The sequence below is a fragment of the Populus nigra genome, chromosome 5, assembly GCF_951802175.1.
Source record: "Populus nigra chromosome 5, ddPopNigr1.1, whole genome shotgun sequence".
NCBI lineage: Eukaryota > Viridiplantae > Streptophyta > Magnoliopsida > Malpighiales > Salicaceae > Populus > Populus nigra.
The window spans coordinates 3,160,688-3,276,995 of NC_084856.1; the positions used below are offsets into that span (position 1 = coordinate 3,160,688).

The window sequence follows — 116,308 nt, forward strand, 5'->3', positions numbered from 1 at the left end:
ACATCGCCTTGTTCCTTAGCAATTGCACAAATGAAGTTCTGTGGTCGATTTCACTAGCAATGAAAATTTACCATAGTTATTAAACCCTATCGAGTGGTGTGTGGTGTGGGTGTCTCCACAAATTCATGTCGATGAAGGGTGACCAATTTCAAATCTTAATTTGAACTAGTTTTTTACATTAACCCGATTGAATTTAAATAATTTAATAAATTAATTTATAATCTAATTGATTTAATTAAAATTAATTCAAAAACTCAAACTAGTTTGGTGTTTGTTGTGATGCTATAACCCTAAAATCTTATTTGATTATTATTTTCACAAATATATATATATATATTTTCAGTTTGATATAACTTCGTATGATATTAAGATCATGTCTCCAAGGTTATTATTGCGTTCATGTTTATAAGCATATTCAAAAGTTTTTTTCTCTTTTGATTTTTGTTCTTACTTTACAGAATCCTGGGTCATGTTGGTGGATTTGGATCTTTAGGTCATGAAATCCAGTCCACATGGTCAAGTCAAGTCCATTTAGCATAGAGCAGTGCTTCCATGCTTTTTTTTTTAATCAAATAGAAAACACGATATTTTATTCTCTAGGTGTGTTTGACAATTATAATCTTGAGGTATTTTTTAAATTTATAATTTTTAATTAAATTTGTGTTTGACAAACATATCCTGTTAATTTTCCAGCAATGTTAATTTTTTTTATTTTTTGTGTTTTTATCAAATAAATACCAAATAATTTCTAAAATTCCTATAAAAATATAGGGTATCTTAAAATTATCTGTGACTCCCTTATATATTTTTTTAATAATTTTATTTAATATTTGGATTGTAAACTTATACTTTAAAATATGAATTTGATTGTAAATAGATGTCAAAAAAATTAATTTTTTTAAAAATTAATTTTTTAATTTTTTTTTTAAATATTTTTAAAACAAATAAAGGATCGATTAGGTTTTGAAACTCACACACCGTAGGTACAGAGACGCTATTGTGATCTACCACAGTCCCCACCTCTATAACATCAATTAAAGGATCGATTCTTTAAGCTCAATGCAATAAACACAGCAGCTGGGAGTCCTGAATGAAGCACAAACAAGAACAATTTTGAAGATCGATGCATCGTTCTCTAAGGCAAGCAATATTCTTCCATCCTTTCTGAATTTCTTTGTTTGTTGATCTCGTTATTTTCCCTCGTAAATCTGTTATTCATTCTTACTTCCAGGAAGCTTTCCGAAATAAACTTTCAGCAGGATCTACAGCTGTTGTCGCTCTTTTGATACATGATCAAATTTTAGTTGCCAATGTTGGTGATTAGAGAAGGCTTATCTCTGTACAAAGAAAGTTTCTTTCACACAGCGGGGCCACATGCGATTTTATTTGTGATTAGTATATTTTATTTAAAAATATATTAAATAATATTTTTTATTTTTTAAAAATTATTTTTGAGATTAAAACATTAAAACAATTCAAAAATATAAAATAATTATTTTTTTTAAAATAAAATTTGAATTTTTAAAATACAAATATATTTCGAAGTAAAGTCTATTTCTTCCACACAATCAATTAAAGATATATGTTTAATTGATTTCGAAAAAATCTGTAGTTGATTGAAGTCCTCAATTTTCAACTTAAATCTCTAATCATAGCATAACTGTAGCACTTCTAAGAAGTTACCCCGGCAAAAAGCTACATGCTGCAATAACAATATTGTAGAAAAATATTTAAAACATTTTAGAATAAATCACACACACACACACACACACACACACACACACACACACACACATATATATATATATATATATATATATATATATATATTATTTCTATGGAAATTACAGCGAAAAGGAGTTATCAATATGAATTTTTTTTTGAAACAAATACATTTGTACTCTTAGAAAAACAGTTTTAACTTTAAAATCTAATATTTGCGCTGAGTTTTTTTCCTATAAATTTCTGAACCTATAAGCTGAAATATATTCCAACGTTATTAAATATATTTCAAACAAAATTTGATTTTTTTTTTATTTTCATATGATTTTGATGTTAAAAATATTATTTAAAAAATTTTAAAAATATTATTTTAATATATATATAAAAAAAACACTTTTAAAAAAAATCCAATCAAACCGTGATATACGAGCAGCCTTGGCGGCAAAATCTTCAAGCTATTAACGATTATTAATTAGCATGCGAATCAGTCCTTTTCCTCCTCTCCTTTCTCTACTCTCCTTTTCATCTCAAAAACCTAAAACTCGATGCCACCGCACAATGAATCCGGTGTTCAATTGGAAGCTATCAGTTTTAGGGTTTATCATTTTTACCATATACACAACATCACGCTGCGTCGGAGAATCGTCAACTTGTTTAACGGTGTACAAAGAAGGCGGTGCAGCGGCAGTGTTTCAATCCCCAAAATGCCCTCGCTGGAACCTTCCGAATTATGATTCTCGACCACGGTCCACCGCCACAGCCCCAAGTAGCCTTTGCCAATCAGCCATGCTTCAAGGCCGAAGAAAGTCTCAGGAGGATCGCACTCTCTGTGCTCTCGACTTTCGCATTCCATTTCCTGGTATAACAACGTTTCTCTTTCTGTTGTATTTCTAGATCTGTTAATTTGTAGGCTGTGACTTAGGGTTAGCGTTTGTGAACTTATTAATTTAGTTGAAAGGTTTTTTTGACTCTTAGATTTTGATGTTGGAGCAGGTAAGGTAGGGGTTAAGGAGGTTGTGGTTGGAATTGTGGCAGTTTTTGATGGCCATAATGGTGCAGAGGCTAGTGAGATGGCTTCAAAGCTTTTATTGGAGTATTTTGCTTTGCATACTTATTTTCTTTTAGATGCAACATATTCTTTTGTTTTCAAGAAATCGAATGGAAGGTTGCCGAATGAGGGAGAAAAAGATGTAGTTTTTCAAGTGCTAAATTGGGGAGAGGAATCTGGTCAGCGGAAATTGAACTTTGAAAGGTGATTTAAGAGTTTGTTTCCAAGTGCTAAATTAGAAGAATTATTGTTCTTGCTGTTAAATTTACTTTTTACTAAAAATATTTCATACATGCACGTGCGGAGTTGCACATGTGCTCCTACTGCCTGCTCACTCTCATTCTAGCGCACTGATTTCTCTTGAACTCTATCACAGTTATCATGCCATGTTTCTATTTAATTCTTATTTATCGTTAATATTTGTTTCTAAATGAACTCTTTCAGGTTTAAATTTTCTCTGCCAACAAATTTTGATGATTCTTTTCATTTGGATATCTTGAAGGAAGCATTATTGAGGGCAATTCATGATATTGATGCAACATTTTCTAAGGCAAGTTGTATAATTGAATTTGATGCATTCTTGCTTGTCTGTACTACAGTCCTTGTGTGCATAATTTCCCTAATCTTTTTCCTTCTTCTTATTTTTTTTCATGCTATTGTAATGAAGGAAGCATCCAAAAATAATCTTGATTCTGGTTCTACGGCCACTGTTGCATTGATGGCAGATGGTCAAATTTTAGCTGCCAACATTGGAGATTCAAAGGCTCTTCTGTGCTCTGAAAAGTTTCAGTCTCCTGCAGAGGCAAAAGGTCTGAAACCTTGTCAACCTAAAATAAAAAGTTAAATGTTCTTATATACATGCTCTTAGAATTGCATAGTGAGTAGGCAATAGCTCTACGTGCTCGTAGTGGTAATATTCACGCATGTTGGGATAGGGGTATAATAATTGCAGTTCTTGTTAAAGAAAAACACTGAAGTTTATTTAATACACTGCATCTGAATTTGCAGCCACTTTATTAAGGATATACAGGGAGCAGAGACGTGATGGGGCAGTTTCACCTGCCAGGTATTATGGTAACATCAAATCAACATCGTCCAATGGACCTACACATTTGATTGTCCAGCAATTAACTAGAGATCATCATCCAGATAGAGATGATGAAAGGTTTCGAGTGGAAAATGCTGGTGGATATGTACTTGAGTGGGGTGGGGTGCCTCGAGTAAATGGTCAATTGGCTGTTTCCCGAGCTATTGGTGATTTGCATCTAAAAGGGTGAGGTTCATAACCACAAGAGAATATGTATTCATTACATCCTTTACTTCATGATTGATATGCAATTTTTGGATCTCTCTCCCTTTAATCATCCATTTATGTTATGAGATTTTCCTTCTGTTCATAGTAAAATAACACACGTTTTTTTTTTTAATTATCAACAGCTATGGAGTTATATCTGCACCAGAAGTGACAGATTGGCAGCCTCTAACCACAAATGATAGCTATCTGGTGGTTGCATCTGATGGTATGTTTGAAACGTTGGGCTTGCAGGATACTTGTGATCTACTGTGGGAAGTACATAGTCATGGTACTGAGAGGCCTGGACTCTCTTCTTCATGCTCATACTCATTAGCTGAATGCTTAGTAAATACTGCTGTTGAAAAGGGCAGCATGGACAATGTGGCAGCTGTTGTGGTTCCATTAGGATCCATTGGAATTTCACAAAAAATATCGAGGGACAGTTGTGATGGAGAGGGGGATATACGTTGCTCAACAATAGGACACAGAAACTTCATGGATGAACAATCAGGTAATTATTTCTGTGTGTGGACTGTTCCCAGATGGTATGTTGGACCTAACATGAACATTGGAATTGCTGTACGTTGAAGTATAACTGTCACATATTTGTGACCTCGTAATTTATTCCTTTCCAGAATTTTTTTCCTCATCTTTATGGAAAAATGTTATTTGAGGGTACACTGAGGAGTTTCTGGATATAAATTAATCCGGACTCACTTTCCTTAATTATTATATCTGGGTAAGAACCAACCTGAGTTACTTTAAATATCATGATATTTTTACCTGATTTTATGTTTCAATCACAATGCTCATGGGCCCTTGTGTCCTTTATAACAACATTAAATGAGTTAGCTCGTCCACAGGGTGTTTGCAAGCTGATGTGTATTTCTCCAGGTTTGTCCAAACTCAATTTTTTGCTGTTGACATATACATATGAGGTCTTTGCTGGATGTATTCATGGTTTATAAGTTGTGACTTGTGACCAGTGGCACTGTTGGATTTTGCATTGTAGATGATGAAGCGATTCTATGCATGTGTTCAAGTGTTTTCTTCTTCTTTCCTCATTTTTTTTGTGGTGCTGAATTGTTACAGCCTGTCATATATGCTCAAGATTTGACGGATTTTTATGCTAACAAGCATCATATCTTTCACAACTTTTGACAGCTAATGAAGGGTCTTCTGATCTTGTGAAATTGGACCATGGACATTCAGTTACCACCAAGTTTGAAAAGTTACTGGTAAGACTAATTTCCATACCTTAATCTTTGCTGGTCCATGGCCTTTATTCCTTACATATCTAAATTAGACATCTCTATCTCATTTATTTTCTTGTAAGGGATTGAGTTCTGTTAGGGATAGCGTGGTGTTAAGGTGTTTGAATCATTTTAAGGGCCGTATGAATAACCATGTTATATATGGACTTTGTGTGTTTGTTTTAAAAGTTACTGGTAAGACTGATTTTCATACCATAATATTTTCTGGTCAATGGCCTTTATTCCTTACATATCTATATTAGACATCTCTATCTCATTTATTTTCTTGTAAGGGATTGAGTTCTGTTAGGGATAGAGTGGTGTTAAGGTGTTTGAATCATTTTAAGGGCCTTATCATTGACCATGTTATATATGGACTTTGCGTGTTTGTTTTACATTCTTATAGCTACCTGTATGTTTAGAAGACAAGAAGACCTTCATGTGTTGACCAATGAAAGAAAAAGATATGAGACAGATCTGTTGTTTATCTTACTTTAATTTTTTAGACATTATTCTTCACAACCTGAACCACAGTTAACAAACTGGAAGGTGAATTCATGGTTATGATCTCACTATCGGGCGTTTGATGTTATTTTTTCGTCCCCCCTTCTTTTCTCTTGCAGATCAAGGGAAAGCAGAGGAATTTTGGCTGTTATTACTTGTCTGAGAACCTTAATGATAATCTGGAGATGTTAGGGGCTCAAAAAAATGACGGGATAGATTATATGTATGATCTACCTCAGGCTCTACCTGAGGCCTTCAATCACCGCTATGGTATGTGAAGTTTTTCCTAAGTATCTATGTCTTCCTTTGCTTTTTTTTTATCCTTTGAGTGGGTTGTGATAATCCTTGGTTGCATGATGGTTCTGTTTCACTTTAAGGGGATTTATGACTTCTTAATTTTCTTAAGAAACTCTAAAACATCTCTTCTTTTCAAGCATTATAATTTTATCAACTATATGTTTGTCTGTATGGACATATATTTGTGTCTATGAGCAGACATTTGCAACCTTTTCACCTTTTATTTCAGGTGGACCTGTGAATTTATATAATGACCAGAATATGTGCTTGCATTTTGGAATGACTATTGATGGAGTTACAGACCAATGCATTCATCCTGAAGGCTTTGCTAGTTTCCTTGGCTTGCTTGAATCTATTCCTTTTCATGATGTTGGTTCAAATTATGGATCAACTGAGCATGCAATGCCTGACTTAAGGTGTGCATCTTTCTTTCTTTATTTTTTAATGACTTTTAGCCCGGGAACCCATCAATATTAAAGTTTTTGCCTGTGTGCAACACGAGGTAGAGTTGAAGAGCAATTCCATATATGGTCAGCTGAGCTCCTATTGGTTCATTAGCATTCAATTAGACTGTTGAAAATGAGTCCTAATTGGATGCAATGAAAGCAATTTTCTGGAGCATATGCCTGGCTAGGCACCCAATTTGGGGAGATGGGAAATTGGTTAGCTCCTGTTATAACCAAGATTACATCATTGTAACATGCTGGTGTGCTGAATTGCTAGTCACTTTTATTCTTGTAGCACTCAACTCAGATGGGATCAAATCAGACCATGTCTGATATGATGTCATGTGAAAGATATCAAGAGAATTTGAGAAACCTCTTCATTAAGCTTGTAGTTGTTGCTTATATCGACTTCTTATCACCATCTCACATTTAAACAATATTCTATGGCCTGTTTTCTTTTGAAACAAACCACTAAGACAATTGTAGCTCTTGGTTGTTAGGTATGTGCTAAAGAAAAGGTTTGGTCGTGGATCGTATGGTGAAGTATGGCTGGCTTTTTATTGGAATTGTCATCAAGATCATAATGCTTCAAGTTGGAGTAAAAGGAATGGGCATTCCTCGTTTGATGCTAGTTTAAATTCAACTAAAAGAAATTCCAGTTGTGGCAGTGCTAATGATTGTAGTTCTGGTTCTCCTAATGGTGACTTGTTCGTTTTGAAACGAATCATGGTAATTGGGTTGCTCTTTGATCCCATTTTGTTGCTCTTTTGCTTGAACAAGGCTTCCGCGCTAAATGTAGTAGATATCTATGTTTTTACCACTCTCCCCTGTTTTACGTGTAAAATTAATTTGCATGCATCTTTCTTATTTTGTAGCATGTGCTGTTTATATAAAAATCAAACACTGAACCTTAAGATATCCTAAATATTTGTTGAAACTACAGTATGTGTTCAATTATTGAACTGTCTGCCCCCTGATGGAGCAATTTCTGGACCTTGTTGGCAGTTGTGACATCCTGACTCTTTAGAGGTTTTTTTGCTAACCTTGTCTAGGAGGTTCAGGCTCCACTTAGAAATTTTTGCAATCTCTCGTCTTGCAATGGTTATGGAAAGTTGATCTATCTTTTTCTGTTAATGTTTATGCTGGTGTTCCATTAGGTCTTTCAATACGCAAACAAAGGTCAGAAAAAAACCATTTGATCCCCTCTTTTATTTTTAAGCAGCTTTGAAGTGGTTTGAAAGGACTTAATGTATTTATTGATCATTCTCTGTTAATGTTCATGCTGGTGTTTTTGAGGTTGAAGTTCTTTAAAAGAGATGATTACTGTAAACAGGTGGAGAGAGGAGCTGCTGTTTACTTAAGTGGTCTGCGGGAAAAATATTTTGGTGACGTATTCTTAAATGCATCCAGGTGTCTTGGAGACTTACAGTCAGAGGGGATCAAAACCTCTTTATTTGAAGAAATGCGATCAGATTATGACCTGCTAGAAACTAATGAATCAGTTTATGGATTAGGAAGCGGATGGAGTTTTGAAAATATGTTCCCGAACAAATTTAGAACCATGAGAGCTACCTTTGAAGAAGGTTTGAGTCATATAGCAAGATATGTAGAATCTTTTGAATCACGATCTAATGAGATCTGGCTTGTATTTCATCATGAAGGCGTGTCTTTGTCAAAGCTTATTTATACTGTGGAAGAGGTAGAAAATGTCTCTGACAGAGAAAAGGTTGAAGAAGTAAAACGGATTGAGGTATTGCAGCCATCAAAATGGTGGCATCGGTTGAAGACAACAAAAGCAGGGAAAGAGGAAATGCGCAACCTTTTATGGCAATTGGTATGTCTGCTTTACAAATTTGACATTGAATCTTGTGAGTTCTGATTTTCTGTTAACTCAGCCTTTGGTTTCTTTAATGTTCATATGCAATCTTGCAATGGTTGGCTTAGGAGTCGCTTGCTGTGTTGTTAGTTTGTTTAACTTTAGTGTTTACACAAGAGATGACACAACTCTTTAAGTCTAAAGCATGTGAATTTTTTATTAGAATTACCAACCCTTTTCCCTGGTGAATTGTCCAATGAATTTTTTGTTATCAGGACGGCTAAATGAGTTCAATAAGAATGAATTTCTGCTGTTAATTTTTCTTTTAAATGCATTCAATAAGTGTTTTTAGGTTTTATGGTGCAGCAAAGGTTTATCCATCAGTAAATACTGACCATATCCTTTACTTTATCATGAATCAGTGAATACTGCTCATACTGAAGTATTTTAAACTAACATGTTTCATATCTTTTTCTAGTAATATGTTTTGTCTTACCTCTGTTCCTTTTGAAGAAGCTTTTAGAAACTTTTTTACTTTTTATTCATGAATTTAACACCTTTTTAATTTGTGTTACTATTCTGTTAACTTTACTGTCGTTCCTGGTTGTTACACTCTGAGTGATGTTTGACGTACATTGTATTTTGTTTGCTCAGTTGATAGCACTCAAGTCCTGTCATGACCGCAACATCACCCACAGAGATATCAAACCTGGTGAGAGCCCTAGTCATCTGTCAGAGCTGATTATCATGCAATATGATTTCGGAAATAAAATATGTTTAAAAATTACAGATTTGTAAATAATGCCTCAAAAACTATGGTGCATGTGAAATTGTTAAGCATTCAAGGGAAATGACCTAACATGTAGTTTCTATTCCCCTCACTTAAAGTTTATTTCTTTATTTTTGAATTCCCCAAAATCTGTCCATCGGCAAAAGAAAAAAAAATCTCTTTAATGGTTTCCCCCCATAATATCCCCTCAAAGAGAGCGGAACATGTCAGAAGGTCTTTTAAATTGAAATTTCCAACAAGTATGAAAGGTAAAACCAGGAAGTTAACGAAAAAGCAAATATAATGGGATGGAATTTTGTCTCACTTTCTGTGCATTTGATAAAGGACTATTGCCAAGGTGTGCCATCAATTTCGCCAGTCTGAGGTGCAAATTTTGCCATCATATTGGTTTATAATCCAACTCCCTATCAGTATCATGTGTATTGTGCACATTCCTCTACCTGCCTTTTCACTTCTTTATTGGGGATGGCACCACCTTTCTTTGGTCATTATGCTTCTTTTGTCTGACTGTGCTTTTATGATACCAAATGTTGAGAATTAGTTGCTCAAGATGCTTCATGTTTCTCATTGGTAGAGAACATGGTGGTATGCTTAGAAGATCAGCACACTGGGAGATGCTTGAAAGGAGGTCCAAGTGGAGATAAGAACTATACCGTTAAAATGTAAAATAGTATAGATTACAGCAATTTCATTTACTTTGCCAAGCTATTACTATGAAGTTACTAAGTTTTGTAAGCTTCCTGTCATTTGTTGGTAACCAAAATATGAACTGAGAATTGACACAAGTGCATGGAAGTTCTTGTGTTTTTGTTATCAGTTATAACTGGGTTATTCATGCCTCTTTTTTGTTTGGTACATATTGTTCATCCCTCTTTTTTCCATCTGGTCTAGGCGGATTATTGATTTTGGTAGTGCAATGGATGAATTCACTCTGAAGCATCTGTATGGGTCAACCGGACCTTCTAGGTATCTCCTTTTACTTCGGGAGCCCCTTCTGATATGCCATATCTATGTTGCAGCACCTAATTAAGTGTTGATGATGGGTCTCTATTTTCTACTAATCAGGGCTGAACAAACTTCTGAGTATTCTCCTCCAGAAGCTTTTCTTAATGCTAGTTGGTATCATGGGCCAACAAGCACAAATTTAAAGTATGTTGCCTTTCTACTTAATGATTTTGAATGCTAGCCTTTTTGGTTGATTTTCTTAATTACTCTTTTTTTCCTTTCTCTCCCTGAGTATTCATCTGCATTTTTTATAGATGAATGCTACCATTTTATCTGTAGAATTAATTATAGTTGCCAATAACTTCTTGTTTGACAGGTATGATATGTGGAGTGTTGGTGTCGTGATGCTAGAGTTGATATTAGGAACACCAAATGTTTTTCAGATTAGTGCTCGCACTCAAGCTCTTTTAGATCCACATATTGTTGGTTGGAACGAAGACTTGAAGGAACTCGCTTACAAGTGAGTATTATCCTATGTGCTTTTATGATATGATATTGAATCCTGCAATTCTCATATCTTAGGGAGCTGAATTTTGAATGATTCTCTTTGAAACGTTGCCTTTGACAAAAGCCCTTAGAAATTCATGAATTGGAAGTCTGAATTGTTGTGTTGTAGTGTCTGAGGTTGAATTTGCTCTAATTTATCGCCCTCTGGTTTACATTTCATAATCAACCTTATTTGATTCTCCACAGAAATTCTATGATCACATATAATGCTTTTTGCTCTTCTCCTAGAGTCCTACTTAGCCTTGTTAAAATTAGGAAAAAAGTCTATTCTTGTTTTGCATAGAAGTGCTAGTCTTGAGTGCTTGGTGTAACCTTTATTGGAAGTTGGAACCAGGAAAGAACTATACCTTCTCTAATGAAACCAGGAAGGTTTTACTGCCGTGTCCAGTTTAGCTGGTGCAACAAGATTATTACTGGTAATCTCAATGTTTAATGTCAACAGATGACCCTATTCTATTCTTTCTAGTGCACGTCTGATGTTTCTGCTGTTCTTGCAAAAGAGAAATTAGAAAGCAGTTAGCCTTTTTGTGTTGTAGATAGCAGTACAAGTTTAATTGTTTACCCATTCCTATCAGTAAATTATAAGGTCTAGAGTTATATAACTTTCAAAGTGTGATGGATTCCAAACTGACTTTTGATTTTAGAAAGGAAACATGTGTGGATAAACTTTTGACATTGATATCTGTGGTTATTTTATGGTGACAGACTTAGGTCATTCATGGAATTATGTATCTTAATCCCAGGGAGTTCCTCAAAGCATCATCGCTCAACGGGTCAGGTCAGTTTCCATCCTTTATTGCTGAATGTTCTCCTAATTTGATTTCTGTGATGAACATGCTGTTGGGCATCAACTTTATGGAACTCTCTTGCCTACATTAACTCCTGTGAGATATGCAGTAGAAATGGATGTCAGCATCTGCAATGTTAAATTAACTTTTTTATACTGTTTACCTTCCCAACATCTGATATAATGAATTCAAATTTGTTGGCTTTGGGAAATCAAGGTGAAGCTCAGTGAGCCAGATAGAGGCCTTAATAGTATTTTCTTAGTGACTGCTGACCTTATGTTATGATGGTGGCCTCAAGCTCTGCTTTTGAGCTCGGCACAGATGGATATGGGACAATCAGCCCATTTTATAGCCACTGACCAAAAATAAATTTTGTGATGAAGATATGTCATGAAACGCAAATATGACCTGATGACCTTAGGTCTTGATTTGACTTGGCATGTGCAAACTGATATGATTTGGTGATGAAATGTATAAAGGTCATGATCAGACTAATCAGGAAGGTGAAATGAATAGTTTGTCAAGCATTGATTAGATAAAGAAATTCAATAATTTAGGTCCATGGCATAATAACATTTGAAATCAAATGGTCCACCATTAATATAAAGTAACTTGTTTTTTATTGCTATCATCATCATCACATGGGAAAAGAGTCACTGCATTTGGCTATGAAGGGTTTATTGTAATCCACCCTACCTTCCATATGAGCTCCATCCCCACCAGAAAAAGTGAGGAGAATGCAGCAATTTGCAAATGAGATTGATTCGTCACATTTCCAATTTATCTTACACCAACAGTTTTATGATTTTTTATTCATAGCATACTATGATTTTGTTAATAAATTACACGTCATGCATGCACCGAAAAGTTTTCTTTTGGTATTCAGGTTGGAGATTCACCTGCTTCCTGGAAATGCTCTGAAGAGTTCTTCTCCAATCAAATAAAGAATAGGGATCCTCTGAAAATAGGGTCAGTTCTGATTCCATGCACTTGCCCTCTTGATTAAACTACATAATTACTATATAGTCCTTTTTTATGTCTTTTACTTGTAGTGTCTTGCACTATGTGCAGGTTTCCTAATGTTTGGGCTTTGCGATTGGTGCGCCAACTGTTACTTTGGGATCCAGTAAGTTCACAAAGCAGTCAAATTTAATACTTTTTAACTGCAATGGGTGTGATGACAATTTAGTATATAAGAGAAATCCCCCCCCCCCCCCTCCGAAGTGGTTTGGGGTGGGGTTAGTATTTCCACCACCTGCGAGGCAATTAATTAACTGAAAATGCTGTTTATAAAATGCACAAGTCAAAATGTAGTATCTGGTTTCAATTTTAGAAATACTGCTTTCCATATTCTGAGTAGCAAAGGCCATATCGTGCTCTTACTCATTTGATACCTCCACCGATACATGCTTTCTGAGAATTCTATTGATGTTATCGGATTTTACATGAAATATGTCAGTTTTTGGAGTGGGGGCACATATAGGAGTAATATAATTCCACATGCAAATTTAATCAGTCAGATGGCTTATGGGTAATCTTAACATCTTGTGCTAATTTGCTGCCAAGCCACGGAGATTATACTCCAAAAAATATAGGAGTATCAAAGCTTTGTAGGCTGCTAGAGCTTTTTAGTAGTTTTAGTACGCATTTTTAGGTCTTGAGATGACTGAAGGTTATTTTTTCATTTCCGCGTTCCATTCTTCAATCCTTGAGATTCAAATCATATAAAGTTGAATGTAAGCCGGGTACTAAATGCTTGTAATTGCAGGAGGATCGATTAAGTGTTGATGATGCTTTGCAGCATCCTTATTTCCAACCTCCTCCCAAGAGATGAGTTCATAGGAACTTTGCAAGCGCTAAGTGCTTAGTTTTTGGGTTCTGGGTCCTCCGGAAGGTACATATAATGGTTTGAAAACCCGACATGCAGGGTGCTTCTAAGATCTTCAATACATATTATTTTTCCTTTTCAGCTGCAGGTCTCCCCGTAACCTTATCATCACCTAAAGGGGAGATCTGCAGGATTGGAAAGGGAAGGCGTTGCATGGGCCGGTGGTTCCGCATTGCTTGTAGATTGAAATGCTGAACCAAAGCACAAAAATCTCTAACTTGTCAAGCACCTTGCAGCGGATGTTGCTTAATGCCAGCTGTGGATGAAATCACTTCATTGATAACCACCTCCTTCAGCATCCAATCGGTTCTACTGCTGTACATGTTCCACAAACTGTAGCATAACCTAATATAGGCGCATTTAGATCCAAAAGGTTCATGGATGATCGTATGTGGTTAATCTCGACGATTAGTACCAATTCCATGTTTAATCATTCCTGCGAGTAGAAGCTACTCTATGGGGATGTTGCTGTTTATTATAGATTGGTGGAACCAGCCAGCCAGGACCGAATTTTTTATATTTTTTTATGAAGATGCAGCCACCGCCCCCGCCACTGCCTATGGGTTTTTAGATTATGATCCATGCCTGCGGGGAAGTTAACAGAAGAGCAATTATCATGGTACATCATTAACTGTACATGATCAATACGAAATGGTAAAGGGCAAAAAAAAGGGGACCAAAGGTCTTTCATTCTGAAGTTTGATACAAGCATCGTTAACATGCCAAAATGCTCTCAAATGGCGGAGGAAAACATGCCCAAGAAAGCATTCAAATAGACTACCTAGAACTACACATCTATCTACTCACAGGTTCTTGTCGAACACAGTTTCAGAACTGTATTTCTCCCAGTACCTTATCTCGCAAAATTCTGTGCAGCCACCTCTTCAACCCAAGTGATCAGTGTTTTCTCTTTGTCGAGTCTTTGTTACAAAAACTCATAAAAGCTCTCTATCACAAAGGAACTACAATAGCAGACAAGTTATCATGACTCCCTTTCTCATATGCAATTGTTATTATACACTCTGCCAGCGATTCAGAAAACATGCATGAAAGTGGAAGCTTCGATTCTTCTCTCCTTTCAGGAATTAAATTCCATTCAAATATCAGCTCAGCTACATCTTGTGGTTTCAAGCTCTCAAATATACCATCAGATGCTACCACCAAGTAGCTATCATTAGCAGTTAAAACTCTCCAACCTGTAAACTCAGGCTCGGCTATAACACCAAACCTTCAACACCAAAGTAGGAGCATTCTGAATTAGAAGAGATCCGATCTCGTTTTTTAAAGAGAAACTTGAAGAACAAAGCAAAAATGATGGATAAACTTGATTTACAATCTTAACCAAGTTCGAAATTCACCTTTTTAAGGCTACATCACCAATGGACCGAGACATGGCAAGCACTCCATTCACTCTAGGCACACCCCATACAATAACAGAACCACCAGCTGTTTTGATTCTTGCCTTCTCATCTTCCCTCTCTGGGTGATGATCATATGTCAGTTCTGTAGCTGAAAGATTTACTCTTGAATCACCTGTGTGATTACATTTGAACATCAAGCCAGCCATGTCACTTGTTAATTACACCAAGAAATAATGTAAACCCAGGTGCTGGAAATTTGCAAAAAACCCACAGACCAGAAGGGATTTTCTCTGACATGAGAAGAGCCTTAGAATCACCAACATTGGCAACTAAAATCTGCCCATCATACAAAAGAACCACATTGGCAGTAGAGCCTGAGAAATAGCCATTTTTAATAGCCTCCTGGAGAGAAAAACCATGTAAACAATTAGTCTCAAACCAAAACCTCAATCAAAGAAAGCAGCTAAATTATAATCGCTTTCTTGCCTGAGTAAACTTAAGATCAATGTCAAAAATTGTCTTCAACAATGATTCTCTTAAAACCCCCAATTTATTGGCTTTATAATCACTCAAAGGCATCTCTCCTTTGTATATTCCCATTAGCTTATACGACAGAAACACAAGGTGCACCTTAAAGTAATCAAACAAAAGTTGTGACCCCATCTCACTCGCTTCTTTACCACCATGCCCATCAAAAACTGCTACAATACCAACTGTATCCTCTTCAAAATCAAGAAGAGAGTTGTTCTTTAGCAAGGGTAGTTTCATATCAAGATTGCACACTACACGGTCTTCTTGATACTCCCTGCGTCCTTGGAGTGTGGCGAACTGGCAGTTCTTGATATTCTGATTTTGAAGAGACCCATTAGAGAGAACCCATCGTGGACACTCTTGAGACTCATAAACTGCAGGGGCACCGCCATTATCGTAATCCATCATACATGACACTGATAACCCATGAGAAGATTGAATGGATTTCATGAAAAGAAGTACAAATGGTATTGAAAAAGATGTAATCTTGAATCTGCCCATTAATCCAAGTTTGGTGAAAGTTCTGCAGAAACCTAAAATTTTCTTATAAGACATGTGATGAGCCCTAGATTTTATAGTTAAAAATAAAAAAAAAATTGCAGGCTAGGAAGTGCTGAGATGGGCAAGTTTTGACGTCACCGAGTTAATGGCCCGGTTAGGGATGACCACGCATACCTGGAATTTCTATTGTATTTATGCACCATCCATTATAAATAATATAAGAAAATTAAATATTTATATTTTATTTATCAAATTTTAAATATCTATATGATTTTATTATATGAGTTATATATATATATATATATATATATATATATATATATATATATATTATTTATTGAATAAAATGACCAAAAAATCTTATTGTTTTACATACTTACGTTTGGTTAATGTCTTATGATTGAAAAAACAAAGATATAAGATAAAATAAAAAAAAATTAAATTAAATCTATGTTTAATAATAATGTATAAAATAAAGTGATTGTTTCTATATTCTATATAATTATAATAGACAAGACATGATAAAATATATAAAACAATTATTTTACTTTTAATATGTATTGTTATCAAACTTATATATTTTAAAAAATAATTAGATTTTTTTTAGTTTAGTTTATAATGAATATTAAAATTAATAATATCATAATAACTCTAGTTACAAAACCAGGATCGACCTGACGAATTGATTCAAAATCAGATCGATCTGGGGCTTAGACTGTTCTGAGTTTTTTTTTTAAATAGAGAAATGATTGACTTGATTTAATCTGGTCAAAAACCCAGGTCAATCGGGGATAAAACACGGGTCAACCCTATTGAATTTTTAAAAAAAATATTTGGTCAAAACAAGGTTGTTTTAATTATTTCTTGAAAAAAATAAAGTCAACTAAGTTGATCTTCTTAACTCGTAACTTTAACCTTTACTTGAGTTAACTCCCAAGTCGAGTTTTAAAATTATAATGATAATCACTTTTATCGATATATTGAATCGAGTCAACTAATGTTGACCCTTTCGACCCATGACCAGAGCCTTTGCCTTGATTGACTTTTATGTTGGATTTTAAAATTATAATAATAACAATTTTTATCTTTACATTGATATGGGTTAACCCGAGTTGATTCTCTTGATTTGTGACTTGAGTCTTGTCTCAAGTTACTCCTGTATCAAGTTTTAAAAATATAATAATAACCACTTTTATTTTTATGTTAACTTGGATCGACTCTCCTGACATGTAACCTGAGCCTTGTTCCAGGTCGACCCTCAAATCGAGTTTTTAAATTATGATAATAACCAATTTTATTCTTATGCTAACTCGGGTCAACTCAACCCATGACCCGGGCCTTAATTAGTGACAAGCTTTTTCCAGGATCAACCTCTCGAATTAAGTTTTAAAATTATAATAATAATTATTTTTATTTTTATATATTTTAGTTAAATAATTTTGGATTTAAAAGTTTTTTACAAGGATATTTTAAAAATAAAAAATAATAAATATTATCTCTGAAGAAATATCATCTCATGTTTTTTAAGTACAAAACTTCACTCCAATATTATTTCATAAATAAATTTATTTTAATGTCCGTCTCTCAAACTAAATATATTTTTATTTTTATTATTTTCATCCTTTTATTTCAGAACAGTAACCTTTCGCTATCTAGTAGTTATAAAAAACAATACCACCCGGTAATTATGGTAATTACCCAAACACGATGTCCTAGGTAGAGGCATTTTCAATTTACCTACCTAAACTAGAAAACGCTAATCTAACCATTTAAAAGTTTTAATTTTGCTTTAATTTTAGGCTTCTGTTTTTGTATGTTAGAAAACTTACATGCCATCGGGTTAAATGTTTAATTGCTAATTGGCTATTTAGAAATGTGGTTGTGATTGTTTTTTAAAGTATTTTTTACTTGAAAATATATTAAAATAATAATTTTTTTATTTTTAAAAATTATTTTTAATATCAGTGTATCAAAATAATCTGAAAATATAAAAAATATTAATTTAAAATAAAAAAATTATGTTTTTTTTAATAATTTTAAAATACAAAAACAAATAAAACTTCAGGGTCACAGGTAGAATCATGTTTTATGTGATGGCGATACATGCTGTTAAGATGCAAGATGCTTTTATATATACTATATAGATCTAAAAATCCAAAAACTTAATTTTTTTGTGTAACTTTTAACTTCTAAGTGGCTTTAGAAAAACATATTTCGCTTTCGGGATGTTTTGGATTTTAGATTAAAAGAACTCAGAAGAAAAGGAAAAAGAAAGGCCTAAAGCATGAGTCACAAAATAAGATATAAAGTGTCCCTGACAGTTCAACGCCAGCAAAATAAGATGCTAGGGAACATCTGCACCTTGTGGTCTGCCTTTCTGTTTCCTAAGAGGTTCAACGAGGTAAGGTGCTCACATCTCTAGTATTCTCCTGAGAGAGGAAAAGCTCATCAATGAACACCAATAATTGACCCACACTATCGATGACTGCTACATGTCGGTGCCTGTCATCCATGCAGCATCAAGCTTTGAGATTTTTCTTGCTTTCCACAACGCTTTTATCTTTCAATTCTGCGTGGACGATGTCACAACGTTTGAAATTGGAGAAAGATAGCGTTAAATCAATTGCTTCATAGACTACCCTGTTTGTTCATATGCCATAATGGAAAGAACATGGATATTTTAAGATATTGATTAAATTAAATTACAAAAATGTAAAAGCATTAATTACTAAAAGAAAAAAGAAAAAAGAAAAAAAAATGTGACACGGACGTTAACATGCTCGGTAGTATTTGTTATATGCATTCGATGATTTTGGGTCCTTGTGAATTCAGGGCTCATGGCTGTTCACTCTGTTATGAAGTTCCAGCATCTCTCGGTGGTTTGGGTCCACAGAGAGAGCAGCACGGCAGTCACGTAGAGCAGCCAATACATCACCTGTGTGCTCATGAAAAGCCGCCCGCAAGTGCAGAAGGTGAAGGTCTGCTTTGAATACAATTGCCCTCGATAGTTCTGCAATGGCTTCTTTCTCCTTGTGGCTGTCCATTAACACTGCCCAACAAATAGCACAATGCAGCTTCAGTATCAATGAGCTTTGAGCTAAGTGATATTTAAAAAAAAAAGAAGAAAAAAACCCTTTCTTTCAAGCTCAGTTCTACATCCCAAACTAATTGTGGTACTCTGTTTTATTCAACAGTACAGGGGGTGGGGTTGCATCAGACCTGCAGCTCGGTATCTGTAAGGGTACACTCGAAGGGGGTCTAATTGCGTAACCATCTCAAGGTCTGCTTTCGTAAGTTCCCGATCACAATACTCCGACCTCTTCTCATAGGCAGATGCATTGTTTTGGGCTTTCTCAATCAGTTTCGTCATTTCCTCATATGCAGCAGTCTTTTCATTTCTTAGAAAATGTACTCGAGCAAGTCCTTGGTGTGCTCTGGTATGCCTGATCTTAAGGGCATTGATGTAACAATCAGCTGCCAAGTCTAATTTCCCACAGTCGACATAGACACTTCCAAGATTGTTGAGTGCCTAACAAATAAAGTTTCAAGAACTAAAATATTAGCACAGGCTTGCTTACATATATTAGGACCTTAACATAATGCCAGATGCAGAATGCAATGATAAATGATAAGTGATTCATCATTCTACCCAGGAAACTACCAATTCAGATTTGGGCCCAAAGGGAAAATGAAATGGGCGTCATACAAAATCTTACAAGTAAATAAACCAAGACCATTCTGACACCAAGGTCTCAAAGAATTACGAATAAACATTGCATACATGATCTATCTCATACCACTGGAGCCACTTTAAGTTCAACTCTGCCAGTAAGGCTAACCTCCTTCATGCAACACATAAGGGTGCTCTAGGCTCATGTACAGTGGCTTCTCCACAGTCAAACATATTGGAAACAGTGAAGACAAACCACCCTTCTAAGAAACAGCACAACAGCGCCTCACCAGTTATTGAGTACTTTTCCAACGAGGGCCACCCCAGAATGAACTGCAGGTGTTCATAATTCTATGACTCTCATTTTGAGATACAAAATAGTTTATCTAAAACAGAGTTTAAAAACAGAGGCACATGAATCTGCACTTCAATACATGTTATGCACCCAAAAAATGACCACCACTCCATGAATTCTTTTCTTAGTTTTTTAGGCTTTTTTTTAAATGAATACCACTCCAAGGATTCTAACCAGCTTCATATGTCACCTTCCAAAGTTTGACATTTTCCAAGCAGACTTTAGGAAGCAATTTCTTTACAGTAATTTATTAAGGCAGAATACCTAAATCTTGTCTAGTTAGCGTGTTTACTTTTTGGACCATGCTGTCTCAAATACCTTGGAGCATCAGTAACTACCAGTGAAGTCACCACTGTATATACCTTGATTGAACTGCTGCGCTGCTCTATCACCAACCAATCAATTGTAGCCAATGGTAGCACATTTCACTCTATCACCTACCAATCAATAGTAGCCAATCATAGCAGAATCTGCCCAATCACCAAAAATGATCTGCTGCAATGTTTTTGACACAAGCACAAGATTTTTTGTTCTTTCTCTTATTGTTTCTCTTTTTATAAATCAGTAAGACCTGCCCTAGGTATTATCACCAGAAAACCTTGACAAAAACTACACTAGTGTAATTGATTAAAGTTGCTAATGACTGCTACCAAATGCCAGCAATTCCCATTTCAAAGAAAAAGTAGGGGACAGGAAAACCATACCTGGCCCTTGCGCAATCTGTCCGAAGGGCACTTGAGAGCTTCTTCAAGGAGGGAAATAACAGTTGAAGAGCAAGATGGATCCAGACTAGAGTCAGCCAATGCATAGGCTTTAAGGAAGAAGGCCTCAAAGGACTTCTTGATGTTGATAGACTCCTCAGCTTTTTGAAGCCCTTCATTGCAATGACCCGTATCATACAAGATCCAACCTTCATAAACTAGACGTTCATGTTCAGTTGATGCATGTTGACGGGCTAATTGTAAACTCCGCATGGCTGCCTCAGGACAGTTCAACCTGATCATGTTCAGATAGGGTTTATAGGCAATCCTAGTCAACCATAATCTTACTAACCTCCAATATAGAAACTATATACAAGTGAACATTGTGCTATAAGGAATCATAAGCCATACCCACTGTGAAAAGTACATCTTGTCAAGAAAATTAAAGAAACATGTTTTGGAGAAAAGAATGCTGAGTAAAGAAAATAAGCTTATAAACTGATTCTCATTATTGACAACATAATAAGACAAAAAAAGAAAGGAGAAGGAAACCATAGGCTATCCACTGTCACAATGTTCGGATATTGTTCATTAGGTGCATTCATTTAGAGGTTGCATATGCCATAAGGTAGGGGACACACGTGCTAGCTAACTCGTCAACAAAGTCTGGACCCTGGAAATTATTTTAAGCAGCAATGCCTGTAAACTATTAAAATTTAAGAGCATACCTAAGGAGAAGCAAAGACTGCCTGAAATATAGAACACCTTTGGCTGCATCAGATTCAAGCATCTGGTATATGACTGAGAGGGACCCTGTATCATCAACTGAAGACCACCTATCATACAATTGCAGCCAACAATCTGCTGTTGTCCAATTCTCAACATGCTCACGCACAAGGGTACGGAGTTGGGATGCTGCCACCCGTCCCTCAAACATCCTATAATCAGGGGAGAGAGTGAGAATTGCCTGAACATCACAAATTGCTGCTTGATAATTCTCAAGAGCTAGATAGAAACAGAACCGGAGCTCCAAGCATTCTAATGCGAGTTTAAAACCAAGAATTCTATTGATTTCTGCCAGTGCAGCTTGAACATTCTGTCTCCTCATCAAAGCAGCAGCCCGATACATGTAGGGGTAAGTTAGGGTTGGGTCCAGCTCAGTTGCTTTTTCAAGGTCTTCCCACCTCTTATCACCCTCACAACACAAGGACCTCTCCAGGTACATCCATCCAAGTGGAGTACCAGATGAAATCACAGAACTGAGCTTGTCAAAAGCCCAAAGCCTGTGACCTCTGATGCGACCCAGCCTAGCCAAGCCTGATACAGAATATATATGGCCAGCATTTAAAGCTGCCTCAAAAAGACACTCAGCTTCATCATACTCTTTCCTCAAGAGCCGTACACATCCAAGTTGATGAAAAGCCAACAGCTTCTGTCGGTTAGTTTCTGCTGACTCTACCAACTGATCCAGAAAACAAGCTGTTTTATCGGACTGAGGATCAAGGTTCATAGCAACTTCACTTAATAAACAATATAATGAAAATGAGGCTGGCCCAACCATGATCGTTTTCTCTTGTTTATTAGCATGGCTAAAAATTTCCACTACCCGATCATCGTTCAAGCAATCAGGTAGATCCTGTAAGAAAACTTGTAAACATGATGCAGCAAGGACAGGAGAGTTCTCTTCAAGGGCACATTCCATGAGCTCTACAGCATCATCTCTGGAAGACACTAAAGATGCAAGTTTCCTATCGCACGCATCTTTTAGCCTTTCACAACAAAATTTATTTGCAAAAATCAACATTTCCAACAATACATTTGGAGATTCTTCATTCAAACTACCAGTTATGCTGAACTCACTTATTGCCCTAAAACCCAGAGGCGATATGTTGTTTTCAGATAAATCTATGTGTTCACAAAGTGACTCAGAGAAACATCCATTAAGCATGGCATGAAATGGTGCAGAAAGGCTGGCAATTTTCTGTCTATCACAAACTATTTTCTCATCTCCAATTTTAAAAGAGACACTTCTTAAAATATGGCTGCCATTCATCATTGAAACTGTCTCACGGGAACTTGAACTTATATCAAAATCAAGGTCGGAGGAAACATCTATTTGACCGGACTCTTGTGCGCATTTACCACATGTTGCAAGCAAATCCGAAATAAGCTCCTCTCCTTGTCTCTCAAACTTTAACCATGCCCCAAATATAAGCTTCTCATGCACAGTGCTGCCCTTCAGCCAAGCTGAGCGGAGACTTCTTCGCATCAATTTGGCTTCACCAAGGCCTTTAAACAGTTGATATTGAAATAAATAGAGATTTGACCTCTCTTGCGGAGAACAGGATTCAAGTTCTTCATGAATCTGAGCTAAAACTTCTACATAATCACCAGGTTTAAAGAATGGTTGCACAGGTGGTTCAGGGACCTTGATAAATGATTCTCTAATTAACCCAACAAGAAAAGGAAATCTCAATCTATTGAAATCAAATATAAAAACTTTAACATTTTTTAGTTATGGAAACCACAACAGATGTAAAGAAAAACTTACATGGATGGTGAAGAAGTAGGAGAGGTAGAAGACTGGGAGGATAATTTGGAAAGCTTCCCTCTTTCAACTTGAAGCCATGACTGTGGATTTAAGGAATTGAGCTGTGATTCCTTACAGGACTCAGAGGTAAAGGAAGACCTCATGGGGCTATAAACAAGTCCCAGATCTCCACAGTAGTCAGATAGGTATTATCCCCACTCTTTCTAATCTCTCTCTCTCTCTCTCTCTCCCCCTCCTCGTTCTCCCCAACTGAAATGAACCTAAGATTTGGCAATACAAAGCAAACAAATATAAAGCCTAAACTGTTGCTTGTGAATACACATCACTACACTTAGCTGATAGATCTTCCAACCCCACAGAACAACAATTCCTTATCTAAATAACAGTTCACAAAATTACAAAACAACAGGCTAACTATCGCGTGGAAAAGGTTTCACTGAATAAGTAAATACAAACCAGAAAAGGGAGGTTTTATGGCAATCACAATCTTACAGATCCCTCTTGGGTTGGCTCAAATGCACAGATATAGAAAGAAAATAACTTGAAATCTAATCTTCAATTACACAACAAAAATCGTCAGTCACCTTCAACAAGAAAATGAAAGATAGCAGAAAAGACGTAAGACCCACCCACCAACAGCTACCTTAATTTCTCTACCAAAAAAGGCAAACCAAACCCAACCCACTTCGTATCCCTTAAAAAAAAAACACAAAATGAGAAACTAGAACAAGGAATAGTTGACAATAAAATGAGAAGACGAGAGTGACGCAGCTGAGCTCTAGTGGCTTTGAATTTGAAGAGGGAAACCAGAGATTGAACGAACAAAAGCTGAGGAAGTTGCAGAGTGATCAAAGTGAAGGAATCCAAAGGGAAAAAATTCTTAATTCCCACTTTTGATAACTCTTTTTTGTTCGGTTAAAGGGAAAGTTTTTTCCTTTTTCTGCTTCTCTCTCTCTCTCTCTCTAAATTTTGTTGTCGTTGGAGACCGGAGAGAAATTTTTGTAGCTTGGAAGCACAAGAACTAATGGGAAAATCGAAAAAATTATATATATAAAAAATGTAAATAATTCATTTTTAAGGATTTCGATAATTTGGACATAATTAACAGGGTAATCGACGTCGTATGATAAAATAGTATTTTTCTTTAAAAAATTATTTATTTTTGGTGTGGATCGAGAAAGGCATGCTATTACAGAACAGAAGCTTTGGCATCTTGTAGTTGAGATTGTCTAGATGACAACAATTATTGTGGGGTCCTCTTGAATTTATTGGGTGATTGAATTATGGTTAATCAGAAATTAAGTAAAGGCAGAGCAAATATTCTGTGCGACACTCACACCGAACACAGAGCTATAATTTAATTTTTCCCTGAACCACAGCCGGTTACCAAGTGGTAGTTCTTAACAAATCGAAATGTAATCCGAAACAAAAGGTGTTTTTTTCTTCTTCTTTTGGGCCGACAACAGGGCACAAAGCATATCACCGTCTCGGAGCGCGGTTTAATTAAGCTTTTCAAGAATTTTAAATATTTTATTTTTGTTTTAATTATTTTTTAGATTGTTTTTATATATTGATGTTAACATAGATTTTAAAAAATAAAAAATATATTAATTTAATATATTTCCAAATAAAAATCATTTTAAAAAACAATATCTATCATTTCCTCATAATTATTTTTCAAAATACTAAGGATTCTTTTGTTGAATGTTTACAGCTAGTGTTAGAAGTTCCAATTCAAAGTATAGGACACCCATGATCGAAAGATTGAAATGCTGCTCGTACCGCCATTAGCTGGCAAAATGCTATCATTGAGGAAAATCATAGTTGATAGATTCAATTTAGGATCAATTCAGGGTTTGACTTGGAATGAAAAATTTATCATGATTATTCTATAGTTTAGTTATTTTTATATTTAAATTTTATATTTTAAAAAAATTTATAATTTATATCCCAACTTTGTTATGCGTGTAATAATATACATTATAAATCATTCTATAATCTATTTTACATTTATAATTTTCAAAAACACATAAAATATTATTAATATTATAAAAATAAAATTATTTTGTTTTTTTAATAAAATTCTTGGTATTGACTTAGTCGGCTCGAATAATCCGGACAAGTCTATCCTTTTCAATTCAAATCAAAATTCAAAATCAGATTACGAGTTATAAGGGAAAGCTAATACCTCCTCGAAATTGTTGTAAACGTAGGTACGAGTGGTTTACATCGAAGAGACTCCCGTTGCAATTAAGAAACGATCAGCAGCACATGCTCCTTCTTACAACCAGCGAGTGGCAAACCACACTATCCCCCACTTCTCTTCTCTTCCCTTATACCGCTACGATTTGATTGGTCGTTGAATGCCAACAGCCCAACCCCAATCCTGTTCTGTGGCTTGTAATTGAGGGCTTTACCAGTTAGCATTTCAGTTCACTCTTCCTTTTGTTTTTGTCTTAATTCTACTGTCAGGTAAGTATTCTCACCTCTTCCAAGTTGGTAGAGTTTTAAAAGGAAAAAAAACAATGGAAGCAAGCAGAGGCTTTATCATGTTCCTGTGACATCTTAGCAACGCAACCGCTACGTTTTTTTTTAACAAGCTAGTGCACCTGCTTTATGTCTTCTCTAAATAATCAAATCCTAGCCTATATACAAACCTTTGCATTATCGTATACTTCAATCTCAATATCTCGATTCTATGGTAATTTAAAAATCAGCCACCAAACGGTAGAGGTGAAAAAAAAAAAGGTGACATGATAAAATGGTGTCTGAAAAAAATAATATCGGTTAAATTTTGAAGTGTTTTTTATTTGAAAATATATTAAAAAATATATATATTTTTGAAAAAAATTTAATTTTTAATTTTTAATAAACATGATCCCGGCAGCATTTCCAATTACTAGTAGTTTAATGGATGCCCTGGAAACAACAAACACGCAATCAAGAGAAGAGGGAGCCTCAGTGGTGTAGTGGATTGGCAAGGAAATGACGCGCACAGAAAATTCAAATGCTAATAATATCACCATTGGAGTACCTTTAAGGAAATAACTGACCCACGCCATTCATTAATTATATCAAGTGTCATGCACGTATCATCAAGTGTTAAAACAGGATAAAAAAAAAGGAATGAGAAAAAGGCTAAATAGTAGGGTGCGAAAATGCCACAGAGTGGTGGGGACATCACCTAGGAATTATTCTGGATTGCCACAATGGTTGAAATTTAGACAAATCGTGGGGGCAGTGCGTGGTGGGTTTAGATTCGTTTGCCTTATGATCATCCAAAAGCATACATCGTTTTCACTCGCTAGGCCAAATGGTCGCCAATGCAGTCACATTTGTTAACCAGGACATCTCTCTCACTTATCCTAATGCCCTACCTTCGGGTCATTCATGGGTCGTCTTCAGAACCACTCAAAATCTTCCTTCATGGTGATATGATGGGCAGACTTGACGTCCCAGTTTCGCGTTCCCATCATGCCTCAATACTTTAATTCGTCTAATCTGGAAATCAGGACCAGATGCCAATCTTTAGGCATCAATTCAAACTCCATGTTACGTGTATATTTTGCCTGTCAGCTTATCAAGTCTTGCAGGCTCTAACACTTTAAAATGGATACATGCAAGGGTGGACAAGGGTTGATAGATCTTCTCTTCTAATTTGTTTCCTCATTAATAACTTTAAAATGGCCGCAGTTACTACAACAAGCTATTTACCTTATAGTACAAACCCTTCCAAGGGAGCTAAACTCTACTGCCTTGATTGATATCAAAATGGGTCATCGGATAGCGATCGACGCGATTCCTTGCTCAAAAGAACGAACCGCATGCTGTGCAACAGATTCATCCTCCATGTATTCAGATTTCAGATTTCTGGTACATCTGTAACACCACAATCAGAACTCATCAGTCAAATAGCTTATGAATTAACACCGGGACAATGGTTTCACTTTAAGAATGCAATATAAATAATAACAACACTCAATTGTCTATAGAGTAATGCCCGTCTGATAAAAAGATTAGTGCATCCAGGCGCTAACAATTCTTTTCTGTTTCTGTCAGTTAACATGTATTTTCAAAAACTCAACAATATGCTGCATCTTTTCCAATCGGTGCTTTAAGTAAAGAACCAATAATTTAATGGGACAGTGTATGTCATATTTTCTAAGAGTTTTGATAGGCAATGCAGTTTCAAATTAGTAATCAGAACACAGCAGGGCACATTTTTTCCTCAGCACTGAGAGTCAGGACAGATATTTGTATTCAGGTCACAATTTTTGTTATATAGTGTTAATTTGCTAAAGAAAACCTCATCTTCAACATCCCAAGCATAAGCACCACGCATTAATCTGCTTGGAACTAAAGTCAAGACAACAAGATAAATCTGCATCACCTTTGTTGTTAAGGTCAGCTTTGAGGATGCCATTTTTTGCTACATTGTCAACAGAGTTGCACCGGTTAGGCGTTTGGGGAGGCCTGGGTTGGGAAGGAGAGCAGGCATCATTTAGGTTCCAATGATCATTTGAGATTTGATCTCCAACCAGATGGCTTAAGTAGACGTCCAAGCTAGCAGAAGGCACTGCCACCTTTCTCTTGTTCTTGAACCTTCACCTAACAGGGTATGAGCACCAAATAACAAAGAAAAATAGACTGCTTGTGCATTTATTTTGTTGCAATGAAAAGTATATGAACAATTTATGATACCTGTCTTTCTTCTTCTCAAAATATCTTTGTAAGGATGCTTTTCTGCTTGTAGAGCCTTCTAAAAAAATTTGAAAGGAAAAAAGGAAGAAGACAAGGAAGAGAAGAGTGACTATCATAGTGAAGGAAAATGGGGCGATGTCATTAATTATTAAACACTAAACAGTGCTGGTACAGAAACCAAGGAGGCAGATTAGAAAAGGAAAGGAGAATCAACCCCATGCCAACATGATAAGATGGTGTTATCATCAACATGCGTTGACATTACACGGGGAATTGAAGTTTCAATAACATTTCACATAATGAGTTGGGATGGGGTTCTTGTTTCCACACATAAGTATGATGGAACATAAATAAGTTCAGAAAGATGTGCCACAAAATGTGAACTGGTTTTACTTAAACATTTGAATCAAATCAATAAGGCAAGACTATGATTAAGATGCTTACTGTGGCAATATAAGAGTAAAAGTTTGTGAAAAAAGGTGTGATAGACATCTACCAATCAAACAAACAGGATTTTTTTATGAGATGACTAGTATTTACCTAGGTTGTCTTCACGAGCTATGTTGCTTTCTTCCCAGAGAATCTGACCACTATCTGCCCCTTTCACTTAAAGTATAAGCATGACAACTAGTTAATAAAGGTTTGCGCTTCTGGATGAAAATGATTGCCATTTATCCAATAATATAAAAACAAAGCTTTAATTTGTGTGCACGGGTGTGTGGAGCCCTGAAATACATAAGGAAATGAAACTGAACTCACGTAGGATTTGACTTGCAAACATAACAGTAATCTATAGCATCTAAAAAACACCTTAATACTACTCAATAACCAACCTGTTGGCAGGGTTGGAAAGTTCGCCACAATTGAATTTGGAGCAGCTTTGACACCTGGAGTTTCTAACTGGCATTGTAAAGGCCTTAATGTCGGAATTACATCTGAAGAAGCATCCTGAGGTGGAGCAAATGGGCTTGCAGCAAGATGCATTATTGCTTGCGCCTGCAAACAATCACTTTAGAAGGCCAATGTACTTTATATACACTGCACCGTATTTACAGAAAAGAAAGAGCTTTCATCACCTTGTCTCTCGGTACATCATCATAGACGTTTACCTTCCCACAGTAAAAAATTGCCATCTGTCCTGCTGATTCTTTTGCCATGCCTGTAGTTCTGACATATTATAACAGATTTTTCAGTTTGTTGAACTTCAGTTACTGGTTTTTACCACAACATAGAGAAGTATAATCCAAGAGATTAAAATAATACCCCACAGTAATGCTAGTTGTGTGAGAGTACAATAAGACAACTAGCATTGCTTAAACAGTGAATCATAATTCGGAACATGAAGATTTCTTCAAAACACCACAATAGACAACGGAGAAGATCCTCTTAGTCCTAGCCAGTACAGCATCTAGCTAAAAGCTACATCAATACATCTATCTGCTAGATAATATTTTCTCCTATAATGTTGGCAAAAAATTGTCTGCAGACTATATGCCGAAATAATGGCATATGCTGGCATGAAGACTTCATAAAAGAGTCTCATCCCTAACTATTCTAATCTGACATCAGAATAGTCTCCAACTGATAGCTCAAACTTTCAAAAAAACCTATACAATTAAGAGGTCTAGTTCTATGATCACCATGTTTAGCGCCAACACCCTTTATCACGCATGTTGATTCAGCTCCTCTGCTCAAATGGTGGCTTACAATAACATGCTATGCACATAACAAAGTACTTTTATCAGAAAAAAAGAGATGTTGATGAAGACGACACCGAAACCCAATAATTTTCAAAGTTCAAACCCATTTGAATCATCATGCTTTCAACTTTAGCCAAGACACAAACAAACATAACTACATTTTACTTCTCGACAACAGTAAAAATGAAATAAAACACCCCACACGTAGCCAAAAACTAACAAGCAGGATTATACAAACATTATAGCACCAAACAAAGTCAACAGTTGAAACACTGTTTTTGACTGCCCGTCATGGTCTAGAACAATACATGTTAATCCACACCAAAAGCAAGCACACACTATCCACATTTTAGTCAAACATGCCGGCGTTGGCACTGTAATCATCATCACTTACTTGACTAACAAAATCAATAATAAGGTAATCATCATCACTAACTTGACTAACAAAATCAATAATAAGTTTTTGCCCGCAGTAAGGATTTTTTTTAAAGAAAAAAAAACAACAATAATAAGGCTGTCTTATGCATTACTAGCATAAACAAAAGAAGGAACAACCTTGGTGAAACCGAAGCATTCTCGGTGACGGCAGCATGGACAGGAGGCAGAGGATCGGCAAGAACATCGGGATTTGGAGGATCGTGTTGCCGGCACGGAACTGGCTCCTCGGCTGGCACCGAGATCGGCGTTTCAGTACTTGCTCCCCTCTCTGAAACAGAGGAATTTGGAGGGACCTACAAATACACATTATATATTCTAATTAGAATTAGAAGAAGAAGAAGAAGAAGATAAAGTAAAGCAGTCCTTAACTTTTCATTTATTTAATAAAAATAAAATAAGAAAAGGAAAGACAGAGGGTTTAACGGCAGAGAAACGCACACGAGTAGTGTTATCAGGAGGATGAGGAGGAGGGCGGGGAATGTAGAGTCGTCGCCTTGGAGATTCAGTCTCCGGCGTCGCTTCGAGGAGTGTTTTGAGTGAAATCACTTGCTGTATTGCCTGCGATTTGTTCCACGACGGCCTTCTCATACCTTTTTTTTGTACGGACACCACCACCAACACGGGTTAAAACGACAGAAAACTCAAAAATAATGACTCGCTACTACTATACTTAAGCTAGAGAGACCTTTTTCTTTGAGGTAACGGCGGCAATCTTCGCGAGTGACCTGAGAAATATCATCTTCTGTTAGCTGGTGTAGGGGTTTGTCAAGAGCTGACCGGAAAACTGTCTCTCCCGGCTGCATGGTGTTTGATTTTGGGTCCGGTGATCGGTTACCGGAGCTTGCAAGGATGGAGGATTTAGTGAGATTTTACACTTTAGAGTGGTATTTTGGTGAATATGTTGTACTTCAAGGGGTGACAAGGTTCTGGGAGAATAGGCAGGAGAGTGAGAGGTGCGTGGAGGTAGAGGGGAGGCGTTTGTGTCGCGGCGTCTCACTCTCCAACTTTATTTTTAAAGGGAATTTTAAATTTAATTTGATTTGATTTTATTATTTATTCGTGTAATCGATGGTACTGCTACCCCAAGTCGCCACGTAATACGGTAAGCCTTTTTACCATTGCCGCCATCTATCGCATATTTACGGCAGTAAAAGTTACTCCCTTGGGATTTCAAAATATTCCAACCATATTTTATTTGCAGAGAATTTATGAGAATCTTTAACATGAACGTCAATATTAATAATTAATACCGACATTAACGTTAATATTAACAAGAAAACTTTAACATTAATAATTCCACATCCGTGAGCAGAAAAGAAAAGCCTTTTCTAACTGTATTTTTCAAAAATAGTCTGCAGTGATTTTAAAAATCTAAAATCCAACTGGGTAAAAAATATTTTTTAAATCTCGATGTACTTTTCATGATATTTAAAACACTATTTTTGTTGAGTCACTCTCTTCAAAACAAATTTATTCGCACTAAAATTAATATTTTTTATTGTAAAATTGTGATTAATTGATGTTTTTTCTCCACTCTTATTTTTTAATGGCTTTCTCTCTTTATTCTAAAATTTAAAGGACTGAAACACATAATAAATAAAATTTAGGACTAAAACATGAAATCCTAAAAAACAAGAGCTAAAATAAAATAAAATTTAGAGACCAAATTGTAGTTTTTTCACGCCCCATGAACATTGGAAAGGAAAAAAAGGTTTTTTTTGTGTTATAATTGATAATTATTATTATATTGAATTGAATCTTTCTTTACATAATCAAGCATGAATTTAATGATAGGATATTTTTTGATATCACAAATAAGATTTAGCGTGCAAATCCAAACAAATTATTTGGACTAAAATAGTGTGAGCATCACAGGGGAAGATGAAACTGAAAATCAATATTTAATGATAACCAAATAATTTTTAAGAATAAAAAAAGTGTCGAGTCAAGCATATTGTTTAGTCCATAATATCTATGACTTGGGCGTCAAGGCAAAATGAACAATTTTTACTTATATTTGGTGGCTACAATGTTATAGACTAATCATTTTATCTCTCCTCTTTTATTTTATAACAACTCTCTCGTCTCAATTTATAAGAACTAAAATATAAAATAGACTCAGACATGAATGATGAAACACTAAAAATCAGTGACCAAAAATAAAAAATAAAAAGCTTTAAATATTAAATTGTAGTTTTTAAAAGGTTACCTCATTAAATTTGTAAATCGAGACAACCAAGGTTACCTCATCAAACTCTCAAATCGAATAATTGATTCTATAAAGTTTAATAGCTTAATTTTTTTTGAAATTATTTTTTATTTAACTAAACTTTTTAAAAATAAACCATATTGCGATACTAAAATATTTTTCTAATATCAACTTAATGCTGAGATTTTTTTTTATACTGCAATAACCATATCAAAGGTAAACTAAAATAAATTATCAATTTTTAATCTCTATAAACACATTATATAAGGATTAAATTAAAAAAAAAAATCAATAACCAAAGAAAAAAAGATAAAATGAAAAAAAACACTATGTACTAATGGGTGTGGAGAAATAATACCCCCCACCTTTTAGTTTTATAACTAGTTACATGACCTGCGTGATGCTGCGAGTTATTTTTTTTTGCATAAAAAATATTAAAAAAGCCAAGATTTAAAAGTATTAGATTTGTTTGCAAAACTATATCTAATAGTCTTAGATTTAACTGCAACGCCTGATCTAAGAGTAATATTTATAATAACATTAAACTTGAAAGACCCAAGTTTAAGTGGGCCTGACTGCAATACCAAACCCAATAGTCTTGGATATGGGTCTGGCTGCAAGGTTGTGTTATAAAAGCGTGGTAATTAAAAAAATTAATTAAAAATAAAAAAATAAAGAAAAAAACCAACATGAAGAAAAAAAACTAATGAAAAAAAAATCTAAATTAACTGGGTTAACCCGTCAAACCTTAGATTCACGTCATAAAAGTTTGATAACTAAATAGAAAAAAAAATTTGACGGGTTAACCCATAATTAACTGGGTTAGCCCGTCAAGCTCGGGATACGTGTCATGAAAGTCTGATAATTAAATAGAAAGAAATTTAACATTAACAAACTAAACTAAATGAAAAAAAATTAATTAAAAAGAAAAAAAGCAAAAAAATAAAATTTAGGGTTAACTCGTCAAACCAGGTTAACCCGTTAAACTCAGGATCCGTGTCTTGAAAGTCTGATAACTAAATAAAAAAATTTACCATTAACAAACTAAATTAAACAAAAAAAATTTAAAAGGAAAGAAAACAAAGAAAAAAGAAAAAAAAAACCCATAAAGGCATAAAAAACAATAAAATAAAATATATATATATATAATAATAATAATAATAATAATAATTATATACAAGTATAATTAAAAGGCATAATTAAAAGGCGTGGGAAAGCTCTTTTAGTATATTGTTAATATAACAAGGATTAAATTAAAAAATTAATAACTAAAAAAAAAGTCAAAATAAATAAAAAAACACAATAATATATATTACTATCGTAATAATTCCATATTATTAATGTTAGTAGGGAATAATATTTTGCCCACATCTTTTAACTTTATATATATATATATATTACTCGTTTTCTTTTAGTATTTCTAGTAATTATAATTATAATTATAATGATCCTCCAAATTATCATCTGAAAAGAAAGGATAAAAATTTGATGGTTAAAGAATTGTCGGGCAACTTTATTCTTATTACATCTCTTAAAAGAGAAAAATGCAGTGGTAAACTAATTAATTTATAGGCAAGTGTTTTGTTAAAAATGCAACGAATTGAAATTCAATAAAAATATTTAATCAAATATCAAACGCCCCTTTCACTTACGCAGGCAGATGGCATGCACTTTTTTCTTTGTTTGTTCTTGAATATAAAAACTAATCATTATACGGATGGATTGTAAATTTGATCTTTAAACTATCATACTGCTTTTATCATCATGATTTTTTTTTATATACATTAAAATTATTATTAATATATATATAGGGATTAACAAATTTAAAGTTATGTTAAAGAAAACGTGAAAAGAAGACTCCCTGATTTTCAAATTAATTTAACAATTAGTATTAAGTGTATATTTTCACCTTAATATAAATATAGGGATTAATTATTTTACTATAAGTTTATTGTGAAAATGAAAAAAGAAATAGAGGGAAACTTAAAGTTTTAAAAGAGAAGAGAAAAAGAGAGAATAATAAATTTTGAAAAGATGGTGCCGAAAATTGAAGAAAGTGAATTTTTATAATGAAAAGGAATGTATCCCCAGGGGCACAAGGCCATGGCTATCCCTTCGAATTGGCCTAGAATCCCTGGCCCGTGTACACCACACGAATGATGGATTTTCCACCTCAACGGATCCAGCACGACTCACTACTCGTTCGATCCCTAACTTTGCATCCCTTGGACACCAAACGACCCAATTATTAACAAAGTAGTTTATATAGAGAACATGTGTAACTGGATATTTTTATAAAATTATTTTCAAGAAAAATTCATAAACACCATGAAAAACCAATTTCAAAGCTGCTAGCGAGTGAAAATATTGCTACAAGCGACTGCATGCGTCACTCACCAATAGGTTTATCGATCCTTCATCCCTGCCAATGATACAAGTTGCAATTTATGTATGGCCAGAATAAAGTGAATATTATCAACTTCACGAAGATTTGAATTCGGGAGGTTCTATTTGAAAGCAGGAGCCTGGATTAATGGAATAGGAGAGAGCTAAACTGCTGATCAAGCCTCAAGCCTCGTAATGAACAGACCCTAATTTAACATTTTAAAGCTAGTCATCCATATGGAGAAAAAACCCTTGTTGCATTCCCTTCGCCATCCTTGTCTCTGCTATCCTAGTAGAGTTTACTGGTTTAAATTGCAAACTTGAATTTTCCACGTATCTTTCATCTGGTGCTTCATGAATTTTAACCTTTGGATTATTATCTAGCATTCTTTAATCCAAGAATGACTAGCATTGCCTTGGACATGAGCTTGACAAACTGATCAAGAGCAGGTCTGATAATTAGAAGGCATCCATTGGCATCCTCTCGAGCTCTAGAGTGGCTGATATTTGCTTTCCTGCACATTATAATAAGATTAATTCCAGTGAACTAAGAGATGCATGTTGATAATTTGATATTATTATATTAAATTTAATAATAATATCAAATAATTCTCAATAACTTAAATATTTTTTTCTGTGACTTCAAAAAAAAATCTTTGAACCGAACGGAAGACATGCCTGGCCTGTAAACTAGTCATGTCTACGAGCACTTGGACTGTATATTCTTGGTCATCACTGACTGCTATGTGCAACGCTGTGTCTCCTGACTTTGGAATTCTCGCCTTGTAAGCTGCTGGGCTATCCCTGCAAGATTGCAACCACCTCCTCCCATGGCAAATCTAAACAAGCTAGCTTTTCACAAGATATCCGTAATGAAACTTGTTATTTCAATGGGAAAAGCCATTTCTTGTCTTCCTCTTTCTTCTTGCTACAAGCCTATACGGGCACTACAACCAGCAATTAGTACTAACGAGTACTCACAACATGCCCATATAATTTCTTTTATGAAATACAGCAGCATGATTCAATGGTGTGATTAAAAGAACAAAATATAAGTTAGATTTTCTAAGGTGACCCCTATAAGACTTGGATCTCAAGTTTAACAAATCCCTTCTGCATATAATCGTGAGCCTTCCTCCAGGTTTTCGGACTTGAATCTTAAGTTTTACTTTCTACGACCGAAAAAACAGATGTATCAACTCGCATGAAAAAAAGAGAAAAAGTATAATTTTGCCTTTTCTTTTTCAGAAAAAGAGACATCTTATAACTTTCACTATAGAAAACTAAAGCAAAAGGTAGGGGATCCTGCATGTGCTTTCTTATCTTTTTTGACAGTCGGGTTCTGCAGCCAGCTTCCCTTCACCAAGACTCTGTTTTTGTTTTTGTTGTTGCGTTTGCTTTTAGTGGTGAGACCACTAATTAAATTTGAATGTATTTTCACTATGACATCATTCTCTTCAACATATTGTGTGTGGTTAGATTTGAAGTTTTTCTTTTTTTATGCACAGTAAAATTACTACTATAGCCTTGCATTGAGAAATTCTTATGCTTTAAGCTCAAGGGTATTTAGATACTTTTCTATTATTCGGTATAATGCAATTACTTTGATAGCTTTGGAGACAAAAAAAAATTAAAACTCTCTTGTAAGGGTGTTTTAGTTATTTTTATTGTTTTTTTTAGATTTTAAGGTTTTTCATAGGTGTTATTGTAATTATTATATATTTAATATTATTTAAAAAAATAATTCTAGCTTATGCAATGCCTCAAATTTTTTTTTTCTCTAGCAGCGGCGAAGCACGGGTAACAAATCTAGTTACAGCTAAAGCAACACAGTATAGTAGCCTTGGTGTACCGGGCAGTTTCTAGCCTACAAAAGGCAGACCAGGTGCGCAATAATGTTATGGATAAATCAAGTATCGTGATTTTTTTAATCGAGAAGCGCAAAGATGCTATTTGATAAAATAAATTAAAAATATATGAATCTATAAATTAAAAAAGAGTTGTTAATTTTAATTAAAAAATAAAATGAAAAGCTAATCTTTTATAATTTATATTATTTTCAAATACTGTATACATAACAAAAATTAAAAAAGAGTTGAAAAAAAAGAAGTGTCAATTTCATCTTTTATCGCATAGGGCAAGCAAATTGCCAATTACTATAATTATAAAAAAATAAAAAATATTAAAAATAAGAGAGATGGTATTAATTGAAATTCAAATAAAAAATAAAAAATATATAAAAAAGAAGAAGGGTATTGATTAAAATTTAAATAAAAAAGGCTAGCTACCCAAGAGCCCATGCTTACGTGGGCTAATTCAATTTTTTTTAGGGGACGACATATAGTCCACTCTGTTCTTCTTTTCTTCTCTTTTATCTCATAATAGGTCTTCGTAGTCTGTGGTATTTTATCGAGTTTTGGAATCTTAAAAAACTATTTTTCAACTGGTTCTCACTTGAAAACATAAAAAAAACACCATCTTTATCAAGCTTCTTTAAAGAATTTCAGTATATGAACATGAACTTAATTCTTTTTAAAGCTTGTTTGGTAGCGGAGTTGTGGTTATTTTTTAAATAATTTTTCATGCTGAAATATATCAAAATAATATTTTTTTTATTTTTTTAAATTATTTTTAAGATCAACACGTCAAAACAATTCAAAATATACAAAAAAGTTAATTTTTTTTAAAAAATTAATTTTGTAGGAACGCAGTTTGCATCGTGTTTCTAAACAAAGTGATACAAATGTTGAAATTAATCAATTTTCTTTCTTGTCGATTTTTTTTGATAATTTTTTTAAATAAAAAAATAAAATTTTAAACCAAAATATAAAAATTTCAAACTTAGTAATGGAAATAAAAGTTGAAAATCTCATTCGCTATTTTTATTAAAAAAACACTGGATAATTTCCTTAGTATTGAGTTGCGTGCTTTCACCTTTAATTAATTCACCTCGCACCTTCCTCAAAATTCTGCATTCACTTTCCTCCCTTTTCTTTTCTCTTTGACAATGCCTTCTTTTTCTTTTTTCTTTTGCCTCTGACTTCAAAAAATCAACAGACTGTCAGTCACTAGTCCCCCCCCCCCCCCCCACGAAAAATGCCTCTCGAATATCTAGCCTTCTTGTCCTTCGGTCTTAGCCCCCCCTCTTCCACGAAAAGTCATCGGCTAGCTTTTAATTTGGAGACCTGCCTCGTCAGAAAGCTTTTATCATTTACAGAGTGTTTGAAATTATAATAGAGAATATTTTTAAAGTGATTTTTATTTAAAAATATATTAATTTTTAATATTTGTATATAAACAACATATAAAAATATTAATAAATATTAATTTAAAACTTTTAAAAAAAATCAAAAAATCTAACAGCAGCTAGAATTACCAATTCCACCGTTCATTTTAGTATGTGTAGTTCTTCTCTCTTGGAATTGCTTTATTTTTTTTATTGAGTTTCGTGCTATCACCTGTCCAATCACTCCAAACCTTTCTCATGTTTTTCACTCACTTTCCTGCTCTCTTTTTCCCCTTTAATAATTTTTCTTTTGCCTGAACCACGCATGGTCATGGACTTCAAAAATTAACAGAACGGCCACGAGCTAATAAAAACAATTTCAGCCGCTCTTTTTATAGGTTATGATGGCGGTAAAGAACACCCTCAAGTAACATAAGTTAAGAGATTGATTGATAAATTATGAAATTGTGAGATGTTGCTTAAAACAGAAGAACCTCAGGGAAGGTATTTATTAGAACATAAGTTACAATATTACATAAGTTACGACAGGTCCGAGGCCACCAAACATGGAGGTACTGAGCAGCACTCTCTTCTTTAGTGTTTTGATAGCACCTTTGCGGAAAGAGGAGAATTATTCATCAATTGCCACTAGAGTTCATCAACGGACATAGCAGATAAACTTGAGCACGATGTCCCTTCACTTTTGTTCTGGACTGGATCAAGTGTTGCAGGAGCAAAATAATTAGGTTTTTGCAGAATTTTGTTGTAGTCCGTGTAGTTGCCTTTGAAGAAAGCCTCTAAAAAGGCGACAGAAACGCCACCTACAGTTCTTCTCATGGGATCCCTGCTAACCCCCCACCGAGACCCCTTGCACATCGCACGGGCTCCTTCCCCAATTAGACCTATATCGTCATCTAAAACGTCCATGTGGCCATAGTCTGTAGTAACAAAATGGCTACATGGAGGTTTGCACTCATTGAAAATCTCCGTGTGGCTCACCCCATCTGGAGCACACGTCTGCGGTAAGATGGGGAAGGCTGGCTTATTGCCTAACCCAGTACCAATTATGGCGACAGGAATCGAAAAGTTAAAAGAGCAAGATTCGTAATTGAGTATTTTGGGCTCCATCTGATTAGTTTTGGAAGTCCCCGCAACGGGGTCTACTCCTATCAGCGCTGAAAAGTCAACGTCTAAGGAAACATCGGCAAGCCCAAGTGCAAGAGCAAATGCAATGTATCCACCCCTACTGTGGCCTGCAAGAGCGAGGTTGTGCATGTCCCCTTCAATATCTTCAGGTAGCACACACCGGAGACCTGAGGGTAACCAGTTTGCCACTTCTGCTGCCAAGTCAAGCTCGACTTGTCCGCTAGGTGGCATCAATCCGTATAACTAAGGATCAAAACTCCAATGTCAGGTCAATCTTCACAGAGAATATTTCTTCATCAAAATTAGACAAAAATAAAATACATGGAACAACACATATCCATGGTATGCTGCCGATTTATTAAAAGTTATACATGAAACTCATGAAGAATGAATCGATTTGTACAGTATGTTTGGATGTATTAAGAAAGGACATGGAAAAAGGAGTACCTGCGGTGCGACCACTATGTATCCATGAGAAGAGATGAATTTGAAAACATCAGTGTACCAAGAGTTTTGGCAGCCTGTGCCGTGGTGAAACAAGATGACAGGATACGTGCCCTTTTCTTCTGGCCTAAAAATCAACAAGGATCTAGGAGGTGAACAGCTAGAGGATGTTCCTACATCAGATTGTATTGGGTGAAAATTTCCTGTTTCGAAAACACTAACTTCTGCCAAAACAGAGTGATCAGCTTCAGACGCTAGTGTTGGCAAAACAGGTTTATATTCCAGCAGTACTGTTGCCAACAACGCTGCTAAAAGAAATACCAAGCGTGTTTCCATTTTCTTTCTGTGCATTAATTATCGTAGAGAGGTAGGCGAGAATGTAGACCGATCTCTACCTGTTATATAAGGGGATGATCAGCGTCTCCCCCCTTTGAAAAGATTAACATTGTACGTCCTCCTTTATTTGGACACGTTTCGTATGCTAACCATCCATATCATTCATGTACTACAAAGGACTAATAACTAGTTACGTAAGAGTATTAAAAGGTTCAAGTTCAAAAAAATATCTCAACAAGTCAAATGACTTTTTTAATGAATGAAATTGTTTTTTACTATGATTGCTGGATCATAGAGTTTAAGAAACCTTAATTTCTTATCAGTATACACTACATTAATTAATATTAGATTAAGTTTGCTTGTTGAATGAACAAAATTATTAACAGCATCTTTCTAGCTCATGATCATGAAGGAGTGAAGGCTATTTAGAGTGCTTAAAAGACAGCGTGGAGAACCCTAACACAAAGATATGATTAGTCGGATCAATTACCAAAAACAGGAATCAAACAAACATAAAGAAGAGAAGATCAACATGCTTAGAGACTTCAAAAGGGTAGACTGGAACCTAAATGTATTCCTTCAAACCCATACATGCTTCTTATCAATATGAAGTGTGATGTTTATGATAGGCGATGCATCGAAGACTTAACTTGTGGCCAATCATTTTGGAGGCACTTTTTTAATTTTGAAGAAATTCCTTTTTTAATATGGATTGTCATAACCTAGTTCTAAAATTATTTTTCAAAATTAAAAAAAGCAAAAAAAAAAAAACATGTTTTCGATGCATTTCGACCATCAATACGACCATTTTGTAATTTTCAACTATTTTTATCTTGTTGATGTCTTTCTGAAAAAATTAAATTCAAAGAAATATATTTTAAACGTATTTGCATCCATTTCTCATTTCTTGATTACTTTTCTTTTCAAATTGAAGTTAATGTTGCTTTTCATGAAAAGATCAAAATACAAAAAAAAAATCAAAACAGTGAGAAAATAAACAAGAGGCTAGAGTGAAAACAAGAAAAAAAAAAGGATCAAATTGAAATTAAGCTATTTGGGGACCAAGTAATTGAGAGAAAATGATAAAATAAAGTTAGACTATAAATAGAGAGGAAAAAAGAAGAGAGGGGATTATTTATTTTCTTCTTCCTCTACACTATTTCAAAATGTTAACCAAAACCTTAGTCGCAAGAGAGAGTGACCATAATTTTTTTTTTTAAAAAAAGGATTGGAATTTAGAGAAACAAATTCCAAATTCTTTATAAATTCTTTATTTGGTTCCAATTATATTTGTTTACTTTCCAAAAAAAATCTTATTTTTTGCTATACTATTCATCTACAATGTTCAAGGTAAATAAACTTAGAACAAGTTATTACTTTGGATGTTGATTGATGATAATACTTATATCTTGTAATTTTATTTTCAAAAATTAAAGTCTTTTTTTAAAATAAATCAAACCGTTTTGGTTAATCATCCAATAATGATTCCTAATGTAAATAAACATTTAAAGGTCATTATGTTTTGGTGTCAAATGAGGATGACAATATAGTCCATTCATGAATGATGTAAATATCTTGGTTTTGAATAAGTAATCCATTTACTATGATTATGCATGCATGAGTCTTACCAACTAATGAGCATAGCTATCAATTCCGGGCAATTCACTAAAATTGAACTACAAATATGATTGTTGTACTTAACATTACATTTTAGGATAAATGAATCTATAAAGGTTATTGTTGCTACCCAATTTTTGACCCATGTTTTAATAATTTTTTAGAAAAAATCCAAAAATAGTGAAAAGCATTGAAAACCCAAAAAAATACATTTTTAATACATTTGCATCGTTTTTAGCATTGGCAGCGTCGTCTAAAAAGAATTTAAATTTTCAAAGGTCTTTCGAACGCGTTCAATTTTTAACGCTTTAATTTTAAAATCATTGATTTTCCTCATTGAGTCGACGTTGATATTTGCTCGCTTTCAAAAATACAAAAAAATAAGAAAAATCAAAATTTACAAAAAAAAAAGAGGAAAAGAGAAGGAAAGGAAAAGTTGAGGGACTAATTTGAAAACCTAGCAAAACTTTTCCTATAAATACCATGCTAAAACTGAATTTTGAGGGGGGGGGTAATTTTGGAAACATCAGAAAAAACCCTAAACCTATTTTTTGAAAGAGAGAGCGCCCCCCCCTTCCCATTGAAAAAGGAGAGAGAGCAGGGGCGGCTGCAAGCCTCCCTTTCCCTGTTTACAGAGGCTGGCCGCCCCTCCCCTTTGATTTGCTTCTTCCCCCGCAGCAGATCTTCCCCCTCCCCGTTTTCAATTTTTTCTCCCTTCAGCCAGCTCCTGAACCGAACCCCCCCATTTGCCAAAAGCAGGTGTCCCCCTCACCATTTCCTTCCCCTCCTCACAGCTCCCCTACACAAGGCCACTTCCCCTCTGCCTCTCTCCCTCTCGGCCGCTCCCTCTTCTCCAGCCAGAACCGCCGCTAGAACCTTCCCCTCTCTCGGCCAATCACCGTTCTTCTCTCCCACAGCCAACAGACCCAGCTCCAGCAGCAAGACCTCCAGCAGCGGCAACTTCTGCCCACAGCCGAGAGACCCAGCTCTCTCCCCATCAACCAGCCACAGCAGCAGCTCCTCCCCACAACAGCCGGCCACGACAGCTTCTCCTCCGATCTCCATGCCCGGCCACAGATCCACCATCAGCCAGCAGCGCCGCCCGAAGCAGAGGAGGAGATGAAATCCATAGCAGCAGACCCGAACGGGACAGATCCGGGAGAAGAACCCGAGAGCAGATCTAAAAAAAAAAAAACAACAAAGAAAAACCACTAAAATCAACTGCATTTGTTGCGTTTCTTGGATTTGCAGGTGATTGGGTCCTCACGGGGAGCAGGAAAGTGAAGAGGGGAGGAAGCCATTACAGCCCCCCCACGCTGTCTGAATTTCAAGGCGGCGCGTGAACCCACGCGCCGCCAGTGGCGGTGGCGCGTGGGAGGACGCGCCGCCACTGTTCCTCCGGTTCCAGAAGTGTTCCCCCTGTAATTTCTGGAGTTTTAGGGACTGTTTTGTAATTTTTAGATTATGTTATTGTAATATTATTGTAATTTTTGTTTAGTTTGTTTAGAAATTGTATTTTGTATTGTGGATGTAAAAAAGAAAAAGAAAAGAAAAGAAAGAGAATAATAATAGAAAAAGAGATGTGTGTGTGTTTGTTTTTTTTATGTATGTTATTGAATAAAAAAAAATGAATTTAATATTTTAATTTATATGCACAAATATCTAAAGGACAGATAAAATCATGTTATATTTTCCATGAAAATGTAGAACATGTATCTACATATTGGGAACTAATAACTGAATTATCGAAGCCTTGGAATTGGGCTAAAAATTTTATTTTTAAAAAAACACATCAAGTCCACGAAGCAGCTTACCTCAGGTAGGGTGCGTTAGGGGTGCTAATACCTTCCCTAACCACAACCAGTCCCTTACCCATGAATCTCTGACAAGACCAGTGCATCAGGTTTCCTAGTAGCCCTCAATAAATTACTAGGTGGCGACTCCAACGAACCAATCAAGCAAATCAAATCAATAACAGAAAAATCGCCAAGCCGATGCCGCGCTAATTTTTGACGTGCGACAGAATGACGACTCCACTGGGGAAGGTATTGTTTTCAACTTTATTGGACTAAGCTTTGTGTTTTTGATGTGTTTAAATTCTCTGCTTTTGTCTTATTTTTTATTCATGCATTGTATAGAATTGTTTCATGCATCACATATTTTGATTTTTTAAAAGCACACACAAGCTTCGGGTTAAGAGGGGGACTAGCAGCTTACCTTACGACTTTTAGTCAAGGTTTAAGTTTGTGTAAACCCCAACTCTTCGTTGAGTGCTTAGACTGGTAATAGTTGGACACGTGCCATCTCATTGCCTACAAGCCCCTATATTGCCTTCAAGAGGGTGATCACTGGGACAACAAGAGATCCTTTTTAGAGACCAAGTAGTAAACCTACCTTTTGTCTCACTTAAAAAGATTAGAACCTGCCTTTAGGAAGTGTGCTCCGTATATATTGTTTTGCATCAGGGCAAACCCTTCTTGAAGCATCTTGAACTCAAGACTTTTGGGTGACCCAATGGCCGTCACTCAGAAAATTTTCATTGTAGAGTTTGGGGCAAGAATCAAGATTCTTGTTTCATCATACAAGAGTTACGACCATATGTCACCCCTCGAAGGGCGAGTTCATCATATAGTTTTACATGTTCATACATATATCATGCATGTACCGGGTTGAAAGATAGGTTTCCCCCACACAAGTTGTGCTACACGTGAATGAAGAAAGATGATAGAAACGAAGAAAGTTGTCGGGGAGAGGCTCATTGTCAAAAGAAAGTTGAGAGTATCAGAGGTGAAGTAGCTAGAATCAGATCTGCTTGAACAAGTGTAGAGCATCAAAGGGAAATGGAATATCTACACAGTCTTCTGTGGGAACACTACTTGTCCATGTCCCATTGAAGTTACACCTCCTCTTTTCAGTCCTGAATAATTGCAACAATGCCTTTAGTCATCAGCTAATGACAACCTTTGTTCTTGTTCAGTTGCACTGATAATTATTCATCGCCTCCATATCTGCTAATGGAACCAAATAACTACTAGCTTCTGTACATGGTGCATTAGCCTTCTTTGAAGTTACCCCAACTGTGAGCTCAATTCCAGTTCAGCAGCACAAGAAAAAAAAAAACCAAAAAAAAAAACCAAGATTAGACACTGAACTTCTACGTTGCAGAGCTCTCTCTGTGGAGATTTGTTTTTGGATCTGCCAGTGGGGAATGCAAGAGGGGGTGTAGTAGTTTCATATGCTTTGAAACTTTCTCCCACCAGTGGCACCAACAAAACATTGTAGCGGGCAGAAGAGTCAGACCTGGTCTGAAAATATTAGCAGTCGTCAAGCTTCAATGTGGCAGAGCTCCCTCTACAAAAATCTGTTTATGGCTCTGCAAGTTGGGAATGCAAGAGGTGATTTATTAGTTGCATATGCTATAAAAATCTCTCATCAGTTTCAGCCCAAAGACACTGTGGCAGGTTGAAGAGTCAGACTTGATAAAAAAAAAAAACATGAGTAGACATCAAATTTCTATGTGGCAGAGCTCTCTCTGTAGAGATTTGTTTGTGGATCTGTCAGTGGGGCATGCAAGAGGGGATGCAGTACTTCCACACGCTACAAAACTTTGTCTCATCAGTTTCAGCACCGAAACACTGTAGTAGGCCGAAGAGTCAGACCTAGTCTGAAAATATGAGCAGTCATCGAACTTTGACGTGGCAGAGCTCTCTCTATAAAAACCCGTTTGTGGCTCTGCAAGTGGGGAATTCAAGAGGGGATGTAGTAGTTTCAGACAATGTGAAAATTTATGCCACCAGTTTCAACACTGAAACACTGTAGTAGGCAGAAAAGCCAGACCTGAGCTAGAAAACAGGGGCAAATATAGAACTTCACCGTGGCAGAGCTCTCTCTGCAGAAATCTGTTTGTAGCTCTGCAAGTGGGGAATCCAAGAAGGAATGAAGCAGTTTCAGATCATTTATAATTTTCTCCTACCAGTGTCAACATGAAAACACAGAAGTATAGAGAAGAGACATGCCTAGACTGAAAAAACATGAAGAAGACTGAAACTTCCACAGAGCAGAACTCCCTCTACAGGTGTCTGTTTGCTGCACCGTCAGTGAGGGATCGAAGAGGAGACAAAGGGGTTTCAGATTCATCAGTTTCTCTTCCAATTGAGACAACGCGTGATCCCACACGTCGGCAGTGACAATGCTGCAAGTCTCCGGGTGCTGCCAAGATTACCTAGCTACTTGAAGGTTTCCAACAATTCTCATACAACTGCAACAACATTGGAAGATTGACATGATGTTGTGAGGATTGCCAAAAGAATTGAGCTAGCTGTCAAGATGGGAAAGATTGAAGGATCTGCCATGGATTCCAAAACTGTGAAGAGATGAATCAACAGAAGACTCTGACAGTGGGAAACCTTAATTATGTGGTCGAGCCAAGTCTCGTTGTGTCATCGACCACTCTAATATCTTTGCCCAAGATATACATTCCTTTGCCATGTGAAGTTTATTTACCAGCATCTGCCAGATTCCAGACTTTTACCTGACTCCGACAAATCCCATGCAACCACTGTTTACTAGGTGGTATAATCCAGAAAAGAGATGTGAGGTCATGGTGGAGTCCTCAACCATTTCAATTGAATAGAAAAGAGTCTGGAAGTTCTGAGCAAAGGACAAGTGGAGTCTGCGAATGAGAGTGTCATTGGCTATATTGTCCCCCAAACATCTTCAGAATGACATGTGATCAAAAGTGCTTGGAAAAACACAGATATTGCCAGAAAAGCTGATTCAAAAATGGTGATGAACTGTCAATCATATTGTTATGGGATTCTGCATATTGTTTTGGGATCACACCTCATCCTTCAACGAAACATGCCTTGTTTTTGTCTCTTTGTTGTTTTGAAATCAACAGATGTTTAGTATGTTATTCTAACAAAATATTTTGATCAAACTCCAACATGCAAAGTTTAATCCTGAACATTAAAAGTGTTTTGATTGCGGAAATGACTCGATGCTTGAAAATTACATGAGGTGACCAAACAATTTTGAACTCATACCTCCTGAAACTGAACCACACATCATATAGCTAGTTTTAGCAGTATGCATAATGACATGTAGTGGATTCAATAGTTATGGACTCGTGAATCATGATTCTTACAAGTCCAAATCATTACACTGGACGAGGTCAAAATTTATCGGTTCTAACCAACCTTGCTTGAAATGAGAAAAGGCCATCTTTGTTATCCCTTCACTTTCTAAAGATCATATCCCTTGCAGTCCCATTTTGAGCCTGGTAAAATATTTTCTTTCAAAAAAGAAACCTTGACTAGGATCACACCCCACACTGGGGGGCAATGAGAGATATGTTATTAGGAAGGATGAAGACATTGATAGAATCAGTGATAAAAGAAAGGCTTAGAATAAAAGCCCAATGATTGAGAAAGGAGAACAAGAAAAGCCATAGATTGAGGGACATCCAAGAAAACTTTGAGGAAGGTTATGAAAAAGCAAAAAAAAGTGGAAATGAAGGAGAATGCCTATCAATTCTAAGAGGGGCAAAGGAGGTTTCAATGGAAGAAAGACACAACAAATGCCAAAAGTCAACACCAAAAAAATCAAGTTTCATGTCTTTTGGTGTGTCTAGGATAAAGCCTTTAGTGTCTTCAAAATTTTTTAGATTCATTATTCATCAGAGATAAAGTTGGATTAGCATTATGACCTATGTTAAGAGAATTCTGAATTTGATATTAACAAGGTTATATGTCACTTTCTCTACAATGACAATAAGAAAAAGTTGATGAATAGTTGATATTGATCCTAGGTCTTTGAAACCCTTAAACACCTTTTGAGCCTGTGAATTCCCTTTCTTTCATAGCCATGAACCATAGCCTGCATTACGTGCTTTTGAAAGCCCTTTTCGATCAAGTAAGCAATCTGAACCGATAAATGGCGCTCTCAAAACTTGAAAAGTTTTTCCATAAGGGTCGTGACTTCATGAATTAAGCTACTTGTTATTATGCATGCTAATAAAATTGGTGCTAAAAAAGAAAACAATCTTTCTTGATGAATCCTCAAGTTTCGACTTTGAGCCTTTTGTTTTCCTTGAAATTCACAGAAGGCCACCTCATCGCAAACCATCAAAAGATATACCCAAGATCAAAGTTTAAAACTGACACAAAGAACCATGAAAAAAGTCATTTTAATCTTACAATAGGTCATTTCTGTTTTCAAAATACAAGACAATCAAAGGACTGTATATTTCGAATAACGTGTGTTGGATCTTTGACCGAAGAAACTTGATTTTCAGAAACTGACATCTCTCTGATTTCATTTCAACAACTAGACATTGAATAGACATGATCTTTGAAGTATGAGAGTTGATTCCAGAATAGAAAGATTGTCAAACAAGAAGAATATCGATCGAGTTTGCAAAATCCTACAAGAATGACATCACTTCTTGACACTCCTTGAAAAGTTGACCACCTGGGGGCAATACAGTGGACCCTGAGAAGGAAAACAAAAGGCATTCAGACCAGATGGAGGCAATTAAAGATGATCAAATGATGAATCAATGCACTGAGGACAATGGTGTTTAAAGAAAGCTAATCAGCAGAAGAAGCATTCAGATCATTACCGGGGGCAATGTTGTTCAAAGACAGTCAGTGATTTAGTGAACTTCAGCAGCAATTGATGAGCAATGTTGCACTTGAAGAGCATTTTATTATCGTTAACTTGGGTTACCCTCTAAACATGGCCATGACTCCTGAAAGATGTTATCAAGTGAGTGCATTTGAATGAACATCTAACATATGCACACCACCAAGACTGACTGTGGAACAATGTTGCACTTGAAGGACAATCTCATATTGTCATCCTTTGAAACATGGTTATCGTACAGTTGCATTTGAATGGATGTCAGAAAGATGAACCCACCAAGACTGACCGTGGGACCATTTGTTTTGAAGCTCAAATGTGCACTTCACCGCATGAATATGGGTGATGAACATCATTGATGATGCCAACACATTTCCTTTCATGATCTGATTTGACAAGCTGAGAGGAATCCATGGAGAAGAAACATTGAGCTTACAACGATGAGCCTTTTACTGCGAGGTATGAGATCCATGTTTAGATGACCTGACAGTTCCATGAAGACTGATGATAACATATACTTGAAGAGTATTGTTTCAACTGGGGGCAAGTTCATGACTGATTAACAATCTTGATGGGTGTTGGCATGATGCACACAACCAATCGGAGGATAATTCTCAGAAGAATCCAAAGGAGATAAAATCCTTCATGATGAATCAAGCAACACTGCACTTGGGGGCAGAGTCAAGCTTGATAAACAGCGAGAGCAGTAATCGTCGTGGACAACCTATGGTTGGCACTGCACTTACAGCTGAGTGGATGGCTAGCACATGAATGAGCCAATGCATCGAAAGAACAAAGAAAGCTTGGGAATGCAAACAAAGGCACCCTGTGATGATGGAACATTGAAGAGGGGGGACCTATATTTCGAATCAGGAAAAATCCTCAATATAGTTTAGCAAGATTGGGGACCAAAAAAAAAGAGGAAAAATGGAGAATCATTGAGTTGATAATAACAGAGAATCATGGTTGTGACCTTGGAACGGGAAGAAGATGAGATAAACCTTACTGTTAGGAAAATCTCAAAGAAATGAAAAGATCAACCTTGCAATCACGAAGCATTGAGATTTCAAACCCTGCGATCAGGAATTATCAAGAAGCACCAAGTTTTTCGGCCCTTCTTGATCATCCTTTCAGGACTTCGCCAGGTAAGTCCCATTTTTCACACTTGTCACATCACATCTTTCATTTGGGTTCGTCACCCATACAATGAGACCATCATTTTTCTTGGGTTAGTCACCCATACAATGAGACCATCATTTTTACTTGGGTTCGTCACCCATACAATGAGACCATCATTTTTTTTGGGTTCGTCACCCATACAATGAGACCATCATTTTTCTTGGGTTAGTCACCCATACAATGAGACCATCATTTTTCTTGGGTTCGTCACCCATACAATGAGACCATCATTTTTCTTGGGTTAGTCACCCATACAATGAGACCATCATTTTTCTTGGGTTCGTCACCCATACAATGAGACCATTATTTTTCTTGGGTTCGTCACCCATACAATGAGACCATCATTTTTCTTGGGTTTGTCACCCATACAATGAGACCATCATTTTTTACCTGGGTAAGTCACCCATTATAATGAGGCCATTCTTCCCCCTGGGTAGGTCACCCATTACAATGAGACCACTTTTTGCACAGTTTTAGTTTTGATTGAATGAGGTCGCCAGATGGGATCTCATGTAGCTTTGGTTAAAGGGAATCGCCAGATGAGATTTCAGGTTGACCGAACTACCACATTTAAAAAAAAAAAAAAAAAGTTCCAGTTGAATGAGGTCGCCAGATGGGATCTCATGTAGCTTTGGTTAAAGGGAATCGCCAGATGGGATTTCAGGTTGACCGAGCTACCACACAGTTTTTAGTTCCACTTCAATGAGGTCGCCAGATGGGATCTCATGTAGCTTTGGTTAAAGGGAATCGCCAGATGGGATTTCAGGTTGACCGAGCTACACATATTTTTTTAGTTTTGGTTTAATGAGGTCGCCAGATGGGATCTCATGATAGTTTTGATTTAATGAGGTCGCCAGATGGGATCTCATGTTGGTTCTGGTTAAAGGGGATCGCCAGATAGGATCTCAGGTTAGCCCAACCACGCAGATTTTGGTTTTGGTTCAAGGAGGTCGCCAGATGGGATCTCAGGTTAACGAAAAAAAAAAAGAAAAAAAAAGAGAGAGAAAGAAAGAAAGAAAGAAGAGGAAGAAAGGAGAAAAAAAGAAGAAGAAACATTTAGAGTTTTTCTTTACAAAGCTTACTATGCGAAACATTGAGGAGTTTTGCTTCGTAAGCATTGTAAAGAGGGGGCATCTGTTGCTACCCAATTTTTGACCCATGTTTTAATAATTTTTTAGAAAAAATCCAAAAATAGTGAAAAGCATTGAAAACCCAAAAAAATACATTTTTAATACATTTGCATCGTTTTTAGCATTGGCAGCGTCGTCTAAAAAGAATTTAAATTTTCAAAGGTCTTTCGAACGCGTTCAATTTTTAACGCTTTAATTTTAAAATCATTGATTTTCCTTGTCGCACGTCAAAAAATATCCGAGCGGCATCAGCTGGCGATTTTTCGTTATGTTGATTTGATTGGTTCATTGGAGTCACCACCTAGTAATTTATTGAGGGCTACTAGGAAACCTGATGTACTGGTCTTGTCAGAGATTCACGGGAAAGGGACTGGTTGTGGTTAGGGAAGGTATTTGCACCCCTAACACACCCTACCTGAGGTAAGCTGCTTCGTGGACTTGATGTGTTTTTAAAAATAAAATTTTAGCCCAATTCTAAAGCTTTGATAAATCAGTTATTGGTTCCCAAAATATATGTAGATACATGTTCTACATTTTCATGGGAAATACAACATGATTTTTATCTGTCCTTTAGATATTTGTGCATATAAATTAAAATATTAAATTCATTTTTTTTTATTCAATAACATACATAAAATAAAAAAATACACAAACACACATACACCTTCACTGTATTTTTTTCTGTTCTTTTTCTTTACTGTATTTTTTTCTCTTTCTTTTTTTTTTTTGCTTACATGTTTACAAAACACAAAGTACAACAAAAAAAACTCCAAACTAAACCAATATTACATTAAACAAAAATTACATTAAACAATTCTAAAATTACAAAACAGCCATCCAAAAATCCATAACAGTGCTGGGACCAGTTCTGTGACGGCATGAACAGTGCGGCGCGTGGGTCCACGCGCCGCCGCGATATGCCGGAAAATGGTGGGTTCGGCTCAGCTTCTTCTCCTTTTCTCTTCTCTGCCGGTGGTGACCTGCAAAGTAATCAAGAAAACGCAACAGAGCAAGTTGATTTCAGTCTTGTTCTTTGTTTTTCAATCGGCTTCGTTTTTTTAGATCTGGTCCACTTCTCTTTTTTTTTCTTCAGATCCGCTCCTCTTCCCTGCTTCATCTCTTCTCTGTCTCATGGATTTCATCTCCTTCTCCTCTGCTTCGGACGGCGCTGCTGGCTGATGGTGGATCCGTGGCCGGGCATGAACGGCGCTACTAGCTGACGGTGTGGAGGCTGTCTGATGGTTGCTGCCGCTGGAAGCTGTTCGGGAGGAGCTGCTGCTGTTGTGGTGCTCGCTGGAGGCCGGTTGATGGAGAGAGAGCTGGGTCTATCGGCTGTGGGCAGAAGCTGCAGCTGCTGGAGGTCGGCTGCAAGGCGATTTGTGAGGGAGGAGATCGAGAAGGAAGGCTCTGCTGGGTGCTGCCGGATGAAGAAGGCGCCGCTGCGGCTGGAGAAGGGAGCAGCTGAGAGAGGATCTGTGGAAGGGGGAGCTAATTCGTGGCTGTTGTTGGTCTATGGCCGGTTGATGAGTGAAGATCAGAGTAAGAGAGAGGAGGTGATGGGTTGTCTTGTGTGGGCAGAAAACTGGAGATGGAAGGATGGTTTTGGGTGAAGAAGCTGGAGGGAGACGAAGGGGCTGGTCTTCGGGTGGCTGGTTTGTGGGGGATGGGGAATCAACCCCTGTGAGTCTCAGCTGGGCGAGGGAGAAGAAGGCAAAAAATTCCAGCCAAGGGAGGGCTGGCGGCCTGGCGAAGATCCAGCAGAGCTATCAGCTCTCTTTCCTCCCTCCTTTTCATACGTTAGGTCTGCCTATATGAAGGAAAAGGGAGCAGCGGGGAAGGAAGAGGGGCCGGGGACCAAGGACCTGTTGCCAGCTGCTGTGGGGAAGAAGAAAAGCCAAAAAGGAGGAGCCTCCTGTCGGCTGGAAAGTGAAAACAAGGTGCGGCTGCTGTCTAGGCTCCTCCCCTGATTTTCAGCCGAAAGAGAGGGATCAAAAATGGTCTTGGACCCGGAGGGTAGCGCCTCTTCGGCGCAATGGGTGCCGGGGAGCAGAAAAGATATTAAGTTTTGCCCCCTTTTAATTGTAAAATTTCCCCCCCCCCCATCCAATATTCAAAATTCCCTATGCATAGGCAAATATTGTTTGAGCCTCAAAATTGGTCCCTCAACTCTCTTTTTTTTGTAAATTTGATTTTTCTTATTATTTTTTTTTTATTTTTGAAAACGAGCAATATCAACGTCGACTCAATGAGGAAAATCAATGATTTTAAAATTAACGCGTTAAAAGTTGAACGCGTTCGAAAGACCTTTGAAAATTGAAATTCTTTTTTAGACGACGCTGCAAATGCTAAAAACGATGCAAATGTATTAAAAATGTATTTTTTTGGGTTTTCAATGCTTTTCGCTATTTTTGGATTTTTTTCTGAAAATTTATTAAAACATGGGTCAAAAATTGGGTAGCAACAGATGCCCCCTCTTTACAATGCTTACAAAGCAAAACTCCTCAATGTTTTGCGTAGTAAGCTTTGTAAAGAAAAACTTGTCTATCCACTCATCTAAAGACCTTGCTCTTTTTTTTTCTGTTCTCTCTTCCTTCTCTTTTTTTTCTTTTTTCTTTCTTTCTACTCCTTGAACCAAAACCAAAATCTGTGTGGTTGGGCTAACCTGAGATCCCGTCTGGCAATCCCCTTTAACCAGAACCAATATCTGTGTGGTTGGGCTAACCTGAGATCCCATCCGGCGATCCCCTTTAACCAGAACCAAAATCCTGCGTGTGGTTGGGCTAACCTGAGATCCCATCTGGCGATCCCCTTTAACCAGAACCAACATGAGATCCCCTCTGGCGACCTCATTGAACAAAAACTAAAAAAATGTGTGTAGCTCGGTTAACCTGAAATCCCATCTGGCGATTCCCTTTAACCAAAGCTACATGAGATCCCATCTGGCGACCTCATTAAAGTGGAACTAAAAAATGTGGTAGCTCGGTCAACCTGAAATCCCATCTGGCGATTCCCTTTAACCAAAGCTACATGAGATTCCATCTGGCAACCTCATTCAACTGGAACTAAAAAATGTGTGGTAGCTCGGTCAACCTGAAATCCCATCTGGCGATTCCCTTTAACCAAAGCTACAGGAGATCCCATCTGGCGACCTCATTCAACTGGAACTAAAAAAATGTGTAAAAAGTGGTCTCATTGTAATGGGTGACCTACCCAGGTGGAAAGAATATGGAAAGCGGTCTCATTATGATGGGTGACCTACTCAAATGGAAAGAATGTGAAGTGTGGTCTCATTATAATGGGTGACCTACCCAGATGGAAGAAAAAAAAAATGAAGTGGTCTCATTGTTATGGGTGACCTACCCAGATGGAAAAAATGTGATGTGCGGTCTCATTATAATGGGTGACCTACCCAGATGGAAGATGAGAAAAATATGAAGTGGTCTCATTGTTATGGGTGACCTACCCAGGTAAAAAAATGAAGAATGGTCTCATTGTATGGGTGACCTACCCAGGAAAAATGATGGTCTCATTGTATGGGTGACCTACCCACGGAAAATGATGGTCTCATTGTATGGGTGACGAACCCAAGAAAAATGATGGTCTCATTGTATGGGTGACTAACCCAAGAAAAAATGATGGTCTCATTGTATGGGTGACAAACCCAAGAAAATGATGGTCTCATTGTATGGGTGACTAACCCAAGAAAAATAATGGTCTCATTGTATGGGTGACCTACCCAAGAAAAATAATGGTCTCATTGTATGGGTGACGAACCCAAGAAAAATAATGGTCTCATTGTATGGGTGACGAACCCAAGAAAAATAATGGTCTCATTGTATGGGTGACGAACCCAAGTGGAGGATGTGATGTGACAAGTGTGAAAAATGGGACTTACCTGGCGAAGTCATGAAGGGATGATAGAAGAAGGGCCAGAAAACTTGGTGCTTCTTGATAATTCTTGATCGCAGGGTTTGAAAACTCGATGTTTCCTGATTGCAAGGTTGATCTTTTCATTTCTTTGAGATTTTCCTAACAGTAAGGCTTATCTCATCTTCTTCTGGTTCCAAGGTCACAACCATGATTCTCTGTTATTATCAGCTCAATGATTCTCCTTTTTTATTCTTTTTTTTTTCTTTGGTTCCCAATCTTGCTAAACTACATTGAGGATTTTTCCTGCAACAAAATAAAAAAATATGTACAATGTTTTAACGTTAGCTGACATGTATGCATCCTTACCTGATTTGAAATATAGGTCCCCCCTCTTCGATGTTCCATCATCACAGGGTGCCTTTGTTTGTATTCCAAAGCTTTCTTTGTTCTCTTGATGCCTTGGCTCATTCATGCGCTAGCCATCCACTCAGTTGTAAGTGCAGTGCCCCTCCTGGGTTGTCCACAATGATTACTGCTCTTGTTGTTTATCAAGCTTAACTCTGCCCCCAAGTGCGGTGTTGCTTGATTCATCATGAAGGATTCTCTCCTGGATCTTTCTGAAAATTATCTTTCAATTGGTTGTGTGCATCATGCCAACACCCATCAAGATTGTTAATCAGTCATGCACTTGCCCCCAGTTGAAACAATACTCTTCAAGTATATGTTATCACCAGTCTTCATGGAAATCATCCAGTCGTTCAGACATGCATCTCATAGCTTGCAGTGAAAGACTCCTCGTTGTATGCTCAATGTTTTTTCTCATGGATTCCTTTCAGCTTGTCAAATTAGATAGTGGGAAGAAATGTCTCGACATCATCAATGATGTTCATGTTATCACCTATATTCATACGGCGAAGTGCACATTTGAGCTTCAGAATAGATGGTCCCACAGTCAGTCTTGGTGGTGTGCATCTTTCTGACATTCATTCCAATGCAACTATGCAATACCATCTGTCGATAACCATGTTTCAAAAGATGACAATATGAGATTGTCCTTTAAGTGCAGCATTGTTCCACCGCAGTCTTGGTGGAGTGCACATCTTTTCAATATTCATTCAAATACAACTGCATGCCCACATCGATAGCCATGTTTCAAAACATGACGATATAAAGATGTCCTTCATGTGTATCTTTGCTTTCCCGATTGTTGACGGGGTTCACTAGATCAGGGACTATCTTTAAACAACATTTCCCCCAATATGATCTGAATATGCTCGTTCATTGACTATCTTTCTTTGAACACCATTGTCTTCGGTACACTGATTCATCATTTAATCATCTTTCTTTGCCCCCAGCTGATCTGAATACTGTTTGTTTTCCTACTCAGGATCCACTGTATTGCCCCCAGGTGGTCAACTTTTCAAGGAGTGTCAAGAAGTGTTAATGTCATTCTTGTCAAGGATTTTGCAAATTCGGTTGATGTTCTTGTTGTTTAACAATCTTTCTTGTTCTGGAATCAACTCTCACATTTCAAAGATCATGTCAATTCAAGTCTAACTGTTGAAATGAAATCAAAGAGATATCAGTTTTGGAAAAGATCTTTTGAAAATCAAGCTTTTTGGTCAAAGACCCAACACACAGTATTCAATATGATCTTGTGACTGTCTTGTATTTTGAAAACAGAAATGACCTGTTATAAGATTAAAATGACTCTTTTCATGGTTATTTGTATCAGTTTTAATCTTTGATCTTGGGTATATCTTTTGATGGTCTGCGATGAGGTGACCTTCTGTGAATTTCAAGGAAAACAAAAGGCTCAAGTCAAAACTTGAGGATTCATCAAGAAAGATTGTTTTCTTTTTCAGCACCAATTTTATCAACATGCATAATAATCTGTAGCTTGATTCATAAAGTCACTACCCTTACGGAAAAGACTCTTCAAGTTTTGAGATCGCCATTTATCAGTTCAAATTGCTTACTTGATCAAAAAGGGCTTTTAAAAGCACGTAATGCAGGTTATGGTACATGGCTATGAAAGAAAGGGATTTCACAAGCTCAAAAAGTGTTTGAGGGTTTCAAAGACCTAGGATCAACATCAAACTATTCATCAACTCTTTTTCTTGTTGTTGTTGTGGAGAAAGTGACATATAACCTTGTTAATCTCAAAGATCAGAATTCTCTTAACATAGGTCATAATGTAAATCCAACTTTTCTTTGATGAATAATCAATCTAATCCTTTTGAAGACACTAAAGGCTTTATCCTAGACACACCAAAAGACATGAAACTTGATTTTTTTTTGTGTTGACTTTTGGCATTTGTTGTGTCTTTCTTCAATTGAAACCTAATTTGCCCCTCTTAGAATTGATATGCATTCTCCTTTCATTCCACTCTTTTTTTTGCTTTTACATAACCTTCCTCAAAGTTTTCTTGGATGGCCCTCAATCTATGGCTTTTCTTGTTCTCCCTTTCTCAATCATTGGGCTTTTATTCTAAGCCTTTCTTTTATCGTTGATTCTATCATTGTCTTCAAGATATCTCTCATTTGCCCCCAGTATGGGGTGTGATCCTAGTCAAGGTTTCTTTTTGAAAGAAAATATTTTACCAGGCTCAAAATGGGACTGCAAGGGATATAATCTTTTAGAAAGTGAAGGGATAACAAAGATGGCCTTTTCTCATTTCAAGCAAGGTCGGTTAGAACCGATAAATTTTGACCTCGTCCAGTGTAATGATTTGGACTTGTAAGAATCATGATTCACGAGTCCATAACTATTGAATCCACTACATGTCATTATGCATACTGCTAAAAATTAGCTACAAGTGTGGTTCAGTTTCAGGAGGTATGAGTTCAAAATTGTTTGGTCACCTCATGTAATTTTCAAGCATCGAGTCATTTCCGCAATCAAAACACTTTTAATGTTCAGGATTAAACTTTGCATGTTGGAGTTTGATCAAGCATATTTTGTCAAAATACCCTTTGAAATAAGCATCTCTTGATTTCAAAACAACAGGAAGATAAAGGAAAAACATGTTTCGTTCAAGGATGAGATGTGACCCCAAAACAAAATGCAAGATGGCAAAATTCATGACAAAAATGATTGACAATTCAACACCATTCTTGGATCAGCTTTTCTGGCAATATTTGTGCTTGGCCAAGCATTTCTGATCACTCATCATTCTAAGGATGCTCTGGCGACAAAATGATCGATGACATCATCTTTCACAAACTGAGCTCGATTCTTAAAACTCTTGCATTTGTTCAACTGAAATGGTCGAGGACCCCATCATGACATCCCATTTCTTGTCTGGATTATACCACCTAGAAAATGATGGCTGCATGGGATTTGTTGGAGTCAAGCAAAAAGTCTGGAACCTGACAGGTGCTGGTAAATAAACTCAAATGGCAAAGGGAAGTCAATCCTGACAAAAGTACTTGAGCAGTTGATGCTACAGTGAGACCTGGTTAAACCACATGAATAAGGTTTTCTGCCTTCAGAGTTATCTTCTTATCTTTCACTTCTTCATGGCTCGCTCAATTCTTTCGATGATCTTCACAACATCATGTCATTCTTCCAATGTTGTTGTGGTTTGTTGAGGGTTGTTGGAAAACTTCCACCAGCTAGGTAATCTTGGCAGCGCCTAGAAACTTGCAGCATTGTCACTACCAACGTGTGGAATCATGCATTGTCTTTATTGGAAGAGAACCTGATGAATCTAAAACTCCTTTGTCTCCTCTTCCATCCCTCACTGACGGTGCAACAAACAGACACCTGCAGAGGGAGTTCTGCTCTGTGGAAGTTTCAGTCTTCTTCATGTTTTTCAGTATAGGCATGTCTCTTCTCTCTACTTTTGCATTTTTAATACTGACACTATTAGGAGGAAAATCATAGATGATCTGAAACTACTATATTCTTTCTTGAATTTCCCACTTGCAGATCCACAAACAGATTCCTGTTGAGAGAGCTCTGCTATGTTGAAGTTTGATGCTTGCCCCTGTTTTCAGACTACGTCTGGCTTTTCAACCCACTACAGTGTCTTCGTACTGAAACTGGTGGTGTAAATTTTCATATCATCTGAAACTACTACATCCTCTCTTGCATTCCCCACTTGCAGAACCACAAACGGGTTTTTGTGGAGGGAGCTCTGCCACGTCAAAGTTTGATGACTCCTCATGTTTTCAGACTAGGTCTGACTCTTCGGCCTACTCCAGCGTTTCAGTGCTGAAACTGATGAGACAAATTTTTATAGCGTATGAAAGTACTGCATCCCCTCTTGCATGCCCCACTGGCAGATCCTCAAACAAATCTCTACAGAGAGAGCTCTGCCACATAGAAGTTTGATGTCTACTCATGATGTTTTTTTTTTTTACCAGGTCTAGCTCTTCAACCAGCCACAGTGTCTTTGGGCTGAAACTGATGAGAGATTTTCATAGCATATGCAACTAATAAATCCCCTCTTGCATTCCCAACTTGCAGAGCTATAAACAGATTTTTGTAGAGAGAGCTCTGCAACGTAGAAGTTCAGTGTCTAATCATGGGTTTTTTCGGTTTTTTTTTTTTCGGGATTTTTTTTTTTATTGTTTTTTTTTGTTTTTTTTTGTTTTTGTTTTTTTTTTTTACATCTTGTGCCGCTGAACTGGAATTGAGCTAACAATTAGGGTAACGTCAAAGAAGGCTAACGCACCATGCATAGAAGGCTAGCAGTTATTTGGTGCCATTGAAAGATGTGGAGGCGATGAACAATTAACAGGGCATTTGACCAAGAACAAAAGTTGTCATTAGTTGATGACTGAAGGCGTTGTTGTCGTTGTTCATGACTGAAAAGGAGAGGTGCAGCTTCAATGGGACGTGGATGAGTGATGTTCTCACAGAAAATTGTGCAGACATTCCCTTTCCATTTAATGCTCAACACTTGCTCAAGCAGATCTGAGTCTAGCTACTTCACCTCTGATGCTCTCAACTTCCTTTTAACAATGAGCCTCTTTCTGACCCCTTTATTTATTATCCACCTTTTTCCATCCAGTGTAGTAAACCTCGGATAGGGGAACCTATTTTTCTTCTCGGTACATGCATGATAAATGTATGAACATGTAAACTATATGATGAACTCGCCCTTCGAGGGGTGACATATGGTCGTAACTCTTGTATGATGAAACAAGAATACAATGAAAATTTTCTGAGTGACGGCCATTGGGTCACCCAAAAGTCTTGAGTTCAAGATGCTTCAAGAAGGGTTTGCCCTTATGCAAAACAATATATACGGAGCACACTTCCTAAAGGCAGGTTCTAATCTTTTTAAGTGAGACAAAAGGTAGGTTTACTACTTGGTCTCTAAAAAGAATCTCTTGTTGTCCCAGTGATCACCCTCTTGAAGGCAATATAGGGGCTTGTAGGCAATGAGATGGCACGTGTCCAACTATTACCAGTCTAAGCACTCAACGAAGAGTTGGGGTTTACACAAACTTAAACCTTGACTAAAAGTCGTAAGGTAAGCTGCTAGTCCCCCTCCTAACCTGAAGCTTGTGTGTGCTTTCAAAAATAAATACAAGTGATGCATGAAACAATTCTAAAAATGCATGGAAAAAATAAAACAAGACAAAAATACAAAAACTTAAACACATCAAATACACAAAGCTTAGTCCAATATTGTCAGAAACAGTACCTTCCCCAGTGGAGTCGCCATTCTGTCGCACGTCAAAAAATATCCGAGCGGCATCAGCTGGCGATTTTTCGTTATGTTGATTTGATTGGTTCATTGGAGTCACCACCTAGTAATTTATTGAGGGCTACTAGGAAACCTGATGTACTGGTCTTGTCAGAGATTCACGGGAAAGGGACTGGTTGTGGTTAGGGAAGGTATTTGCACCCCTAACACACCCTACCTGAGGTAAGCTGCTTCGTGGACTTGATGTGTTTTTAAAAATAAAATTTTAGCCCAATTCTAAAGCTTTGATAAATCAGTTATTGGTTCCCAAAATATATGTAGATACATGTTCTACATTTTCATGGGAAATACAACATGATTTTTATCTGTCCTTTAGATATTTGTGCATATAAATTAAAATATTAAATTCATTTTTTTTTATTCAATAACATACATAAAATAAAAAAATACACAAACACACATACACCTTCACTGTATTTTTTTCTGTTCTTTTTCTTTACTGTATTTTTTTCTCTTTTTTTTTTTTTTTTTTTTTTGCTTACATGTTTACAAAACACAAAGTACAACAAAAAAAACTCCAAACTAAACCAATATTACATTAAACAAAAATTACATTAAACAATTCTAAAATTACAAAACAGCCATCCAAAAATCCATAACAGTGCTGGGACCAGTTCTGTGACGGCATGAACAGTGCGGCGCGTGGGTCCACGCGCCGCCGCGATATGCCGGAAAATGGTGGGTTCGGCTCAGCTTCTTCTCCTTTTCTCTTCTCTGCCGGTGGTGACCTGCAAAGTAATCAAGAAAACGCAACAGAGCAAGTTGATTTCAGTCTTGTTCTTTGTTTTTCAATCGGCTTCGTTTTTTTAGATCTGGTCCACTTCTCTTTTTTTTTCTTCAGATCCGCTCCTCTTCCCTGCTTCATCTCTTCTCTGTCTCATGGATTTCATCTCCTTCTCCTCTGCTTCGGACGGCGCTGCTGGCTGATGGTGGATCCGTGGCCGGGCATGAACGGCGCTACTAGCTGACGGTGTGGAGGCTGTCTGATGGTTGCTGCCGCTGGAAGCTGTTCGGGAGGAGCTGCTGCTGTTGTGGTGCTCGCTGGAGGCCGGTTGATGGAGAGAGAGCTGGGTCTATCGGCTGTGGGCAGAAGCTGCAGCTGCTGGAGGTCGGCTGCAAGGCGATTTGTGAGGGAGGAGATCGAGAAGGAAGGCTCTGCTGGGTGCTGCCGGATGAAGAAGGCGCCGCTGCGGCTGGAGAAGGGAGCAGCTGAGAGAGGATCTGTGGAAGGGGGAGCTAATTCGTGGCTGTTGTTGGTCTATGGCCGGTTGATGAGTGAAGATCAGAGTAAGAGAGAGGAGGTGATGGGTTGTCTTGTGTGGGCAGAAAACTGGAGATGGAAGGATGGTTTTGGGTGAAGAAGCTGGAGGGAGACGAAGGGGCTGGTCTTCGGGTGGCTGGTTTGTGGGGGATGGGGAATCAACCCCTGTGAGTCTCAGCTGGGCGAGGGAGAAGAAGGCAAAAAATTCCAGCCAAGGGAGGGCTGGCGGCCTGGCGAAGATCCAGCAGAGCTATCAGCTCTCTTTCCTCCCTCCTTTTCATACGTTAGGTCTGCCTATATGAAGGAAAAGGGAGCAGCGGGGAAGGAAGAGGGGCCGGGGACCAAGGACCTGTTGCCAGCTGCTGTGGGGAAGAAGAAAAGCCAAAAAGGAGGAGCCTCCTGTCGGCTGGAAAGTGAAAACAAGGTGCGGCTGCTGTCTAGGCTCCTCCCCTGATTTTCAGCCGAAAGAGAGGGATCAAAAATGGTCTTGGACCCGGAGGGTAGCGCCTCTTCGGCGCAATGGGTGCCGGGGAGCAGAAAAGATATTAAGTTTTGCCCCCTTTTAATTGTAAAATTCCCCCCCCCCCCCATCCAATATTCAAAATTCCCTATGCATAGGCAAATATTGTTTGAGCCTCAAAATTGGTCCCTCAACTCTCTTTTTTTTGTAAATTTGATTTTTCTTATTATTTTTTTTTTATTTTTGAAAACGAGCAATATCAACGTCGACTCAATGAGGAAAATCAATGATTTTAAAATTAACGCGTTAAAAGTTGAACGCGTTCGAAAGACCTTTGAAAATTGAAATTCTTTTTTAGACGACGCTGCAAATGCTAAAAACGATGCAAATGTATTAAAAATGTATTTTTTTGGGTTTTCAATGCTTTTCGCTATTTTTGGATTTTTTTCTGAAAATTTATTAAAACATGGGTCAAAAATTGGGTAGCAACATTCCTCATTGAGTCGACGTTGATATTTGCTCGCTTTCAAAAATACAAAAAAATAAGAAAAATCAAAATTTACAAAAAAAAAAGAGGAAAAGAGAAGGAAAGGAAAAGTTGAGGGACTAATTTGAAAACCTAGCAAAACTTTTCCTATAAATACCATGCTAAAACTGAATTTTGAGGGGGGGGTAATTTTGGAAACATCAGAAAAAACCCTAAACCTATTTTTTGAAAGAGAGAGCGCCCCCCCTTCCCATTGAAAAAGGAGAGAGAGCAGGGGCGGCTGCAAGCCTCCCTTTCCCTGTTTACAGAGGCTGGCCGCCCCTCCCCTTTGATTTGCTTCTTCCCCCGCAGCAGATCTTCCCCCTCCCCGTTTTCAATTTTTTCTCCCTTCAGCCAGCTCCTGAACCGAACCCCCCCATTTGCCAAAAGTAGGTGTCCCCCTCACCATTTCCTTCCCCTCCTCACAGCTCCCCTACACAAGGCCACTTCCCCTCTGCCTCTCTCCCTCTCGGCCGCTCCCTCTTCTCCAGCCAGAACCGCCGCTGGAACCTTCCCCTCTCTCGGCCAATCACCGTTCTTCTCTCCCACAGCCAACAGACCCAGCTCCAGCAGCAAGACCTCCAGCAGCGGCAACTTCTGCCCACAGCCGAGAGACCCAGCTCTCTCCCCATCAACCAGCCACAGCAGCAGCTCCTCCCCACAACAGCCGGCCACGACAGCTTCTCCTCCGATCTCCATGCCCGGCCACAGATCCACCATCAGCCAGCAGCGCCGCCCGAAGCAGAGGAGGAGATGAAATCCATAGCAGCAGACCCGAACGGGACAGATCCGGGAGAAGAACCCGAGAGCAGATCTAAAAAAAAAAAAACAACAAAGAAAAACCACTAAAATCAACTGCATTTGTTGCGTTTCTTGGATTTGCAGGTGATTGGGTCCTCACGGGGAGCAGGAAAGTGAAGAGGGGAGGAAGCCATTACAGCCCCCCCACGCTGTCTGAATTTCAAGGCGGCGCGTGAACCCACGCGCCGCCAGTGGCGGTGGCGCGTGGGAGGACGCGCCGCCACTGTTCCTCCGGTTCCAGAAGTGTTCCCCCTGTAATTTCTGGAGTTTTAGGGACTGTTTTGTAATTTTTAGATTATGTTATTGTAATATTATTGTAATTTTTGTTTAGTTTGTTTAGAAATTGTATTTTGTATTGTGGATGTAAAAAAGAAAAAGAAAAGAAAAGAAAGAGAATAATAATAGAAAAAGAGATGTGTGTGTGTTTGTTTTTTTTATGTATGTTATTGAATAAAAAAAATGAATTTAATATTTTAATTTATATGCACAAATATCTAAAGGACAGATAAAATCATGTTATATTTTCCATGAAAATGTAGAACATGTATCTACATATTGGGAACTAATAACTGAATTATCGAAGCCTTGGAATTGGGCTAAAAATTTTATTTTTAAAAAAACACATCAAGTCCACGAAGCAGCTTACCTCAGGTAGGGTGCGTTAGGGGTGCTAATACCTTCCCTAACCACAACCAGTCCCTTACCCATGAATCTCTGACAAGACCAGTGCATCAGGTTTCCTAGTAGCCCTCAATAAATTACTAGGTGGCGACTCCAACGAACCAATCAAGCAAATCAAATCAATAACAGAAAAATCGCCAAGCCGATGCCGCGCTAATTTTTGACGTGCGACAGTTATTATCTATAGATCAGGTTCTGTATTGAGAGAATTTATTGTACCTATATGAGATTAGGATGATATCTAAATTAGACCTAGAACTTTCTGTTTAGAATTTTTTTTTATTTCCCTAGTTATTCTTGGTTCTTTTCTTAATTAGGTTTTTTATTTTTATTTAATTTATGTTTTATTATGCGTGTCTCGTATTTAAATACTATTTAAATAGTTTATAGATTATTTTCAAAATATTTTTCAGATTATTGTTATTTAGAACTATTCAAAATAGAGTTTCCTTGATAATTCAGGGGTGTAAATTAGGGCTTGAAAAAACTAGTTTGTCAATCAAGATCTTGTACCAATTTATTATACTGAATAAATTTATTTAATGTGAGCTCCTCCTAAGTGATTTCGCTAACAATGTTAAGTAAATCGCATATAAGTGACAAGTGTCCTTTGATCTTTTTGACCCAGTTGTTGTCTTTTTCTTCCCATTTTTTTATTACAAAAAGCATTTATTAAGATTACAAAAAATGTGAAGTAAATTATAAACAAGCAACACGTGTTTTTTTACGTCGTTGGTCCCGTATGTTATTTTTTCTTCCCATTTTTTTTTTATTAGAGAAAGCATTCGCTAAGATCCACAAAAAAAGGGAAAATAAATATAAAAATAAAAATAAAAATAAAATACTGACTATAATAATAAAAAAATGGAAGAAAAAACAACTAATGCGGACACTACTTACATCGTGGCTTTGCATTATTTTCATAAGCCTTAATTTTTTAATTTCTTTCAATTATTTTCATAAGCATGGGAGTGGATGGTACTTGCATCCTAAACACTCCTATGAACATCAGGGTCGTGCCCTAGCCGGGGTGATGTTACAAACTTTAAGGCGACATTTTTCTCTTAAAATTTGAGTGGACGAATTTACGAAATAATAAAAGATAAACAATATTTACATGGTAGCTTATTCCATGGATACAAGAGTTATAAGAGAAATATTATAAATTATTTATGTTTATGATGGTTGATCCAAAATAAATTAGTCAATCCCTTGGATTTCTTCAACAAATCTTGTGATTTATCTTCCAAAACCTCTTGATTATTGATTTTTTTTAAAATTTTTAAGGTTGATATATTTTTCAACACTCTCTCTTAAAATGAGCACGAATTATAACAAAGTGATTATATTACAATCACCAATATTATAATTTAAAAACATCCAAACTCAGCCCACAATGAAATTTCACCTACATCATAGACAAAACATAAATTAATTATAAGTTTGCTATAAAGTTCTCAAGATTGAATAAATATCGATAACCAAAAAAAAAGAAGAAAAAACCCAAATTTAAAATATGGAATTCATCATGTTAAGATTGTTTATTTTGTTTAAGCATATAATATTGTTTAAAAAAAAGGTGTAAAGTTTCGTACTTGTTTATTCTTCACTTGAATCAAGCATCAAGATTAATTCTGATGCTAGAAGTTTCCTCTGGATCGGGGTCCCAGATCGATGCGAAATGAAAAAGATTTGCATATTCATAGGAAAAGGAAAAGGAAAAGGAAAAGGAAACGGGGGAAGGGGGGTGCGGGGGTCCTATCACATTCGCGACTGTCTAAATATCCACATCTGAAGTTCATTCATATGAAATTCATATTTTATATTTATAAGGAATTGGAAATTTTTAAAGAAAGAAAAAATATTAAAATTCATAACCATTGAAAAGTCATAAAACAACGGAACGCCATTAATTATACACGTGGTATATGCAACGTGATGAACCTTATTCTGACAACGATTGATCAACTAGGAATAATTATTTTTGATTTGATTTAGTTTTTATTTTAAAAAAATAATTAAATTAAATTTTTTTAAAAATTAAAATCGATTCAAGCCGATCGATTTTGTTTTGATTTTTTAAAATAAAAATTAGTTCAAACTAGTTTGATTTGGTTTTTTCATTATTGGCTTAGTTTTTTTTGAAATGAGTTCCGTTCAGATTAGTTTTTTCTTATCAATACTAGTTTGCAAAATAATTTTACTTGTTATGTTATTTTCTTAAAAAAAAAACACTTATAATCTTAAGCTTCAAACTTTAATGGCATGGAGGGGACATTTCTATAATTTTATTCCGGGTTATAATTAGTTGCAACTGAACTCAAAAGCTAGTAGCAGACTCTGCTAACTATGTCAGCTATGTTTAAGAGATTCATTGATAAATTGTGAAATTTTATGACTTTGATGATATATATATATATATATATATATATATATATATATATATATATATTAAAAAATATATGTAGATTTTTATAATTTATTTTTGTATATAACTCTTTTTAAAATAAAATTCAAAATATTCATGTATATATTTAATTAAATAAATTAAGAATTATTTATGAAATAAAAAAATTATCAAGCCCGATCCCTACTCAACCAAAATTAATCAATCAAACATGTGACTTGGATCATGAACTCAATTAGGTTTGACTTGGTTTATTTTAGATCAAGACAAACCTATTTTCAACCATATTTTAACTTAGAAAAACAAAAAAACAAAACACTCAAAACATCTTCTAATACATATCCGCAACATCTAACAACAAAAAAAATTAACTCTAAAACTCACAATTAAAAAATTCTTATGAGTTCATATTTACTATTTTAGACAAGTTTAATGAGAAAAAAACAGTTTGTGTAAATTTTCCACATCAAAAGGAATCTATGAACACGTAAACTATTCATTTTCATTGCCGGAATCGACCTCAACTGATACCCCAAACCAATTGGTCATTAATTTAAATCTATAAGAAATATAGTAAAAAAAAGAGAAAAAGAACAATCACTATATTAATTCGCATTGATTTATTTCTTGGTAAAAAGTATTTTCTTCAAGACTTTAAAAGTATTTCTTAATAAATTACAATATATGTCATATACTAGGTCCAAGGGCAACAAACAAAGAGGCGTTGATCAGCACTCTCTTTAATCTATTGCTAGAACCTTTGTGGAAAGAGGAGAATTATTCAACTGATTAATAAATAGCCACTACAGTTCATCAATATGCCGGTCAAACGTGGCAGGCATGGACATAGCCGATAAACTTGAGCACGATGTCCCTTCACTTTTGTTCTGGACTGGATCAAGTGTTGCAGGAGCAAAATAATTAGATTTGTGCAGAATTTTGTTGTAGTCCGTGTAGTTGCCTTTGAAGAAAGCCTCTAAAAAGGCGACAGCAACGCCACCCACAGTTCTTCTCATGGGATCCCTGCTAACCCCCCACCGAGACCCCTTGCACATCAAACGTTCTACCATCCCAATTAGACCTATATCGTCATCTAAAACGTCCATGTGGCCATAGCCTGAAGTAACAAAATGGCTACATGGAGGTTTGCACTCATTGAAAATCTCCGTGTGGCTCACCCCATCTGGAGCACACGTCTGCGGGAAGATGGGGAGGGCTGGTTTATTGCCTAATCCAGTACCAATTATGGCGACAGGAATCGAAAAGTTAAAAGAGCAAGATTCGTAATTGAGTATTTTGGGCTCCATCTGATTAGTTTTGGAAATCCCCGCAACGGGGTCTACTCCTATCAGCGCTGAAAAGTCAACGTCTAAGGAAACATCGGCAAGCCCAAGTGCAAGAGCAAATGCAATGTATCCACCCCTACTGTGGCCTGCAAGAGCGAGGTTGTGCATGTCCCCTTCAATATCTTCAGGTAGCACACACCGGAGACCTGAGGGTAACCAGTTTGCCACTTCAGCTGCCAAGTCAAGCTCGACTTGTCCGCTAGGTGGCATCAATCCGTATAACTAAGGATCGAAACTCCAATGTCAGGTCAATCTTCACAGAGATTATTTCTTCATCAAAATTAGACAAAAATAAAATACATGGAACAACATATATTATGCTGCGGATTTATTAAAAGCTATACATGAAACTAACGAAGAATGAGTTAATTTGGATATATTAGGAATGAAAGGACATGGAAAAAGGAGTACCTGCGGTGCGACCACTATGTATCCATGAGAAGAGATGAATTTGAAAACATCAGTGTACCAAGAGTTCTGGCACATTGTGCCGTGGTGAAACAAGATGACAGGATACGTGCCCTTTTCTTCTGGTCTAACAATTAACAAGGATCTAGGAGGTGAACAGCTAGAGGCTGTTCCTACATCAGATTGTATTTGGTGAAATTTTCCTGTTTTGAAAACACCCGAAACTGAGTGAACAGCTTCAGACGCTAGTGTTGGCAAAACAGGCTTAGATTCCAGCAGTGCTGTTGCCAACAACGCTGCCAAAAGAAATACCATGCGTGTTTCCATTTTCTTTCAGTGCTTGCGTTATAGAGAGGTATGGCAGAATGTAGACCGATCTCTACCTGATATAAAAGTTTTCCCTCGACAAAAGGACTGAGTTTTAACTAGTTTAAACAACTAAGGATAGATAATATTTGTTGAATCTGCAAGGATAAAAAAAAAACAAAACATCAAGTAAATTGCATACAGGCGACATGCGTCATTTGACCTCGCGTGTCCCCGTTTATTACTTTTTCTTCCATTTTTTATTATGGGAAGAATTATTGAAATTATGAAAAATAGAAAAAAAAATAAAGTTTTTATAATTTCAATAAATATTCTCTTTAATAAAAGAAATGGAAGAAAAATAACTAACGATACGTGTTTTTACTTTTTACAAGTTTTTAATGTGTTTTTTTATATGAATTTAATTAATTAAAAATTAAATTATAAAAAAAGTAATTATAGATTGATACGGTGAAAAAATCCACTCGTTTAGTGGTTGTCATTAACTATCAATATTAATTAACTCTGGAAAACATACCGTTGGGAGGAAGAAGTTTCAACATCTTATCCTGCTGTCTCTATCCAGCATGAACAGAATAAATTTAATAAAGGACTTGAACGATAACTGGCTCCGAAGTTTCATAGTCCTTTCGATGCATCAATGACGTTCTATGCATCGAAAAAACACATTGTATTGTCTTGAGTAAAATATTTTATAATTTTTTATATTTATTTAACTGTGAAATATTTTATTTGAGAAATTATTAATATTTTATGATTAATTTTTAAACTTATTTTATTTATAAAAAAATATTATGAGTTGATGAAATAATGAAGTATTTTAAGAATAAGAATGATAGCACAGTTTGTTTTTGCGTTTCAAAAATACTTTTTCAAAAAATATTTTTTTTATTTTTTTCTTTACTTTAAATTAATATTTTTTTGATATATTTAGATGTTTTGATATATTGATATCAAAAATAATTTTTTTAAAAAAATATTATTTTAATATTTTTTAAAATAAAAAAAATATTAAAAATCAGTAATAATTATATTTCCAATTATACTGTATAAAAAATTTAATCACCGTCACACCCATCATTAATTTATCATTTTTTTCCACAACCACCCAACCACACCATCAATTCCGATACCTTCAAAAATCTCCAATTTATTATAATCACTCCTTTCATCTATCCCGTCACCCCATCGCTTGTACTGTCATAATCACCGCCACCAGTACAATTATTTTATCACTATAATACAGCATCATTTTTATATATTATTATTTATCAAACATAATAAAAAAAAACTAAGAATGTTTTAAATATATAAAATATATTGTAGAAAGGAAGAATTATGAACACCTATCATGTCTCATCTCTGTACTGTCTGAATGGATAAAACGATAATTGGCTAAGAGAGCTCGAAGTCCTTGTATGCAGTAACTATATGACGGGCATTGAAAATGAAGCTATGCTAAAGGTCACAAATAGCTTCAGCGAGAACGGGTCCACATATTTATTTCCCTGGAAATATTTTTTTGCATCTAAAAATTCCAACCAGCACTATTCACACGGCGACGTTAAAAAAAAAAAACCCTCAATCACCACCGGTTGGACTGCCATGCCATTCGGGTCTGGCATTAAAAGACAAGGGGCAGGTAGGGAGACCACCGTGAGAAACCTCAGGAGCCCAGGTAGGGGACTATAGTGGTGGCTAGCAAGCTACAAGAAACTCTTTCTACGAGTTTTGAAAGTGATATCATGCGGCAGATCCAAATTATATACATGCTCTTTTTAACGAGCAATTTATCCCTTATGTTTTTGCATTTAAAATAAATTTTTAAAATTTTTTAATTTTTTTATATTCTTTTACTTTAAATTAATATTTTTAGATTATTTTGATACGCTAATGAAAAAAATAATTTTTAAAAATTAAAAACAATATTATTTTAATATATTTTTAAGTATAAATTACTTTAAAAAACAATTATAGATACATTTTCAAACATTCAGATAGATCTCCATAAGCCTATCTTTATTCTCTTGATAAATACACCTGATCAGGCTCATACTTTAGCTGAAAGCTTCTATTACCAAAAGCCACAATAGTATGGTCTACTGGAAGTGTCAAATATGCTACTGCTGCTGACAGCGGCAAAGTCAGGGGAGCTGGCAGGGATCCCGACTCCTGCAAAAACAATGTTTTTCCCAGTCTTTTTTAAAATAAAATAACTGAAATTTTAATGTTTTTAAAATAATTTTTTTTTGAAAATATGATTGTACTTGTGTTTTTTAAATATTTTAATTTTTTGTTAAAAATTAATTTTTTTATGTATTTTAAATCGTTTTAATATATTAATTTTAAAATTATTTTTTAAAAATAAAAAAATTATTTTAATACACTTTTTTCGATCGTACTCTTGTTCTATTACATCTAGCAACCTAGTCAACGAACTATTTCATGCCTCTATCTTCATTTAATTTACTTTTGAATTCTTAACTCTGATAGAGACTCATTGAAAACGATGACACAGAGATAAAGTAGTGATCGGATTTTATTGTACCTGTTTTCGGAAAATAATATTTTTATAATATTTATTTATAAAATTTTATTTAAAACCTTTAATATTAGGTTGGTTAGAGATTAAGTTTTAATTTTTTTAAAAATTATTTTTTATAATATTATTTTAGTCTTATAATATAGATAGTAGATTTATCAAATTAACTTGAATTTTTTATTTTTTTATTAAAAAAATCAGAATAAAAAGATAAAAATAGCCTTGTACACTAATTTATGTTTTTTTTGCTTTTAAACTTACTTATGTTATTTTACTGTGCTAATTAGAAAATCAATAAGATAAAACAGCTCATGGATAAAAGCTTTATATATTTTTTTGCTTTTAAGATTAATAAAAACATTTCACTGTGTTAAAAAAAATATATAAATCAATTTATTTTTAATTAATTTAATAATTAATGAATCTTGTAAAAAAGACATTGCTGCCCCAAAAGCAAGCTTTGTTAGTTTTAATTTTTTTTTATGAAAAACCAAAATCATCATTATATTATTCGATTTCACAGTGCAATGAGTCTAATTTAGTAATGCTTTTTAGGTTTTTTTTAATGTTTTATTTGAATTTGTTATTGCAATTACTGTGCCTATTCTTAAAAATGTCATGTAAGAAAAGAAATTGTTGTTGGTAAAAAATATCCTTAATGATAAATTTTAGGGTTTTACAACAACAATTATTTGGTTGTTACTGCTGAACCCACCTGGAAAGAGAACGGAGTTTTGTCACAAATCCAAGTTCAAGTACCTTTTCCAGTAGGTTTGTAAGAGGGAGAAACTTTTGGAAGGCATACAGCACAACCTAATGTGAATTAGAACGTGATTGGAAATGTGGGTGTCCGTGTATTTTTAATTTTTAAATTATTTTAATATATTACTACTAAAAATAATTTTATTTTAAAAAAATATATTTAAATACATTTCTCAATGGATAACTAATGGATACACTAAACACGAAATATTATTTATGCACGTGAATGATCATAAACAATGGAGGATAGCTTAAACAATTAAGAGATTGAGCTTTAAGTTATGTTTTTGGGTTTAATTTATATGAACTTTTGGTTTTATTTGTTAGGTTTGATTTAATTATTGTTGGGTATTTTATTTAGTGAGTTATAAGCCCAAATATTTGTTCTAGTTAGGATTTTAATATTTATATTTTACTTTTGATGATTGATAAAAATTTACAGATTATGCATATCTCCAATTCCTTTCCATTTTTTTTTTCTTTTTTCTCAGTTTTTTCTTTTAAAACTTTTTTTTTCCCGATTTTAATTTTTTTATTTGGTGTCCCCCGTCAATAACACTTTAAAAATCTACATCAAAGACTCTCTTAGTCCCCAGTAAGATAAAACATGAATGGAACCCAAGGTCTTTTTTTTCTCGGTTAAAGCTCAAGTTGATAGTTATTTCATCGGGGAACTTCGGTTCCATTCATGTTTTATTTTATTGGGCCGGTACAGATTGGGCTTCCGTTATAGTTACCAACAACATTCTTTATTCAATTATATAAAACCTAGATCCAAGAGCTAGACCCAATAACCAGTCCAGAGTCAGAAACACAGCTCGGCATAACACTCCATAGCTAAACAAACTTCTTTACATAACGGAAACCGATGATCACCATCCCAATAAAATTAAGTTACCATTTGTTTATATATATATATATATATATGATTTTTCTTGTTTTAAATGATTTTTTTAATTTACTGATATAAAAAAATTAAAAAATATTATTTTAATATATTTTTAAATAAAAAATATTTTGAATCATTAATATAAAAGCAACAGTTGCAAACACTCCACAGGCCATTACTATATTGAACCAAATGTGAATGGAACCGTGCACAGAGGCAGAGCGAGCTAAATTAAAAGAATTATTTTTTTTAAATTAAAATTTTAATTATTTTATATAAGGAAGAGGCTAGGAAATTTTTTTTTATAGGAATGAGGTCCTTGCCAGCCCTCCTTGTCTCTGTTACTGACCGTGCATGCATACAAATTAAAAGAAAAAAAAAAGAGCTTCACGTAAAATTAAAAGAATTATTTTGTTTTGTTTTTTTATAAAATTTTTTTGAACAAAATTGTTTTTTTTTCTTTAAATTATTTTTTTAATTTGCTGATATAAAAAAATAAAAAAATTATTTTAATATATTTTTAAATAAAAATATTTTTAAATCATTACTATAAAATAAAAAAAGCAACAGTTGCCAACACTCCACGGGCCATTACTATATCGAACCGAATGTGAATGGGAACCGTGCATGTATACAAATTAAAAGAAAAAAGAAGAAAAGCTACACGTAAACTATGAAACAACCGAAAAAAAATCAAAATTAATTTCTTGTTTATCTGGGTTAGACATAATTCACGAACATTTGTAGGATTTAAAATTATAATTGTGTGACATGATTTAAAAACTCATTTAGAAAAAAATCTAGATTATTAAATCAGCTCATGAGTCATTAGCTTAATTTAAATAAATCTTTTATTAAAATAAAATTATTTTTTAATAAATAATTAAAATTTACCGATGAAATTAACCGTGTTTTATCATATTAATATTATTTTTAACTCAGGTTCGAGCCCTATACTTGCTAATATGATGGTTACTGAAAGTTTATATGGTCGTTAATTTTAGAGTATGTTAGATTAGTTGAGATATATACAAGCTGATGTGGACAACCATATTAATAAAAAAAATTTATTTTTAACTCAATTTAGATTTTAATTCAACGTAAACTCTTGATAATAAATTTTTTGAATGGATCCTTATTGGATTTATAAACTATTTTATAACTATTTTAAACGCAAATATTATAATTAATTAAATTTTAAAATCTATTCCCAAGAGCTATTTAAATTATGGAAGCTACGGAATCGATGTGTTTTTTTTTCCCTTCCTATTCCTTAGGATACTCTTTTCATTTCTTTAATACTGTCGTATAAAATATATAAAAAAGAAAGCTACATAATTCTTTTTTTTTTACTTTTTAATTTTTTTATGGTAAAAAAAAAAGATAGAAAAACTTAATCCATAAGCAACGTTCTCACAATACACGGACAGCTCAAGTAAGAAAATACCCCGAGAAATCTAGACACCAGCGGACAATCCACGTGTAAAGAAAAAATGCACTCCACGTATACTCCAACTGTCATTCCACGCGAAGTCCGCGACGTATCTTGAAGTTTCTCATGATCTCGTCTCACCGAGACCGCTCTTATTATAACACCTCTTCCCTTCCCTCCCTCTCCAACACTGAAGCTCATTTCTTCCTTGACAAAAAAAAAAAAAAAAACCTCGCTTTGTCCTTCACTTTCTCGGCATCGAAACACACTACTAGTAGAGGAAGAAAAGTTTTGAAGATGTGGACTCATCCGTACAGGAAGAATGACGTGGAGGTCGGAGCAAGGCCGCTCTATCCAATGATGCTCGAAAGCCCGCAGCTCCGGTGGGCCTTCATTAGGAAAGTGTATTCAATCTTGGCTTTTCAGTTACTTTTAACAATCGCAGTGGCAGCCGTCGTTGTTTCTTTCCGGCCGATTGCTGTGTTCTTTTCGACCACTGTGGCTGGGCTGGGAGTTTATATACTGGTTATTCTCATGCCCCTTTTTAGTAAGTTTTTGAAACCAATACCATGTTTTAAGTTTATTACTGTTAGGTGGTGAATTTATTTTTTAATTATGGGCGATTTTGTGCAGCTTTGTTGCCTTTGTATTACTATCACCAGAAGCATCCAGTGAATTACATTCTGCTTGGGATTTTTACCATTTGTCTCGCCTTCGCTGTTGGCTTAACTTGTGCCTACACTGAAGGTAATTAAGTTTAATTTGATTTTGTGTCTTTATCAGTTTAATTAAGTTTTGGAATAGGATATTATTGTTTGGTAGCATACCAACTTTATGCCTGCAAAATTTGAATGTGTTCTAAGAGTCATGGTCTTAGTCTGTAAATCAGAGTTTATTACGATTCTAACGTTACAATCCTAAATTGTACAGTGAACTGAAATGTTTTTAATAAAACTCACAAATAATCAATTTATTGTAAAAATAAGTTGCAACGTGTTTAAAATTAAAAAAATAGCTAGGAAAAAAAAAATCCAGAACAACCGGCCCCATAGAGAACAGGGTATGTAGAATGCTCTGTTTAAATTTCAGCCCTTTGCTATCAGAGAAGTCAAAGGCATTTAGACTTTTTCTCGGACATGTTAGTCCGTGTCATGTTGCGTATGAATTTCTTACTGGGCTTGTGTATACATGACTAAAATAGTGAAATATATTTGGCAACACAGGAAAGGTGATTCTGGAGTCTGTGATTCTGACAACGGTGGTAGTTGTCAGTCTCACCCTGTACACATTCTGGGCAGCTAGGAGAGGCCATGATTTCAACTTCCTCGGCCCCTTCTTGTTTGGGGCAATCATGGTCCTTATGGTATTTGCTTTCATCCAGGTAATTTTATTCTTCAGCTTCTTCTGTTTCATTTTTCGAATCCTGATAACTTTTTATTTTTTTGAATTTTCTGTCATGAATTTTCATGGCTTTATTTTTGTTTTCTGGATGCAGATTTTATTTCCACTGGGTAGAATCTCTGTGATGATTTATGGGTGCTTGGCTTCAATCATATTCTGCGGATACATCATATATGATACAGACAACCTGATCAAGCGGCACACTTACGATGAATACATTTGGGCGGCAGTGAGTTTGTATCTGGACATCATTAATCTCTTCCTCTCACTGCTAACCATCTTCAGAGCCGCTGATACCTAAGATCACTGTCCAGTTTTTGAACCTAAGATCATTTCTCAGCTTTGTCTCTCACGCGCATTCATTGAAATCAAATTGTTAATCTTGTAAAAAGCAACTCTCTACTATACTATTTTCTTCCCTCTTTTCTCTTGTCCGCCGCTAGTCTCCTTTGTTTCAAGGCCAGATGTGAATGGCTTTATCACTTGCGTATATATTAGTGACTTTTAATCGTAGATTTTTGTAGGGTTTTACGTCACAGTGGTTTACCTTTTACCAGTTTCCTTATTTTGGAAGTTTCCCATTTTATGTTCCTTTACTTCCTTGAAGAGGTCGTGAAGTAAACTTTATAGCACGAGAAGATGAAATATTTTCCAACGCGTGTGTTGTGCATTGTTTGCCATAATTCAAATTTCTCTTCTCCGTTAAATTAATTTATTCTCTCAAAAGTCAACATTAATATTTATTTTATAAAGAATTAAATGGCTATGAAATACAAATAAAGACATAAAAAAGATGACATGACATAAAAAAAGAAGAGAAAAAATACATAAATAAAAAATATTACTATTTAGTATTTTACTATCTCCTAGTGTGGGAAATAAGTTTGTTTATAGTAGAAAAAAACTCCTTAAATTACCTTATGTTTTAATTGGCTTGGGTTTTTCAACCCGAGATCATGTCTGAGAGGACGATGAAGTGGTTGTTTGGTATTATGATTACAAATGAGATTTACTCGCGGCCATAATTTTTATCGTTTGGTTATGTTTTTATTATAATTTTTTAATGATAGATCCCACCATTTATTATAGTACAACCGTAGGTTACAAGAAGCAGCAAAGAGCTGCTTATTGTTATGCTTATTGTTATGGGAAAATGAATGAACAGTGGAGATGCTTTATTGTTCATGTTTAAACATTAACGCAATGCAATGCTTTTGTTGCTGAGAGCTTGAACCAGCACATGGAAGTCTGAAATACTCGGTATTTTTTTTTAATTATTATGAGCAAGATTTATTTGTATTTATTACTTATATCATTATTTTATAAAATAATTATATCCAAAAAATAGAAATAATTCTACATCATAAATTAATAACAAATTTTTATCATCTGTGTCATATTTAGCATAAACAGTAATATTTAATATAAACATGATTATATTTATAATGCCATGTAAACATGATTTTTTATTAAAAAAATTAATGCAAAAGTTACATAACTTGTTATTATAGTTATAACCCAACATTAAAGTTACAAATTTGATGAATTAACTCAAATTAATTTAAAATATAAAGTTTTGATTTATTTTTTAAAAAATTAAATTAAGTTTTATTCTAATTTTAATTGATTCATAAATTAACCTGTTTAATTGATTAATTTAATTAAATTAATTTTTATCCAGTTAGATATAAAACTCAGGTTGGCTAGGTTTATCAAAGCTAAAAATGCATTGAATCGGGTCCGATCCAACAAAATAAAAAAATATTTTTTTTATTTTTAATTGTGTTTTATTCGAAAAACTAATATTAAACATTATTCAATGACTACATAAATTAGACGGAGATCGCTTGATAACGCCGCATTTACAGAATTTGATCGCAATCTCAATTTTGTTCCTGATTATATTTTACCTGATATTGTTGCGTGTTCTTAAAAACTTTATGAAAATTGTAGTCCTTATCGGATGTGATGGAATTGTGGATAGTTTAATGAAATAATAAAAAATATTTTATATAAAGTATTATTTATTTCATGATGTAATAACAATAGTTAAATCTACAATATTTAAATTAAAAACCATCAATATGAATATATATATTTTTAAAATTATTTTATAATCTTAATTTCAAAAGTATTCTTAACCAAACACATTAAACTATTTTTTATTTAATCTTAATTTTAACCACAGTTTTAATCAAATATTTATTTTTTTAAACCAATTTCAATTAAAAATATTTTTTATAAAATAATTATTTTTAAATTATAATTATAACAATTACCACAATATTAAACACGATAATTGTAATAATAAATATGCTTTCTCGTCTTACGATTGCTGCTGAGTGATATGTTGATACGGATTGATGACCTGCGGGCTGTAATATATATGTAGTTTGGGAAAGTACAGGCTCGAGAAGGAATAGCAAACGTACACACATGAGGGAAACCATCTAGAGGACGGAATGAAACATAAAGGCTAAAGCTATGCTTGAAAGGATAACTCTTTCTCAAGTATATTCCTTGCTGTGTTTTTCTTATTCATAGAAAACTTGCCTTGATATTTCTGCATCTTTGGCTTGTTGTTCTGCCACATTTTTGCTTTCATTTTCTCACCGGAAAAACAACCTCTAACCTAAAACAGAAGGCACAAAAATTGACCAATTCGGACAATGTGGATGAATCCCAGGCAGAGGAGAAATTTCGAGGTTGGAGAATATCCAGCTGAACTGGACGGTCCGAGGTACCACTGGGTCTTCATTCGTAAAGTTTATACAATCATTGCCATACAACTGCTAGTCACTGTTGCGGTGGCAACCGCAGTTGTTTCGGTCCATTCCATTTCAAACTTCATCGTGCACACTAAGGTGGGATTGGCTGTCTATATAGCTATCATTGTTATTCCTTTTATTGGTATGTTTGCATATTCAGAGCCATCAATTTCATCTTCACCTTGTTCTCTTTTTTGCTTGACGGGTTGATCTAATGTTTCGTTTGAATCTCTCCCAAAAAAACCACTGCAGTCTTGTGTCCATTATATTACTTTTACCAGCTACGCCCTCTGAATTATCTTCTCCTTGGAGTTTTTACCACTGCTCTCGGATTTCTGGTTGGACTTACATGTGCGTTTACCAGTGGTAAGAGATACAAGTCTCTCTCTAGTCTTTGGTGTTCTGCTCATGAATGGAGTTGGGAGTTAATTTTGTATGATTAAATCTTCAGTTGTTTGATCATAGGACCATTACCTAGTACTTCTATATGCTTCAAACTTTTGCTTCCACGTGAGATGGAAATGGCGGGGCAAGTTTGGTTAAAGTATTCCATTTTAAACATTGCTGGAAGCAGTTCGAATCACGTAGAAGCCTTGTTTGATTCAATTAGGCTAATTTACTATAGTTTCCTGGGCTGGTTGATTCAACAATTGTATCACTGATAATGTGATAAATGATGTGACAACAGGGAAGGTTATTTTGCAATCTGCCATCATAACTTTCACGGCCATGGTTATTCTCACTCTGTACACCTTCTGGGCGGCAAGGAGAGGTCATGATTTCAGCTTCCTCGGGCCTTTCTTGTCTGCTTCCCTGATTGCTCTTCTGTTGTTTGCTCTGATTCAGGTATAAATACTTTCATCTTCGACTGCTTTCTTGAACTCAACGAGGTTGTTTTTCCAACTGATGTTTTATGCTGTTCATACAATGCAGATTTTCTTTCCCTTGGGTAGGATTTCTGTAATGATCTTTGGGTGCTTGGCATCGATCTTATTTTGCGGGTTCATAATATACGATACAGACAGCCTGATCAAACGTTATGCTTATGATGAGTACATTTGGGCTGCAGTCTCGTTGTATCTGGATATCATTAATCTTTTCCTTAGTATTCTAACTGTCTTCAGTGCCCGAGATAGCTAGGGACATCACTTCTCCGTTTCTGTTTCTTTATGTATTCTAACCTTTAAGTGAATTTCTTGGAAACTGCACACATAAATTCTCTACCGCAGTAATCTATATAGTAGATTGACATTCGTTCAACTGCTTTTTGGCATTTTTTTTTATGGTTTTGCGATGCAGAAAAGGGAATCCAACTCATGGAAAGTCATTAGCATCCATCAATTAATTTTCACACCGTGAGGTAATCCAATTTTTCCAGAACTCATGTATGATGTTGCAGAAGAGCTTTCCAGTACCGATTCCAATAAGAAATGCACCACAAGGAAAGAAAATTGCCTAGCAAAATTTAACGAAAGAAATTAGGCAAACCACGATTTTCAGTTAAATAACACCATCTAATATTTGAAGTCAAATTCTCCTTCAACATGCTTTTTACTACAATACCTCTGCTTCCTTTGCTTCTGTCGAACTGAAGACAGAAAGCATGCACATGTTCCTTTTCTTTCTTTCTCTCCTTACGTTCATTTCTAGTTCCCAGAGGAAACCTCTTTAATTCCTACACTCCACACCTCTCCATTTATATTTCCGAGAAGGATAAAACCAACAACAGTTCCACTATGTTCAGAAGCCTAGCAAATTAGTCAAAAAAACAAACTTATTGCCTTTAGTTATAGTGGAACTCTAAAATTGAAGAATTCTGTTTTTTCTTTGGGATACAGTAGAGAGAAGCCTCGAAACACCTTGAGTCCAGATATCGTGTTCCCTCTGGTTCTTGCACTCAAACTCCACGATGCCTCTAGCTAGTGTTTTCAGTCCGAAGTATCGACGATGATCTCCACCCTCTAACAAGTGTCTCCCTGGCCATGCTGGCATATCCTTGCAAACCTCCAACACAATATCTGCATCTCACAAGACATATCAGTATGATTATTAGAACTACAATTTGTGGTCCTATGTAATTGGCAGAAAGGGTAGCAGGTTACTTTTTTTCTTTTTGGTGATAGTCCCTGCAACATGTCTGCTCTTCATCTTTAGCATCACCTACATTGAGACAACATCATTTCAAGTGAAACAGGTGGGAATCGGAAAGTAATTAATAAAGATTTTTAAACAAAACACTTCAATGAGAAACCTCACCTGGCCTGTCCTGTGTAAGTATACAGAGACAATTTTCCAGTGCAGATCACCTGCAATGACAGTAATGTTAACTGTTTTATTTTGTTTTCTCCAAGAAAGGATATAAAATATAGAAATGCAATCGGAGTTGATGATTTAATATTCAGTTTTGAGGTGATAAAACCAGCAATATTAGAGAAAAATGTTGATGATTATAAATTTACCTTGGCGGGTGCGTTTGAGAAGCTCACTGCCCCTGGCAAGAAATTCTACGCTACAAGCACCCAAAAAATTCTCTCCATTGACAAGCTCACCGCTGTAGCTTCGGTTATGATGTCCATTATTTCCTGCACCACAGATTCCAGTGCATCTCTCTATAGGTATTGCCGCTGCAACATTCAAAACATCCTTTAATGCTCTTGCCTTCAAGGTTGCTGCCCCACGTAGAGCTGCACGATAAAGGAAAATAACCATCCTTGAATGCCTATTTTCACCCGGAAGTGCTTTAAGATTAAGGGACTGTATAAACTGTAACAGTATTTGATGGCCATCAGGTTCATAAACTTCTGTCATAAAAATCATTGAGACTCCCCGAATTTTATCACATTTCCATACCAAAGTAGCTTCTAAAGGATAATCCTCAAGCAAGTCTAAACATCTAAAAATAGATTTACCCAGCTGACCAAACGGCCGGTTAAGTAAAACTTCGCTGAACTATCATAATTTTTTTACTGACAAGATGTGCGCTAGAAATTGACAGTTTGCAGACATATCTTCAAAAATTTCTCGTATACATAAAAGCGAACGTCATTACCAGTAGCTGCAGCTGCTGTAAGAGTGGTGATATCATCATGTGAATGAACATTCACAGCAGAGCTCACTACTGAAGCAAGATGGTCACGCTCAGCGCCCATAGCCTCAGCAGCCTCCACACACTGAGCAGCCACCAATGTAGCCGCAGATGCCACAGCCATGTCCGTCCTGGCCAATTGCTCATTCCTTCGTGCTGCTGAAGCAGAAGCTGTGGCTGCTGCAATGGCTGCTATGGCAGAAGCCACCGCAGCAACTGAAACAGCTGCATGGAGCTGTGCATTCTGGGCTCTAGTTTCTTCTTTCTTTTTCTCTTTTCTGTCCTTCAACCACCTCCCAACTGTCTTGGATCCACTCGGAGGAGCACCGCTGCCAGGCCCAGCACTGGCACGGCCGCCATTGAATAGGGGGTTTAAGGAGTTGTGAGAACGAAAATACTGCACGGAGAACGTAATGGTATCATCAGCAACAAAAGTGCATGTACAACTAGAGAGGTTATAAGTCATGCATGCCAGCTTAAAACACACTAATTTCTGTTCATTTCCTTGAGGAAACAAAATGAAATATACAGTTCCATCTGAATGGGTGATTCTTTAGGATAAATGGTGAAAGATTAGAAGGATCAGACTATATAGATCCTACATTTCTTTTGTCAGTGTCCTTAAACAGGAAAAATGTGACTATGGTCACAAAATTCATGCCTCGAAATCACAAATAAACAGGAATTGCTTACGTATTCTAGAAGTAAAATAAAAGTACTCAACTTCGCAGCATGTCCAAGTCACAGCTTGCTTCAAATAAGCAAGACAAGCAAAATTTGTTGGGAAACATGACGAGTCCAATTTCAACTTAATTTGCTTTCTGACCCCACTCCTTCAATCAACCTGCCTAGTTTTTACAAAGGCATCAATTCTCTTGATGGGAAATTTTGGAAGTTTGCGGGTACTTTTTTGACTACCTGGATAGGTCTTCAGAGTTTTTTTCCTTTTCTACGAATTCAACCGATTCAAAGGACAAGGTGAAAAGCTTTTCAAAAGAATCATGCCCTGATGGTGTTCATATGCAAGGGTAAGGAACCAAGAAGAAAAATCATGTATGTTAAGAAAAACATAATCATGACTAAGAACATATTAACTTCAATGGTTAAGAAAAAACAAAAATATCACTAGAGTCTGCCACACTCAAATGTGGGAATGGAGTCCATGGACACAGCAGATAATCGTGCCCATGACTGCTAATGAGTAACAGCTCACCTCAGGTGGCAGCCTTTTTCTTTTTTATGTTTTCTCTCTTTCAGATTACCAGGGAAGACCATAAATTCAACCTAGTCGACGAGACGCCTCAAAAATATATCAAGGAAAAAAAAGTGTCATTGGAACAAGACGAAGGCGTCTCTCTGTGTCTTCAGTAACCCTGTCAACTAAAGTGCTGGGACACGAAAAAGATCTAGGCGTTATAGGTAGTAGACAGGGTCAGAGAAAGCTGTGAAGTTGGTCTGCTTGTTATCGATGCCTTCTTCCTCTACCTTTTTTTTCTTCTGATTATAAAACTCGAGAATTTTTTAGAGGAGGAGAGGTTGATATCACATAAACTACAGCTCACTGACCTCTCATTAACCTCCGTATCCCTGCTTAAAATTTGGAAAATATGGAATAACATGGAATATCTTTAAGGAAGAAACATGTATACAAAACCTTAACAATGTCTTCAAAATCATCAGAGGGTGAAATTGGGGGGCTGTCTGATTCTGTTAAGTTTAAAGGTCCACTGCTGTGAGAGAGCCTCCCTGAAGCCAACGGTGACACTTCCTACAACATAAAAAATAACTTAATTGTAAAATCATGAACATTAAATAATGTCAGAGGAACATAAAAGAAGAAGGCGTGTCCTTGTAGCTTTTGGAATTATTGCAGAGATTGTTTTTAAATATTTTTTTATTTTTTAAAATTTATTTTTTATATTAACGCATTAAAATAATCTTAAAAGTATAAAAAAATGAATTTAAAAACACGATTTTTTTTTCAAATTTATATGAAACACAGTTTGAGCCGGCGTTCCTAAACGGGGCTAAAGCAAAAGAAATTGCAGGTCGAAACTCTCAAATTTTGAAGGCTGTTATCATATGGACTTACTGATTGTGACATGATACGCTCGAGTAAAAGCTGGGAAGTGGCGGAAGAAGCAAAAGAAAACTGATAATTAGCAGACGGATTGGTTTGCACAATCTCCTCGGTCATCTCACCATTGACATCTTCAGGTATAGAAGAAGCAGTGGTACAACTAGAGCTACTTGCAGACTTGTTAGAGGCCATGCAGGAGAGAGATTTTGAGACTTCAAGAGCCGAGACACTCCATGACCTTGACAAGAACTCCATTGGAAGTTTTGGGCTCTCTGGCAGCGGAATATTGCTGCAGAGTGGGCTGTAATCTGGCCTGCGAAGGTTGATAAGAGGGATCTCTTCCATAATGGCTGTGGAGTCAAGAAGAGAGTCTGTGGTTTTGAACTAGCAGCTAGTATTACTTATTTTGAGCAGCAAAGGTGGTAGGGGCTTAGGGGACAGATGCTTTATACCAAAGGGAGGCTATGGTCTATATCTCCCTAGTTGCTTTTTGTAAGTTTATGGTAATGTCTGGTCCACAGTAAATAAAGTTTTTCACGTGGCATGATCATTGGAGCTCACTTGCGGGACCTCCATCACTCCTCCATGATTGGTTGAGCTAATTATCTAGATTGTTTGCGATACCTTTTACTATTTTAATTTTTAAAAATTATAAATCATAATTTTTTTTATAACCAAATATTAATAGATATTTTAATGATGTAAATATAAAATTGTATTTATATATTGATTAACAAAACACCTTTAAAATTCTAATTTAGTCAAAAATATAGTTTTAATCATATCTAACTAAATTGCTAAACATAACCTTAATGGTTAATTGTAACAATTATTAAGTGTTTATTAGATAATCTCTTTCAATCATGTTTGATTGTGTTTAAAAGTATTTTTGCTATAAAAAATATAAAATTGATATATTTTAATGTTTTTGTTGATATATTGATAATTAAAATATAAATACATAAAAATTTTTATTTTAAAATAATTTTAATGAAAAGAACTTCTAGAAAATATTTCTCATTATAATACCAAAATTGCAATAAAATATGCTTATTATTTCAAAAACATCTAAAACATCTATCACGTTCACGCATTAAAAAGCTTTGAACTTTGTGATGGATGAAGGAATGTTGCTTTTTAAATAGTGTTACAATCGGTATTCTCGAGATTATTTTTAAAAATATTTTTTATTTAAAAATATATTAAAATAATTTATTATTATTATTTAAAATTTATTTTATACATCAGTTTATCAAAACATTTAAAAATATAAAAAATAATTTAACATAAAAACAAATAAAAAAAACGCAACCGCAATCAAACCTATTTGTTTGTTTTAAATTTTTTAAAAAGAAATTAATTTTTTTTATTTTTTTCTTTACTTTAAATTAATATTTTTTTAGTATTTTTATATTATTTTGATGTATAAAAATAATTTTAAAAAAAATATATTATCTTTATATATTTTTAAATAAAAGGATTGGAAATGCGGGTCTTCGATACAAACAGATTCTGTATTCAAAGTTCGGAGATGGGGACTCCCTGAGAGTTCTGAAGATGGGCAGAAGGGGGAGAGGTTAAGGAGCACGTTTGATGGTGACCAATGTGATCATATATGCTCCTTGGGCGGGTCTCCTTGAGGTCTTGGCAACATCCCAGGCCGACAAGCTTAGAGGTCCAAACAAATTTCGGTGCACAGTCTTGCCTCTCCGGGCTTAGACACAAAGCTGCCGCCCTGCTCACCGAAGAGAAGAGAGACTTGAGCCAAAATGCGCGTGCCTACCTACGTCATCATTTCTCTTTTGATCTCAGCTTCTTGCAAAGGCCTGTGTCTGTGGTTTTTTTTTTTTTTTTTTTTAATTTTCTCGGATCGAAATCGAAAGCTCAAAATCAGAAAGAAGAAAAAAACCGGCTTTCTCTTTTATAAAAGGCTTCTCTACCGATTCTCGGTCACTGACCTCCACTGAAGAAAGAGACGCGCTTTATTCCTTTGGCCACATTATTATGAATTTATGATCACAGCCACCCTATCCTCCTTTAGCTTTTCCCCTGCATTTCACACGTATTTCAAAGGTTAATCTAGCTTTATACTACATTCAAAGCTCATTTACTCAGACGTCTAATTCTTTTTAATTTTACAGGAAATTAGATTTTCAAGCCCATCCCCTCCCTTTATTTCTTTTAAGGGGTACCTTTCATGTGCGAAAACCACGGCCCCAGCCCAGGATAGTATTTCTTTACCCCAAAGATTTTGGGCAACGTTACCATAACAAAGAATAAGTAATTACAGCAACTTTTAATATTTTTTCCATTGACTATATAAATCTTAATTTATTTTTTGTTTGCGTACGCACCAACCTTTTCAAGATGTTCAAAGTATTTTACATTCAACTCACGTTAATTAATGTTCTGTTATTTCAAAATGTGTCCTTTTCTCCTTATGGCTAAATTATGATCTTGCCATTTTCTACTTTTTGTATGGTAAATATCTATATTATCCTTGTATCCAAAAGATAAAAATTGGCAAAAAGATCTTGGAGGATTTTTTTAAATTTTGTTTTTAGAATTAAGTTCTAAACTATAATTTTGTCATCTTTGAATTCAACACATATTTTTTAGAATTTCAATACTGATTTTCTACGTTCTTTTTAGTACTAAAATTTCTTAAGGTGTTATTTAAAATGCATCAAAGTGTATCAATTAAACAAACAAATACACACACATACACATGAATCAATTCAAATAAACCCATAACATATATCAACTAACACATAAACCCTAATATTTTAAGTAACTTATTGTAAAGAGAAGACGGAAGACAACATTACAAACACTTAGATAAAGCTAAAGAAAACTTACTCATGAAAAAGGAGTTGAATGTTCAATTTATAAGCTAAGGTTCCTAAAAAGACTTGCAAAAAAGAAAAAGAGATAGAAAAAGTAGTGTAAAACGAAGGAGTTAGAATATTTATGTTTATTGGAATCACACATCCACAAGGCTAGAAAAGATATATGTAATTTGGGCTTGAGTCTATGGACTGATAATAATTATAATAATAATAATAATAATATATGGGCTAACACTTAAAATGACTTATGACCATCAAATTGCCTTTCCTGTTAAAATAAATTCATTCTGAAATTTAATTAGAATACTTACTAGCTTGATCAACCAAATAAAAATATTTATTATACATCTTCTTCTTGAGTTTCCATGTTGCTTCTTCACTTGGATGACCTTACCAAATTACTTTCACTGAAATAGTATTTCTAGATCAAAGTTTTTAAATTTGTTAATCCATAATTATTTTGGATTGAAATTCATATGACATATCTTTCTGAAATTCAATTGTTTGTGACTCCAATATATATTTGAAATATACTTATGAAGCATAGATATACTTATGAAGCATAGATATATGAAATATCGAATGTACAAATGAAAAACTAGGTAGAAGAGCTAATCTATAAGCAACTGCTCCTATTTTCACTCCCTGTGGCCTCGGGCTGTCATGCTCGAGCCCAACATGTTTGGGTTTAGACATTGCACCTGCACCTACTTTCACAATAATCTCGGGTTATCACGCCCGAGCCCAACATGTTTGAGTTTAGACAACGCATTCGGATCCACTTTCACCTCTACTGGGCTCGAGCTGTCACGCTCGAGGGCAGCATGTATGGGTCCAGGTAGCGCGCCCGAACACATTTTCACCTTTCATGGGCTCAGGATGTCATACATGAGCTCAACGTGTTTGGGTCCAAGTTGCGCGCCCGAATCCACTTTCACCTCTCATGGGCTAAAGCTGTCATGCCTGAACCTAACATGTTTGAGTCCAAGCACCTTACCCGAGCCCAACAGTCGCCACTAAATTTTTCTGGGACCCTATACGGGTCTTTCAGTATTTTATACCGATCTAATACATATTATTTTGAGCAAAATACAATTTGAAATATCACAAGGGTAAAATTACACTTTAGATCATTATCATCATCAAATGACAAGACTCATGGGCTATAAATACACAATGAGACCTTTAGAATAAAGGTTCACAATCTCTTCATTCTCTACTGCATATATATTTTAGAGTATCTCTCTTTAGAATATTATTGCACTTTCTCTCTCTATTAAGTTATTGACTTTACCATTAGAGAATCTCTACCTCTATCATAAGAAACCTTTTACAGACACTATCCATCTTGGCCGAACAAACACCAAGTATAAGCTATCAACCACCTTAGCCAGGGAGAATGAATGGGATCTCTAAGACCAATTGATTAACCGATTATCCAATCCGGAAGCCCTATCCTTAAGCTAATTGGATTTTTTAGAACATCATCACAAAGTAATGGAAGCATCAGCAGCTTAATGTCACAACATTTCTAAAAAAATAAATACAGCCTTGCTAAAATAGATTAACAACAACCATCTAACCAAACATAATAACTCCTCACAATCTATAATGTCATGACACTCACAAAGACCAAACTACCACATATCTATAGTTGTAAAAAAAGAAAGGTATAAGACAATGACATATAATTCATATGAAAGCAAGCATTAAAATTTTTATTTTAAGTGAATTTTAATAAATAAAATTAAACAAATAAATAATGAGTTACAACCTTTTTTGATTAAAAATAAATAATGAATTGAAAAATAGCAAAGATAATTGTTATTAGTCACAATAATGAGTTACAACTCATATTTGATTCAAGAAACTATTTTTTAACAAACAAATATATATAAAAGAAACTAAAGAGCCTAGCCTTTCATTGTACGCACACTCACATTTTACTATGGATTAAAACAATGAGATTTAATGAATAACAGCCAATGAAGTGAAGATTTGGTGGCAAAATAGTTTTTTCATGAGGTTTATTTGATATCATCAAATTAGTTGGGGGTAAATTGGTCTCCTCACCATTTTTAGCATATTAAAATGACTTAATTATTCTTAAAAATAAAATAATTTAAATTAGAATCGGGGACTTTTTAGTGTTTTCATTTTTTTTCAAAATAAACAATTACTAAAATACCTCTTAAAGTAAAATTAACAAACTAGCTTTAGGAGTTTTTTTTTTTAATTTTCCTTATGATTTGTTTTTGTAATAATCAAGTGCACGGAGAAGAAATTCAGTATTTGTGTGTGTATTTAAAAAACAAATGGTTGACATGTGCAATGCATGCGACATTGTATTAGTGGTTCTTGCACTTTTTGAGTGACTCGTGTACAATTACTTATTTTTCAAACAATGAATTTTAGGGCAACATTGAAAAGTGCTCAACATCCCCTATATGCTTGGGAGGTGCGTGTATGATGGTTTGCCGTCAACATTTTTTTCTTCTCTTTCTACAATGATTCACGTGCCAAACCCTCTAGTTTTTTATACTAACCCTTCAATTTGGTTTTTCTTTGAATTTGTTTGTTATTCTTTTGATTACCTTTTATTTTATTTGAAATAATTTATAAAATTAGAATCTTATTTTTAATGACTCTTCAATTTTTTCATCTATCAAATTTGATTCTCATTCTTTTGATTACTATTTTTTTTTATTTTTTTCTTGATTTATTTTATTTCATTTTTTCATTCCATCCCTTATTATATTATATTATATTATTTTTATATCATATTTGATCCTCATTCTTTTGATTTTTATTTGTTTTTTTTATTTTGGATAATTGAGAATTTTTCTTCATGATTTTTATGAGTTTGCCTTCTATTAGGGAACTTAGTCTAATGACTCGAGTCATCGGTTTTGAAAGTTGACTCAATTTGAATTCAATTTTTTTTTAATTTCATCATTCGATAATAAGTTATTGAGTCTTTAATTTAGAGATTTTTGTTGCTCTTCTTTCTATGATATTATCACAATCTCATATCTTAGAGCGAGAGTTAGTCGAGTTAACTTCGATTGACTCATGTTTTTTTTTTCAAAAAAAAATTAATTGATTTTTTTAGTTTTACCTTTCATTTTCTAGTTTGTTTTAAAGTTGACCACCATTGTTTTATTTGTTTTTTTATGAGATTATTTTGACCCCACAAGAGGGCTGCAAGTTTGGCATACTAGCTAGAGTAATTTTTTTTTGTCTTTTTTTAAAATTTATTTTCTTTTCAATTTATTCTTTAACGTTTAATTTGTTGGTAATTAAGTCTAAGGTTTTTCGTTTTTTTTTTTTATGAAGTTATCTCATTTTTATTTAATTTTTGTTTTGATATCATACAAAATCGTTTAGATCTTTTAAGAAAATTTAGAGGGTATTTTTTTTTATAATATTGATAAGAATTCATTTTTTCCAATTAGTCATTGTCTTTTTTTATTGTTGTTTACTTTTGTATAATTATATTATTAAATTAATCGAGCTTATTAAATCTATTCAAATTAATGATCCAAGTTTCAAAAAAATTTTGCTCTTTTTAAAAATGCTATCATTGTTTTAACATATTTTTTGATAGTAGAAAAAATTTAATATGATATATAGTGTAGCGCGGTATATTTATCTAATTTTTTTTATCTGTATATTCATTACTCGCTAAAAAAAACATAATGAATATACAAATTCTTAGATTTTGTAGCATACAAAAAGGCTTCCCTCTCGATAAGAATTAAGATATATGCCGATTCCCTTACCTGAATGCTTGTCTGAATAAGGACAGTTTTGATTGCATGATTTTTAAATTAATTTTTTTTTTATAATTTTGGATCATTTTAGTATATTGTGTTGATATTAAAAATAAAATTTAAAAAATATATATTTATTATTTTAATATATTTCTAAATAAAAAACACTTTGAAAAGTAATTACTATTACCGTTAACAAAGATGAATAAAAAAACTTTACCTCTTTAAAATATTTTTTTTTATCTTTTTTTTTTACATTTATTCTCTATTTTATTTTTTTTATTGAAATGTCAATATTTTTAAAAAATAATTAAAATGACATTTTAATTTTTTTAAAAAAATCATACAATTTTTATTGAATTATAGAACTATCAATCGACCCGTTTCCGATAAAATGAAACCCAAGCTAAATTAAATCTTGGATTAACAAAAGAGAGGTAAAAGAATATGAAAACAAACAGGAGGGGGGGGGTTAGTCGTTGTTTTTTCACTGTTTTATTTATTTATCTATTTATTTATTCTTGATGGGAACTGCCTGAAGCTGAAACAGAAAGCAGGAGAGGGTGCTTCACCTGTCGTTTTATCATTCCAAATCTAAAGGCCCATTTCCTTAATTGCAATTCGAGCCTTATCGCATAAAAGGCCTATTTGATCCAAATGAAAATGGGCTTTAACAAAAGGCCCAAATGTCCTCTATTAATTCTCTTCTTCTTTGAACAGCTACTATAAATCCTACTGTAAACTTGAAGGGGGAAAAGACATGAAGAGAGAGAGACGCCATCATGACACAAGTTGAAAGCTCGTAAAAATGTGATCTTTCACAAAATATTTAAGAATAATGAATTCAAAAATTATTATTTTTATTTATTTGTTAAAAATTAAATACAAAATATTATGTACATGTATATTTAAAAATATATATTATAAAATAATATAAATTATATTTTTAGCACCATCTTATATTTTAAATTTTTAAATTAAATTATTTATTTGAGAATACCTTCTGTTTTGTTTTGGATCGGACACATTCATGGAAACCTCTAGAACACCACTAAGGGTATGGCCAATTTCCTTTCTTTGAGGTTCCATGGTGGCAAGTAAGTGGGTGCTAGGTAGTGGTTGTTTTTTAAATAAATTTTTATGTTAAAATATATGTTAATAATTTCTTTTATTTTTAAAAAATTATTTTTAATATTAGCATGTTAAAACGATTCAAAGCATATAAATTACATTAAATTTTAATAAAAAAATTTAAATTTTTTAAAAATATAGTTTGAACCATATTCCTAAACATGTTTTAAAAGTTACGGGAGAAGGCAGACCATACTTATCTTCAAGCTCTCCCCATCTATATTGTACTGCAAACTAGAGTCGGCCGAGAGGCTAGTTTTTTAAGTGGATGGTTAGAAACTTGGTTTAAATCATATTTTTAAAAGTTTTGAATTTTTTTAAATAATTTTTTATATATATTTTTTTATTTTTTTTATGTTATGATATTAAAAATAATTTTTTTAAAAATAAATATTTTAATATATTTTTAAATAAAAAAACACTTTAAACCTTCTTCACTCACGATCTCAAACAGGCTTCGAGTAGGTTTTGGAGATAAATCGAACACTAGGGTGTCTACTGTCTAGAAAGGTCAACTCTAGATTGAAGATAGGTCATCCTTGTGGTCCTTAAAGAGAAATAATGGAGGGCATGACCTACAGCCTACTCTGCAAGCAGGCCCAGAACTTTGTAAATGGGTTAGGCAGGTCGGTGATGCACGGGCTGCTACGTAGAGGATTGAAGTACTGAGCTTCAACACATTTCATTTTCTCATCAGCAAAACTATGATGATCATCCTGTTGTTGAAGTAAACAGTTCAATAATTAAAGTTTTGATACTATATGAATAATTATTATATCACTCTCTAGCTTATTAAACATTTTCAATTCAAAAATTTTAATTCACAGACGCTTCTAAATAAATAGCATGCTTTTTTTTTTGCTACACCATGGAGGAAACCTTGTTATCCCTAGATTCCATCTCATTTTTCTCAGGATTTGAACTAGGGCTTACATGCGATTCCAAGTCTTAAATGAGGAGTTGTCCACCTAGAAACGCAACCTCTCATTTCTTCCTCCCTTGTATGAACTTGTCCATCAAATGTCCCATTCACATCATACACGCCCATCTCTCCTCCTTGTGTTTCCTTTCCTTTCTCATTTACTAATAATATTCTACTGGGGATCCCTTACTTTTAAATATTCTCTCCTTTTAGTAGTAGTTATCTTGTGCCTGATTTCAGGAGCCCTTCGTTTATTGTGTTGTACTCTAGGAGAAAGCAATAGCTAGATATACTTGTAAGAAAGGAGGGCTTGATTGAAAATAGAAGCATATCAAGGGTTGAGCTCAAAGAAATTAATGTGGAAACAATGGCCACTAAAGAAATAAATTGATTGATTCTTCCACAAGAAAAGAAAGAAATTGAGAAGGCATTCAAAAGCATTTACGCAGACACCTAATAGCTTTAACAGACTTTACGCAGCATTCCTGATAAGGCGATTCACTTCTCTAATTCATACAGGAGGCAGAATTTGAGCCAATGACAACAGGTGGATTCACACGTGACTCTTGTAAATTGCAAAATTTCCAAGTTTCATGTATCTAAAAGCATACGTTTTTTATTTTCAATTTCCATGTATCTATGTTTCGTTTGATTTTGATTTGTGTTGCCTGATTATGGAAGTACCTACACAAAATGCCATGAAAACCACCAATGTGTGCCACTTGCAACTGCTCAACCATGGCTTGTTATACACCAAGTAGACACAGAATTAGGACCCTTCATTCCTGCCCACAACGTTATATCACGAGTGGTGAAAATCATATATTTTGAGGTAGGGTCAACAAAATACGATCGGTGACATGTGGTGTGCTAAAGTAGGCATGGATTAAGAGTTGGAATTGATACCTCTACACAAGATCCACAAGCATGCTTTCATTTTTGGACCACCAATATCCAACCCACTTTACCATTTGCATATACTTCATGTTCATGATGGTTTATGGTGGGACAGTCCGAATCAGAATTAACAGGAGTTGAGAGTTCAAATCTGATTAGGGATGCGAGGAAAGGAGGGGTTGGAAAAGTTCTTCATAGAAGGACAAAAAACTAAGCATCTTTCTTTCTAGCAGCAAATTAATGATCAAAAGGGAATGGAGGATGGATGGTAGTTGATATGTGGAGAGTTTTAAGTGATGGAGAAAAGGTCTTGCAAGATCATGTGCTGTGTTATAACCAGTAGAAGTGGTTGTTTCTTTCACTTTGTCCTTCTCATATCTTCCCTTTGAAAACTCTAGTTTCTATATTCTGTATTGTTCCTCTTTATCCTATCCCATATTTTGATTTGTTCTGTCTTTATGTGTCTTCGAAGTTTTTAAGAAAATGTAAGTTGAAAATCAGTTAAAAAAAACGTATATCCTGCTATGATTCTTCAGTCGTTTAATATTAATATGAATACTAAAAAGCATAATTGATACCAAGAAATCGGATGCAGCAGTTTTTATGTTGAGGTTTGAAGAAAACCTCAAAGACCACAGTTCTTACAAGGCTGATGAGGGATTAGGAGATTGAAACTGCTAGAATTGCGCTCCATATATATATAGTGGTTGCAAAATAAGTTTTCTTCAGTTTAAAGTACCCTCCAATACTTAAATGTGCATAAATATAAGAGGGAAGTTTTTGAGGTTGTGCTGGTGTGTTTGTAAAGAACATGTAAGAGATGATTAGAGGTTGAAGAAGAGATAATATGTGTTTACATTACGTCGTCGGTTGGGTTAAATTTTCTAACATGAAAATAAGATACCCATATAATGATAATATATAGTTTTTAAAAAGCAAGAAAAATTTGGAACCTAGATCATTGATTCAAATAGGATCAATAAACTTAATTAATTTAATAATATGATTATAAAAAAGCCAGCGATAAAAAAACAACAAAAAAAACAACAATGATTTAATAAAAAAAAATCAATCCTTGCCAATATCATAAAAAAATCTTCTCTATTCTTAAAAGATGTTAATAATTTTATTTAATAACAAAATAAAAATTAAATGAGGACAGGATAACTTCATAAAAAAAAAAACAAATCCGAAGCTCAATTACCTACAAATAAAACATTGAAAAAAGAATCGAAAAAAATCAATTTTTTTTTAAAAAACTGACTCTAGTCAACATGCTAAATTCGCGCTTTTTTATGAGGTTTAAATAACCCCATACAAAAATAAATAAATAAAATAATAGAGATCAACTCTTAAACAAACTAAATAATAAAAGACAGCTGAAAAAAAAACCACAAGTCAACCGGGGTTAACTCGACTAACTCACGATCCAAAATATGAGATCGGGATAACCTAATAGAAAGAAAAGCGACAAAAATCATGAAGTTGAAGAACCAATAACCTATCGAAGGATGAATTAAATTTTTTTTTTACAAAAGAACCTAAAAAGGGACCAAAGTCAAATCAGGTTAATATTAAAATCTTGTGATCTAAGTCATGAAATCAGGTTATCCTATAAAATGCAAACCTGTAAAAATCATGAAGAAAAACTTTCAATCATCCAAAATTAAAAAAATAATAATAATCAAAAGAATGAGGACCAAATTTGACATAAAAATTAAATGAAATAAAACAATGAGGGAATGAAATTGAAAAATAAAATAAGTCAAGAAAATGATAAAAACAAAAAAATAGTAATCAAAAGAATGAAGATCAAATCTGATATAAAAATTAAATGTAATAATATAATAAGGAATGAGATTGAAAAATAAAATAAATCAAGAAAATGATAAAAAAACAACAATAAAAAGAATGAGGACCAAATATAATCAAAGAATAGAGACAAATTCAAAGCAAAATAAAATTGAATGGCTGCTTTGAAAAACTTGAAAGGCCTGGTGTGGAAATCAAGGAAGATAGAGAGAAAGAAATAGAAAAAGAAAAGATTGTTAGGACAAACTCAAATGTTCATTTCCTACACACGATGCCCCCGAATGGAGGGGTCACCAAAGAGATTTAAACATCGTCAGGGAATGCCACACACGCTGCTCAAAATGGTCGGGCTTTATTTTTTTAATAATAATATATTTATTGAAATACCAAATTGTCCCTCAATGCACTTGATTATAACAAGAAAACATGATGAAAATACTAAAAATTCCTCGCGTGCCTGTTTAATTTTATATTTGCTTTTAGGTTAATGAAGTCATTTAACTATGCTACAAAGAAATATAAGAAGACCAATTTACCCCTAACCAATTTAATAATGCCAATTGAACCTTGTGAAAAGACCATTTTACCCTCTAATTTTCACTTCATTGGTTGTTACCGTAAAGGATAAAAATATCATTATACTATAAAAATTCATAGTGCATTGAATCCATAGTAAAACACTAATATTTTTTATTTTATTTTTTTAATATAATCACATGTCACATCAATTTATATAAAGATAAGCTAGTAGTTCATTATTAAATGGAGAGGATAATATTACAAGAGTGTCTCATCATGTTATAACACTATTTTATAGGTTTCAATATTATAATAGGACATGCAAATATTTACTACATGTATGTTTTGTCTCCATAGTTAGTGAGTAAATTGAGTTTGAATGGGTGATGTGGTCGAGTTGTAGAGATTAAAGTTTCTGAGCAGTTATATGAGGATTTTTCTTAAATAGATTGTATAGATGGCTTATCAAATGCTTTTATATACCAGTGGGACAAGTTTAATTCCAAGAAAAAATTTGATCGCGTTAGACAAGAGTAGTGATTAAAACAGATCATATCAGAAGATTCAATCGTTTGATCAGACTCAAATTTTATCATATGATTTTATAAGTTGTTTTTTAATATGAACCAATTTTTTCAGATATCGGACCATTAGTCTCCTAAAATTAGGCTTAAAAGATATTGTTTCGATCAATTCTATTATTTTTCCTAGATTTTTAAGGATTTGTTGTTTTATTTTAGATTTTATGTTTTTTTCTTTTATGTTTTAGGATTTTGATTTTATTTTCTAATTTAAGTTGGGTTTTTTCTAGTCTTTAAAAAATATCGTAAACCTCTTTAAAAGACAGACTTAGTCATATTAATATTTTAAAAATGAAAATAAAATTTTAGAAATCTGTGTGTTTTTAACCCTATTTTAATTTATCTTCCCGTGCTTCTTCTTGATTTTTTTGCGCTTTCGCCTAGATAATCGAAGGTAGTGCACACTAGTTCAGTAATTGAGTTTGAGGGTATAAACTCCTGTCTAGAAGAACACGCGGTGGATCTGCCAAGGAGGGACACAAAGTCCTAAGAGACGCTTGGCTAATCCAAGAAGACGCTTGGCCAATCCACTGAGGAGAGGAGAGGAGAGGAGAGGAGAGGAGAGGAGAGGAGAGGAGAGGCGAGTCCGAGTCCACCGAGGAGGCAAGGTCAGTCCGGGCACACTGTAGAGAGGTGAGGTCGGTCCAAACATCCCCAGTTCGAGCATCGTTTGCTCAAGGGGACGCACCATTAGCTCAGGGGGACGCGTCCCTCATCAGAACTAATATGATTTCACTTCGAAGATGATCGAGACAGAACAAGTTCCATATCTACTGTGCTCAATCCAACATAATCTTTATAGAATCAAAAGAAAATTGGAGTACATGTCAAGAATGTCTAGAGGCTCTAATGCATCATAATTTTATTATTCATCCAGCATTTTTGTTCCTGGACAAATTCTCATTTTCTATCTGACCTTCATGAGTCCATTCAGTGATAAGGATAGGATCTGCACCATATATTCCCACCTCGACCTCTGAAAGCTCCAATATCCTGAATCTCCTCTTTTTTCCTTATGGGTGAATTTGTAAGGATGGCCTTAGCACCATCCATTGATTGTTTCTCAGACTTGTTTAATTAGCTTTCCAATTCCGTGACTCCATTCGGTCCACACCAAATGACATTGCGTGTTACCTGTGCTACTCCCATCGCTTTCATGGCTCTCTTTCTGGTTTCCATTTCAATGATCATCCTTTTTGTGGGCCTATTACCCGTTCCTTCCATATACCTGGCAAGAACAAGACACAGGTTCAATGTTTGTTCTTCCAATTGCTATCCCATGAGCATTGTTTAGAGTTCAATTATCACAGTATGATGCAACCAACAGTACTGCCACATTTCATGTGGGCCATGTTACACATGTCCTGCTAACTCAATAATAGAGCTAATGGATCTTCAAACTGTGTAAAAGTCCCAGCAGGAACAGGACTTAAACTATAATTCAGATGGAATAATGTCTGTGTTATTTAAGGACCATGAATATCATTGGTCAATGCAGATACATTCTCTGTAACCACCAACCCAAAAGATGATGCTTGTGCTCTCAGTTGGGAGGATTCACTTATGGTGTCTTCCAAATGCCTTGAAAATTTATAAAAGTCAACCAATAATGTAGATAAAGAGATCATTAAGTCTGCGAAAATTAACTAGCCTTTCAAATCATTTTGATGGTCCTACCAGCTAGAATCAATCGAAATATTTCCTATACAAGTGCCCACTGAACTACTATTGCTTTTCATTACTGGTTTTGGAAGTGGGTGGTTAGGGAAATGGAATACAGATAACAGCCTATAAAATCACTTATAAATTTGCATGAACCTGGTAATTTGCATTTTGTTAATTTCATCAATCAATTACGGACTTGTGATAAGGGAGATGTGTCTCATAGAATTGAAGGCCTAGCATGACAGAGTGAGTTGGGAGATACTTTATAATATAGTTGGGTTTATGATAATAGATGATTCTAAGTAGTTAGGTATGAATCTGTTATAACCGAATGAAAATCTGTCTCAAACAAATTATATGGAGGGTTTAGCTAGCATATATATTTAAAGACCGATAAGACATATTTATACTTAAGAGAATATATGGTCGTGTCAAATCAGAATAGCAACTTAAAAGATTCATAATTTTTTATCCGATCATTGGATCACGCTTAAATTTTTACATGAAATCGCTACTTTGATTGTTGAATCTTCAGATTTTTAAAATCTCACCCCGAGGTCCTGATTGTGGCAATTTGTATAATTTTTCTTATTATTTTTAGATTTTATGTTTTTTTTCTTTGTATTTTTTTATTTTTATTTTATTTTCTAGTTAAGATAGAGTGTTTAGTCTATTTAAAACTTCATAAAAAATTTTAAAAGAGACTTGAGAATTGTTATTATAGAGAAAATAAACTTACAAACTTGGAATTCATATCTAGCCACTTTTACTTAGTAAAATTCTTGTTTTTTTTTAATTTTATTATCGGCTTTAGCTTCCGCCTGCATCAATTAAAATCTCAGTGATGCTGAAGATGAATTACTCGATTGTGCAGGAGACTGTTGACACTGAATGAGATGCAGCAGAAACTGCTTTTGTTGTTCTCCTAGACGCAACATCTGCCTTCTATAATCCCACCACTTTGGTCCAACTTCGAAAGCGACCCTGGTTTATCACCTCAATATACAGGCATTTTCTTGCATTCAAACAGAAAAGACAAAAAAAAAACAGAGAGAGAGAGAGAGAGAATGGTTGAATTTGTCTCAAATTATCTTGCGTGATCATCTGCTATTATTAATAAGAAATGGCTCTAATTCTATGCTTAAAGCCAAGAAAACTCTTACAAATTGCATTTAATTATTAAAAAATAATATAAATCATATCTTGGATTCTCATCTAATAGCTTAAGCTTCGGGTTGAGATGGTTCCTTAACATGATATTAGAGTCTTGATGATCAAGCGGTCACGAGTTCGAATCTCACCATCCCCATTTGTTTGATAAAAATTAAGCACAAGGTAATGTGAACTTGTGCAAGTTTTGAGTCCAAAGAACTTTCACTTGAAGAAGTGTGTTAAAGAATAATATAAATTATATCTTGAATCATCACCTAACAGTTTAAGTTATTGGATTGAGATGGTTCTTTGACATCAATCACTATATCGGATCCATTACGCATAATTATTTGGATATTCCAAACGTTGTACTTACATTATCATTTTCCAGTCAAAAACTTGCCTGGGCCCTTAAGAAATTGTTATGCTTCTGTAATGACAAAATCCTGCAATGGGGACACCATGCCAGAGCGAAGCAACACTAGGTGGGAATGGAATTTGGTGCACCAAGAAATACTAGCTAGAGCAATAAGATGGTGGGTTTTTCTTTACATCGTATTAAGAATGTCGAATTAAAAAGTAGCATTCCCATTTCCTATCACGTGTAAGCCAAACCCTAGCCAAACATATAAAACCTGAATTAAGTTATTGCGTAAACTAATTATAAACAGCTATTACATTATTCAACAATTAACTATACACGGTTGATGAGTGAGAACTGAGAAGGGCGCACACACAATACACAGCACTTGGATACTTCTTTTGAAAGGAAAAATAGACTGCTAATGCAAGCAACTTGCAATAAATTAAACATAAGCTGTGAAATGCTGCGAATTGATGCACGAACAACCTTTTTTTTATTTATTTTTTTATTTTTTTGATTTACATGAGTGTTTGGATCAACTTGCGCGCATCACGATTAATTCCACGGTCCACTGAACACCCTGCAAATCCAGTAGATATGTAAGGCACCGCGGGGATAACAGGCGTGCACATAAAAACTCGAACTCAGAAACAGCAAGAGAAGACAAGCTCCTCCTACCACTAGACCAAGACCTTCAATGCGATGCACGAACAACCTTAATATGCTTAATGGAAGTAAAAAAGGTGATTAAATCACTTAAAGATGGAAGCCAAGAAGATTTTCTACCCAATATCTCACAGAATATTCAGCAGTGACGACACTTGTACAAATCCCAACCGGATATATTAGATGCACAAATCACAAACTTGAGCGCATTAATGATGTCCTTTAGTGATGGTGGATTTCGACTTAATGGAAAGCTTTTTACCTTCAATTATTGTTTCACTTCAATCAAAATTTAATAATATTCTTCATAGAACTAATTAAGGACTTGAATATTTTGGTATTGTATTGCATCATCAAGGTTAAGTGGAGGACTTTCGGTAAAGGATGTGTGGAATTCTCTCATAACATAATTGATCTTGAGCAACTAATTGGAAGAAAAGAATAGCCCATTAAGATTTCTTGAAGGGATCGAGCAGGCTTTATCTAGGACTGCATGAAAGTTTTATCCGGAAGTTCTCAACTTGGGCAGGTTTTTCCACACGCATAAAACGATGGAAGATAGAAACACCAACCACCACCATCGAGGAAGAATGTATTTGGAAGCTGAACTACTAATAAGTAATCATATCCTAGCTACGAGCTAGCCAATACACATATAGTCAGCTTAATTTTAGATATATTGTACGTTGCTTTCTCTAAATTTAACTTGGGTGCCAGAACTCGAATTTATCTTTAAAAATTATAAAAAAATGATGAAACTTGATAATCTATTTTTTTTGCACTTGGTGGTGCTTTTTTTTTTTAAAATAATCATCGAAAGTATATTGAAAAGATGATAAAATTAATAACCAAAGCAAAATATAAGAACATAACAAAAAAGAAAGAAAAAAAAATAACAGACTTAAAAAAAAAACTGATCTAATACAATATAAAACAAAAAAACCATTTAAGATTTCTTATTACGCCATAATTTGATGTCATTAGGAGATATTAAGAGATTATTTTCTGTATAAATGAAGTTTGAATTCAGAATATACAATCAAATAGTAACCTGATGAAAGATGTTGGAGAAACAATTAAATAAGTTCTTTTCTAAATAACAATTTTATTCCTTAACAATCAAATTCTCTAAGTAATACTATTGTAGATTAGTCTCCAAGCTAATCTTTAAATTTTATCTTACACCATTCTTGATAACACATAATATGCCGTTGTGTAGCCGAATGTTTTTTTTTTTTTTATTATTTTCTCTTTTTTATGTACAAAGAGAGAATATAAAAATCAAGAAAAAATAGAAATTAATTGGGTGAATTTAAAAATTATTCATCTATCAATACAACAATAATCATATAATTTTTTTATATATATAATTATGTATCATTTTTCTGGCAGGCAGTTTGGATAGAAAACAAGGGTTATATATATATATATATATCTTATGTTCAAAATCTTATAAGATCTTTATGATTTTATAATGATTTAATGAATTTATTATAATTTATCATACATTATCTCACATGATTTATTAAATGATATAGTATCAAACATAGCATAAAATCGTATAATGTCCCTATAATTACCCTCCTATGATCCATGGGGATAATTAATTAACACGTTAGATAAACTCATTTTCAAATTAATTGTGACCCATATATATATATTCCTCGCTCTCGTTTCTAAATGCTAATGGACTATATATTCAAATTAAAAAGAAAAACAAAATGATTACCTATCGTGGTCTTAATTTTCAGGATAAGTGGAAACTACACTTTTTGAAGCAAAAGGGCCTGGTCTTGATTAGCTAGAGTCACGGCATAATCCTCTTATCGGCATTGTCTCTCTTTCTTTAAGCGAATCTCTGCCTTAATGACTAATAATATATATGTATCACTTCAAACTCGGTTGATTTATAAATTAGTTTAGAAATACCCCTATAGTAAAAAAAAAAAAAATGAAGCTGCAGGGAATATCTTAATAGGAATTAAACTTGCATTTCGCTAGATCAGTTAAACTATTGATTGTCTATCTTGTATATAATCATCGTGGGATATGTACTTTACTCATATGTGCGCACTCCACAAATGTCTCTCTCACACATGCGAGCCTATTTCATTCGAACACAACTCCCTCTCCGGCAAGAATATTTAACAATCTAAATGCAATATTCAAAGCTTAGAGTTTAGCTCTCTTGCTCATCTACGGGGGAGCAAACAATCGCCACTCAATATTCCAAGTTGAAGCTTCGACCAGCTTGATATCCGAGTTTGTGTTGGAATTTATATATAAGGATGAAAATCAATTCCAATAAATGGCTAATGCCTCTCTTTTCTCATTTCAATATGTGATATTCATCTTACATGTACACCTAGCACAAATCTTTTGTGGGAGGAGAGTGATTCATTAAATAATTGGGGTGTGTGTATGCAACCATTCCTCGCAGAACATTAACTAATTTAATATACTTTTATTTATTTAATTTCCATTCTTTAATTATATCATCGATCTAATTAAGCACGAACAATCATCATATTGGATATTAATCTTTACACCCACATCGCTGAAATAATTCTCCTTGGCCATTTAATTTATTTCTTGTCACTCTCTCTATATTTTTTTTTTCATTTGACTGCTTTTTGCTGCTACTCTCTCTTTTCTATTGATTACATTGATCCTGAACATGCTTTTGCAATGCCCCATCATGCACTCTATATAAAAGGGCTAGCCAATAACATGTGCCAAATTAAAAGTGACCTCGACTACACGCGTGTTACACATCCATCCTACTCATACTGCAATATCAACAACGATGTTAAACTGAAAGAGACTTGCCAAGGGACTGCACATGAATTTTTTTTGCAGTCCAGATTAAGCTTATTGGTGTGCTTCGAAGTTGGGATGACCAGATGTGTGTTTAAGACATTTGATATTGAAGGATCGAGTGTGTGGAAAATAATAGGAAAAAAAATTGTAGAAGTGTGTCATCACATCTCAAGAAAATTAAACTATATAAGCGAAAAAGAGGCATAAAAAGATAGAGAAATAAAAGAAACCACGTGAAAATTTTCTAATTTATTGTAGACCAGATCTGTTGTATGGTGGGACGATATGCATCGTGCATCTGCCCACTATAGCGGCCGGTCTTTGCCTTCTAACCTCAAAGAAAATGAAAAGAATCTGATTCAAAATAAAACATAGTTTATTAATTACACTTATGTTATAATAAAACGAAGACGAGATTGATCGTAGATCCTCTTTTATATATATATGTATTTCTATCATAGTTCCAATATATATATATATATATATATATATATATATATATATGTAATTCCTACAGAAGAATAGAATTATTTTTCCGACCAACTGACAGATATATACTTGTGATGGACTCGAGGTTCAAAAAACAAAAACTGGTATTAAATATCACTAGTTGAGTACGAACTGAATTTCATTTATTTTAAATTTTCATTTGGCATCAGAACAAATTTTCTTCTTTGATTAGTGGTTTTATTTGCTGGACTTGTCCAGAATTTCAATTTGTTTTCTTCATGTTATATACCATTAGTGCTGCATTATGAGAACTTGAGAAGGACGGCTATATCCTTGTTAGGATTTTTTTAAAGGATTCGCAATGATGGATTATCTGGTCAACTTATTGGACACCCTAATTAGTTCATAATTACGATGGGATCACGAAGCCCAGAAAGAAGAAATTGCAGCCTGGTTATAAGGGGAATGGTAACCCCAATCATGTCTGCGTACAACAGACCTGACAAGCTCTTCATGGGGGGGGTTAAAGTGATGAGTGCCTAAAGAAACCTCGTGTCCAAAATTAGCAAGTCAATCCGCGCAGAGATTTTTGGAACACATGACGAACTCGTACTGTCCAGTGCCGTGCAAGAACCTGCTGAACCATATCGGAATTAGGGCTCTCCAAACGAACCGCCTCATTCCGAATCAAACCAGCAGCGAGAACTGCAGAATTAATTCACCTCAAGCTCAACATGTCTGAAACCCAGACGCCAAATAAGATCTAAGCCATGAAATACTGCCGACATCTCAGCAGCCATAGAAGAACAGATACCCAGAGAGCTAGCAAAACCATGGGATCAAGTTAGTCAACATTAAAAAACTAGTATCTAATAAAGGGAGACTTCTTGGGTGCCCTGGCGCTAGGTTGTCCTATGTCTTTTGGGTGATTAAGAGCCTCATGCCCGTGATACCTTCACTCATGATCCTACATTGTCTCTTTAGAAAAAGAGGTTTTTTTTTTGTTTTTTTTTCCATGTTTAGAGATACCTTTGATCTAGTATCTTCACATGAATCCTATGTATTTAAATGTTTAAATTAATTAATTAGTGTATCTTCGCATTAATCCTACGTATTTAAATGAGTAAATTATCTTGAATGCGGATTTAGAGTTCAAACTCACTGAAGTTTAATTTTGAAATTAGTTGCAGGTACTTCTTATATATATAGCTAGAATCAAACTATGTATGCATATATATTGAAAATTAAAGATTACTAAAAAAAAATAACCAAATTCTATTGCTTGCTTAAAACACTATTATAAAAATAAAATTTCGGTAGCAATTATTGCATAACTATACTACCATTTTTGAGTAAAATGACATTGCAAGTATATACTATAATGACATTCTAAGCAATTGTTTTTACTATACTTAATGTTTAGCATCATTTAATTAAATTTAAAGTGATTATATTATAATTAGTTTTACTAGGAATTAATTATGATGAAGTCTTGTGCCGATTTCGGAGTCCATTAACGTTGTCAAATGATTGTTAGGAATTAGGATCGATGTTCTTGAGACTCTTCTTTTTTGTGAAGAAAAAAAAAAGCTTAGAGATGCCATATTGTCTTATGTCTGGTTTCTCCATAAAAGGCTACCCCGCGCAGTACTGCTAATTAAGCAAGACACAAAAATGGAAGCCTTGTTGTCAATTGTCATGTTGCCAACAACTTGTTTATTTTTTTTATTCGTCTTCTAAAAGTAGACAAATGCACTTCACGAGAAGTTTATAGCTTATAATTCAACAATTAATTACTTTAATTTTGGCAGGTTATTAGATCCTACTTTTACCTGGTACGTAAACATTGATTTTTGCTTGTTTGTCAAGAATCGTTATATATATATATATATATATATATATATATATATATATATATATATAATAACTTTACATCACGTACCACCGGTTGATATTGTTCCGATTCTTCCTTGATGCATGATGGCTAAGAGGATTGGTCGGTGTGTTTAGTAATGTATATTTTTTAAATATTTTTTAAATAAAAATATATGAAAGATGTTATTTTGTATTTGTTTAGTTTTTAATTTAAGTATATAAAAATTATTTAAGAATATCTAAAAATATATTAATTTAATAAAAAGTAATTAAAAAAATTAAAAAAGGAAATTTGTAAAGGACTTGAGGAGGGCCTGGTGATTTTATTTTATTTTTTCACTTTTGTCTCTTGACAAAATTGCTTCGTAATTTTTTTTTATATGTATATCTTATTATTTAAACGACACACAAAATATGAAATTGTGAAGCAGCAGCTGAATTAGAGCACGTCGGTACATTCTATCAAAGAAACAAGAGTTCCCGATTTGAAGAACCTATCTAGCAGCTTCTTCTAGAACACATGATGATTAATTTTTTCCCTGGATAGTTTTAACGCATATCTCTTACACCAACCTAGTGTATTCATAATTAATTTAATAAATTTTCTATGGTGTTGATCCCAACAGTTTTTAATTAAAAAAATCAAGAAATTGAGCAAATCTCCTAAATCATCATGTCAATATCCCCTTAGGATTTTTTTATTTTATTTTATGATTAAATTTATAGTAACTCTCAAACACCGAACAAGATTCATTATTCTGATCCAATTAAAAATAAATCATCCATGTCAGAATTTAAAAAAAAAATATTTCTTAATAGATAAGAAAGGAGTACTAATCTTTTAATCATTGTACCAACTTTTGAAATTAAAATTATTTAACAACTTGGGGGAATTTTGTTATTGCGTGGCTTTTCACCCATCTTAGCTGTTATACAAGCTTTTTTTTTTAAAAAAAAAACACCAATAAAAAATACTTCCAGTTTATATTATTTGAAATATTTTCACACCATCATCCACTTATATTGTTGGACAAGTATGGAAAAGTACAAGATATGAGCACATTCTGAAGAAGAAAAACTCCACGACTTGGCAACAAAATCTGATGAAATGAATTGGATCCACCCTTTAAGTGATCGAAGATATGGCAGTATAACTTGACCACGTAAACTATAATTGAAAAGAAAACGATAACCTGGCCACAAAATCTGATTAAATGAGTTAGATCCACCCACTCTATGTTGTTTGCAATTTGGACATGACAACTAAGCCAGGTGGGTACATTAATCTCGTGCACAAAATCAAGAAAATGTAAGATGGTCACACATGATGTTAGCACGCGCGTGTCCTATACAGACCTTCCGTTTCACTGCCGGTAAGTGGTATCCAAGTCAGCCAAGGCCCCGGGGCCGTCAAATTTGGCCGGTAAACAGCAACAGGGTGGTGTTTTAGCGTTCTAGACTCGTATGCGTTTCATGTTTGACCCAAAGACTAATTGATTTTAGATTTGGAAATAGGATGTCCCCTCAAGCAGATAGGGTAGTTTAATTATAATATATTAATTCTACATATGGTCTTGCGTTTGGTACTAGAATTGTGGACATTGAGAACAAAATGCTTTTGCTTTCTCTCTCGTTAAAACAAAGCAAAACGCTTTTGTTTTCTCTCTGCCTCAGCTTCTATTAGCAGTCAACCTTCGTAACTAGCAGAAATCATGTCCTCGTCTCTTGGACCTCAGGCTTCAAATTATCAATGTTGGGTTTCCTTTTTTATATGTTTGAGCAATAATTGGAAAGGAAAATGGTAGGAGTTTCTATGCCTGCTCAAGTGCATGGATTCCGACCTTTGATATCCGCAATCCAGCACCGTTCTAATTAAAAAGAAGAGGTACCGGCCATATAATGATAGATACCAACAATTTGGATCTCCACGTACAATTTTCTTTAGCTTGCTATAGTTAGAAATATAACATAGAGCCTTCATATTTAAAAGATTACGTTCGAGATGTTGACACTTGTAGAAGTTGGAGAGTTAACGTTAATTGACCCTCTTCTAAGCTAATTGTTTGGTAATTAATGTAGAATCTTTCTTTATTTAAAACCCTTCATTTGCAAGGTTTAACGTCTAACAATTATGCTTTTTACTCACGCAACTATCTCCTTCTAATTCGTACTGCTGAATTATTATATATTTATTTCTTATATATGACGCCTAGAATATGAAGTCAAAGTTTTAATGTTGCACTTAAGCTTGATTTTTCCTGGGGAGGGGCTATCTCTTTCTTTCTGCAATCATAGAGCTATGAAAAAGTAAGCAATCAACTCCGACATAAAGATCCGAAAATCATACATTAGGCGGTGTTCAAAGTTGATTTAACGAGGATTTTGTCTTGCGGACAACATTAAGTACTCACAGGTTAATTTTCTTGTACATGGACTGCCTATAAAGTTAGGCGCCATAATTAGGTCTAAAAATACGAGTTGCAATTTGGGGCCGCATCAAAGATTTGGTCAAGCAGGTATAACATCTCAATAACCAACGGCTATCTAACACGTCTCCAGTTGACCTCCACCTCAAGAACTGTCCAATGGCAGTGCACCAAGTCACAATGACATTCCCTGGTGGCAAAAAAAACAGTCGTCCTATATTTATAAAATAGAAGGGGGCTTCCTGGATTCTGCCTCTCTGTGGTAGGGAGAGGAGACCTTACTTCAAAAGCAAAATCAGAGGGCACGAGGTGGGAAGGCAAGGCTAAAAAGAACATAGAAAAATAAAATAATTTTTTGAATAACTGTACACTTTTTTCGTACAAAATTACTTTCATACCCCATTGAAAATGCTAACCCCGCCTCTCAACAGTCCACACCCATCTCCTTAGAGTCCAGTCCCCCCCTCTATAAATGCGTGGCCAGTCCGCACACTTCTCACTACTCTCACAACGCCGGCGATCTCCTCTCTCTTTATTATCTTCTCCACCCACCATCTCTTGAGATTTAGAGCATAGCCACGCACATACATTTAAACAAATTAACCAAATTTTAGAGCTAAATCCAAATCTTGTGCATATGGGCAACGCCGACTATGTTTTTCCTTCCACTAACGCGGAGTGTGCACGTCGAGTAGCGATTCCACCACCGCAACCATTTGTGAAGTCGCTGAAATATAATCTTAAAGAGACTTTCTTTCCTGATGATCCTCTCAGGCAATTCAAGAACCAGCCCACTTCGCGAAGATTCGTCTTAGGCATAAAATATTTCCTTCCAATTTTCGATTGGGCCCCTAGTTACACTTTTGATTTCTTGAGAAGTGATTTTATTGCTGGGATCACCATCGCTAGTCTTGCTATTCCTCAGGGGATAAGTTATGCCAAGCTAGCCAACTTGCCACCAATTCTTGGTCTATGTAAGTTCTAGTATGAAAATCACCAAGCAGATTTTAGCTGAACTGATTGATATAAGAGCAGTTTCTCATAGAATTTGTGTCTAAACGCATGCAGATTCAAGCTTTATTCCGCCATTGGTTTATGCAATGATGGGAAGTTCAAGAGATTTGGCAGTGGGGACCGTTGCTGTTGCATCTCTCCTCACAGCATCTATGTTAGGGAATGAAGTTAATGCTAATGAGAACCCCAAACTTTATCTCCATCTTGCATTCACTGCCACATTCTTTGCCGGAGTGTTTCAAGCTTCCCTTGGCTTATTAAGGTAAGTAGCTGGCCTTCTTGTCTTTTGCTGCTCTGTGTTGCAAGAGTTCCTTCTTTTCTTTCTTTTTTTGGTATATATATGAATAATTAAGAAGAACCATAAACGGTGATTGACCTATTATTTTCAGATTTGGTAAACAGTCAACAAGGATAAAGACACTTCAAGCAATAAGAACATGCTGATATCTCCTTTTACGGTTTTCTTAATAGTTACTGTGTTTACTGTGCTGCAGGCTAGGGTTTATAGTGGATTTTCTGTCACATGCAACGATAATAGGCTTTATGGCAGGAGCAGCAACTGTAGTCATCCTGCAACAGCTGAAAGGGATTCTTGGGCTTGATCATTTCACCCATTCAACGGATCTTGTCTCCGTCTTGCGTTCTGTCTTCTCCCAAACACATCAGGTCCGTTGATCTTTGCATGTGTGCTATCATTATCCACTTATCACACTATATTACAACAAATTAACATAAATAAGTGTGCCATTCTCAATATAAAATGTCTCCTTCAGACATTAAATATAATGTTGAAAGAAGTTAAGCCAACACTGATTCTTGATTATTATTATTATTAATGCAGTGGAGATGGGAAAGTGCCATTCTGGGCTTTTGCTTCCTGTTCTTTCTTCTCATCACTCGATACTTCGTAAGTAAAGTATTTTTGTAATAATTTTCTTGCCCCAATAGTTTCAATCCTTCACATAATTGCAGATTGCTATTCTGATTTCATGTTGCGACTTGCCCCACGTGTCGCGGCCAAAACTAAACAGAAGAAATGAATTTACTACCATATAAAGAAAGAAGGGCCACCATGTATATATATATTGATATGAATTGATTCACTATCACTCATCTTTCTCAATATCTTCTATATACCAATTTAAATAATTTAATTTGGGATCAAAATTCTCTCTTTACCTGCTTCACTCTACAAAATATATTAATGATCTTGTAGATAATAGTAAAAGATGCTGTTGTTTGGTATGATTAATCATACCTCTTCATGCCTTCATTTTCAACTTGTTGGTTACTTAAGAACAAGAAACAATGACTTTTAAATCCAACTCCCTGACTGGAATTCTGGAGGAATTTCTGAGCTCATTTTTCAATGCAACTACACTAACATATATACATACATACATATGTTGATGTTGTCCTGTTGCATGTAATAATATGCTCATCTGATTAATTTAATAATGGAGTTAAATAATAATTAATGAGTTGATGATTGACTATTTGTACAGAGCAAGAGAAAACCAAGATTCTTTTGGGTATCAGCAATGGCACCATTGACGTCGGTTATTCTAGGAAGCATCCTCGTCTACCTCACTCATGCCGAGAAACATGGAGTTCAAGTGGTGAGCATTCCCGTGAATTATCGATAGAGTGCCTTCTTGTTTGTATTTGTTTACGTTTTTGAGGGAACACAAGTCTCTGTGACTGTCAATGCTGCTACTGTTCCGTAAAGTAAGCGTGAGTTGCAAGTTGAACGCAGACAGATTCAGTCCCATTGTATATTAGGGCTGGACCACCACAAAGGGTGGCTTAGTATGCTATTAGATGAGGCCAAGATCCATCCTCCATGTGGGTTTGGCCTGTTGGGTACTTGGATTTTGTCTTTTGGGCCCGATCCAAATAATTGCTCCGTTCCAAGTTGTGGGCTCCAGCCAATAATAGAGGCTGAGTGGACCCTACCAATCACCTCGACTTTGATTTTCCCAGACCTGATGAGTCATTGGTGGGTCGGTTTTTAGCCGTATTTGTTTCCGTTCTAATGTGGTGTTTTTTGTTGCATGCGCGCTGGTGTATTTTATTCAGATAGGACACTTGAAGAAGGGGCTAAATCCACCGTCCTTTGCGGATCTCGTGTTTGTATCTCCTTATCTTTCGACAGCTATTAAAACTGGCATCATCACTGGTGTCATAGCCCTTGCCGTAAGCAACCAACCTTATCCTCTACTATTTTATGTGTTTTTATCCGATTATTAAAAAAGATTTTTTTTTTGGATTTAGAAAAGTATATTTTTTTATAATTTTAAATTGTTTTAATGTATTAAAAATAAATTTTAAATAATATTATTTTAATATATTTTTAAATAGAAAAAACAATAATTATCAAAATCTTAAAAAACTACCATGACACCTAAAGATATAAGCTCATCTAAGACGTGCCCCTCTGGACTCGTAAGAGTATTAATAAGCTATTTATTTATGGACACCACAAATTCAGCTAGATGGTTTCGTATTTTAATTTGGACCTCCTAAATGCATTATTAGCAAATCCTATAAAATAAGAGAAATTGTACTATCTAACTATTACATAATTAATTAATAGACGTATATATACACGTAAGTAAGGCTCGGTTATTTAATTAATTACAGGAAGGAATAGCAGTAGGAAGAAGTTTTGCCATGTTCAAGAATTACCATATAGATGGCAACAAAGAGATGATTGCATTTGGGACCATGAACATTGTAGGCTCTTGCACCTCTTGCTATCTCACAACAGGTATAAATTTTTCCTTTCCCAGATGCAATTAAGAATGTAATTCCAAGTTATAATTATAATAGTAAACGAAGAGTTTTGGTGATACAATGGGAATTTCCAGGGCCATTCTCGCGATCGGCTGTGAATTTCAATGCAGGATGCAAGACAGCAGTATCGAATATTGTCATGGCGTTGGCAGTCATGGTCACGTTGTTATTCCTAACGCCATTGTTCCATTACACTCCACTTGTGGTTCTATCCTCTATTATTATCTCGGCCATGCTAGGTCTTATAGATTATGAAGCAGCAATCCATCTTTGGACTGTCGACAAGTTCGACTTCATCGTGTGCATAAGCGCATATGCTGGTGTGGTTTTTTGCAGTGTCGAGATTGGCTTAGTCATCGCGGTATGGACCACTAGTTATCAAGGCCTAAAACTTGCAATCGTAAATGTCTGCGTACCATCCTTCGATACTAAATTCCCTTGTGCAAGTGCAGGTGGCAATTTCTTTGCTCAGATTACTTCTCTTCGTCGCAAGACCAAAAACATTTATTCTTGGAAACATTCCAAATTCGATGATTTACAGAAATGTTGAACAATATACGAACACAAGCAGCGTTCCGGGTGTTCTCATACTCGAGATTGATGCTCCTATCTACTTTGCAAATGCAAGCTACTTAAGAGAAAGGTGTGGACTTATCTAACTCGTTTTTCTGCATATCTACATACCAAAAATGCTTAAAATCAACCAATCAAATCCTTATCTCACAAGTGCTATTATATTTTGTCATATCCATTAGGATTGCGAGGTGGGTTGATGAAGAGGAAGACAAGTTAAAATCTTCAGGAGAAGCCAGCCTGCAGTATGTTATACTAGACATGGGAGGTAAGCAATGCACGGTCCAGCATTTTTCCTTTGGCAAAAATTGATTACATATAGAAAATCCATTTACATTTCTTTCTTGGTTTAACAGCGGTAGGTAACATTGACACAAGTGGGATTGGCATGCTTGATGAAGTTAAGAAAGTAATGGACAGAAGGGAACTCAAGGTAAATTCTTATTCAAACTTCTATCATGACCTACAAATTTGATTTTATCCCACACCATTACTTTACATGTTCTGATGTTCTTCGTCGCCATGCATGTTTACAGCTTGTCTTGGCCAATCCTGGAGCTGAAGTGATGAAGAAACTCAACAAGTCCAAGCTAATCGAGAAAATAGGACAAGAATGGATGTATTTGACAGTAGGAGAAGCTGTTGGAGCGTGCAATTTCATGCTTCATACTCGCAAACCAGACCCCTTGAGAGAGGAATCTGAGGCATATAACAAAGTCTAAGCTGTCGATCAGCAAGTGTCATTTTCCACGAAGGTCAACTCTACAAATATATGTATCAGTTGTGTGCGCATTGATTTAGGAGCTGTTATGCATCGCATGCATATGCTGCATCAAATCAACACAAGTGAAACAGAAGTTGACTTGGTAGATAATTAGTTTTAGTTGGAGGTTTTTTTTCCTTCCGACAAGTTACAAGGTGTACAATGTGTACGTTTTATACATGAGACTTCGGATGGAAAGCCTTTTGGATTGTTTCTGATGAGCGAGCATAAGAATGTTGGCACGCAACCTTAGTCATTAATGTAGAGATTACTTTTAACGCGATAAGTTATTGGTTGAATTAAAAAATTAATATAAAAAAATATTTAAATATTGTTGTTTTTTTTCTAGTAGAAAAAAAATTCGTGTAATGTTTGATCTAATATAACTTGATTGATTTGATAAGTTTAGAAATAATATAAATCATCAGTAATAATTTGATTCAAAATAAGTATTAAAGATGATATTTTTTATATAAATATTGAGAAGACGATATATTTGATTAATTCGCGTCAACTCGGGTTAACTTGTCAATCCTCATATATATAGGTCATAAAACTATGATAGCCCATAGAAAGTAATTGAAACAAATTATGAAACTTAATTTCCAATTAATTTAGTGTTGAAAGATAAAATTAAAAAAAATTAAAAAAATAACTTGAGTCAATTCAAGTTAATTAATCTGTCAAACTCATTACTTAAGTCATAAGATGGTGATAACCTCATAGAAAACAAACTGAAACAAATTACGAAGCGTAATTCTCAATCAACCTAGTGTTGAAGGATGAAGTTGAGAAAGAAAATCAATTAAAAAAATAAAAATAAAAAATCAATTAGAAAAATAAAAGGAAAAAAAAACTCAAGTCAAATAAGTTAACTCTTCAAACTCGTAGTCTAGATTATGAGATTAAGATAATCTCATAAAAAATAAATTAAAAATGCATTACGAAACTCAATCCCTCAATAAATTTAATATTGAATGATGCAAATAAAATTAAAAAATATATTAAAAATAATAAAAAAACCAACTTGAATAAAAAAAATCAACTTGAATCTTGCATAACTGATTAAAATTATTGTTTTTAATTTAAGAAACATCTTTTAGTGGCATGATTATCATGATTATCATTATTATGGAAATAAGTAAATAACTTATTTTTAAAAAATTATTGATTAATAAATGATAAATTTCATTATATGTTTTTCTCATTAAGTCTATTTCGGTGATGTCTATCAATTTCCTGGGGTTATGTTTGGCATATTTAATATACATTTTTTTTATTACAATCCATCTGAAGCTAAGTATATGATATGAATTAATTTTTTAGAAAAAAAAAATATTTGTACCTTTAATTATAATAATTGTTGGAGAAAAGCTCAATGAACTTAAACAAAAATTGCAAGTGGTATGAAAATATAATAAATTTATTGTTTATTTTTTTAAAAAAAATTATAATTTATATAAAAACATAGGTACTATCTTAAAAATAGAAATAAAATATGTTAAAAAAGAAATAGCATAATTATAATGACCTGAAGCCATGCGATGACTCAAAACAATTATAAAAGAAACTAAAAGTCTTGGAGGATTTGTAAAATACCAATCGCTGTTCTCCTAGACTTGAAATATTATGGATTTCGTTGTTGATTTCTATAATATTTTTTATTTTCAATATTTTTTGTTTTACAATCTCATTTTATTAAGTTATATTAGTATGGTTTTATGTGTTGAGATTTTTTTCATCTTGCATGCTTTCATTCCAGGTGTCAAGTATTATTTCAATGTTAAATTAAATATTAATTTTAGGCTATAGTTAAAACAATTGAGAGAATAAGTACCACAAATTAAATAATAAAAAAAAACAGAGCCCGTTGTTCAAAAAAAATATGAAAAGCTTTAGTTTCGTCCTTGAAATTTTAATTTTATGCATTATTTGATATTTGATATTTGATATTTGAAATTTCAATATTTAAGGTTATGATTCTAAACTTTACTTCTTTCACATTTAGTCCTAGAATATTAAGAAAATAGAAAAAAAAATCTCTTGAAAATAAGAGGAAAGAGAAGGAGTTCATTAGTCAGGCATGTTTTAGCCATGAAAAAAATCAAGATGTTAATATATTCATCTTGGAAATTAGAGTAGTCGGTGGTTTGAATATTTCATCTTGTTAGAAAATATTAATTAGTTTTTAGAAAGGTGTTTTTTTATTCAGAATAATTTTGAATTTTTATACCTATTAGTGGTTTTTTTGGGGTTAAAAATTGGTTTAGTGATATCCCTAAAATGTATTTTAGATATTTACAAGTTAAAAAAAATTAAAATAAATTTTTAGGATTTAAAAATTCATACCCTAACATTTCAGTGGCTAAAATTTACACAAGAAAATAAGGTGTTAAGGTGTTGTTCGACTTCATTTTATAAAAAAAATAATTTTATGATGCTTTTGAGGTTGTGGCTCAGTGATGGAAAGAATTTGTTATTTTTTTTTGTATCAGGGTTTAAGATTTATTGTGTACATCTATCATCCTTGCAGTGCCTTACATGTTTATTGGGCTTGCAGGATGTTTAATGAGTTTAAAAATTAGTTGTAATGCGCGTAAATTAACATGAATACTTCAGAATATAAAAATAAATAAATAAATACATAATTTTAAGGGGGATGTCGAAGGAAGTCAACTGTAGGAGTCTTGACTTCTAATCCCATGCAAACCTAAGCCGTTTTTATATATATAGGCAAGACACGTGTATCCATGTTTTTAGGCCTAGGATCTAGGTTGTTTGGTAAACAACCTTTAGCCTTTTGTCTTTGTTTTTTTAATTATATAACAAAATTATCTTTAAATGAGTTTATTAAAATAATATTTCAACAAATATCTAATTATTCCATGGTTTTAAAAAATATTAGAGCTTTTATGGCAATATTAACAGTTATTTTATGATTAAATATATATTAAGTTAATATGCAGAATTGTTTAAGAAAAGTTGGTCATTAATATTCAATAATAATAGAATATATATTTTATTATTTTTTATATAGTTTTTTTATATTTTTTATTCTTATATTTATACATAAAAGTGAGTGAAAATGAGTAATTCATTATTTTTTATTTTCTTATTAAGACTTTCTTTCACTCTCATAATAAGTTTTTATTTAAAAAAGAATGCTTTTAATAAAAAAAAATCATCAAAAAAAAACATACATGATTCAAAAGGGGGAGTTTTTTATTTAAAATATGCATGTTTTCCTCTTCAATTCAATATTCTTGTGAATATTGCTAATATTAAGGGCATGTTGTTGTAAAAACCAAGAAAGTTACATAAAAAAGAGAGAAGATAATTTTGATTAAAAATATATTTTTTTCGGAATTTTAATATGAATATCTATTTTAATTTTTATATAATAAAATAAAAATAGATTTAAAAAATTACTACCTAACAGCGGATGTCCAACTATGCTAGCCTTAAATAAAATTGGTGTAGCTTGGCAGAGACTGTCTAAGATAGCATTTGGATGGATTTTGGGGCTCATGCTATGTTTAGCTGTTAAACTTAAAACTTAAACCGGAGATCTTGAAAAATGGGCCCCATTGGTTAGGCCCATGGAAGAATTTTCCTAGCACGTGCCAGTTAAGCCAGTCCTGATTCCGGAAGTCAAAAATACTCCCATGCCTCCGCTTGCAGATAGTTAAAAAATATGTATATATATATATATCTTTCAGCTTTAGCTGCAAGTGTTATTCTCACTTTATTTATATGTTTTTTTTTAACATTATAAAACGCCGTTTTAGTGAAAACTTTAATTATTATTTTTTAAAATTAATATTTTTGAATTGTTTTGAAGGACTAATATCAAACATTATTTTTAAAAAATAAAAAAATATTATTTTAATATATTTTAAAAAAAAACAGGAAATCATGTGCAGATTCGATACTTTGCTGGGCTTTCTGAATTGTTGTGGAGCAATTGATGCAGCGCATGTCATCCTTCCGGCAGGGGAAACCTCGGATGATTGGTATGGCCGAGAGAGAAATTATAGCATGTTCTTGCAGGGTATTGTTGTACATGAAATGAGATTTTTAGATATTGGTGGCTTGACAGTGCCAAGACTATTAAAGTGCTCAGGATTTTTCGAACTCTGTCAGAATGGAGAATGTTTGCATGGAAATTCAAGCATTTTTATCTCAAGGAGGGGAAACCAGAGAGTATATTGGTGATGGGGATAGGCTATCCTCTTCCTCCATGGCTCATAACTCCTGAAGCAGTGATGGAATCACAGCTTCCATGTCCACTTTCAATGCCGGGCTTGAGG

The 116,308-nt window shown here is 34.7% G+C and overlaps 10 protein-coding genes across 22 annotated transcripts; 4 read left to right on the forward strand and 6 right to left on the reverse strand.

Moving 5' to 3' along the window:
- Nucleotides 1-2,141: 2,141 nt before the first annotated feature.
- On the forward strand, nucleotides 2,142-13,933 carry LOC133694531 (uncharacterized). 7 transcript variants are annotated; one of them, XR_009842299.1, is made up of 21 exons: nucleotides 2,145-2,581; nucleotides 2,716-2,974; nucleotides 3,215-3,324; nucleotides 3,442-3,579; nucleotides 3,779-4,043; nucleotides 4,208-4,575; nucleotides 5,229-5,302; nucleotides 5,941-6,091; nucleotides 6,348-6,534; nucleotides 7,065-7,293; nucleotides 7,898-8,398; nucleotides 9,035-9,092; nucleotides 9,745-9,832; nucleotides 10,062-10,136; nucleotides 10,236-10,319; nucleotides 10,492-10,635; nucleotides 11,388-11,460; nucleotides 12,357-12,439; nucleotides 12,542-12,596; nucleotides 13,239-13,364; nucleotides 13,441-13,933. XR_009842299.1 is itself a non-coding variant. In XM_062116071.1 (20 exons), exons 1-19 carry the CDS (start codon nucleotides 2,200-2,202, stop codon nucleotides 12,548-12,550), a joined length of 3,297 nt encoding a protein of 1,098 aa, XP_061972055.1. In that variant the 5' UTR covers nucleotides 2,144-2,199; the 3' UTR covers nucleotides 12,551-12,596; nucleotides 13,239-13,933. The 7 variants fall into 7 exon arrangements, 2 of the variants coding, with proteins under 2 accessions (XP_061972055.1, XP_061972054.1); XM_062116071.1 differs by having other exon boundaries at nucleotides 2,144-2,581; nucleotides 12,523-12,596; nucleotides 13,239-13,933; XM_062116070.1 differs by having other exon boundaries at nucleotides 13,239-13,933.
- Nucleotides 13,934-14,013: 80 nt separating this feature from the next.
- On the reverse strand, nucleotides 14,014-15,915 carry LOC133694533 (probable protein phosphatase 2C 51). The gene is made up of 4 exons (XM_062116072.1): nucleotides 15,206-15,915; nucleotides 14,995-15,121; nucleotides 14,717-14,891; nucleotides 14,014-14,586 (listed from the first exon to the last, which is right to left on the reverse strand). Exons 1-4 carry the CDS (start codon nucleotides 15,803-15,805, stop codon nucleotides 14,310-14,312), a joined length of 1,179 nt encoding a protein of 392 aa, XP_061972056.1. The 5' UTR covers nucleotides 15,806-15,915; the 3' UTR covers nucleotides 14,014-14,309.
- A 2,497-nt stretch (nucleotides 15,916-18,412) lies between these two features.
- On the reverse strand, nucleotides 18,413-24,076 carry LOC133694648 (ETO1-like protein 1). 5 transcript variants are annotated; one of them, XM_062116268.1, is made up of 5 exons: nucleotides 23,029-24,069; nucleotides 21,206-22,921; nucleotides 20,481-20,772; nucleotides 18,971-19,280; nucleotides 18,413-18,800 (listed from the first exon to the last, which is right to left on the reverse strand). In XM_062116268.1, exons 1-5 carry the CDS (start codon nucleotides 23,169-23,171, stop codon nucleotides 18,580-18,582), a joined length of 2,682 nt encoding a protein of 893 aa, XP_061972252.1. In that variant the 5' UTR covers nucleotides 23,172-24,069; the 3' UTR covers nucleotides 18,413-18,579. The 5 variants fall into 5 exon arrangements, 2 of the variants coding, with proteins under 2 accessions (XP_061972252.1, XP_061972253.1); XR_009842322.1 differs by lacking the exon at nucleotides 18,413-18,800 and adding an exon at nucleotides 19,533-19,754 and having other exon boundaries at nucleotides 19,113-19,280; nucleotides 23,029-24,076; XR_009842323.1 differs by lacking the exon at nucleotides 18,413-18,800 and adding an exon at nucleotides 20,139-20,213 and having other exon boundaries at nucleotides 19,113-19,280; nucleotides 23,029-24,070.
- A 2,598-nt stretch (nucleotides 24,077-26,674) lies between these two features.
- On the reverse strand, nucleotides 26,675-30,872 carry LOC133693809 (protein TIFY 4B-like). Of its 3 annotated transcripts, XM_062115132.1 has the most exons (9): nucleotides 30,553-30,872; nucleotides 30,306-30,457; nucleotides 29,985-30,160; nucleotides 28,806-28,896; nucleotides 28,563-28,725; nucleotides 28,270-28,335; nucleotides 27,730-27,787; nucleotides 27,419-27,630; nucleotides 26,675-26,907 (listed from the first exon to the last, which is right to left on the reverse strand). In XM_062115132.1, the coding sequence occupies exons 1-9, from the start codon at nucleotides 30,668-30,670 to the stop codon at nucleotides 26,891-26,893; spliced, it is 1,053 nt and encodes a 350-aa protein (XP_061971116.1). In that variant the 5' UTR covers nucleotides 30,671-30,872; the 3' UTR covers nucleotides 26,675-26,890. The 3 variants fall into 3 exon arrangements, with proteins under 3 accessions (XP_061971116.1, XP_061971117.1, XP_061971118.1); XM_062115133.1 differs by lacking the exon at nucleotides 28,270-28,335; XM_062115134.1 differs by lacking the exon at nucleotides 26,675-26,907 and having other exon boundaries at nucleotides 27,499-27,636.
- A 7,294-nt stretch (nucleotides 30,873-38,166) lies between these two features.
- LOC133694064 (chlorophyllase-1, chloroplastic-like) lies at nucleotides 38,167-39,665 on the reverse strand. Its single transcript, XM_062115486.1, has 2 exons — nucleotides 39,281-39,665; nucleotides 38,167-39,076 (listed from the first exon to the last, which is right to left on the reverse strand). The coding sequence occupies exons 1-2, from the start codon at nucleotides 39,626-39,628 to the stop codon at nucleotides 38,336-38,338; spliced, it is 1,089 nt and encodes a 362-aa protein (XP_061971470.1). The 5' UTR covers nucleotides 39,629-39,665; the 3' UTR covers nucleotides 38,167-38,335.
- A 26,846-nt stretch (nucleotides 39,666-66,511) lies between these two features.
- On the reverse strand, nucleotides 66,512-68,089 carry LOC133694118 (chlorophyllase-1, chloroplastic-like). Its single transcript, XM_062115565.1, has 2 exons — nucleotides 67,668-68,089; nucleotides 66,512-67,478 (listed from the first exon to the last, which is right to left on the reverse strand). The coding sequence occupies exons 1-2, from the start codon at nucleotides 67,989-67,991 to the stop codon at nucleotides 66,714-66,716; spliced, it is 1,089 nt and encodes a 362-aa protein (XP_061971549.1). The 5' UTR covers nucleotides 67,992-68,089; the 3' UTR covers nucleotides 66,512-66,713.
- Nucleotides 68,090-73,790: 5,701 nt separating this feature from the next.
- On the forward strand, nucleotides 73,791-75,672 carry LOC133694378 (protein LIFEGUARD 2-like). The gene is made up of 4 exons (XM_062115878.1): nucleotides 73,791-74,163; nucleotides 74,250-74,363; nucleotides 74,840-74,997; nucleotides 75,112-75,672. The coding sequence occupies exons 1-4, from the start codon at nucleotides 73,914-73,916 to the stop codon at nucleotides 75,316-75,318; spliced, it is 729 nt and encodes a 242-aa protein (XP_061971862.1). The 5' UTR covers nucleotides 73,791-73,913; the 3' UTR covers nucleotides 75,319-75,672.
- Nucleotides 75,673-77,320: 1,648 nt separating this feature from the next.
- On the forward strand, nucleotides 77,321-79,045 carry LOC133695431 (protein LIFEGUARD 2-like). The gene is made up of 5 exons (XM_062117426.1): nucleotides 77,321-77,528; nucleotides 77,659-77,927; nucleotides 78,038-78,151; nucleotides 78,474-78,631; nucleotides 78,719-79,045. Exons 2-5 carry the CDS (start codon nucleotides 77,687-77,689, stop codon nucleotides 78,923-78,925), a joined length of 720 nt encoding a protein of 239 aa, XP_061973410.1. The 5' UTR covers nucleotides 77,321-77,528; nucleotides 77,659-77,686; the 3' UTR covers nucleotides 78,926-79,045.
- A 233-nt stretch (nucleotides 79,046-79,278) lies between these two features.
- On the reverse strand, nucleotides 79,279-83,370 carry LOC133694402 (VAN3-binding protein-like). Its single transcript, XM_062115902.1, has 7 exons — nucleotides 82,963-83,370; nucleotides 82,525-82,638; nucleotides 80,835-81,267; nucleotides 80,245-80,469; nucleotides 80,042-80,091; nucleotides 79,888-79,945; nucleotides 79,279-79,803 (listed from the first exon to the last, which is right to left on the reverse strand). Exons 1-7 carry the CDS (start codon nucleotides 83,293-83,295, stop codon nucleotides 79,586-79,588), a joined length of 1,431 nt encoding a protein of 476 aa, XP_061971886.1. The 5' UTR covers nucleotides 83,296-83,370; the 3' UTR covers nucleotides 79,279-79,585.
- A 23,967-nt stretch (nucleotides 83,371-107,337) lies between these two features.
- LOC133694970 (sulfate transporter 3.1-like) lies at nucleotides 107,338-112,214 on the forward strand. The gene is made up of 12 exons (XM_062116681.1): nucleotides 107,338-107,826; nucleotides 107,921-108,128; nucleotides 108,361-108,532; nucleotides 108,708-108,773; nucleotides 109,372-109,485; nucleotides 109,946-110,062; nucleotides 110,510-110,636; nucleotides 110,737-111,023; nucleotides 111,115-111,305; nucleotides 111,418-111,503; nucleotides 111,592-111,668; nucleotides 111,772-112,214. The coding sequence occupies exons 1-12, from the start codon at nucleotides 107,490-107,492 to the stop codon at nucleotides 111,955-111,957; spliced, it is 1,968 nt and encodes a 655-aa protein (XP_061972665.1). The 5' UTR covers nucleotides 107,338-107,489; the 3' UTR covers nucleotides 111,958-112,214.
- Nucleotides 112,215-116,308: the final 4,094 nt, after the last annotated feature.

Excerpts from the sequence above, each read along its gene's own strand:
- LOC133694402 (XM_062115902.1), bottom strand. The coding sequence starts at position 83,295 with ATGGAAGAGATCCCTCTTATCAACCTTCGCAGGCCAGATTACAGCCCA. Across the intron at positions 80,092-80,244 it reads TCTCAAACGCACCCGCCAAG|GTGATCTGCACTGGAAAATT; the intron begins GTAAATTTATAA and ends CTGTCATTGCAG. Across the intron at positions 79,946-80,041 it reads ACTTACACAGGACAGGCCAG|GTGATGCTAAAGATGAAGAG; the intron begins GTGAGGTTTCTC and ends GTCTCAATGTAG.
- LOC133694648 (XM_062116268.1), bottom strand. The coding sequence starts at position 23,171 with ATGAGGTCTTCCTTTACCTCTGAGTCCTGTAAGGAATCACAGCTCAAT. Across the intron at positions 22,922-23,028 it reads CCTACTTCTTCACCATCCAT|AGAATCATTTATCAAGGTCC; the intron begins GTAAGTTTTTCT and ends TGGGTTAATTAG. Across the intron at positions 19,281-20,480 it reads ACAGATTGCGCAAGGGCCAG|GCACTCAACAATCTTGGAAG; the intron begins GTATGGTTTTCC and ends TTTATTTGTTAG.
- LOC133695431 (XM_062117426.1), top strand. The coding sequence starts at position 77,687 with ATGTGGATGAATCCCAGGCAGAGGAGAAATTTCGAGGTTGGAGAATAT. Across the intron at positions 77,928-78,037 it reads CATTGTTATTCCTTTTATTG|TCTTGTGTCCATTATATTAC; the intron begins GTATGTTTGCAT and ends AAACCACTGCAG. Across the intron at positions 78,152-78,473 it reads TACATGTGCGTTTACCAGTG|GGAAGGTTATTTTGCAATCT; the intron begins GTAAGAGATACA and ends ATGTGACAACAG.
- LOC133694378 (XM_062115878.1), top strand. The coding sequence starts at position 73,914 with ATGTGGACTCATCCGTACAGGAAGAATGACGTGGAGGTCGGAGCAAGG. Across the intron at positions 74,164-74,249 it reads TATTCTCATGCCCCTTTTTA|CTTTGTTGCCTTTGTATTAC; the intron begins GTAAGTTTTTGA and ends GATTTTGTGCAG. Across the intron at positions 74,998-75,111 it reads TGGTATTTGCTTTCATCCAG|ATTTTATTTCCACTGGGTAG; the intron begins GTAATTTTATTC and ends TTCTGGATGCAG.
- LOC133693809 (XM_062115132.1), bottom strand. The coding sequence starts at position 30,670 with ATGCAGCCGGGAGAGACAGTTTTCCGGTCAGCTCTTGACAAACCCCTA. Across the intron at positions 28,897-29,984 it reads AATGCTTCGGTTTCACCAAG|AACTACAGGCATGGCAAAAG; the intron begins GTTGTTCCTTCT and ends ATAATATGTCAG. Across the intron at positions 28,336-28,562 it reads CTTTCCAACCCTGCCAACAG|TGAAAGGGGCAGATAGTGGT; the intron begins GTTGGTTATTGA and ends TTATACTTTAAG.
- LOC133694064 (XM_062115486.1), bottom strand. The coding sequence starts at position 39,628 with ATGCACAGAAAGAAAATGGAAACACGCTTGGTATTTCTTTTAGCAGCG. Across the intron at positions 39,077-39,280 it reads ACATAGTGGTCGCACCGCAG|TTATACGGATTGATGCCACC; the intron begins GTACTCCTTTTT and ends TTTGATCCTTAG.
- LOC133694533 (XM_062116072.1), bottom strand. The coding sequence starts at position 15,805 with ATGTCTTATAAGAAAATTTTAGGTTTCTGCAGAACTTTCACCAAACTT. Across the intron at positions 15,122-15,205 it reads TTGATCTTAAGTTTACTCAG|GAGGCTATTAAAAATGGCTA; the intron begins GCAAGAAAGCGA and ends TTTTCTCTCCAG. Across the intron at positions 14,587-14,716 it reads GGTGATGTAGCCTTAAAAAG|GTTTGGTGTTATAGCCGAGC; the intron begins GTGAATTTCGAA and ends TTGGTGTTGAAG.
- LOC133694531 (XM_062116070.1), top strand. The coding sequence starts at position 2,200 with ATGCGAATCAGTCCTTTTCCTCCTCTCCTTTCTCTACTCTCCTTTTCA. Across the intron at positions 6,092-6,347 it reads GGCCTTCAATCACCGCTATG|GTGGACCTGTGAATTTATAT; the intron begins GTATGTGAAGTT and ends CTTTTATTTCAG. Across the intron at positions 8,399-9,034 it reads GCAACCTTTTATGGCAATTG|TTGATAGCACTCAAGTCCTG; the intron begins GTATGTCTGCTT and ends TTGTTTGCTCAG.
- LOC133694118 (XM_062115565.1), bottom strand. The coding sequence starts at position 67,991 with ATGGAAACACGCATGGTATTTCTTTTGGCAGCGTTGTTGGCAACAGCA. Across the intron at positions 67,479-67,667 it reads ACATAGTGGTCGCACCGCAG|TTATACGGATTGATGCCACC; the intron begins GTACTCCTTTTT and ends TTCGATCCTTAG.
- LOC133694970 (XM_062116681.1), top strand. The coding sequence starts at position 107,490 with ATGGGCAACGCCGACTATGTTTTTCCTTCCACTAACGCGGAGTGTGCA. Across the intron at positions 111,504-111,591 it reads TGTTATACTAGACATGGGAG|CGGTAGGTAACATTGACACA; the intron begins GTAAGCAATGCA and ends TTGGTTTAACAG. Across the intron at positions 111,669-111,771 it reads TGGACAGAAGGGAACTCAAG|CTTGTCTTGGCCAATCCTGG; the intron begins GTAAATTCTTAT and ends GCATGTTTACAG.